Source organism: Ovis canadensis, chromosome 24 (assembly GCF_042477335.2).
Source record: "Ovis canadensis isolate MfBH-ARS-UI-01 breed Bighorn chromosome 24, ARS-UI_OviCan_v2, whole genome shotgun sequence".
In the NCBI taxonomy this organism is placed as follows: Eukaryota; Metazoa; Chordata; class Mammalia; order Artiodactyla; family Bovidae; genus Ovis; species Ovis canadensis.
This window is the reverse complement of record NC_091268.1, coordinates 16834103-16939158: the sequence shown is the minus strand read 5'-3', so window position 1 is coordinate 16939158 and position 105056 is coordinate 16834103. Positions and strand designations below refer to the sequence as shown.

At 62.7% G+C, this 105056-nt stretch overlaps 5 protein-coding genes across 38 annotated transcripts; 2 read left to right on the top strand and 3 right to left on the bottom strand.

Annotated features, from left to right (window-relative positions):
• Nucleotides 1–3891: 3891 nt before the first annotated feature.
• PKD1 (polycystin 1, transient receptor potential channel interacting) lies at nucleotides 3892–42815 on the top strand. Of its 2 annotated transcripts, XM_069571010.1 has the most exons (46): nucleotides 3912–4331; nucleotides 17094–17165; nucleotides 17282–17353; nucleotides 17438–17607; nucleotides 17808–18479; nucleotides 18563–18746; nucleotides 19611–19831; nucleotides 20078–20193; nucleotides 20761–20887; nucleotides 21203–21450; nucleotides 21844–22599; nucleotides 23347–23478; nucleotides 23692–23867; nucleotides 24052–24182; nucleotides 24712–28325; nucleotides 28506–28655; nucleotides 29548–29691; nucleotides 29772–30051; nucleotides 30118–30331; nucleotides 30416–30587; nucleotides 30672–30824; nucleotides 31431–31575; nucleotides 31683–32303; nucleotides 32533–32689; nucleotides 32784–33036; nucleotides 33117–33312; nucleotides 34961–35131; nucleotides 35227–35370; nucleotides 35451–35661; nucleotides 35745–35871; nucleotides 36587–36703; nucleotides 36786–36835; nucleotides 37097–37281; nucleotides 37353–37446; nucleotides 37695–37813; nucleotides 37885–38087; nucleotides 38163–38357; nucleotides 38680–38819; nucleotides 39197–39309; nucleotides 39537–39684; nucleotides 39795–39920; nucleotides 40070–40244; nucleotides 40384–40674; nucleotides 40742–40876; nucleotides 40950–41255; nucleotides 41349–42815. In XM_069571010.1, exons 1-46 carry the CDS (start codon nucleotides 4117–4119, stop codon nucleotides 41817–41819), a joined length of 12912 nt encoding a protein of 4303 aa, XP_069427111.1. In that variant the 5' UTR covers nucleotides 3912–4116; the 3' UTR covers nucleotides 41820–42815. The 2 variants fall into 2 exon arrangements, with proteins under 2 accessions (XP_069427112.1, XP_069427111.1); XM_069571011.1 differs by having other exon boundaries at nucleotides 3892–4331; nucleotides 37885–38357.
• A 9-nt stretch (nucleotides 42816–42824) lies between these two features.
• Nucleotides 42825–73666, bottom strand: TSC2 (TSC complex subunit 2). Of its 15 annotated transcripts, none has more exons than XR_011252807.1 (42): nucleotides 73549–73649; nucleotides 72825–72991; nucleotides 71443–71529; nucleotides 69552–69662; nucleotides 68696–68840; nucleotides 67603–67720; nucleotides 67173–67221; nucleotides 66634–66759; nucleotides 66239–66312; nucleotides 65108–65234; nucleotides 64246–64389; nucleotides 63324–63461; nucleotides 62716–62819; nucleotides 62285–62366; nucleotides 61133–61288; nucleotides 60565–60681; nucleotides 58121–58243; nucleotides 57403–57509; nucleotides 57090–57240; nucleotides 56356–56478; nucleotides 55762–55896; nucleotides 54376–54565; nucleotides 53514–53607; nucleotides 53208–53310; nucleotides 52897–52991; nucleotides 51707–51835; nucleotides 50184–50348; nucleotides 49888–50040; nucleotides 49651–49763; nucleotides 49005–49220; nucleotides 48357–48560; nucleotides 47720–47788; nucleotides 46410–46540; nucleotides 45515–46014; nucleotides 45274–45349; nucleotides 44971–45057; nucleotides 44110–44296; nucleotides 43854–44010; nucleotides 43661–43739; nucleotides 43494–43585; nucleotides 43307–43405; nucleotides 42825–43192 (listed from the first exon to the last, which is right to left on the bottom strand). XR_011252807.1 is itself a non-coding variant. In XM_069571012.1 (42 exons), exons 2-42 carry the CDS (start codon nucleotides 72960–72962, stop codon nucleotides 43022–43024), a joined length of 5448 nt encoding a protein of 1815 aa, XP_069427113.1. In that variant the 5' UTR covers nucleotides 72963–72991; nucleotides 73549–73649; the 3' UTR covers nucleotides 42825–43021. The 15 variants fall into 15 exon arrangements, 12 of the variants coding, with proteins under 12 accessions (XP_069427113.1, XP_069427114.1, XP_069427117.1 ...); XM_069571012.1 differs by having other exon boundaries at nucleotides 43854–43993; XM_069571013.1 differs by having other exon boundaries at nucleotides 43854–43993; nucleotides 50184–50345.
• NTHL1 (nth like DNA glycosylase 1) lies at nucleotides 73194–79257 on the top strand. 16 transcript variants are annotated; one of them, XM_069571041.1, is made up of 6 exons: nucleotides 73194–73387; nucleotides 74936–75174; nucleotides 75688–75858; nucleotides 76719–76878; nucleotides 78840–78945; nucleotides 79033–79257. In XM_069571041.1, the coding sequence occupies exons 2-6, from the start codon at nucleotides 75100–75102 to the stop codon at nucleotides 79154–79156; spliced, it is 636 nt and encodes a 211-aa protein (XP_069427142.1). In that variant the 5' UTR covers nucleotides 73194–73387; nucleotides 74936–75099; the 3' UTR covers nucleotides 79157–79257. The 16 variants fall into 16 exon arrangements, with proteins under 16 accessions (XP_069427142.1, XP_069427141.1, XP_069427135.1 ...); XM_069571040.1 differs by having other exon boundaries at nucleotides 73228–73387; nucleotides 75685–75858; XM_069571034.1 differs by lacking the exon at nucleotides 73194–73387 and adding an exon at nucleotides 73656–73916.
• A 622-nt stretch (nucleotides 79258–79879) lies between these two features.
• Nucleotides 79880–91615, bottom strand: NHERF2 (NHERF family PDZ scaffold protein 2). Of its 4 annotated transcripts, XR_011252813.1 has the most exons (8): nucleotides 90963–91615; nucleotides 88495–88695; nucleotides 82520–83634; nucleotides 82106–82287; nucleotides 81612–82051; nucleotides 81490–81533; nucleotides 81081–81143; nucleotides 79880–80847 (listed from the first exon to the last, which is right to left on the bottom strand). XR_011252813.1 is itself a non-coding variant. In XM_069571067.1 (7 exons), the coding sequence occupies exons 1-7, from the start codon at nucleotides 91173–91175 to the stop codon at nucleotides 80689–80691; spliced, it is 1014 nt and encodes a 337-aa protein (XP_069427168.1). In that variant the 5' UTR covers nucleotides 91176–91615; the 3' UTR covers nucleotides 79880–80688. The 4 variants fall into 4 exon arrangements, 3 of the variants coding, with proteins under 3 accessions (XP_069427168.1, XP_069427169.1, XP_069427170.1); XM_069571067.1 differs by lacking the exon at nucleotides 82106–82287 and having other exon boundaries at nucleotides 81612–81765; nucleotides 83455–83634; XM_069571068.1 differs by lacking the exons at nucleotides 81081–81143; nucleotides 82106–82287 and having other exon boundaries at nucleotides 81612–81765; nucleotides 83455–83634.
• A 5134-nt stretch (nucleotides 91616–96749) lies between these two features.
• Nucleotides 96750–100769, bottom strand: NPW (neuropeptide W). Its single transcript, XM_069571463.1, has 3 exons — nucleotides 100602–100769; nucleotides 97164–97753; nucleotides 96750–96937 (listed from the first exon to the last, which is right to left on the bottom strand). The coding sequence occupies exons 1-2, from the start codon at nucleotides 100767–100769 to the stop codon at nucleotides 97184–97186; spliced, it is 738 nt and encodes a 245-aa protein (XP_069427564.1). The 3' UTR covers nucleotides 96750–96937; nucleotides 97164–97183.
• Between the last annotated feature and the right edge of the window lie 4287 nt (nucleotides 100770–105056).

Below are 105056 nucleotides of genomic sequence, written 5' to 3'. Positions count from 1 at the left end.
CCCCCTCCCTGAATCAGGGAGGATCTTTGGCGCATTTCATTTCCTCTGACTCACCAAGTGGTTTGTTGAAATAGTGTAGAATTTCATCTCCAGATAATTAATTTTCTTCTTTATACATGCCTTTCCAGGGAACTTCCCCGGTAATCTAGCAGTTAAGACTCTGCTCTTCCAAGGCAGGGGGCCCAGGATTGATCTCTGGTCAGGGCACTAGATCCCACATGCGTGGGGCAACCAAGAAGTGCAGTGAAGATCCCGTAAGCCACAAATAAGACCCAGCCCAGCCTGAATAAATAAAGTTTAAATAAGGACTCCCTGCTTCCAATGCAGGCGTTTCAAATTCGATCCCTGGTCAGGGAACTAAAATACCACATGCCCTGGTGGCAAAAAATCAACCAGACTATATATATATATATATATATATATATATATATATATATATATATATATATATATATATATATATATATATATATATATATATATGGGCTTCCCTGGTGGCTCAGATGGTAAAGAATCTGCCTGTAATGTGGGAGACCTGGGTTCAATCCCTGGGTTGGGAAGATCCCCAGGAGCAGGGAACAGCTACCCACTTCTTGCCTGGAGAATTCCATAGACAGAGGAGCCTGGCAGTCTACAGTCCAAGGGGTCGCAAAGAGAGTCGGATACGACTGAGAGACTTTCACACACACAAACGTATCTATATATAATTTTTTTTCTCTTTCAGAAATCCTTTTCCATCAATTGCATATATTCCACAATGACATGTAAGCAGTTCTTTAGACTTAGTTAATCTGTTTTGCTTATTTTGCATCACTCTTTCTTATGGGTGTATCTTCCCTCATCTTGAGTCCTTGAATCTTAACTGTTGCTCATTTGACTGGAATTTAAAACCTTTGAAACGTTTGAAAAGTAATCTCAGTCCTTCCACTTACTTGCTGTGTGACTGGGCAAATTTCTTAACCTCTCTGTGTCTTAGTTACCTCATTTAATAAGAGGAATAGTAATAGAACCCAACTCCTAGAGTCCTGAAGAGGTGACGGAATAAGGCCGTCAGTGAGTGGGTGGAGAGGTGAAAGATGTGGGTTTCCTCCCTCCAGTCTCTCAGGAAGTTCTCGCCACAAACCCTTCCATTTCCTGTGCACACACTCTCTCTTTCTCTGTGGTGTATTGCTCCCGCTCTGTTGGTACTCTCCCCTTAGCCTGGAAATTGGTTCAAGTCTCTCCCGTATTACGAGAAAACCTTGGCTCTCGCTCCGTGTCCTTCTCCTGTTCCTTGCCTCCCTTTCCTTTCATATATAAGCTTCTAGAAACAGGGAAACAAGCTGTGTCTACACCCGCTCACTTGCTAACATCCTGTGTCTCCCTTCCTGCCGTCCCCTTCACTCAGAGTGCCCTCAGAAAAGGTCACGGTGAACACAGCACCTTCAGTTTCCTGCAGCAACACAGCAGGGTGGAGGAGGCATCGGGTGACCCTGGGGAGGTCTGTCCTGTAGGATAAGCTCGGGGACAAATGCTTGTTTTCCCTGAATGGCTGTGTGATGTGAGTGAGCATGAGATGGGGGCTGGAGAGGCTTCCTGGAGGAGGAGTCACCTCCACTGAGTCAGCAAGAGGGTGGGACAGAAAGGCATTCCAAGCCAAGGGAAGAACATGGGGCAAGGCCAGGAGGTGCGAGGCTGCAGAGGGTCCTGGAAGCCCCACGTGGAGGTGCAGGGGGAACAGGGAGGGACTGACAGCTTCACCCACCCAGCCCTGCTCTGTTTCTGCAGCACAAGCCCCTGTTAGCTTCTGCCCTGGAGCTCTTCCCCCTGCTTCCTCACACGGGGCCTCAGTTTCCTTCTGCTTCTCTGGCTCTCTCACTTAGACTCCCTCCGAGGCTTCCCCCTCTCCAACTCCAGGTTGGGGTTCTCTGCCTCTGGATTCTCCCACCTGCCCCAGGTGTGCTCACCACCCCTCTTCCAGCTTCACACCCCACCTCCAGCTGCACTCTGGACACCTTCTCCAGTGGCCCCAGCCCCATCTGTCCAGAAGCCCCTCCTCACCTTTCCCCCTACATCTCTTCTCCCTGCCCACCCCAACACCAGGCCCCAGACAACAGTCTCTCCACCCATTCCGACACTTGCCTCCAGGTAGGGCACCATCTGAGCCTCCTCCTCCTCCCCTGCCCCCAGCCAGACCTGAGACTGTTCCCTACTTGGGCCTCCTCCCCGCACCTTGCTTCGTATCATCAAGCCCACCGTGGCTCAGCCTCCATGCCAGTGTTTCCAAGTGTGATCACCAAGCACTCCCTCTGTGACTCTACATCAAAAGGTCCCCAAGGCCCAAGAGGTCTGTTGGCTTCACGATCCCTCCCTGTTAGGATGGAAGCTCCTCCTTGGGTCTAACTTAAGCCCCTCCCCAAAACTGCTCTAAGGTACTGATTTGGGGACAAAGTGGGTTGTGAGAACTGTCTTGAGAATGGACCCCACTGCTGGAGCAGGACCATCTGCTTCCCCTGCCCTCCAGAGCCTCTGCCTGCTCCTGGGTCGTGGGCCTGTGAGGCTGGCAGGCTGTGCCCTGTTCATCTCCAGCTGGGGCCTGAGCCGGGAACCTGTTCTTCCTTGGGTCTTTCCTGGGTGTGACCCTCTGCCAGTCCTAAAGCAGGTTTGCTATGCCATGGCCCACTTGAGAAAGGGAGGTACCTGTGCCATTTCACCTCCCAGGGAATAGCAGAGTTTCAGTGTGCCCACACGGTGGTCTTACTGGGACTTCCCCAGAAAGTGGCCTCAGGACCTGGGCCTAGCACCTGTGGATTCAGTTGAGGCTGCCAGCTAGCTTAAGACGGAGCACACGGAGGGAGCTGGGAAATCTCCAGACACAGCCTGACCCCAAGTCTCAGGACAGTGGGACAGGGGCTTAAGTGGGACAGAGGCCTTGCCCCCAGGGCAGTCTGGGGACCCCCTCCCTGTGTCTACTCTGTCCAGGCTCTGGTGGAGGGACTTAATTGACCAGCTTGGGTCAGGTATCCACTCATGACCGGAGGGTCCAGCAATTTTATTTTTTCTTTACTTTAAAAGTTGATTCACATACCATCAAATTCACCCTTTTAAGAGCACAGTTCAGTGATTTTAGTGAATTTGCAAGGCTCTGCAACCATCACCACTAGCTAACTCCAGAACTTCTTATCATCTCCAAAAGGAACCCCATAGTCATTGGCAGCCGCTCCCCGTTTCCTCTCCCTCCAGTCCAGGGAGCCACAACTTCTTGTCTTTATGGATTTGCCTATTTTGAACATTTTTAAATAAATGGAATCGTATAATATGTTGTCCTTTGTGTCTGACTTCTAACATATTTTCAGGATTCATCCACGTTGTTCGGTTTGGATTCATCCCACCACGTGCGTTACTTTCATAATTATGTCCTGAGCACAGAGAGGAACAAAAGCTCCCTTGGCAGAGTCACAGCACCGAAAAGCGATGCGCATTTATTGAGTGCCTACTGTGTGCCAAGCCCTCGGGAAACCGCAGTGGTGGAGGGGGACAGAGGCGCTGGGAGCCGATGAGCGCGCATAGCCGGGCCTCTGAGGTGCAGGCTGCTGTTTTCAGTGCTGCTGTAACTGCTCCCGGGCCCTGAGGGCTGGGAGGCGCACGCAGCGAGGAGACCCGAGAGCCGGGAGCAGCGGCTTGCGCTCCGTGGGGACCAGAGTGGGGGCCGGGCCTAAGGCCTGGAGCGAGGGGCGGAGCTCAAGACGCCAGGCCCACCTAGCACCGCCCATCGCCCACTACTCCGCGAGGGGCGGAGCCTCCGGAAGCCCCGCCCCAGCACCCTCCCGGAGCCGCTCCCGATTCTGAGGCGCGGGGGCGTGGCCTGAGGGCGCCCCGCCCTGCGCCGCGCCGGGAGGAGGAGGAGCCAGCGGCCGGGCCGCACTGCAGCGCCAGCGCGCGAGCGGGCGGCAGAGGACCCGGCCGGCCCCGAGCGCCGAGAGGCTGTCGCGCAGGCAGACAGGCCGCGGCCGCCGCCGGATACAGTCCCGCTGCAAGCCATGCCGTGCGGCGGCTCCGCCTGAGCCGCGGCCGCCGGGGCCGGGGGCGCTCGGGCCCTCGGGAGCGGGCCGGGGCCATGCTTGCGCTGCCCTGAGGATGCCGCCCGCCGCGCCCGCCCACCTGGTGCTCGCCTTGGGCCTGGGCCTGTGGCTCGGGGCGCTGGCGGGGGTCCCCGGGCGCGGCTGCGGGCCGTGCGCGCCCCCCTGCCTCTGCGGCCCGGCGCCCGGCGCCGCCTGCCTCGTCAACTGCTCAGGCCAGGGGCTGCGGACGCTCGGGCCCGCGCTGCGCATCCCCGCGGACGCCACCGCGCTGTGAGTAACGCGCGCCCGCCGCGCGGGCCCGGTGGTTGCCATGGCGCCCGGCGGCCTGTCGGGGCGCTGGGCGCCTGCACCCTCCGGGGAGAGGCCGGCCGGGCAGGCCGCCGGTCTGGCGGCCTTCTCAGGGCGTGGGCGCGTCCCCGGCCTCCAGAAGGGGAAACGGGGTGCGGGCCAGGCCTCTCCCAGGGCGAGGCTCCAGCGTAGTGAGGGCGGCCCGACTAAATAAGGAAAACCTGGGCCCACGGCCGGCTCTCAGCCCGCCTGGCCTCAGCCAGAGGGAAATAGGAAAATCCCGGATTTTGTGCAGGCGGAGACCGCGCGCCCGGAGGGGCCCCGCGAACGCCAGCGGACCGGGGCCCGTGGGCTGGGGCGGGGCGGGGCGGGGCTGTCTCCCGCACGCACTTCAACATTGCTGCTGCTGCTGCTAAGTCACTTCAGTCGTGTCCAACTCTGTGCGACATCATAGACCGAAGCCCACCAGGCTTCCCCGTCCCTGGGATTCTCCAGGCAAGAACACTGGAGTGGGTTGCCATTTCCTTCTCCAATGCATGAAAGTGAAAAGTGAAAGTGAAGTCGCTCAGTCGTGTCCGACCCTCAGCGACCCCGTGGACTGCAGCCCTCCGGGCTCCTCCATCCATGGGATTCTCCAGGCAAGAGTACTGGATTAGAGACTAATAGGATGCGGCTTGGCCTGGGGCGATACCCAGCACCTGGGAGTCCAGGAGGAGGAAGCTGGGCTTGGCTGGGCCGTGGAGAGCTCTTGATGGATGCTTAGAGTTGGCCTGATGCTTGAAGTGGAAGGGGAAGACCAAGGGGCTGGACTTCGTCGAGCACGGGTGTAGGGTACACCCCCATTGTGGCCGCTGTAGGGAGACTGAGGGCAGGATGGGAAGTGGGTTAGGGTCCTCGCGGACCTCATTTGCCCTGTTCAGCGCTCTGATGTTATCCTGGGAACAGTGGGTGACTGATTGCCGTGGAGGGGTTTAAAACGCTGAAAAGTCATCCTCAGGTTTGCATTTTGGAGGAAATAACAACACGCAGTCTTTATGGAGAGCTCACCTCCAGCCTCGGCCTGTGCCAAGGTGCGATTGTGAATTGTCATGCCTAACCCTCAGCCTGACCCTCTGAGGTGAGGTGCAGCAGAGGTGTCCATTGTACAGATGAGAACACAGGCTGGAGGTGACAATGATGTGCTTTGTCCAAGCACAAGTGACCAGTAACAGCCGATGCCTGGCAGAGGCAGCATTGGATTGAAAAGGGTGTGGGGAACTGAGATTTTCAGACAGTTGACCCCAGAGCTGGGGACAGTCTCCCAGCCTGTGATACACATCCTCACAGCCCCGTCTGGGTGTTTCCAGACATCTCAGCCAGGACTCCTCAGCTCCCTGGCTGCACGCTGGAATCCCTTGGGCTGGGGAGGGGGGGGGAGTTCAACATCCCCAGGCTTATTAAACCTTGAATTTGGTTTTGTAACAATCCCTGGGCGACTTCAGTGTGTGGCTGCCTCTTTTTAGGGGGACCCTTGTGGTCTGTGTTCAGGCGAGTTTGGATGTTGAAGGCAGAGCAGGGGCGGGTGCTTCTCCTGGAGGGCTCCTCCTTGGGGCTCTGCTGGGTGTTGTGGGGGAACTGGTTCTCCAGGGGCAGCGGCTGGGAACCTTGGGGCCATGCTGTTGTCTTGCTCCCTGACAGCTGGTGTTTGCTGTCACGGCTGTCTCTGGGGAGATGGGCTTCCTGTCTGTGGCCAGTGCCCATGTAATCGTTTTGGATCCACCCCTGGCCCTTGTTTCTGAATGTTGTGAATGAAGTTGCCTCCATCTCTGTTGGGCCAAGAGCTGCTGGGGGTCAGGCCCCAGCTCCTGCGGGTTATTCCTGCTTCCTCGTCACCTGGCAGCAGGCTGGCCTCCAGGAGCTGTCCAGGAAATAAACGGTACTGGTAGGTTGGCCAGAGGCCTGCAGCAAGGAGCAGGCTCCCGGGCACAGCAGTGGAGCCTGAGCCTTGCATGTGTCCACTTAGCCTCTGGACATCCAGGGAGCTGGCGGCCTGGCCTGAGCCAGCCAGGGAGGAGGGGTTCGGGGAACTGAGGAGACTTCACGTTCCAGTCGACACTCTGAAGCTGCCTCAGAGATTTCTGCAGGGCTCAGTATGAGGAACCCATGGGAAACCGGACCCTTGACTGCAGATGCTAAGGCCTGCCCCCACCCAACCACCTCCCCTCGCCACCATCTGTTCTCTGTGGGCTGCCCCAGACATCATCCTTGTCTGTCCACTCTGCAAACCGTGCCCCCCTCAGAGAGAGGGAGGCAGGTGACCCTTCTCTGAGGGCGTAGAAATGAGGTCCAAGATGCCAGGGAGCCCCCTGTGGGAGGGTGTACACATCCAGGGGCCCCAGGGGCCCTGCCTCCTGGGTGTCACCCCTAGCCTGAGCCTATGGGACTCGGGCCCGGCGTCTCTGTCATCAGCGTTGGGCAGGCACCCCTCCACTTGAGACTCCTTGGCCAGCCTGAGGTGCCGCAGGACAGCTGTGTCCTGACTTGGGAGGGGACAAGGGCTGGGTGGTGGGGCATTCGGGGCTTGCAGGATGGTCCAGGGTTTTGAGACCCCAGCCTCCTTGGGTTAAATGATGCTTGCTGCTGGGAGGTGGCAGCCTGAACAGGATGACGTCACTCAGTAAAAGCTGGTTGTGCTCCTGTTTTTAAAGCTTTTATCCTGGAGAGTTTGAACTTACACAGAAGTGGGCGGAAGAGTGTGATGAACCTCACAGACCCACTGCCCTCTGGCCTAGCCTGCTGCTCCACCCTCACCCCACCCCTTTTGGAAGCAAACTCCAGCCATCCTACTTTTGATCCGGTAGCATTTGGAAATGTATGGCGACCCCTCGATCACACCCAAAACAGTGCACAGTTCCCTGGTCCCTTTCATGTCCAGTGTGCTCAAATTTGCGGTTGTCTCAGTGTTTTCACTGGAGCCAATTAGGATCCAAACAAGGTCCACGCAGCAGCAGTGCAGCTAGGTGATGTCTTTTAAATCTCTGCGGGTGTGCAGGATCTCCTTCCGTCTCTTTTCCGTCTCGTGTGACTCACTGAAGAGACCGGCTCCCACGGCACCTGGTGTGGGGTTGTGTCTCTGTGTGTCCCTCTGCCCTTGCCGTCCTTCCCAGACACTGCTGGTCGGGCGCAGAGCTGTGTTGGGTGGGGAGCCACATTTCACGTGCTCGAGCCACAGGACCAGCGGCTGCTGTGTTGGCCGGGTTGGCGCAGAGTTCCAGATGGGGCAGTACTGCTCCAGGTGCTATCTGTCCATCATGTCCAGTGTGGCTGACTTTAGCTGGCCACTTCTCGGATGAGGGCCAGGGGCTCACCACCAAGTGGGCCTTGTAGTGTCTCATGGATGTTGGGTCTAGGACCAGGCTCGGAGCAGGGACTCAGTAGGGATTTGCTTTGCTGACTAGGTAGGATATTGGGGCCTTGGGGTCTGCCATTGGCTGGGGGCACCCAGGGCCTTGCCCTTCCTCACATGTCCCCCTAACTGACAGGGAGTGTGGGGGGCTCTGGGAGATGCAGCCCCCGGGGAGCTGCATGGGTGTCAGGGAAGGTGGGCGTTGGGGAGAGGACCCCCGGGCTCGGCATGAGCCTGGCCTGTGTATGACGCCAGGCACCACGTAGGCAGCCGTGCACGTGGCTTCCTACACATGCATGCATGTAACACCAGTGATAGAGAGGAGGCCGTTTTGCAGGGGCCCCTGGAGGGATCTCCAACGCAGGTGACACTGAAGCCAGTGCTCAGCGCTTGTGCAGGTGTCACCCAGCGCCGGGAGAGAGCATCCCACATAGAGTGGACAGCCGAGCAGAGTCTCAGAGGTTCCAGGTGATGGGGGGCGGCAGGTGGGGCCTCTGGAGAGAGGGCAGTGGGGGCAGCATTGAAGGACCCTGGAGAGAAGCGTTGTGATTGGCGTCTTCCAGAAAGACCGCTGGGTGGGGTGCAGAGGCGCCTTGCGTGCCGAGCTGGTCTCCCCCTCAGGGTCCCTGAGCCACCCGCACTGGGAGAAGCAGACTGCAAGTGCATGTCCCCGAAGCTGCCTGGCGAGGGCCGGACGGCAGGGCTATGCATGCCGGGGGCCACATACACACCGCTCCTGTCTGTGGCCCCTGGCAGGGCGGCAGGTGAATGGGGAGGCTTCAGCTACAGCTGTGACATGGGGGACCTGAAGGGACGGACAGCAGAGCGCTCCCAGTGCCTGGAGCAGTGAGGACAGCCACCAGCCTGGAGAAGGGCGGGGAACACGCGTCATGTCGTCTGTCTGATGAAGGACTCGTAGCTAGAATACGTAAAAACTCAGTGACTCAAAGCTAAAAAGTGGGCAGAGGGTCTGAACAGACCAATCTGCAGAGACACAGCAGTGACCAATCAGCACGTGAAAAGACACTGTGTCTAGCTTTCAGGGAAACGCAAATCGAAACTCCAGGGAGATACCATTTCACACCCACTGGGCTGGCTGTCCCCAAAAGACAGACAATACCGGGTGTTGATGAGAATCCTCGTCCGCGGCTGGCGGGGATGGGGCACACCTAGAAGACAGTCCAGCAGCTCCTCGGAAAAGTAAACGTAGAGGGCCCGGCCATTCTGCCCCTCGGTGTAGACCCGGGAGAAACGAAACCTACGTCCACACAAAAACTTGAACGCAAATGTCCACAGCTGCTCTGTTCAGAGGATGTAAGAGGTGGAAACAGCCCCAGGGTGTATTGGAGATGGGTATGTGCACAGAGTGTGGCCTGTCTGTAAAATACTGTTCGGCCATGGGAAGAATGCGGTGCTAAGGCTTGCTGCAACATGGGTGAGCCTTGAAAATGTGTTCCGTGACAGAACTCAGATGCAGAAACCCACGTGTTGTGTGATTGTGCTGATGTGAAACGTCCAGAATGGGCAAGGCCATGGAGCCGCAAGTGGACGAGTGTCTGCAGCTAGGGTGGGGCTGGGGCTGAGGGTGGTGGCCAAGCGCGCTGGTTTTCCCCCCGGGGGGTGAAATGGTCTTGGAATTAGGGGTGGTGGTTGCCCAGCCCTGAGGGTATACAGAAAACCACTGAACTGTATGCTCTGGAAGGGTGACCTGTATAGTTGGTGGATTAAAAAACAGATCCCTGAAGAAAGTACCCAGGGGGGCACACCCCCTCCTGCTGCTGCCTGGCCTCCCTGCTTGGCCTCCTTGCCTGGCCGCGGTGAGCAGGACTCTGCTGAGCTCTCCGTCCGGCAGTGTGGTGCCGTGGCCTGGGAACCGCACTCGACTCCATTTTACAGACCAGGAAACTGAGGTTGAGTCGCTTCCTGGGGTCGCCTGGTCTGGGTGTGCTCAGGGCCTCTCCCTGGAGCTGCACTTAGGGGCCTGGGGTTTGGGGGCAGTGAGGGTGTCCCCAAGGGGGGCGGGGTGTGTTCGAAGGGGACCAGGTGGGCTCTGACTCAGCCCCAGCCACTCACCTAGCCCTGCCCACCAGCCTCCTCCTCCCAGTTCCCTTGGCTGTCCCTGCTCTGGTCCATCCCAGTGACCCCCCAGGAGGAGCATGGGCAGACCTGGTTCCCACCACAGCCCCTCTGCTCCCTGTGTGGCCGTGCCCAGGTTGCTCAGCCTGAGTTCTGGTTGCCTACCCTGCACTTGGGCACTGTGAGTGGATGTGACATGTGTGGTTGTGGGCCTCAGAGGTGAGGGGGTGTGGTGTCCCCATGGCCCTTGACTGATGGTGGCCGCGTAATCCTAGCTGCTGCCAGAGTGGCCCCCCAGGCCCTTCTGAATGAGCTCAGAGTCCACCACTGGTCCCCCAAGTGCTGGCCGGGAGTTGGGCCCCAGGACCTGTCCTGCTGCAGAGCACACAGGCCTGAGGAGGGGCACCCTTGCTGGCGCAAGTGTGACTGTGCTGCTCAGACCAGACACACGGGTGCACCTTGGGCAGGCAGGCTCCTACGCACTCTTCAGCACCCAATCCTGGAGGCCCCGTGTCCAGAGGCCCCCTGCCTCTGGTCTGGCCTCAGAGGTGCCTTTACTACAAAGCCAGGTGGCCGGTGGGGTGCATCATGCCAGGCACGCTTCTCTAGTGGTTTCATCTCAGTTTTACACGTTTGTGTGTCCCGCGCCTTCCCGTGTGCATGTGTAGCGTGGTGAAGGGATGAGGCATCTTACGACAGCTGGCCAGTGGCAGTGCCACCTGTGAGTGGGCATGTGGGGACCCTGGCTCCCGAGGGGGACCCCGACTGGGGTTTGGTTTCAAGTGAGGAAGCCATTTTGGACGAGACGTGCATTTTCCTTTCCGGAACATTCTGCTGTGCCAGCGCCACAGTGGGAACCCAGTCAGGCCCAGCCTGCCGAGCGCTGGGGTGAAAACAGCCCGCTCCTGCCGCGCTGTCTGGGGAGGCAGCAGCCCCAGGCCCGGCGCTGGGCTGACCGGCGGGCTGGGTGCCGGCAGTCTCGCTGGAAAATGCGGCTCACGTACGTCCTTTATTCCCGGAACACCTCGTTCCTCGTGGCTTGGCAGCCGCCTGTGCTGAGGGGCCCAGCCATGCCCAGGCCCTGTTGGGGGGCTGCGTTTGGGGGCCTTCTCCCCAACTGAGGCGCCCATGGGCCCAGGCCAGGCAGAGCGTGTCCCCAGTTCTGAACCTCTGGGCCCTGGAACCCACCCTGGGGTCCTGCAGGGCTGCCCTGGAAAGGGCTGTGCCCTGTGGTGGAGGCCAGCCTTGCCCATGCCCTGGGCGAGGCTCGCAGACCCTGTGCCCGCAGGCCGAGCCCTGGAGCTCCCTGGGCGACAGGACTGCCCCCCACCAAGCGGGGGCGACCCTGAGGACCGAAGCGTGGCCCTCAGTCCCCAGCTAGGGGGCTCCTCTTCCTCGGCCCCTCGCCCCATCCTGGCCTGGTTAGTGCCCTGATGGAGGCCGCCTCTGGTGGGCTGCCCTGGGAAGGCCCCTCCTCAGGCTCCCTTCCCCACCTCGGCCTACGGGTCCAGGGGCTTCCCGGGCAGGGCAGGGCAGCCCCGCCCCGGACGCCTGTGCCTCGTCCTGCTGACAGCTGAGCCGCGGGCTGGCCACGCCCTACAGGGAGCCTCTCCACGCGCCCTGGAGACGAGGCCCCTCCTTGTCTGACGCCCGAGACGGGCGCCTCTCCCCTGTTAGAGGCCCGGACCCCCCTCTCACTGGTCCCCGGGCCTCGTCAGGAGCCAGATGGGGGTGGGTGGCTCCAGCCAGGCCTCCTGGGCCCCTTGCCTGCCTCTCACCCTCTCTGCGTGTTTTTCTTCAGGTCAGCTCTCTCCCCAAAACTTGAATTCATTAATTTAAACATCATTTCCGGCCCTGGAAGCCAGCCTCGCTCACCATAAATAGAAGGGCATGAGGACAGAGCTGGGCCACCAGACTCAGACTGACCCGCCCCATCCTGCTGCCAAAGGGAGCCGTTACTGCCGTGTCAAGTGCGGGCACTGGGTCTGGACCGGCCTGCAGGGTCCCAGGGGCCTGGGGCCGGCCTGCGGCCTCTTGCCCCTTCCACCTGAGGGGCCGTGGTGGGGGTCGCTGCTTCCCTGGAGCCCTGGGGCTGCCGCGGAGAGGATGGGGCAGCGGGGGCAGGGCCGTCCCATCCCGCCCCGCCAGGGGGGAGGCGGCTGCTGGCCCGCCGCGCGGTTACGTAGCGTGCAGGCGGCCCCCCCGGAGCCCTGTTTCCAGCGTGGCGGCCAGCGCTGCAGGGCGGAGTGTGGGCTGGGGCCTGGCGCCCGCCTCCACTGCTGACCACACGCGTCTGGAATGTGCAGATGTTTCCCTGGGGGCTCTGGCTGGCCCCCAGACCCCGCCGGGCATCTGGACTGGGGAGTGGGCACCCGCCCCCCACCCCCGGCCTGGGCAGAGGGGGAAACTGAGGCTGCCGGGAGCGGTAGGGCTGGTATCTCCACGTCCCCAGCTCCAGGAGGCAACGCCCTGGGAGCCACCCGGGCTCAAGAAGGACCCTGTCCTTGGGCTCCGCATCGGGTACCTCTTCCCTCAGTGTTGCCCCGTGGCCCACCCCATCTCTCCTCTGGGCCCTGAGGCATCCCTTCCCCTCTGCAAGGCCTGGGGCTGTAGGCATGGGCTGGGCCCTGTGGGGGGGAGACTGAGCCGCCAGCGTCCACAGGGTGGGGGGTCAGTGCCTTACCCCGATCCCCCCAGCTGGTGGAAGCAGGGATCCCTGCCCCAGCTGCTGCTACAGCAGGAGAGATCAGGCTGGGAAGGACACATTCCCCCAGGAAGGCTGGGTGTCCGACTCGGGAGACGGGGAGTTGGGCCTGCCCCAAGGCAGGGTGCGGGGCAGACGGGACTCTCCAGTGACTACTAGGCGCTGGGGGGAGGAGGGGAAGGCCGGGGCCTAGGGGTTGAACAGGGGTCTTCCTCCCCAACACCCCTGCCTGTCCTCAGTCAGGAGAGGGAACAGCGTGGTGGTTAAGAAGCCTCCTTCCAGTGCAGGGGACGCAGGTTTGATCCCCAGTCAGGGAGCTGAGATCCCACATCCTCTGGGGCAGCTGAGCCCGCACACCACCACAAAGAGTCTGATGCAGCCAAATAAATACACAAGTAAATAAAGAGAGGGAACAGCAGGGGAGGGGCTGTGTGTGAGGACACCCTCGTCTCAGTCCAGGGCTGTGGGCAGTTGGGGGCCAGCCTCATGGCCTGGTCCCTGGTGCCCAGGGAGCTGACTTGGCTCGTGCTGGTGCAGGTGTGTGGGCCACAGGTCACCCTTTCCCCTCCTGCGGTGGGGTCCCTGGAAGTGGCTGGTCTGGGCCTGGGAGGTCCGGATTACCCAGAGGGTTGACACCATGTGGCCTAGCCCCTCTCAGATGTGAGCTCTCCTCCCCATGGGGACGGCTGCCCAGCGTGGCGCTTGGCCAGCCGCCCTGCTGGGCTCCTGTGGGTGGCTCCCTGGGCTGGCTGTGTTCTTCATCCCAGATTTGGTAAGACGGGGAACCCAAGTGGGGGCAGGGCGCAGAGGAAACCCGAGGGGCTGGAGCAGGGTGGGGCTGGCCCTCGGCAGCTGTGGCGTTCTCCGAGAACGGTGACGACAAAAGCAGATGGGGATGTGGAGAGGTGGCCGTTCAGGCTGGGAGGCCTCAGCAGAGTCCGCCTCCAGGGTCCCCCCTGCCCAGCACCCCCAGCTCACCCCGTTGCCCTTCCGTGCGCCCCCAGGCAGCTCTGGCCGTGGTGGTGTGCCCGGCTTTGTGCTGGCCCTGCTTTCCGGCTGCAGGGTCTTTTTCTGCACCTGGGCCCTGGGCAGGCCCAGGGGAGTCCCGGGCGAGGGACTCCCTGGGGCGGGGAGCATGTGGCTGCGCCCCTCAGGTGGGAGAAGCCTCCTGGGGGCAGCTGGGCAGGACTGGGTGGAGGACTGAGCTGGGCCGTGGGTCAGTGGGGCCAGGGCGGTGTCCTGGGGGTGGTGATGGCCGAGTGGCCGGGATGCCAGGGTCGCCCTGCCCCCCTCCTGCCCTGGTTTTCTGGCACCACAGCGATCGGGAGCCAACCACAGATGGCTCCCAGGAGCTGCCACTAATGATGGATTTTCCAGAAAACGGGATGTGGAAAAACACTGCAGGGCTTGTCCTCCTTTCCCTTCCGCTTGAGGCCCTGGTTGGGACGCTGGCCCTCGTGCCCCTGGTGGGGGCCTCAGGCCTGCACTCCCCCTTGAGCCCCACTGTCCCCAAGGCCCACCTCTGGGTTCTCCGACAGCCCGGGGCTGAGGCTTCTCCAGCCCCACCCCAGAGGCTTGGGCTCCACAGCTGTCTAACTGAAGTTTCTCTTAGCCTGCCCTCCCCCACTCGGGGACGCCGAACTTGACTTCAGGTGGAGTCTGGCCGCGTCCGCTGGTCTCCCGGCCTGTCCCTTCCCACCCTGGGGACGGCCTGGTAGCCCCAGCAGCCTAGTGTGGGCTTGTGTGCGGTGGTGTGGGAGGCACCGTGTCTCCCTATTTTTTTAAGTAGATGTGACTGTCCCCAGCTGTTTATAGTGGACACTGCTTCCGTCAGCAGCGTCAGTGGTGCGGGGGAGCCTTCCCCAGGCCATCCGGTGAGAGCCTGGCGTGCTCCGGCAGTCCTCTGGGTGTTAGGACTCCTCCCGGTAGCTTTGTGGGACAGATCAACAGGATAAACTCAGAATCTGCCTGTGGAATCTTCACCAGCCATTAAGAGTCTAGGGTTCAGTGACCATGCAGTGGCATCCAGCTCGCTCCTCAGCAGCAGGCTGGAGGCTTGGCGTGAACTTCAGCAGCTTAAAGTGATGATGGGCAGGCCAGGGGCTCCTTCAGGCCCGCGCGGCTGCAGCCGGGCCTCATGTGCGTTGCAGCGTCTCACCCCGCGAATCTCCGCCACCAGCTCCCACCGCGTCTCCAGGCGGGCGTGCGGTTGTGCGCCGTTCCTGGGTGGCCTGTGCTGTGCTATTGGAGCTTGTCGCCAGGAAAGAACCTTTGCCAAGTCCAGCATCCCCCTGCCCTGTGCGATCAGGTCACTGGCAGAGCCGCGGTAGGGCTGCTGAGCCTCCGGGTTGACGCCTCCACCCTGTCCGATCCCAGCAGGAGCTCTAGCCCCAAGCCTGGGGACCCCCGTCCAGGTTCAGGGGTCCCACTGCCCGGAGGACCCAGCCCCGGGTTATGCAGCCCTCTTGACGGTGCCTGAGGCTCTCTGCTCACAGCCCCTCTTGACGCCCCCAATTCAGTGGAGGCTTCGGTCCACCTGCTGCTGTGGCCCCCTCCCTGGGGCCTGCGCCCCCCCATCCCAGGCAGGCTGCAGCCAGCGTCGGTGGAGCACATCATGTCCACGTACTGTCCGCTCAGCGCCCAGTCTCCTGATGGCTGCCCACGATGCCAAGGGCGAAAACTGGCTCCCAGGCGTTAGCAGAGTGCGTCCAGTCCGCCTTCCCTCACCCCCTTGGTGGGGCCTGAGGGGGATGGGAGCTCCCTTCTTTGGCCCGAGCTCCCTTTGTTAGTCACCTGCAGGCCCGCTGGTGACATGAAGGTCAGAAGCCCCCCAGGCCATGTTGGGAGCCAGGGTCATGTGGGTGTCCCAGCTGAGACCCGACCCCAGCCCTTGGTGCATAGCCAGTTTCTGGGCAGAAGTGGCCACAAGGCCCTGCGTGGACAGCCAGGCTCCAGGAGGAGCAGCGGTCAGGACCGGGGTGGGGGTCGCTTCCTGAGCCTCGTTCCTGGAGGTCGTGAGCAGGGGTGAGGGGTGGCCCTAGGTACCCCAGCACCGCCTGAGGCATGCGCTTGGGGTGCGGGCTGCCCTTGGCCTCGACTCCCAGGAGGGCCTTGTCTCAACGCCAGCCAATTCTTACTAAGCTCTGTTGTGCGTGGTCTGGGTGAGGCGATGGAGCTGCACTCGGGACACCCCCCAGCTGCTGAGGGAGCTGGGACAGCAGGGCTGGGGGGGCACCTGGAGTGGGGGTCTGGACTGGGCTGTGGCCGGGGGCACTGGGCTGGCTGGAGACAGACAGGCCTGGCGGAGGCATTGGCGGGCCCGTGGCCTGTGGTCATCACTGGGAGGGCTGGGCTGGCGAGCGGCATTCTGGGACATCAGAGGGCCAGCGTGACACCTGGACGCACAGAGGCTCAGAGGGCGGGAGGCCCAGGCCATGCCAGTGTGGAGACTGGCATCCCCATCCTGGGAGCTGGACCCGTGGGGCGACCGGCTTCCGTCTCCAGACCAGGAGGGGAGGTGGCGCCGGTGGTTGGAGAGTGTCCCCGGAGGGACTCGCGAGGGGCTGGGGTCGCGTCGCCACTGTGTCACCACGTCGCCAGCGCTGCGGGTGATGGCAGGTCAGGGGGCTGCTGTGCTGTTTTCTTGGTGTTTCTCCAGGTGTTACGAGAATGGCCGTTTTCTTGTACATCTGTGACATTTGTATTTCTTGTCCTATTCTCATTTCTGGCCTTTTTAAAATTTTCTTTCCTGGAGTAGCTTGCTTTCTTCACGGTTTGTTAACAGCATATATGGAAAGAGTATTATAAGCCGTTATGGCATCACCGACTCCATGGACATGGGTGTGAGAAAGCTTCAGGAGATGCTGGTGGACAGGGAGGCCTGGCGAGCCGCAGTCCACGGGGTCGCAGTCAGACACGACCGAGTGACTGAACGACAATCCGTGGTCTTCACTGCTAGTGCTTTTCCCGGCTGGTAGTTTGTTTTCCGATATATTGTGTGGATGTTGCGTGCTTTTACACAGTGGTATCTTCTGGCTTTTGAGATTTTCCTTCTGCTCATAGTTTCTGCTTTGAGAACCTGATTCCTCTCCTGTGCTTGCGCTGGGGTTGGTTCTTTGACACGGTTCTGTTGACCTTGAGTGCCTGGGTTTATGGGAGTCCAGCTCTATGCAGTGCCCTGACCCTGGAGGGTTAACACAGGCTGTTACTGTTGCTGTGCTGCGGGGTCCTCCACCAGGGTCCCTCCCCCTTGGTCTGGTCTGTGCCCCCATTGCGTCTCAGGACACCCCCCCACCTCCCCAGCAGCATCTGGATGCCCGGCCCTGGAGACCCCTGGGCTGCCTTGTGTGTTCTGACCCCGTGTGGAAGGGTGAAGCCTGCCCCCCACAATGCACCCAACCCTGCTGGGCAGGAGGGGCAGTGGAGGGCGTGGACACAGTGCTGTGGCCAGCTCCTCCTGCCTCGGGTTTCCAAGATGGGCAGCAGCACTGACCTGTGCAAACGGAGCTCCGGGTGGGTGGCCGTGGGCAGAGGGCGTCTGGGCCGCCCTGTGCTGACCTCTGTCTGTCGCACTCTGCAGGGATATCTCCCACAACCTGCTTCGGGCGCTGGACATCGGGCTGCTGGTGAACCTCTCGGCGTTGACGGAGCTGTGAGTGTCCACCAGGGGTGGCTGCGGGCTTCCATGCTGCAGGCGGACAGCAGCTTGTCCCCGTGGTGGTTCAGGGGGCTCATATCAAACCACATTGAACCCCTCCTTTCTTACAGGGACATAAGCAACAACAAGATTTCTACGTTAGAAGAAGGAATATTTGATAATTTATTTAATTTAAGTGAAATGTAAGTGTCGATGGTTCTGGTGGCTCTGGGTGGCTGGGCCAGGGGGCCCCGCACTGCCTGCTGAGCCTGCCCCGTACCCTACAGAAATCTGGGCGGGAACCCGCTCGAGTGTGACTGCGGTCTGGCCTGGCTGCCGCGCTGGGCGGAGGGGCAGCGGGTCCACGTGGTACGGCCCGAGGCGGCCACGTGCGCCGGGCCTGGCCCCCTGGCTGGCCAGCCGCTGCTTGGCGGAGCGCTACTGGACGGAGCCTGTGGTGAGTGTGCCAGGCGGCACGGCTGAGTGGCCAGGCGGGACCCCTGCAGGTCCTCTTGGGTGGGGGAAGTTACTGACTGGGGAGGGGTCGGGAGGGCCCTCCAGCCCAGGGGACGGTGTGCGCGGGCTTGGAGGTGAGGCAGTCTGGGATGGGGTGGGGTGAGGGGCGCACCCTTGCAACTGGCCTGCCCACCCTTGCAGGTGAGGAGTATGTTGCCTGTGTCCCTGACGACAGCTCGGGCGCCGTGGCACTGGTGGCCTTTTCGGCTGCCCCCGAGGGCCCGCTGGCCCCTGAGGCCTGTGGCGCCCTCTGCTTCGCAGCTGGCCAGGCCCTCGCGGCCCTCTCGGAGCAGGGCCGGTGCCTATGTGGGTCGGCCCAGCCCCACAACTCCTCTTCCGCCTGCCTGCCCTCCTGCTCTGGCCCCTCCCTGCCCCCTGCCCCCGCCTGCCGGGGGCCCAGCCTCCTCCAGCACGTCTTCCCTGCCTCCCCGGGGGCCGCCCTGCTGGGGCCCCAAGGACCCCTGGCCTCTGGCCAGCCCGCAGCCTTCCACGTCACCGCCTCGCTGCCGGTCAGCTCCACGCACTGGGACTTTGGCGATGGCTCCCCAGAGGTGGATGTTGCGGGCCCTGATGCCACTCACCGCTATGTGCTGCCCGGCCGCTACCCCGTGACGGCTGTGCTGGCCCTAGGGGCGGGCTCTGCCCGGCTGGGGGCAGAGGTGCGGGTCGAGGCAGCCCCGGCTGACCTGGAGCTCGTCTGTGTGGCCTCGGTGCACAGCGATGAGACCCTGCAGCTCGGTGTCCGAAACCGCGGCGGCTCGGGCCTGGAGGCCGCCTACAGCATCGTGGCCCTGGGCGAGGAGCCAGCCCAAGGTGGGGCCTGCCCCGGCCACGTCGGGTGGGCGGACTGCCTGGGCTGGGCACACGCCGATGCCTGTCTCTGCCCTCTACCCCAGTGGTGCACCCGCTCTGCCCCTCGGACACGGAGATCTTCCCCGGCAACGGGCACTGCTACAGCCTGCGGGCAGAGAAGGCGTCCTGGGCGCAGGCGCAGGAGCAGTGCCGGGCTTGGGCCGGGGCCGCCCTGGCCATGGTGGACAGCCCTGCCGTGCAGCACTTCCTGGTCTCCCGCGTCACCAGGTGCCTGGGCATGGGGCATCTGCAGGGGCTGCGTCTGGCCGGCCGGTGGGCTCCAGGCAGCAGCCGCTCCTGTCGGCTCTCCTGATGCAGCCGAGGCCGCAGGGGTGCCCGCTGTGGTAGTTGCCCGCCCCCGGTCCTCCCTGTCTGCCCGAGCTGGGCCCCTCCTGCAGAGGGCGGGGCAGGTCTGGTGTGGTCAGTGCCTCCCGCACCCTAGGAGCCTCTTGGGCGCTCTGACCATCCAGGCCTGTGGGGGACTCTGCTCTGCAGCGGTCACCAGGGGTGGCCCTCAGAGCCCGCCATGGCCAGGGGTGGGATGGGGTGGAGGCTGGCCCCCTGCTCCCCTGGGTCCCTGTGGGAAGGGGCTGATGGGCTGTGGGTCCTGCTGAACATCCTGTGTCCCGAGGGGAGATCGAGGCTCAGAGCGGTCATAGCCCTTGCCCTGGGTGCTGGGGTCCCCGGGCAGTAACGCAGCCCCAGCACCTGGCTCTGACCCCACCACCCGCCCCCACGCCCTGCCTCCAGGAGGGTCTCTGCCTGCAGAGCTGTGGGGCTGGCCCATTTGGGGGCCAGTGTGTGGGGGTCTCGGTACCTCCCCTGGAGGCCTGCTCCTTCCCTGGACGCACGTGGGTCCTGTGGCCGGGCCAGAGTGAGGTGGAGCTCCCTGTGGGTCTCAGCTGGACCCCGGCCCCGTGGGATGGGGCTGGGCGGGTGCTGGCCTGGGCCTTGCTTGCCAGGTCCGGTCTCTGAGCCTCAGTGTCCCTGTCTGGAAGTGGGGGTAGAGGCGGAGCCCCTGACGGGCTGCTGCAAGGCGAGTGCCCATCCCTGGGGAGCCCCTGAGCGCTGGCCCTTCGCTGTCTGCCGCAGGAGCCTGGACGTGTGGATTGGCTTCTCGGCTGTGGAGGGGGTGGCAGCGGGCCCTGCGCCCCAGGGCGGTGCCTTCAGCCTGGAGAGCTGCCAGAACTGGCTGCCCGGGGAGCCGCATCCTGCCACAGCCGAGCGCTGCGTGCGCCTGGGGCCCGCTGGGCAGTGCAACACGGACCTGTGCTCAGCACCGCACAGCTACGTCTGTGAGCTGCGGCCCGGAGGTGCGCGGGGCCCAGGGTGGGAGGGTGGGAGCACCTGCTGCCCTGGCCAGGAACCCGGGAGTCCTCCTCACCTGGCCAGCACAGCTGCTCCTAGCGCCGGTTCAGTGCTCGTCACGTCTGCTGGGCGTCCCCTGTCTGGACTGGGCCCGCAGCCAGTGCGGCTCAGTCCCAGGTCCCTCAACCCCTGGGCCCTCAACACTCTCCTCCCGCCTGGGCCCAGCATCTCATTGCATGCTTGCACCCCAGGCCCCGTGTGGGATGCAGAGAACTTCCTCGTGGGAGCGCCCAGTGGGGACCTGCAGGGGCCTTTGAGCCCCCTGGAACAGCAGGAGGCGCTCCTGGCTCCCCAGGAGCCCGTCGAGGTAGGCGGGCCCTTTAGGCTTCTTGCTTCTAAAAAGCAGGAAGACTGGGACTGCCCTGGGGGTCCAGTGGCTGGTACTGCACACTCCCAGCACAAGGGACCAGGTTTGATCCCTGGCGGGGGAACTAGATCCCGCAGGCTGCACGGAGGATTGATCCCACATGCGCAGCGGAGACCCAGTGTGGCCAAATAAGTTAGTTTGAAAAGCAAGACAGTCCCTCCACAAAAACCCCAAGAAGCCTTTTTCTGGGCCTTATTAACATCCTGTGACCAGTGGGGAAATTTAGAAAACCCACCGCAGGGCAGAGGAGAGGAGCACCCTGGCTGGCACCTGAGAGAGCCCCTTCTCTCTCCATCTGGGTGTATTTTTTACAAATGAAGGTGGGATTCCTATTGCTCAGAGATGGTTTTGGCCTGATGTTTTTCTCCTGAGCAACGTGGTCTCCCGCTGTGTGAGATGAGGCCCCTGGGGGGCTCCTCCCCTCTGACTGGCGGATGTTAGGGTGTCGGGGTGGGGTCAAGCTGAGGGTCGGGGCCTGCAGAGCTGAGTGGTCCCCTGCCCTGCCAGGTGATGGCGTTTCCTGGCCTGAGCCCGAGCCGTGAAGGCTTCCTCACCACTGCCGAGTTTGGGACGCAGGAACTGGGCCGGCCCGCCCAACTGCGGCTGCAGGTGTACCGGGCGGGGCGCGGAGCAGGTGGGACCCCGTCCTGGCAGCGGGACTCAGGGGGCATGAGTGGCCTCTCTGGTCTGTCACGTCTTGTCGGTTTGTTGCCCACTGGGCTGGTATCCAGCCTCAGGGTGGACACAGTGGGGCCAGGAGACACCAGTTCATGCTGGGCATGCCAAGGATGGTGGCTCTGGAGGGGAGCTTGCTGGGGCCAGGGTTGGAGGGGGAGAGGAGAGGCGCTGGGGGCTGGGGACACTGGCCGGCGGGACCCCGTCTCCTAGCGAGGTGTCCCTGTGGTCTGTAAGCACGCTGGGGCCCCTGACACCCCTCCTTTCCTTGTAGGGTCCCCAGAAAACAGCAGCGAGCCCCAGGGTAGGTCCCTCGAAAACAAGACTGAGCTGGCCCCTGTGTGCACACCAGAAGGGCCCCTGTGCCCCCGAGCCAACATCTGCCTGCCTCTGGACACCCCCTGCCACCCTGGGGCCTGCGCCAATGGATCCATGCCAGGGCCGGGCCTCCCTGGGGTCTCCTACACACTGTGGAAAGAGTTCCTCTTCTCCGTGCCTGCTGGCCCCCCTGCCCAGTACTTGGTGCGTGCCTCTGGCTCCTGATTCCTGCCTCCCTCCACCCCCGAGGCCCTGGCTTCCCATCACACAGATCAAATACAGACCCTTCGGCCAAGCCATCCAGTCCCCTGCCTCGGTAGTGCCCTCCTCCCCTGCCTCCACCCCAAGGCCTTTGCACTTGCTCTCTGGGCATGGCTAGCCAGCGTCTGGCAGAGGCCCTGCCCCTGTCCAGGCAGCCCACCCGTCCTGTGTCCTCTCTGCCCTGTGTCCCATCTGTCCCTGCCCTGAACACCTCGGAGGCCCCTGGGAAGCTGGGTGCCCCGAGTGACTAAGGAACGTGGAGGCCCCCGTGGGGAGTGACTTGGTGCCCCCTCCCATGTTGAGGACGCGACCCGGCCCTGCCGCCCTCTCCCACAGGTCCCCTTCCACGGTCAGGACGTCACCCTGCTCCCCGGCGACCTCATCAGCTTGCAGCACGACGCGGGGCCGGGCGCCCTCCTGCGCTGCCCCCCAGCACTCAGCTTCCCAGGCTCTGAGGCTCCGTACTTCTCTGCCAATGCCTCAGCCTGGCTTGCCCGCCTGCCTGCCCAGCTGGAGGCGGCCCCAGCTGGCCCCGCCTGCGCCCTGCGGTTGCTGGCTGCCACGGAGCGGCTCACCCCTCTGCTGGGCCTGGGCCCCAACCCGGGGCTGCGGCGGCCGGGGCGCTATGAGGTCAGGGCCACGGTGGGCAATGGTGTATCCAGGCACAACCTGACCTGCAGCTTCGACGTCCTCTCCCCAGTGGCCGGGCTTCGGGCCATCTACCCGGCCCCGCAGGATGGCCGCCTCTACGTGCCCACCAGTGGCTCTGCCCTGGTGCTGCAGGTGGACTCGGGCGCCAACGCCACCGCCGAGGCCCGCTGGCCTGGGGGCAATGCCAGCGCACCCTTCGAGGCTGCCTGCCCGGCCGCTGTGGCTGCCCTGGCACCTGTCTGCGCCCAGGAGACCAACGGCAGCCTGTTTTCCATGCTGATGCTGTCTGGGCTCCGTGAGGGTGAGCACGAGGTGGAGGTGGTGGTGGAGAACGGTGCCGGCCGGGCCAACCTCAGCCTGCTGGTGACGGCGGAGGAGCCCATCCGTGGGCTCCGTGCCACGCCCAGCCCCGAGGCCCGCGTGCTGCAGGGTGTCCTGGTGGTGAGTTGGGTCCCTGCCCCCCTGAGATGCGGCTCCCCGTGGAGGGCCACCCATCCCCAGCCTGGAGCGTGCCTGGCCGCTGGGACACTGGGCCTGGTGTTGGGTCCTGGGTAGGCTCCTGTGGGTGGCCCTGTGCGCAGATGGCTCGTCCATCCCCAAGTGACGGGAGAGTCACCTCTGGAACAGTTGTTCTGAAAACGCTTCTTTCTCCCATGCTTCCTGAGCCTGCTGTTGAGCTCTTCACCTGCCTCTGACCACCCTCTTCCTGGGTGTGTTTTGAGACCCCCACTGGGGTCTCACCAGACGAAGTGAGCCCTTTCTAAGGCTGGGGCACTGCCACCCGGCCAATGTCAGGCCACTCCCGTCCTCTGGGTGCCCGTCTCACACACAGGCCATTGCACAGTTGTGTCCCATCTTCCTTGCTTACACCTGTCAGGTGACGCAGGGGAGCGTCCAGAACCACGAGGCCGTGGAGACACGCGTGCCTCCCGAGTGGGAGCCCGGGATGGGGGCACAGGCCGTGGTGGGTTGGCCTCTAGTCTTGGGCACTGGGCCTCTGAGGTGCAGAGAGGTTGGTGTGTGGCCAGGCCTGGGCTCAGCCCTGCACAGTGTGACCTCCATGACCGAAAGGGAAGCCCACAGACAGCCTTGTCCAGGCGGGTGGACCTGAGCTGGGGGCAGCATCCATCCCCCAGGGATCCTGGCCTGGGGCAGGTCACGGCCAGCTCACATGGTGCCCTTCTGCAGAGGTATAGTCCTGTGGTGGAGGCCGGCTCGGATGTGGTCTTCCGCTGGACCATCGACGACAAACAGTCCCTGACCTTCCACAACGTGGTCTTCAACGTCATCTACCAGAGCGCAGCCGTCTTCAAGCTCTCGGTGGGCGGGGGTCTCAGGCACGGGGGCGGGGCTCTCTGGCGCAGGGGTGGGCGGGGCGCGGGGCGGAGCTGTGCCTTGCTCACCTATGCCTTCTGCTCCGCTCTGCTCCCAAGGTCCCCGTGGCCCCGGTGGGTGAGGGCGGGCCTTGGGGGGCTCTGTCCATAGCGCCTCGCGGCTGGCAGGCAGCCTGCTTACTGCTGCCTGTGTCCACAGCTGACAGCCTCCAACCATGTGAGCAGCGCCAGCGCGCACTTCAACGTCACCGTGGAGCCGATGCACCGGATGCGGGGCCTGCGCGTGTCGGCAGTGCCGCCGGTTCTGGCCCCCAATGCCTCGCTGGCGCTGGCCGCCCACGTGCTGGTGGACTCGGCAGTAGAGGTGGCCTTCCTGTGAGTGCGGCATCTCCCCCAGCCCCACCTCCCTTCCAGGATGTGCTGGGGACGCGGGCCCTTCGGAGGGTGCCGCAGCAGGGCGGTGGTTCCCAGGAAGGGGGCTGTAGCCAGGCCAGTGGGCACTGCAGGGGCTCAGCGGGCCCTCCCCAGGCTGCTCACTGCCTGCTCCCTGCCCTGGCAGATGGATGTTCGGGGATGGGGAGCAGGCAGTCGGCCAGTTCAAGCCTCCGTACGAGTCCTTCGAGGTCCCAGACCCCACGGTGGCCCAGGTGCTGGTGGAGCACAACACCTCGCACGTCTACACCACCCCAGGTGAGGGCCGGCGGCTCGGGCGCTCTGCCTGGGGCAGCACCTCCCTGGGGGTGCTCCCCGGGTCCTGCCTCCAGAGCACAGCTGGGGCTGATGGCCTGGGGCCCCTACTAGCATGGAGAATGGAGGTGAGGGGGGACTGGACCTCAGAGACCCGTGATGCGAGTCTACTGGCCAGAAACAGACCCCTTCCATCCCTCCCGCCCCATTCCTGAGCCTTTTCTGGGGGAGAAGGGGAGATCCTCGTAAGTCGCTTCTGAAGTCCCAGAAGCCTCACACGGAAGTGTGAACAGCCCTGTGATCCTGGCCCTGCTCCCGCCCGTCACCCAAGGGCATTTGCACCCGAGTTCCCCTTCACCTCCTTCTGCCTCACCCCATGTGGAAAGCATGTGGCCGAGGGCCGCCTGTATTCACACTTTGCCTGGGGCCCTTTTGCCCCACGGCCGTGCCCACAGCCTGGGGCCGGGGGTGGGTTGCGAGCAGGGTGGCAGCGCTGGCTCAGCCACATACTCGCTTGGGGCCTATCCACCAGGTGAGTACAGCCTGACCCTCCTTGTGTCCACCGCCTTCGAGAACCTGACGCAGCAGGTGCCTGTCAGTGTGCGTGCCGCCCTGCCCGCCGTGGCCGTGGCCGTGGGCAGCCAGGTCCTGGTGGCTGGCCAGCCCGTCGCCTTCTTCCCACGCCCGCTTCCGTCGCCGGGCGGTGTCCTCTACACGTGGGACTTCGGGGACGGCTCCCCAGCTGTCACCCAGCCCCAGCCAGAGGTCAACCACACGTTTGCCTCGAGGGGCATGTACCATGTCCGCCTGGAGGTCAACAACACGGTAAGCCACGTGGTGGCAGGCATCAGCGTCCGTGTCTTCGAGGAGCTCCGAGGCCTGACGGTGAGTGTGAGCTCCGCCGTGGAGCAGGGTGTGCCTGTGGTGGTCAGCGCTGCCCTGGATTCCGGCGACAACGTCACATGGACTTTCGACATGGGGGATGGCACAGTGCTCATGGGCCCCGAGGCCACAGTGGAGCATGTGTACCGGCAGGCGCAGAACTGCACGGTGACGGTGGGCGCATCCAGCCCCGCCGGCCACCTGGCCCGCAGCCTGCCCGTGCACGTGTTCGTCCTGGAGGTGCTGTGGATCGACCCGGTGGCCTGCATCGCCTCCCAGCTGCATGCCCGGCTCACAGCCCATGTCACCGGGGACCCTGCCCACTACGTCTTTGACTGGACCTTCGGGGACGGCTCACCCAACGTCAGCATCCAGGGGGACCCGACCGTGACGCACAGCTTTATGAATAGTGGCACGTTCCCGCTGGCGCTGGTGCTGTCAAGCCGCGTGAACAGAGCACACTACTTCAGCAGCGTCTGCGTGGAGCCCGTGCTGGGCAACGTCACCCTTCAGCCGGAGAGGCAGTTCGTGCGGCTCGGGGACGAGGTCCGCTTGGTGGCCCACGCCTGGCCCCCCTTCCCCTACCGCTACACCTGGGACTTCGGCACTGAGGATGCCGCTGCCCGCGTCGGGGGCCCCGAGGCCACGTTCACCTACCAGCTCGCCGGCTCCTACCTCGTGACAGTCACCGCGGCCAACAACATCTCGGCCGCCAATGACTCGGCGCTGGTGGAGGTGCAGGAGCCCGTGGAGGTCACAGGCATCAGTGTCAACAGCTCCCACGCTCTGGAGCTGCAGCAGCCCTACCTGTTCTCCGCTCTGGGCCGCGGGCACCCCGCCAGCTTCCTGTGGGAGCTGGGGGACGGCAGGCAGCTGCAGGGCCCCACAGTCACTCATGCCTACAGCAGCACAGGCTGCTTCCGAGTCAGGGTGGCCGGCTGGAACGAGGTGAGCCGGGGCGAGGCCCGGCTGGACGTGACAGTGCAGCAGCGCGTGCGGGGGCTCAGCGTGAACGCCAGCCGCACGGTGGTGCCCCTCAATGGCAGCGTGAGCTTCAGCACCGCGCTGGAGGCCGGCAGCGACGTGCGCTACTGCTGGGTCCTCTGTGACCGCTGCACGCCCATCCCCGGGGGCCCCACCATCTCTTACACCTTCCGCTCTGTGGGCACCTTTAACATCATCGTCACAGCTGAGAACGAGGTGGGCGCTGCCCAAGACAGCATCTTCGTCTACGTCCTGCAGCACATTGAGGGGCTACAGGTGGTGGGCGGCGGCTGCTGCTTCCCCACCAACCGCACACTGCAGCTGCAGGCTGTGGTGCGGGATGGCACCAACATCTCCTACAGCTGGGCCGCTCAGCGCGATGGCGGCCCCTCCTTGGCCGGCAGCGGCAAAGCCTTCTCGCTCACAGTGCTTGAGGCTGGCACCTACCATGTCCAGCTGCGGGCCACCAACATGCTGGGCAGCGCCTCAGCCAACTGCACGGTGGACTTCGTGGAGCCGGTGGGGTGGCTGGCCGTCACTGCCTCCCCGAACCCAGCTGCTGTCAACACAAGCGTCACCCTCTGGGCCGAGCTGGCTGGGGGCAGCAGTGTCAGTTACAGCTGGTCCCTGGAGGAGGGGCTGCGCTGGGAGACCCAGGAGCCATCTACCACCCTCAGCTTCCCCAGCCCCGGCCTGTGCCTGGTCACAGTCGTGGCCGAGAACCAGCTGGGCTCAGCCAATGCCAGTGTGGAGGTGGTCGTGCAGGTGCCCGTCAGTGGCCTCAGTATCCATGCCAGGGAATTGGATGGCGGCTTTGTGGTGGCCGGTTCCACGGTGCCCTTCTGGGGGCAGCTGGCCGCAGGCACCGACGTGAGCTGGCGCTGGGCTATGCCAGGTGGCAGCAGGCAGGGCCAGCACGTCACCGTGGTCCTCCCTGACCCTGGCCCAGTCTCGGTCCAGCTCAATGCCTCCAACGCGGTCAGCTGGGTTATGGCCACGCACAACCTCACGGTGCAGGAGCCCATTGTGAGCCTGGTGCTGTGGGCCAGCAGGAAGGTGGTGGAGCCCGGGCAGCCGGTGCACTTTCAGATCTTGCTGGCCGCTGGCTCGGCCGTCCGCTTCTTCCTTCAGGTCAGCGGGGGCGGCCTCGAGGTGCTGCCCGTGCCCCACTTCTCCCGCAGCTTCCCCCGGGTCGGGGACTACACAGTGAGCGTGCACGCTGAGAACCGCGTGAGCCGGGCACAGGCCCAGGTGCGCGTCTCGGTGCTGGAGGCCGTGGGTGGGCTGCAGGTGCCCGACTGCTGCGGGCCGGCCATCGCCACAGGCGCAGAGCGGAACTTCAGCGCCCGTGTGCAGCGGGGCTCCCGCGTCGCCTACGCCTGGTACTTCTCACTGCAGAAGGTGCAGGGAGACTCGCTGGTCATCCTGTCGGGCCGCGACGTCACCTACACTCCCGTGGCCGCAGGGCTGCTGGAGATCCACGTTCGTGCCTTCAACGAGCTGGGCGGCGTGAACCGCACGCTGCTGGTGGAGGTGCAGGACGCCATCCAGCATGTGGCGCTGCGCGGCCCCCGCTGCTTCGCCAACCGCTCTGCCCACTTCGAGGCGGCCACCAGCCCCAGTGCCCGGCGCGTATCCTACCGCTGGGACTTCGGGGACGGGGCCCCGGCAGAGGACACAGAGGTGCCCTGGGCGGCACACTCCTACTTGCAGCCTGGGGACTACCCCGTGCAGGTGAACGCCTCCAACCTGGTGAGCTTCTTTGTGGCGCAGGCCACGGTCACTGTCCACGTGCTGGCCTGCAGGGAGCCCGAAGTGGATGTGGCCCTGCCCCCACAGGTGCTCATGCGGCGTTCCCAGCGCAACTACCTGGAGGCCCACGTGGACCTGCGGGACTGTGTCACCTACCAGACCGAGTATCGCTGGGAGGTGTACCGCGCCACCAGCTGCCAGCGGTCTGGGCGCGCGGCCCGGGTGGCCCTGCCCGGTGTGGACATGAGCCGGCCCCAGCTGGTGGTGCCACGGCTCGCGCTGCCCGTGGGCCACTACTGCTTTGTGTTCGTGGTGTCCTTTGGGGACACCCCGCTGGCCCGGAGCATCCAGGCCAACGTAACAGTGGCCCCCGAACGTCTAGTGCCCATCGTGGAGGGCGGCTCCTCCCGTGTGTGGTCAGACTCTCAGGACCTGGTGCTGGACGGGAGCAAGTCCTACGACCCCAACCTGGAGGATGGCGACCAGACGCCCCTCAGCTTCCACTGGGCCTGTGTGGCCGCGACGCAGGTCAGCCACGGGGGCACGCGCCCTGCCCGCCCTGCTCGGGTCTGCATGACGAGCCCGGCAGGCCTGGGCTCCGAGTGCCAGGGGGGTGTTGGACCGCGGTCGGGGGTAGGGGGTCTTGCTGCCGCAGGCCAGAGCGGCTCTGGGGTCTCACCCCCCACCCCGCCCCGATACGGGCTGCAGAGCGAGACCGGCGGGTGTGTGCTGAACTTCGGGCCCCGCGGGAGCAGCGTGGTCACCATCCCTCGGGAGCGCCTGCGCGCCGGTGTGGAGTACACCTTCAACCTGACCGTGTGGAAGGCTGGCCGCAAGGAGGAGGTCACCAGCCAGACGGTGGGTGCTGCCGCGGCCCAGCCTTGAAGAGCCCTTGGCCCTGGGATGGGCGTGGCTGGTGAGGCAGAGCCCACACAGTGCCCAGCTCCCGTTCCTAAGGGGTTTTTTTACGTTTTGGGGGTTTTTGGAAGACATCGGTGTTGAGTTATTACTCCTTTCGATGCTGTTTCTGTTTAATGAGACGGCCGTCGGCTTGGCTTTCCCCCCAGAAAGGCCATAGAGGCGTAGGAAGCCTCGAGGCACAGTCCTAGGCGTCTCCTCCCGGCACGTGGGGGCCCCTCCCGGCACGGGGAGGCCTGGCCTCGCGTGCGTGGAGCGCTCTGCCTCCTTGAGCGCAGCACCCCACCAGCTGTGGCAGCAGCCGGTGCACCAGGCCCTGCTGGTGCCCGGGATGGGGTGCATCCCCCGTGCCAGGGGCTGCCAGGCCTCTGCCCGGAGGGGTTCCTGCCTAGAGGGGCCATCTGGGGTTGTGTGCCAGGGACCCCCCAGAGTGCACAGCAGCAGGGGGCTTGGACGGAGCCACACCTGGCTCGCTGTCGTCCCGCACAGATGCGTGCACTCGCTCACGCCTTCTTGCCTCTGCTTCTCCATCCACTTGTGTCTGCGCCCCTGTCGGGGGCCCTGGGGGCTGCAGAAAACAAGCCCTCGTGGTCTGTGCTCCTCGAATCCCCTCCCCCAGCCTGGGAGTCACAAAACCACACAGAGTCCTGGGTGAGAGCTGGGCCTGAGAGGAGCCTTGGCAGGTGGAGCCGGCAGGGGCAGAGGCACAGGCACAGGAGGGCTGGGGCATGACAGGGTCTGCTGCTGCCCTCCGCCCGGGCAGATGGGAGGGTCTGGCGTCGCAAGCAGAGCCCATGCGGGTGGCAGGCCCCCTCACCCCACCGGCTTCCAGGTGCTGGTCCGCAGCGGCCGGGTGCCCATTGTGTCCCTGGAATGCGTGTCCTGCAAGGCGCAGGCGGTGTACGCAGTGAGCCGCAGCTCCTACGTGTACCTGGAGGGCCGCTGTGACAACTGCGACGGGGGCCCGGAGCGCGGGGTGAGTGGGAATGGGCTGGGGGCGCTGGGTGGTCCTGGGGAGACCCTCCCCTGAGCACTGTGGCCTCCGTTCCCCCTCAGCTGTGGGCTGCGCGCAGCTTCAGCAACGAGACGCTGGTGCTGGACGCAACAACCACGTCCACGGGTGGTGCGGGCATGCGGCTGGTGGTGCGGCGGGGCGTGCTGCGCGACGGCGAGGGCTACACCTTCACGCTGACCGTGCTGGGCCGCTCGGGCCAGGAGCAGGGCTGCGCCTCCATCCGCCTGGCGCCCAACCGCCCGCCGCGGGGCGGCTCCTGCCGCCTCTTCCCATTGGAGGACGTGCGGGCACTCACTACCAAGCTGCACTTTGAGTGTGTGGGTGAGTACGGCTGGCCGCGGGGCGGGTGGGCTGGGTGGGGAACCCGCTGACGCCCTGGGCCCACAGGCTGGCAGGACGCGGAGGATGCAGGTGCGCCGCTGGTGTACGCCCTGCAGCTGCGGCGCTGCCGCCAGGGCCACTGCGAGGAGTTCTGCGTCTACAAGGGCAGCCTTGCCTCCTACGGGGCCGTGCTGCCGCCCGGCTTTGCGCCCCACTTCATGGTGGGCCTGGCTGTGCTGGTGCAGGACCAGCTGGGGGCCGCCGTGGTCGCCCTGAACAGGTGAGCCGGTGCCCACAGAGCCAGCCAGCCAGCCAAGGGGCAGGAGAGGGCCCAGCCCTGTTCACGCCCCGCCTCTGCCCCTAGGTCTTTGACCATCACCCTGCCAGACCCCCCCGGGGACCCTGCCGACGGCCCCCCAGACCTCACGGACTGGCTGCATAGCCTGGCGGGGAGCACGCTGCCGGGGCTGCTGCGGCAGGCTGACCCCCAGCATGTCATGGAGTACTCACTGGCGCTCATCGCTGTGCTCAATGAGGTGGGCACGATCCCCACAGGTCCCAGGAAGCCCCCTTTGCTGGTGTCCGGCCAGCGCTGCCCACTGACAGCCCTGTGCCCGCAGTACGAGCAGGCCCTGCCCGTACTGGCGGAGCCAGACCCCAGGCAGGAGCTGCGCGCCCAGATACGCAAGAACATCACAGAGACATTGGTGTCCCTGCGGGTCAACACAGTGGACGACATCCAGCAGGTGGCAGCCGCGCTGGCCCAGTGCACGGTAGGGTGGACCCAGCCCCATGGCAGCCCAGCCCCCCCCACCCCGAGAGCTCCCTCCTCAGCCAAGCCTGCACGGCTGCATGCCCCCCAGGGCGGCCCCCGGGGCTCTGGGCACAAGGAGCACTGGGGTGGGGTGCGGAGTGGAGATGCTGTTCTGTGCCCCCCTGGGCCTGTGGTCCCCTCCCTGTTGCCCAGGAGTCGACGGCCAGGCTGGGCTGGGCTCCATTCTGATGGGGGCATGGTGCCAGGGGAGGCCAGTGGCTGCTGCTGAGGCCTCAGGAGGGCAGTGCAGGGTCTCTGCGTTGGCCGTGACCACCATCTGCTCTGTAGCTGGCTCAGCCGTGTGAGGGGCCGGGATGGCTAGTGGGGCCACGTTACCTTGAACTTGGCCTACATGTGAGGAAGGGTCACTGAGGGGCTCCCAGGAGAGAGACTGGGGGCAGAGGTGTGTTCAGCGTGGATTCTGCAGAATGCAGCGGGAAGGGTGCTTCGAATCGGCCGGAGGAGGCGGGGAGGCCCCTGCAGCAGCTGCGCTAGGGGCAGGGTGAGCGGGGTGAGCCCCACCTGGCCTGGCCAGCCGGCTGGACACGGTGCGGGCGCCCTGCAGGTGCCCAGCCGGGAGCTCGTATGCCGCTCGTGCCTGAAGAAGACGCTGCACAGGCTGGAGGACATGATGCGCATCCTGCAGGCGGAGACCGCCACAGGCGCGGGGACGCCCACCTCCATCGCAGACAGCATCCTCAACATCACAGGTGCACCGCCCCTGCCGACCTCGGACCCCCCACACCCCTCCCCTCACTTGTTTCCCCCGACTTGCCTCCCCTCACTTGCCTCCCCCCACCTCCTCTCCCGCCCACAGGTGACCTCATCCACGTGGCCAGCTCGGACGTGCAGGGCCCACAGCCCTCGGAGCTGGGGGCGGAGCCGCCCTCACTCCTGGTGGCGTCCAGGGCCTACCAGCTCTCGTCTGCCCTCGTGGGCATTCTCACGCGCTCCCGCGTGCTCAACGAGGAGCCCCTGACGCTGGCGGGCGAGGAGATCCTGGCGCAGGGCAAGCGCTCGGACCCGCGGAGCCTGCTGTGCCAGGGTGACGCCCCAGGCCCTGGCTGCCACTTTTCCATCCCCGAGGCCTTTAGCGCGGCCCTGCCCAACCTCAGCGATGTGGTGCAGCTCATCCTGCTCGTGGACTCCAACCCCTTCCCCTTTGGCTACATCAGCAACTACACCGTCTCCACCAAGGTGGCCTCCATGGCCTTTCAGACGCAGGCCGGCGCCCAGATCCCCATCAGGCAGCTCGCCTCAGAGCGCGCCATCACTGTGAAGGTGCCCAACAACTCGGACCAGGCCGCCCAGGGCCAGCACGTCTCTGCCGGTTCCGCCGTCATCCAGCCCCGGGCCTCGGTCAGCGTCGTGGTCACTCCTGAGAACAGCAACCCCGAGGCGGGGCTGCACCTGCAGCTCACCTTCACGGTGCTGGATGGTGCGTGGCTGGCGGGGCCCTTGGTGGGCGGCCTCCTCTCTCGGCCCAGCCCGTGTGGGGCTGCAGGGTGGCCAGCTAAACCGGCGTTTCTCACGGGCACCCCCAACTTGCGGTCTATGTCCTGCTTCATGAGGCTCTAGGGGCCCGGCCGGAGGGCCATGGGTGGGCTCCCAGGGCATGTGGGCTGCCTGGACAGGGATCTGAGCCTGCCCGTGCCGCCCGCCCACAGAACAGTACTTGCCGGACGAGCCCGAGCCCTTCCTGGCCGCCTACCTGCACTCGGAGCCCTGGCCCAACGAGCACAACTGCTCAGCCAGCAAGAGGATCAGCCTGGAGGCCCTGGCGGGCGGAGACCACAGGCCCTACACCTTCTTCCTCGCCCCGGGGTGCGCGCGCACCGGGCCTCAGAGGGCGGGCTCCCTGCGGTGGGAGTGGCCGGGTGGGTGGGGCGGGGCCTGGCTGTGACACGCCCCCCTCCAGGTCCCGAGACTCGGGCGCGAGCTACCACCTGAACCTGAGCAGCCACTTCCGCTGGTCGGCGCTGGCGGTGTCCGTGGGTCTGTACACGTCGCTCTGTCAGTACTTCAGCGAGGAGCACATGGCGTGGCGCACGGAGGGGCTGGCGCCGCTGGAGGAGACCTCGCCCCGCGAGGCCGTCTGCCTCACCCGCCACCTCACCGCCTTCGGCGCCAGCCTCTTCGTGCCCGCCAGCCGCGTCGAGTTCACCTTCCCTGTGAGTGGCGCCGCACCCAGACGGAGGGGAGCCCGGCGCCATGGTGCGCGGCCTCGGGGCTGACGGGCCTGTCTCCCTAGGAGTCGGCCTCCGGCGTCAACCACGTCGTCCTGCTGACCTGCGCCGTGTGCCTGCTGACCTACGCAGTCATGGCCGTGATCCTGCGGAAGCTGGACCAGCTGGACATCCGCCGGGTCCGCGCCATCCCGTTCTGCGGGAAGGGGGGCCGCTTCAAGTACGAGATCCTGGTCAAGACTGGCTGGGGCCGGGGCTCAGGTGAGGGGCTTCCAGCAGGGCAGGTCCACATGCAGTGGCCTGTGGGCATGCAGTCCCACTGGCACGCACAGGCGGGCAGGACCAGCCGAACCATCAACTGTGTGGTGGTTTAGTCACTAAGTGGCCCCACGGTCTGTAGCCTGCCATGGGATTCTCCAGGCAAGAATACTGGAGTGGGTTGCCATTCCCTTCTCCTGGGGATCTTCCCCACCCAGGGATAGACCTGGGTCTCCTACATTGCAGGCAGATTCTTTACTGTTTGAGCCCCCAGGGAAGCGCATCTATCCGTATGGGAGGTGATTACTAAATGGTAGCGGGTGGTCTGGGTGAAAAAATTGTTTTCACAATGTCGCTAGCTCTCTGACCATCAGTTACAGCCATCAGAGAAGCAGCTTGGCGTGGGGTCAGTACTGCGTGTTGGACGCTGAGATCAGGCATCTTGTTTCTCTGTGGGAAACTGAGCGAGTAGTCTGAGCGGTGTTCCCGTCAGTGAGCGCTGCCTTAGGGGCGTCCTTGTGTTTTGGCCAGAGGTCATTTTACTGTCCATGTCGTCCTTGCTCCTGCTGTGAAGCACCTCTGAGAGCTCATCGCACGTGAAGAAGCATTTGCCGTATTGGTTGCTCTGCGGTGTCTTCATCCTTTTTGTTGCAACCAGTGTCCTCGCTCATGTCGGCCACTCATTGCCACTGGCGGCGTTTTTAGGGCCTGGGGCAGCAGCAGGAGCCGTACAGTTGGCTGGGTCTTCAGTTGCGTGTTTGCCTTTGATTCAAAGTGCACTTTTTCGGTACCGGTTTTCATCTCTTTGTTGTGCTTTCGTCTTTATCACCAGGTTCCCTCTCTTATTAGGAAAGTGTTTGTTTTCTTAAGGTTTTGTGTGTTTATCCTGAAGCTGCCCCAGGTCTCCGTTGCTGTGTGGGCTTTCTCTAGAGGCGCGGGCGCTCCTCTCTAGCTGTGGAGCACGGGCTCCCGGTGCTGATTCAATACTGTGGCTCACGGGCTCTAGAGCCCAGGCTTCATCACTGAGGCGCTCGGGCCGAGTTGTCCCACCGCGTAGTGGAATCTTCTGGGACCAGGGATCAAACTTATGTCCCCTTCATTGCAAGGCAGATTTTTACCACTGGACTGCCAAGGAAGTCCAGGGAAATTTTCATCTTTGATGTTTTTTTCTGTTCCTCTCTATGACATTCATAGAGTGTCGTGTGGGTTTATTGTGGCCGACACGGGGCGAGACCACTGTGTGCTTCTTGGTTGGAGTGAGACGGGTGCGTGGGGGCTGGTCAGCAGCAGGCTCTGGAAGGGGCGGTGCCACCAGTGGCCACTTCGTGGTTGGTGTGAGACAGGTGGGCGGTAACTGGTCAGCAGCAGGCTCTGGAAGAGGCGGTGCCGCCAGTCACCACCAGGACGCAGGTCCCTTATGCAGCAGACTGCAGGCTGGCAGCCGCGCTTCTGGTCCATGTGGCCGCTCACAGTTAATGCTCCGCTGCTACTGGGGCCGTCTGTGGAACAGTGTGAGGGCCTGAGGTCATCTGTGTCAGAGCCATGGGGCGAGGGCCATGCCTGTTGAAGGGAGATCGACAGGCAGATGCACCCGGGGTCAGTGTCCATGGACAGAAACCCAGAGTTGCGCCCATGTCTGCCCCTGCTCCAGGGACCACGGCTCACGTGGGCATCATGCTGTATGGGGCAGATGGCCGCAGCGGCCACCGACACCTGGATGGGGATGGAGCCTTCCAGCGCAACAGCCTGGATGTCTTCCAGATCGCCACCCCACACAGCCTGGGCCGCCTGTGGAAGATCCGCGTGTGGCATGACAACAAAGGTGGGGCCCGCTGCCCGCTCACTGCCTGCCCCACCCGCCCACCGCCCACTGGCCCTGACTGCCTGCCGCCCCTGAACACCCGCTCGCTCTCGCAGGGCTGAGCCCCGCCTGGTTCCTGCAGCACGTCATTGTCCGGGACCTGCAGAGCGCCCGCAGCACCTTCTTCCTGGTCAACGACTGGCTGTCGGTGGAGACAGAGGCCAACGGGGGCCTGGTGGAGAAGGAGGTGCTGGCTGCAAGTAAGACCCCTCCTGGCGGCCGCCACGAAACAAACCAATGCCTGGCCTGGGGTCTCCTGAAGCCCGCCTGTCCCCCCTAGGCGATGCAGCGCTGCAGCGGTTCCAGCGCCTCCTGGTGGCCGAGCTGCAGCGCGGCTTCTTCGACAAGCACGTCTGGCTCTCCATGTGGGACCGGCCGCCTCGGAGCCGTTTCACACGCGTACAGCGTGCCACGTGCTGCGTCCTCCTCCTCGGCCTCTTCCTGGGTGCTAATGCCGTGTGGTACGGGACTGTGGGGGACAGCGCCCACAGGTGCGTGCTGCGGGGCCCACCCGCCTGCCTCGGCCCCCCCCCATCGCCTCCCCGCAAGCCAGCCCATGTGTCCTCTCCCACAGCCAGGGCCCCACATCCAGCCTGGCCCCGCTGAGCCTGGACACCGTCGCCGTCGGCTTGGTGTCTAGCCTGGTCGTCTACCCGGTCTACCTGGCCATCCTGTTCCTCTTCCGCATGTCCCGGAGCAAGGTGGGTGCGTGGGGCTCCTGAGCATGGCCAGGCTGTCCAGGGGGACCAGGAGGGGTCAGCACCCAGAGCACATCAGAGTCAGGCGTGAACGGGCCCCGTGAGCTGCCAATGCCCACGCCTCAGGTCACTGGGCAGGCAGGGACGGGTTCCCCGGACGACGGGGCAGCAGGTTCTGAGAAAAACCAACCCAAGGACAAAGTCTGAGCAGTCTGGGCCAGCGCGGCAGTGGGAGGTCACTTAAAAGCTCCAAGAACAGCCCAGGTGGCCTCGCTGGCAAGTTCCCTGAGCGGTCATGGAAAGATCAGCACCAGTCCCAGACGGGCTCGATAAAACCTGGCCAGAGCCAGCCAGAGACCTCACGCAGCGCTCAGCAAAGGCTACACGCCTCGGCCAGCAGCCTGGTAGGGTTGTCCTTAGCTCTGTGTGGCCATCCACGGCTACACTGATTCAAGTTAGATACAACTTCAGCTTCTCTGTCACAGGAGTCACTCCTGGCGCTCCGTGGCGGCACATGGCAAGTGGCTCCTGTGATGGAGTCCGTAGGTGTAGAGCACACGTGTGGTTCTAGATGATGGAGTCTGTAGGTGTAGAGCATACGTGTGGTTCTAGAAGGTTCTCAAGACAGCACTGCCGCAGACTCTGCTTGCCAGGGCGGGCACGCCTCCCTAGGCAGGGCCCTGAGCTGTGTCCCGCTGACCGCCTGCCTCTCCCGCAGGTGGCAGGGGGCCCGAGCCCCACCCCCGCAGGCCCACAGGCGCTGGACGTGGACAGCTGCCTGGACTCGTCCATGCTGGACAGCTCCGTGCTCGCCTTCCCGGGACTCGGTGCCGAGGTGCGGGCTCCCCGGAGCCTGCCCAGGGGAGGGAGGCTGCCACCTGGGCACTCTGGGATCAGGCTCTCTGTGTCCTCAACAGGCCTTTGCTGGACAAATGAAACAGGACTTATTTCTGGAGGATTCTAAAAGGTGGGGTCTCTAAAGAAAGCATGAGCTGTTTCCTGTGTGGGTCAGCTATGCCTTGCGAGGGTCGAGTTACATGTCTTCGTCTGTGTGTCGTGGGCGTCGCGTATCCTCTTCCGTGTGTCATGTGGGTCACATGTACTCATCTGTGTGTTACACGCCTGTCCTGGGAGCGTTTGCTTAGAGCCCTGCGTGTCTGCCTGTGACTTGGGTTGGGTGTGTGTGCAGTCACGTGCCCCGGCACCCCTTGCTGACTGTTACCTGCAGCCTAGTGTGCTGGCCATCCAGCGAAGGTGCCCTCAGCTGGCCAGACTTGCTGAGTGACCCGTGTGTCATGGGCAGCGCCCTGCAGCGGCTGGCTCGGGGCCGGATAGGCCTCACACCAGGCCCAGAGGAGGACAGTCTCTCCCTGGTCAGCCCCTCCTCGCCTGCCAAGTACTTCTCTGCTTCAGGTGCGCAGGGTGGGGAGGCGCTGCCTGGCCCCCCAGGAGGGCTCTGGGGTGACCTGTCTTGCCCCCTCCAGATGAGGACCTGACCCGGCAGATCCTGGCTGAAGGGGCCGGCGGCCGGGCCCCCACCCAGGACGCGCAGGGAGAAACAGAGCTGCTCGCTGGCCTGTGAGTGCCGGGCTCCAGGGGCGGCGGGAGGGAGGCATGGCGCTGTGGGGCGACAGCTGCTGGAGCAGTGGCAGGAAGGGCGGGCATCAGGTCCCAGCGCTGCGAGGCGAGCTCCCCCGAGCAGCCAGCGGGCCCGGCACCCTCTGCCTGGCCTGGGGCGGCGTCCTCTTTCCACAGAGGCCAGAGGGGGCTGGCCACGCCCCTGAGCAGTGTGCCGCTGACGGGCAAGTGCCCTCATCTTGCCTCAGGTGCAGCGCCCCTGGCGAGAAGACCCAGCCTGTGGTGCTGCAGAGCCTGGGAGACACGGGGCTGCCCAGCCCAGGCCTGACTTGGGAACAGCCCTCACCGGCCAGGCTCCCCAGGACAGGTGCGTGCCCAAGTCCCAGGACAGCCTCCCGCTCCTCTGAGCCACTGCTGACCATCTCTCTGCCTTCCCAGGGCTGGTGGAGGGTCTGCGGAAGCGGCTGCTGCCAGCCTGGTGTGCGCCCCTGGCCCACGGGCTCAGCCTGCTCCTGGTGACTGTGGCCATGGGCGTGTCGGGGTGGGTCGGCGCCAGCTTCCCCCCCAGCGTGTCTGTCATGTGGCTCCTCTCAAGCGGCTCCAGCTTCCTGGCCTCGTTCCTCTGCTGGGAGCCACTCAAGGTGACAAGGGTGTGGGGGGCCAGCCCACCAGCCTCTGGCTGCTGGGGTCCCCCTCTGACGCCAGCCCTGGCCCAGGTCCTGCTGGAGGCGCTGTACTTCTCCCTGGTGGCCAAGCGGCTGCACCCAGATGAGGATGACACCCTGGTGGAGAGCCCGGCCGTGACACCCGTGAGTGAGCGTGTGCCCCGCGTGCGGCCGCCCCACGGCTTCGCGCTCTTTCTGGCGAAGGAGGAAGCCCGGAAGGTCAAGAGGCTGCATGGGATGCTGCAGGTGAGCTCAGTCCCCGCGCTGGTGCCTGGCCTCCCTTCCCGACCTCAATGCACCCTCCTCCTGAGCACAGAAGGCCTTTCCGCAGGTGGTCTAGGGCTCTGTGGGCTCCGCCCCTCCTGTGACCTTTTCCTGCCCAGCCTCGTGGGTGTGGCTTCTTGGCCTTCACAGACCTTGTGTGCCCACAGGCCTGGCTCTCAGCACCAGCCTCCCTGGCTGTGGGCACTTTGCTGCCCAGTGTGTGAAAGCCACGCTCTGTCACAGGCTGTACCCATGGGGCACCAGGCTGGGTTTGGCTGACCCCAGGGCCATCCCTGCTCCCCAGGGCCTCCTGCTTTACATGTTTTTCCTGCTGGTGACACTGCTGGCCAACTACGGGGATACCTCGTGCCACAACCATGCCTACCGCCTGCAGAGCGCCATCAAGCAGGAGCTGGACAGCCAGGCCTTCCTGGCCATCACCCGGTATGGACGCCCTGTGTGCAGGCACAGGTCTGTCCTCTGGGCCAGGGCGGTGCTGATGCCGGCCAGGGTCCACCTCAGCCCTGCACTTGGTGCAGCGCAGCCCCTTAGGGGTGTTGGGAAGCGTCTCGATCCATTTCTGGTCATCAGAACTGGAGTGGGTGCTGCTGGCCGTGGGGAGAGGACACAGGACAGGCCCAGCACAGCTTCGTCGGCCCTGAGTGTCAGGAAGCCCAGGCCGCACCTCCTCCCCTGGGCAGCACTGGCCACCTCCTGCTGGCCCAGCCGGGACTGGTAGCAGTGTTCCCTGGGCCTCTCACCCCAGGAGGCTGGGCCGTGAGGGACAGCCATGTGACCGACTCTGGGTCTGGGGTGGGCAGGTCTGACGAGTTCTGGCCATGGATGTCCCATGTTCTGCTCCCCTACATCCACGGGAACCAGTCGAGGCCGGAGCTGGGGCCCCCACGGCTGCGGCAGGTGCGGCTGCAGGAAGGTGAGTAACCAAGGGGCGTCCTGGCACTTAGCCTAACTTGTTTCCAAAGGGAACCCTTTGCCGGGGTCTGGATCCAACGCCCCCAGCTGGGTGACGGCCTGCCTGGGTCTCCTGATGTGCAGACAGTGACACCTACTTCCTGGGGTGCTGGGCGGGTTCAGTGAGGCCCTCCCGAGCTTGGCCCGGAGGCTGGTAAACAGGCAGGGCCCTGGACCCTCTGCTTTCAGCGCTCTGCCCGCACCCGCCTGGCTCCAGGGACCCCGCGTGCTCAGCAGCCTCAGGCGGCTTCAGCACCAGCGACTATGGTGTTGGCTGGGGGAGCGCTGCTCTCAACAGCTCCGAGATCTGGGCATACTCAGCGCCAGACCAGCTGGGGTGAGCCCGGAGGGCAGCCGGGGTGGGGGGGGGGGTGCGGGGGGGATGCAGGAACAGCCTTTCGGAGGAGCTTGCCGTGGTACTGGTGCTGACGCCGCCCCTCCTTGCAGCGTGTGGTCCTGGGGCTCCTGCGCGGTGTACGACAGCGGGGGCTACGTGCAGGAGCTGGGACCCAGCCTGGAGGAGAGCCGCGCACAGCTGGGGTTCCTGCAGCTGCACAACTGGATCGACAACAGGTGGGCCCCACGCTCGGCCCCTCCGCCCGCTCCCCGCACGCGCTGCCCCGTCCGCAAGACACCCGCTGCCCGAGCCCCTTTGGAGAGCACCGGCCTCTCCCAGCGCTGCCCCCTCCGACTCCCGGCCCCTGCCCGTGCCCTCCGCGCAGAAGCCGTGCCGTGTTTGTGGAGCTGACGCGCTACAGCCCGGCCGTGGGGCTGCACGCCGCTGTCACGCTGCGCCTGGAGTTCCCGGCGGCCGGACACGCAGTGGCGGCGCTTAGCGTCCGCCCATTCGCGCTGCGGCGGCTCAGCGCCGGCCTCTCCCTGCCGCTGCTCACCTCGGTAGGCCCCGTCCCCGAGACAGTGGTCCCGCCCGGGCCTCCTTCCTTGGGCCTGACCCCGCCCTCCCGGGCCCGCCCCAGGGCCATGGCCCCGCCCTCCACAGGCCTGACCCCGCCTCGGCTCCGCCCCGTCCCACCAGGTGAGCCTGCTCCTGTTCGCCGTGTACTTCTCGGCGGCCGAGGTGCGCGCCTGGCGCAGGGAGGGCCGCGCGCGCGCCACGAGGGCTGGAACCTGGGCGCGGTGGCTGCTGGTGGCGCTGACGGCTGCCGCGGCGCTGGTGCGCTTGGCCCAGCTGGGCGCCGCCGACCGCCAGTGGACCCGCTTCCTGCGCCGCCGCCCGCGCCGCTTCACCAGCTTCGAACAGGTGGCCCAGCTGAGCGCCGCGGCTCGCGGCCTGGCCGCCTCGCTGCTCTTCCTGCTCTTGGTCAAGGTGAGGGCTGAGCCGGTGGGTCGGGGCGGCTTGACAGGGTTAGTCGGCTGACGCCCTTTGTCCGCAGGCCGCCCAGCAGCTGCGCTTTGTGCGCCAGTGGTCGGTTTTTGGCAAGACGCTGTGCCGGGCGCTGCCGGAGCTCGCGGGGGCAGCCTTAGGCCTGGTGGTGCTCGCCGCAGCCTACGCGCAGCTTGCTGTCCTGGTAGGTCCGGGCGGGGCCGTGGGAGGGTGGCTGAGCCCGGGCCCGCCCCTCACTTGTGCCCCCTCTCCCGCAGTTGGTTTCCTCCTGTGTGGACTCGCTTCGGAGCGCTGCCCAGGCCCTCCTGGTGCTGTGCCCCGGGACCGGGGTTCCTGCCCTGTGCCCTGCGGAGTCCTGGCGCCTGTCCCCCATGCTGTGCACGGGGCTCTGGGCTCTGCGTCTGTTGGGGGCCCTGAGGCTGGGGTCTGTTCTTCTGCGGTGGCGGTACCACACTCTGCGTGGGGAGCTGTACCGCCCCGCCTGGGAGCCGCAGGACTACGAGATGGTGGAGCTGTTCTTGCGCCGCCTGCGCCTCTGGATGGGCTTCAGCAAGGTCAAGGAGGTGGGTACGGCCCAGGGGGGGAGAGGGACGCACCCTGGGCCCCGCGGAGCCCAGGGCGCAGCCGGACTGACCGAGCCCCTGTGCCGCCCCCAGTTTCGCCACAAAGTCCGCTTCGAAGGGATGGAGCCGCTGCCCTCCCGCTCATCCCGGGGCTCCAAGGCTTCTCCAGACGTTCCCCCACCCAGCGGGGACTCTGACGCCTCCCGTCCCTCCACTTCCTCCAGCCAGCTGGAGGGGCTGAGCTTGGGCCTGGGCCGGCCGGGACCTCGAGAGCTGGAGCCCGAGCCTTCCCGCCTCCATGCTGTATTTGAGGCCCTACTCACCCAGTTTGATCGGCTCAACCAGGCCACAGAGGACGTCTACCAGCTGGAGCGGCGGCTGCAGCGCCTGCACGGCCGCAGAAGCAGTGTGCCCCCGGCCTCCCCGCCCCCCAGCCCTCCCCCAGGCCTGCAGCCCATCCTGCCCAGCCGCCTTGCCCGGGCCAGTCGAGGCATCGGCCTGGCTACAGGCCCCAGCAGATCATCACTGAGGGCCAAAAACAAGATCCACCCCAGCAGCTCTTAGTGCCAGGGCCTCTGGGCTCCCCTCTCCCCAGGGCGCGCCTGTGGCTCCCCTCTGGCCCCTTGGAGCCAGAGCAGACACCGCTCAGTATTATCACCTTCTGCCACCCTCAGTCGCGGGCCAGGCAGAACAGCTGCACGCAGGTCCCCAGAGAGCACGCAGGCTCTCTGTGGGCTTCAGCACTTTACAGAGGCCATGTGGCCAGCTCGGACCCAGGGTCCCCTCTCATTCCTGTGGGAGGACACAGCAGTGCTGGACGAGTGCCCGGCCTCAGACGCTATTTATTTCCCGAGTCCTCAGGTACAGCGGGCTGTGCCCGGCCCCCCTCCTGGCTGATGTCTCCCCTGCCAAGCCCCCAGGCTCTGGGGAGGGGCCCGCACTCCTGTCGTCCTCCCCTAAGTTATTACCTCCTCCGTCCCTACTCAGTGCACTCGCCTCCAGCTGCCGCCATGTGTCTGTTGTAATTTATGTGGGGTTAAAATGTATATATTTTTGTACGTCGCTTTATCTTTCAATACAGCCAAGGGATCTGGTGGCTGAAGCAGCCTGTGCCCACTGTCACCTACGTTGAAGGGGAGCTGGGACCACCAGTGCTGTCCTTCCCTCCCCAGACACCTGCCTGCCCAGCGAGAGGAGCAGCAGCTGCTTCTCAGATCCAAGTCTGGCTTTGGCAGGTGCTGGGCAGAAAGGGCTTTTGGAGGGGAAACCCCCCTAGGCCGGCCTCGCCACCACCGTGGCCTTAGCCTCCTGTCTAGGCCTGCTGGTGTCGGGTCTGGGTGAGGGCTGGGACCCTAGAGCTGGAAGGGGAAGATCTCTGCCCGGGGGCTGGCTCCCGGGCTCGGGGAGGTGAGTGTGATCACATACGTGTGAGGCTGTCCCAAGGGCAAGGCCCCAGCAGCAGCCTGGCAGGCCCCCTCCCCACTCTATTGGACATGGCCGAAGCTACAGCCTAGATCCCACCCCCCCAACAGACGAAGTCAAATAAATGAGTTGACTGACTGTGCCGTGTCTGTGTCCACTCTGGGGTCTGTGTCTGAGTGCACAGGCCTGGGCCATGCCAGCACTTTATTTGCACAGATAAATATCACCTAGTGCTGTGGGGGCGGGGAAGGTCTGGCAGCACAGCTGCTCAAACAGCTGGAGAAGCCCAGGATATGTCCGAGTCAGAAAAGCCCCACGGGTCAGAGTACCCACCCTGCACAGCCTCACACAAACTCAGTGAAATCGTCCACAGAGGAGACCAGGCGCTTCCGCTGGCCCGTCTCATAGGCAGGCGTGGACTCGGCTGGGGCCTGTGCCGGAGCCTTGGCATGACCAGGAGGGTGTGTCTGCATCAAGGGCAGGCTGGCGCTTGAGTAGTGGGCTTCCTCACGGATCTGGGGGCGGGGGGGCGGTGGGCTTCAGCAGCAAGTCCAGAGGGGGTGGCGCATGCTCCCCAGGCTGGCCACCCCATCTCTGTGGAGCACCCCCCCAGCGGCCCAGCCTCCTACCCGCTGGCGCAGCCGCTTGATGTGGCGGAGCCTGGCGATCCACTTGGAGGGGTAGATGTCGGTGGGGTTGGAGCGGCTATGGTGCACCTGCGAGGCCATCTGGGGTGGGGAGGGCGGGATGGTGAGCCCCCTGCATGGGGGCATCTGCGGGCCTGACCCCCACCTCCTAGGGGCCACCTCTGCTCACGTTTGCGTGCAGGGCCATCTGGCGGGCCACGAAGGGCAGGTTTCGGTCGGACACGATCTTGGCCATGCTGGTGTCCACAAGGCCCTCCATGTCTGAGGAGACACGGCGCTCATGTGGGGCTCAGCCCTGGAGCCTCTCCCCACACCCCTGCCCTCGCCCTGCCTCACCTTTCCTGCACTGCAGAGACACCAGGTTGCACTCGTAATCCAGGGGTGTGATAATCACGTGGACGAAGTTGAACTGGCCCTGCTCACACGAGAGCAGGGTCACCGTGGTGCCGAGGGCCTCTTTCTGCGACCCCCTCCACACTCAGCCTTGGGCCCAGACCTGCACCCGCTGCCCCGAGGCCCCCAAGCACACCTTGATGGTGCCCAACTTGAAATCCTCGCCAGAGTCATTGTAGACGATGGACACGAAGTCGTTGCCCAGGTGGCGCTTCTTGTCACAGCGGTGCTTGTCCACGTCCTTGGTGGGCATCAGGGTGGCGATGTGGAAGACCGCTGCAGGGAGGGCAGAGCTGAGCGGGGAGGGCAGAGCTGAGCGGGGAGGGCAGAGCTGAGCAGGCGGGCCGGGTGGGGGTTCCCGAGGAGCGGGCTAGCGGACAGGGAGGGCACACCTTGCATGATGTCGTCATGCCAGCAGTAGGTGAACTGGCCATCCTCGCCGCACACATCCAGGCCGCCCAGGTACACCTTGTCCGGCTGGCAGTCCTTGAGCTCAATGAGCTTGCCCAGCCCTGTGAGGAACTCTGTGTACCTGTAGGAGCCGTGCTCATTGGACAGGATGGCGAGCTCGCTATTGCTCTGTGGGGAGATGAAGGTACGGTAGTACCAGTTCCCAGGCCGCCCTCAGCCACCCCCCATCCTGGGCCCACAGGACCCCAAGGGCCTGATGCTGCTGGGGGCCAGGGGCAGGCTGACTAGTGCGCCTTGGCACAGCCCCTGTTCTGCCATTCACCTGACCGAAAGGCAATGCAGATTCACACCCACTCTCTGGGGTGTCACCTCCCCCGCCCCACCCTGCTGCTCCCAATCTGCCACGGACCTGGGCCGGCTCTGTCCTCAGAAAAACCCAGAGTCCTTGGCCCACGGCAGCCAGGGCGCTTCTGAGACTCAGGTCGAGTCAATGCAAACCCTGTGCTGGGAACTGCCCGCCTCGAGGGGTGCCACTGCACCCCCCATCACGTCCTGTCCCCTCGCCACCCCTGCCTGGCACTCTGCGAGTCCTCATTTCCTCATTTCCGTTCAGAGCCACCTCCCTGGGGTCAGCGACAACCCACCCCCAAGTGCTCTGTGCTCACACCCAGCTGGTCAACCTCACTCCTGAGTCCTGTAGGGAAGAGAGCTCCATGCACACCTGACACTCTAGCAGCTCCTACAGAACCCCGCTCTGCGGAGGACAAGATTCCCACTCACAGCAGAGTGGCCACCCTCTCTGCCCAGCACCCAGGCCGCCCCTGCTAGCCCGGCAGCCTCACCTGGCCTTCTCCCACGTACAGGACTGCAATCTTGTGCGTGTCGTATGACGGGATCTGGTCAAGGAGCTGCACTGACCGTTCGAAAGACTGTAGCCACAGAGCCCAGTCTGAGCCCAGGGCAGAAAAGTCCCCTCCTCCAGCCCCGCCCAGCCAGATGCAGCCCAGTGCCTGTCCAGAAGCCTCTCCTCTCACTGGCCTCTGGGAGCTCGGCTGCAGCCCCCACTGCCCAGCTGGGGGCTCAGCCCACTGGGCACCTGCAGCTGGGCTCCAGGGGGCCCTGCAGGGGAGAGGGGACCCACCTACCTCATTAGGCAAAAGGATTGGCTTGTTGGACTCGTCACCGAAGAACGGTGAGTGGTAGAGCTGCAGGAACACGAAGCTGCGGTAGGGAGAAGACGGGTGAGGTCTCAGCCAGCAATCATAGCCCAAGGGTGAGGGGGCCAGAGCGCGGTCACCAAGGAGCCTGGTCTTTGTGGCCAGCCTGCCCTGCCCAGGCCCCGCCGGTACCAGGCCCCCACGGGGGCACCAGGAGAGTGGGGCTCACCTGGGGTTGATGCCCGGCACCTTCTCGGTGTTGGAGGTCCCTGCCCGGCTCTTGAAGGCATCCCTCTCCACCCTCTTGCCCCTGCGTGACGGGGCCGAATCCGAGATGGTGTAGCCTCGGGGCCGCAGCCCACTGGGGGAGCGGGGACAGCTGGAAGGCAGGGGGCCCTCTGGCTGGGCGGGGCCCCGGCCCCGGCGTTCCTCACCCGGGGCTGACCAGGGAGCACCTTCCCCGTCCAGGATCCCTGACTGCGACCGAGCCTTGGCCTCAGGGCTCAGCCGGCCAACCTCAGCCTTGTCCCCGGGGTCCCCCAGGATGTCCTGCAGGGTCTGCAGTTCAGGCGACGAGCTGGACTTGCTCAGGGGCTGAGAAGGCTGGAAGGCGAGGTCCACGGAGGCCTGGGAGCCCTCCGAGGAGACCGCCCGCTCGATGGGGATGCCCCCAGGAGGCAACTCCTCGGCGTGGAATGACTTCTCCTCCTGGCTGGAGGTGGAAGATGACTGGGAAGAATGGATCCAAAGGAAACACTCACCAGGAGGCACTGCAGAGCCCACCCAGGTTTACCTAGAGAAATAAGGCCCCACCCATCCCCAGCCGGGGCCTCAGAGCAGCCAGCACGGAGCTAGTGGTTCCCCTTCCCCAAAAGCACTTCTCGTGCCCTTCGCTCAGCAGCAGAGCCAAGGCCCCAGGCTACAGGATGCTGGTGTGGAGGGGCTACAGCCCCGGGCAGACCACTGCAGGGAACCCCAGGCTGCCCCACAACAGGGATACGCACAGGGATGGGGTGGTGGAGGAAGTGCAGAGCAAACCAGCCTATAGTGGCTCAGCCCCACCGTACCCCCAGCAGGGGGTGACACCTACAGGCCCCTCAGGCGGTTCCCCCAACTGCACTCACCCTGCTGAAAGCGTCACTGCGCCCACAGCGCCCATCGGAGCCCAGTGTTGCCTCGAAGTCTTCCAACTCGGGAGGCTCTGCAGACAAACTGGCCTCGCCTGGACCTCCCTCCTCCAGGACTACCGCGGAATCTGGAAGGACACAGACGTGCTGCTGGGTGCGGCCCGTCCAGGACTCACGTGGCCTCAGGGCACCGGGTTTCCCCATGAGAGGGCACAGCGGCTCCCCAGCAGGGCCTGGCCCAAGGCTCTCCTGCTGGGGGCTCTGAGCCACCCCCTCCCATCGAGCCAGCTGGAGAAGGACACTGAGTGCCCTGCACAAGGGGTCTCTTCATGGGCTCCCAGGGGTCAAGATGGGGGGCACCTGGCCCCTTGGAGTGGATCCCAGCATCCACAGAAGCTGCCCCTGTAGCTCTCCCGGGGAGCTCCCCAGGCAAGGCAGGTGGGCAAGGACAGATGGGACCCCTTTGCAGAAGCCCCTGCCTGAGACAGGCCCCGGCCCAGAGGAGGGGCCTCGAACAGCCCTCAGGAGCCGGGAGAATTCCGAGCTCCTCCCTGCCAGGCCCAAGGGAGAGACAAGTGAGGGGCCCCGTGTGCACATGGGCTCTGAAGTGTTCCGGAGGGTGGAGGCTCGCCTGCTGAGTCCATACTGACCCAGAGCCAGGCAGCTAAGGAGGGAGCATGACCCCAAGCCAGGTTTCCTGTGCCAGCACCAGGGCGAGGGACTGAGAAGAAGCGACCGAGTCAGCGCAGCCCCGCACTGTGCAGTGTGTTTGCCGCCTCGAGAAGCCCTGCCGTGCCCGCCCCGAGCCAGTCCTGCCCACGTGGGGGACCAGGGCGGCTGGAGCGCCTGGCCAGCCACACCCTCTGGTCGGGGCCTGGGAGCAACGGGCTGCAAGCCAGCCTGCGGGGCCCTCGGGCAGCCCGTGTGTACGGCAGACACACCCCATTTGTGGGCTCACAAGGCCCGTCAGCACCAGAGCCAGGGCAGGGCAGCTCTGTCCTCCGCTGGCCTCTGGGGTGCAGTCGCCCAGGTCACCCCCTCAAGCTGAAGACGGGGCTGAGAGGGCCTGACAGGCTTGGGAACAGAACTCAGGCACGGAGGGCACAAGGCAGTGGGGGTTCCCGCTGACAAAGCACAGGCATCCTGCACCGATGTTCTCCTGCGAGTCGGGGACGGCTCCCTGAGGCGATGAGAGGCTCAGACGGGGTCGGGGAGGGGTGACCGGAGGAGGGACGATGACACAGCATCTACGAGGCAGAGCAGCGCTCTGCAGCAAATACCGCTTTCCTTAAAGAGCGTACGAATACCTGCCCAGGAAATGCTCCTGTGCAGCTTTCCTTGGCACCTGGACTGGCACAGGGAGGAGAAAGAGGCCACTGCAAGGGAAACCGTGAGCGGCCCGTCAGCAGGAGGAAGGCCACGCACAGCCGAGCAGAGAGGAAAGGCACCGCCGGTCCTGCAAGGACCCGAGCCTGGGGAGAGAGAGGGGCGGCCAGCAGCCGGCGCGCACGCCAGCGCTCCCAGCTGCTCAGGCACACGCCGGGGACAGGAGTGCGCCTCTCCTCCTCACGAGCGGTCACCCGGCCACAGGGAAGCGGTGAGGAGGGCGGCGCAGACGGGCACAGGTGAGCTTGGCGCGTCCACACCCACACCCCAGCAGCAGGAGCGCCGGGTGCCCAAGGAGGGTGCAGAGCAAGACCCGTGTCCACCCCACGAGCAGGGCCAGCTGAGCGGGGCCTCAAGCCATCGATTCATGGCATGTCTCCAAAGGAGGTTCCCCCAGGAGCAGGCCCTGCTCTCAAGCACCAGGTCTGCAAATTAGTGTGCCCTGCGTGCAGCCGACCTCCTCAGCACCGAAGGCTGGCAGTGCCAAGATGGCCTGGGACCCCACGCGGGCATCCGCCCTCAGACGGGGCGCACAGGCGGGCGGGGGCCAGCGCTCACCTGTGTTGGAGCGTGGGGGCGGGGATGGCTTGGCCGAGCCGGCCGCCGGCACTGACAGCGACTTGTACAGGGCTGTGTCGCGGCGTTCCTTGAAGCGCTCGGCAGCCATGAGGGCATTGGACAGCTCCTGCAGCGGCATGCTGTTGATGTCCGAGGAGAAGGGGCTGAGCGGGTTCTCCAGGCTCATCAGCCAGCTGGTGTTCCCTGCGGGGCGGGCTCAGGGCTCAGCACAGCACCCCCAGCAGCCCTGCCCTCTGCCCTCCCTGGGCAGCCCTGGCTGTGCCCTGCTCTGCTCTGACCAGAGTTCATACGACAAAGGACGACTAAGACACAGGGGGACGACCGTGTAAGGAGCCAGCGAGAAGACAGCCACGGGAGAAGAGCCCGTCCACAGCCCTGACGCTCGGCCCGCGGGCCGGGAGGCAGGAGATCCTGTGGCTACAGCCGCCCAGCTGGCAGGGCTTTGCTGTGGCAGCCTGAGCAGACCAGCCGCCGCCCGGCCCTCATGTCCACCCCTGGGGACTCAGCTCAAGGTACCCTCCCGACCGGCCGCCACCAGCTCCGGCGTGTCCAGAGCGCTGCGTCACTGTGCACGCCACATGCTGACAGCAGCCCGGGCCGGCAGAGCGTGGGCCCACCCCTGGGTACCTGTGGGCCTGCGGACCAGGATCTCCGCCCAGCCCTGGGTCAGCAGGGGCACGTAAGCGGCCAGGTTTGTCTTCTCCTTCTGCGCTGGGAGCGGGCTGCCAGCTGAGGCCTTCTCGGGCTGGCCAGCTGGAGCAGTCTGGGAGCCCAGGGATGTGGGGCTGCCAGGGAAGTGGCAGGCTGGAGCGTCCAAGGCACCCACGCGAAGGCCATGGCCCCCTGAGGAGGAGGAGAGGCGAGGGCTGGCGACCACCACCGCTTGGCCCAACAGGCCTGGCTGCTCCAGCGGGGGCCCAGGCTGCCAAACTCCAAGCTGGGGCCCAGGCAGCCTGGCCCTCCCCAGGCATGGCCCTTGGACAGTGTCGAGTTAGCCTTGGTAGACCCAGGACAGCAGGCAAGGGCACCAGAATCCCCCAGTCAGACCATGAATCATTTAAATGACAGCAGAGAAAGCCCCAGGGGTGGGCTGGACTGATGGCTCATAGCAGAAGCAGCGGCCCCTCCTCGCCCGGTGGGGAGGGCTTGCAGATAGCACGAATTCCTCAGAGCCAGGGTCAGGTCTGAACAGACTGCCCTGCGCCGAGGCTCCCGGGCCTTTCTGGGCCTCGCAGAGGCCCTGTGGGGGAGGCAGGGTGGGGCGGAGGCTCACCGGACATGGAACGGACCCGGTCCCGGGCTCCGTGGTACACCTGCTGCCCAGCTTGGGACTCCAGCTTGGCGGGTGCCTCCTTTGTCTGTCTCACGTGCACGCTGGGGTCAGAGCTGAGGACAGAAGGTCCCCAGAGTGTGACTGAGGTACTTCATGGGCTCTGGTGATCTGACACTCTGACGCAGGCGTGGGCTCAGGATGGAGGCCAGGCAGACAGAGGCAGAAAGCAGTGGTCACCTCAACTCCGGGCCACCCTGGAGCTCTCCCGAGTCCAGGCCTAGCAGTGACCGGGTCCCGGTCCCCACGCTCGTCGTCACGGTGACAAGCTTGTTCCCAACCAGCCAGGTTTTGGTCCTGCCACCAGCCAAGAGGAACTCTCCTACAGGGGACCTGAAAGCACAGGAGTCGGTCAACACCTCACTGGGTGGGCGCCCTGAACGGCCAAGGCGCCCCCATATCACTCCCGAGGCCACTCAGACCGAATGCAGTCACAGAAGAGTACAGCCCTGCCCCGTCCTGGAGCCGACTCACACCTCTTGGGGACTGCCGTGAAATTGGAGAACACGTATCTGGCCATCATGTCCAGACACGTCTCTGTGAGCTCCAGGTGGAGGTTTTTCAAGTTGTCGTCGGCCTGGGCCATCGAGTTCTCATCTGCAGACCCCAAGCTGGCGCTCGTGAGAGAGGTCTGGATCCTGCTGGAAGAGGAGCCATGGCAAGGTCAGGTGCTGGCAGGGGCCTAGCTGTCTACCACAGGGGCCAAAGCTCAAGGCATGCAGGTGCGGAGAGGGCCGCGCTCAGAAAGACCCCGCAGGGCACATGGCCCATCGAACCACAGCTTGGCAAAGACTGGACACACCGCCCCGGGGGCAGGCAGACAGGGGCTCATGGAGAGACCCAGGCCAGCTCGTCGGAGCAGAGTCCTCAGAGACGGGGAGAGAGGCTGGCCCCTCACCGAAGCACAGGAGAATTAGGTGACCCCTTTGTGGCAGAACAGTGGAGTCATGCACAGACGCGGAGACCATGGGACACAGACAAAGATTGCATTCTGCCCCCAGGCCCTCCCATGGAGGACGGGCAGGGTCTGGGTCCCATGTGAGGCTCTGCATTCACCCCCACACTTGGCCGCCGAACCCTGCCCCGTGACCAGGAGGAGGGGTGTGTGCAGGTCTCACTCCAATACACATTTCACGCCCCCATGGCTCAGTTTTGCTTACAAGTTATTGAAAACAGGGCTCCGCAGCCCTGACTCCCATCCAGGTCAAACCCCACTCAGGGAAGCCAGGCTCAGGCTGGGGCCCGAGCCAGGCATCAGCGAGGGGCTGGGTCTCCGAGCTGTGGGATGCTGAGGCCTGAGGGGGCTTCCAGGTGAGAAGACGGTGTAGCCTGGCCCATGGGCATGAAGCGGTGAACCCAACCCCTCAAGAGCCCCAAGACACAGCAGGGGAAGTGACGAGGCCGCACCCTTGGGGAGGTCAGGCCTTCCGCGCCCGGCCCCTTGCAAGCTGGCCCCCGGCCCACTGCCCTACACAGAAGCCCCCGTTCCCTCTCACCTGCTACAGAAAGCAGACCTTTCCCAGAGGAAAAAGTCAAGAAGAAAGCCCACTCAAGAGAACGTGAGAGAAAAGCCAAACCCTGGAGAGTGTCCTCAGGTGACCGGCATGGGTGTGGCTTTAGTTTACAAAAGCCCCTGACCTCCAGGACAGGCCTATGGGCGCTGCCACTGGACACCAGCTGCCTCACAAAGGTCATCCCGCTTCGGGCCCCCAGGCCGGCCTCTGAGGACGCTGTGCAGCTAGCCCACGCTAGTTTGAGGCCAGGTGACAGAATGCAACCTTTCCAGCCCTCTCCACCAGGCTCCCCGCCCCAGAGCCCCGGGCACATGGCCCAAGGGCTGCCAGGCGGGCTCTCCTCCACTCTGGCCAGGGAGGGCATGGGCAGGTGACGAGGTCATGCAAGCAGCCCCATGCACCACCACCCGGGTGCTCCCGCCTGGCAGTGCCACTCACAGGCCCAGCTCCAGGGTCCGAGCCCCCCGCCCGACAGAGCCCACTACCTGCGGACCACATGTTCAGACACACTGATGCTGCGGCACCGGAAGGCATCGGCTGCAGAGCTCTCCTTGAGTTCTTTCACGGGTGGAGAGTTATTCAAGCCTTGTTTGGGGGGTCTGGCTATCCTCAAACTACCAGGTGAGGAAGGAAGGCCCAAGCCCCAGAGAGCCCAGCTCCCGGCAGGGAGGACAAGCCATTGGAGGGATGAGGAGGAAAGGTCACAGGCCACAGGGTCAGGATGGAGAGCCCGCGGGTGAGATGAACAAAAAACCATGCCAGAGGCCAGTTAGCAGGGGGAGAGACAGAAAACAAAAACGCATGAAAATACGTTGCGTAAACATGACGGCAAAAAAGTAAGGTTTCACGCATGATACTAAAACAAAGAGCACCAGTGCAAATTAAACGTGTGTGGACCGCACCGCACGGCAGATTCCAGGCTGTGCTGGCCAGGTGTCCTGCCCCCCCGCTCGGGACCAGCTGCTGGGGCCCTGAGGGGCACAGCTCCAGAAAAGGCCAGTTCTAACCGCAGGCCCAGCCCCAGCCGCTGGGACCCTGAGAAAACAGCCTCTGACTCAGGTCACACTGACTTCTGGAAAATGCCGTATTCCCACCAGGAAGAGCCAGGAAAGCTGGACCGGAAGGAGGGGGGCGGGACGGGGGGGCAGCCGTTCAAATGGAATGCAAAACAAGAACACGAGGCCTAGCACGGCTCTTCTCAGATTTGGCAAAAGCAGCTGAGATGAAGAGCGTGTCCCTGGTTGGCAGTGGGCTGGGTGAGAGCTCGGGGGAGCAGGCCACCACGGTCTGAGGCTCGAGGCTGGGTGTGGGCTTCTCAGGAGTCAACCCTGGGCTCATTTGGTGGAGTCAGCCCCAAATCCAGATGCCCTAGAACTACCTGGCACCCCAATCTCCAGCTCGGCGAGTCTGTACTCGCCCACCATCCAGGCAGGACCAGCCAGGATCCAGCATGCAGGCTCAGCCACACTGAGGCCCCAGGGGGCATGGGCCTCTCCAGCCTTCTGGGGCCACCTGCCTCCCGAGCCCAGGGCACCTGGCACTCAGCACGGCTGCAGAGGGCTCGCCCTCAGCCACAGCCCATCTCCATTCTGTGGCCTGGGGCAGCCAGGCAGCCCCGGCCTCCTCACCATGCGGCCCCACTGGCAGGCCTGCCCCGCCCACACAGGCCCCGCACCTCTTGGGCCTCTCGTTGAGACTGGTGCTCCGCGCTCTGAAGCTGTCCTTCTCGGGAGTGTCATCAAAAGACAGGAGGACGTTGGAGCGCAGACCCTGGCAGAGAGGAGTGGAGCTGAGCCACAGGCCAGGAGGCGCCCACAGGCTTTCTCCCACTGCCCCTGCCAGGGCCACCCAGGGACCCCGTGAGCCTGGGGCAAGCCACAGGCCCGGGACATGGGCGGCCACAAGTTGTGCCCCAGAGGTGCCCACCTCCCCTCCTACTGGTCACCCTGCTCCAGCCGTGGACGGCCAACAGCCTCGCCGGCTCACCTTGGTGATGTAAGGAACAAAGTCCTTCCGGAAGGGCAGGCGGCACCTGATGAACCACATGGCTATGACGTGATGGGCCAGGCACACAATATACTGATTGAACCTGCCAAGGAGAAAAGGAGGTGCTGGCGGCCCGGGGAGGGACCCAGGGAAATGTGCCAGGATGGAGGGCGGCAGGTCAGAGGCGCCAAGACCAAGCAGGCCTTCTCTGCCCAAAGGCCTGGCCTCCGGTGAGCAGAGGCCTCCAGCTGGCCTGGGCCACACCGAGGAGGAGGCGGCCTGCAGGGACATATGGCCAGCACTTACTTGGAGGGGTTGGTATACGGCAGGGAGATGGCAAACACGCTGGCATACTGCTCTGCTGCGAAGTTCCTGTAGAGGTGAGGCAGCCTGGCCAGAGCTGCAACAAGCAGAGCCAGTGAGAGGCCCGGTGGCTGGGCAGACACGCGCACAGCCGCAGCAGGGCTGGGCACCTGTGCCCTGTGCCGTGCATCTAGAGCCAGCCTCACTGCTCTGACCCGAGAGGGCAGCCAAGGAGCGAAAGCGGGCGCCCGAACATGCCCCTGGGTCTTGGTTCCAAGGGCTGCAAACAACGGGCCCCTGGCTCCATACAGACTCACTTTATGTCCTGTGAGCTACAAATGCTTTCCGCCTTTACAAAACGTTGTAAACAAACAGAACATGCAGTCGTGGCTGGTCCCAGGTGGCCTTTTACAGAAGCAAAGCCCTGCCTGCTCCTGCTGTGCACATGGCCAAGGCCTGCTAAGGGCCAGATACCCGGGGACACTGGGAAGGCAGGGGCGAGCCCAGCACCCCCAGCTCCTGGACACCCCAGCCTGAGAGGTGAGAGGCTCTCTGAGCTGTGGTTGTGCTGAGGGGATAAAGGGAAGGCTGAGAGCCGGGCAAGCACAGGGCCCAGGGCCAGCCAACAGGCAGCTTCTGGCCACTGACCCTGAGGGGCGAGGAGGGAAAGCCCTCAAGCATGGGGGGTGGAGGGTGCAAAGGCCCTGAGGCAGCAGAGGGGCCCATGGGGCACAGCACACCTACCTGCAGCAAGGGGAGGTGAGAGTTGGGAAAGGTTATTTCAGGCAAGGCGCAGCCCCAGACTTGAGAGCCCACCCTGCTGACACCCATCCCGGCACACACGGGCGCAGCCACAGACACATACTGGACAGGAACTCGAGGAGCGGGATGGCCATGCTGGCCGTGGCCGAGATGTGTGTGAGCTTCACGACCAGGACAGGCAGCGCCTTGAGGATGACGTCAGGCATCTCCACGCTGCATACGGCCAGGGCCACCACACACTGGCTGGCACAGCGGTAGATGAGGCCTTGCTCCAGGCAGTACACCATCTCCCGCTGTGGACGGCACGATGACTCGCACCAGGCCCATCACAGGCTGGCCCGCGCCCCTGCCCCGTCCAGAGAGCCCCTTTGGGTAGCCAGGGCCCAGTCTCTCCGCCTCCACCCTAGAGGGGAAAGCCAAGGGCCTATCCCAGGTTTCAGGGCCCCCAAGCGGCAGCACCACCAGCAGCTAAGCCCCCCAAGCCCAGTGGACAGCGAGGCCTCTCTGACACCTCCCCATGTACCCCCAGCCCAATCCAGAGCCAGGACACGCTGGGCTCAACTCCCTGGGCTCTCGAATCCCCAGCTGTCTGCCACGGCGAGGTGGCTGGGCCCACATCCACCCTGGGCCAAGTTCCCAGGAGACAAGTGCCGGCTCAGGCCACAGCCTCAGGGCAAACCATCTGGGCCCTGAGTGCTTCTGACATCCCACAGCCAGCTCCCCGACCCCCAGTAACACTCTGGGCCTCATGGGTCCTTGGGGAACCTTCAGCCCAGTATGGCCAGCTACCCCAGGAGTGCAGCCACGAAAACCAGGCCAGGCCACACAGGAGGAGCTGAGGCTCACGATCCCCAGGAGTGCGAGTGGGCAGTGAGCCCCCGGCAGCGCTGACCGGGAGCGTGGGCTCAGGGCCCACACGGTCCTTGTCCAGTGCCGCGCCTCGCCTTGCCCTGATCATCCAAGCACTTCTGCTCCCTGTTCAATAAGAGCAGGGTGACAAAGACAAGTGTCAGGAGCTTGAAGAATGAGGTACTGGCTCCTTGCAGGCCTTGTACCCAGCAGTGTGGACCTGAGGAGACAAGCTTTACCATGCGTGCTTGTTGCTCCTGATGACAGATATGGAAACAGAGAGAAGCAAGGGCCCTCAGCCTGGCCACCCTGCCTCTCCACACACGCCCAGGTCAGTAAAGAGGCTGAGCACCTACCCTAAAGCTGGAGCAAGGGCAAACCAAGCAATGCTCCTTAAAAAGAAAACGGGGCTGCATTGGGAGAGCACATTCAAGTACTGCATAAGCCCACACCCGGAGAGAACTCGGGAGCACCAGTGAGTCCAAACGTCCGTGGTTCTAGGCTGGGTCAGCCCTTGCCTGCGGTGGCCCCAGAGGGAAACAAAACCAGCTGCCCTCGCCCTGGCCCAGCACCAGGTTATAAGGAAGACACTGGGCCACTCTGACTGAGGCCAGCGTCCTGTCCCTCTCCCGCCTGGTACCTGTCTAGTTTTGTCCAAGTAGTTATGATAAGAGATCAGGGCTGTCAGCACGGGAACCACAGCAAGATGCAGGTCAGTTCTGGAGAAGCCTTCTGGGGTGCCTCGGAGCCGCTCCAGGGTCTTGGGACCTGAAAGCTAACAGCCACGGCCCAGATGTGAAGCTCTGTCGACAGAGAGATCAGGCCAGGTGGCCAGGGACCCAGGCAGGCCCCTGAGAATGGAGGCCCAGCGGGAGGATGGGCCAAAGGCCTGGGACCCTCCTACTGCCCTTTCTAACCAGCAGTCTGCTTTCTCAGAGCAGCAGGAGGACACCTGCGGACCTGCTAGGGAGACAGGAAACGGGATGCCTGTAACACGGAGCTCCTTGGAGGAGCAGGGAAGAGTCAGGACCCCATCCGGGCCTGCGAGCTCAGCCCTTCACTGAGGCCCCTGATCCCCCACCGGCGAGCAGGGAAGGGACGATGGGGTCCTGGAGGCCCCTGCTGCGCTCCAGCCAGGGACGAGTCTCTGAGGCAAACTTGTTTGTGCTATATGTGGCCCCGCCCACCTCCCAGGCTCCGTGGACCAGGGGGAGGGCCAGAGTGGAAGGCGCACCATGGAGCAGAGGGCGGCGGACAGCTGGTCGACGCTGCACGGGGAAGTGAAGATGAGGACCTTATAGCGCAGCGACTCGGGCAGCTTGCTGAGCACCAGCTTCAGCACCTTCCAGTCAGTCTCCTGCAGCAACAGGAGACGGGTCTCAGGGCTGGGAGCTCCGTCTGGGCAGCAGCAGGGCTCGGACCTGCTCTCCTGCATGACCTGGCCCTGTGTCCCTGCAGCTCGCACTTGGAGGGTCAGTCCTGGACCATGGGCACTGCCTCCCGACGCCAGGTGGGCGGGAGGCCCGGCTACACCTCCAGTGCAGGCAACTTACCCACCCCACCGCCAGGCCTGGCTCCCTCCTGCTGCTGGAATCTCCCACCTTCCAAGACTGCCCTCACCCACCCCCTCACACCTCACAACATAAAATGCCCCCAGCCCCACTGGCTAGTCAGAGCCTCCCTGGAGGCAAGCCCCACCCTAAAATCCAGCTGTTTGTCCACACCTTTCAGTCTTGTACCACAACCACTTCCCAGAGGCAGAAGGTCTCCTGGGCTCCACACCCAGCTTCCAGGGACGCACTGCCCACGGCAGGCACTCAGCACTGCGCTATGGAACCACTGAGGGCCCTCAGACTTGAGCACCAGCCATGGGCACCCGCCATGGTCACCACGGGGAAGAGCTGAGTGCCTGGGGAGAACCCAGAAAGCTCGGTCTGACCCAGTGTCGCTGGGAGCCCAGCCTCTCACCTGCTTCAGGCACTGCAGCAGAACACGGAAGAGCAGGGAGTAGGGCAGGGAGCCGAGGCGCGCGGCAGGGCCCACGGGTGCGGGGCCAGGGGGCCCGGCAGGCGGGGACAGCGGCCCCCCGGCCTTCTTCTCGGAGCTCCTCTCTGTCTCCCTGTGGGAACGAGCGGGAGATGCGCTGAGGCCAGAGCTCCCTCTCCAGCAGGCGAAGGATGGACGCAGGCCCCAAGCCGCAACCAGGGCTGCCCACCAAGCCCTCTGGAGCCATCCCCTGCCCCAGAGCCAGCCGCCACCCCGCCCCGGGCCCTGGACGTACAGGTAGTCACAGACGCAGTAGGGGCTGAACCTCACGAGCCCGTCTTTGCTGGGCAGGCCCAGGCGGTGCAGTGAGTCGGCCCGCAGCTGCAGCAGGAAGTCAAAGGCCTGCAGAGAGCGGGCAGCACGGTCCAACAGAGCAGGACACAGCCCCCCAGCCACACAGACTCTCGGCAGGGGAGGCCACCCCAACAGCAAACCCGCCCCAATGTCACAGCACCCGCGGCCTCCCCATAGGGCCGGTGATCCCAAGAGCTGGGCAACACCTGCCTCTCACCCGGGGCAGTGGGGCAGGGAACGGATGCCTGGCATCTGGCCAGGCAGCAACGTATGGCCCGGGGCACTGACAGCAGAGCTCTGCTCAGGACACCCTCGCCCCCCAAACACAGAGGGCCGTCTCCTCAGGCGGATGCTCCACGAGGGACAGGGCTCCCATCCCAGCGACCTCTGCTCACCCTGCCGCCAGCTCCCCAGGCAGAAGCTCGAGCCAGGGTGCCCCGCCCTGCCCTCCAGCACCAGGCTCTGGGGCACCAGGCCCCCCTGGAAGTCAGGGCAACTCCCGCTCTCCGCCCCCATCTCAGAACCCCACGTGACTGAGAGGCGCACAGACCACAGGCCAGGGAAGCAGCAGCCTCAGCTGGCGCGAGGGGGGGTCTGCTGCAGACCCCCAGGGCCCGCCACCCCTCCAGCCAGTGGGCGCTGGGTACCCCGGCACACACCTGCAGACGGATGCTACTGGCAATGGGCAGGGTGTAGCTGTGCTTGTAGTGGAGCTGAATGTGGCTGACCAGCGTCTCATACACACGTGTGGCATGGCTGGCGGGCAGGGCATACAGCTTGGTCTGCAGAGAGAGTGCCGGTCACAGCGAGGGCAGGCGGCTGAGATGCAGCCAGGGAGCCAGCACCGTGGTGTCCGGGGGAGCAGCCCGGCAGGCACCGAGATAACTGGCCACACCCACCACCCTTTAAAACGGAAAACCCTGCGAGCCACCAACGCCACTCAGGGGCTTCCTTCCACAGGTACTGCCCCTCATGCCCCCCCTTGGTGAAGGTGAAACATCAGAGACAAGTCACGTGTCTGTGTTGTCAAGGGAATCAGATAAGAAACCAGGGAAACTGCCCAACGGCACAGCCACGTGCGGCAGGACCCACGGGCACTGACAGCACCTTCTCAACACCACGAGGTGAAGCAGGAGGACCTGGGGGTGGGGGTCACCCTGCATGGCAGGACGTGTGTGTGCCCCGTGCGGCCCATGAAGGGGGCTGTCCCCTCGCGGTGGGGCGGTCGTCCCCACCCCCTCCACAAGGTCAAGGAAACCTCCCTAAGAGGCGAGACCTGAGGGGGTGGGCAGGCAGATGGCGCTCAGGGCTGCCAGCAGCCTGGTTTGGGGGAAGGGGTCAGGGGTTACGGGGGGTGGCCTGCGGTCCCCTCTGTGGTACTCTAAGTCTTGGAGAAGACTTAAAACATATATCACTGTACAGACACACACACACATACACACACACACAGACACACACACGCACGCACATACACACACTTGACAGCCCCAGGTCTCCAGGCTGGATTTCAAAAAGTGAGAGCAAGACCATCTCTCCCTCCTTCCCTGCAGTAGGGTTCTGGTCCATTCAGACCACAGGGCTCCCCATGACCCCTCAAGTCAGGACACAGGGAGCATAAGGCTCCTGCCAACAAGATGCTCAAGAGGTGCTGTTCAGTATTTGTATCAAATACATTTTGAACTTCCAGGCCAGGTAATAAAACTCCACCAGGGGTAAACTTTACGGGAACTGTCCTACCATCGATGTTTTACAAAGTAGTTGATGAACCAACTGACTCAAACATTTCATTTTACACAATACAGATCCTGGCAGGTGACCTTAAGTAGCACCGCTGTGCCTTGCCCATCAGCGATGGAGGGTGGTGGCCAGCAGAGGCGCCTATCACTGCCCTGCTGGGACGTGAAGGGCCAGCCACAGCACCAGCAACCCCAGGGACGCCTGAAGCACACGAGGACAGCCACCACCTGGAGAGCGGGCGCGACACGGCAAGAGCCGGGGGCAGAGGACATGCACAAGTGGGCTACTGGACAAAGGGCCCGTACCCAGAGGGTGTGAAGACCCCGACAGCTCAAGAAAGACCACCCAGCTTAACAATGGGCAAAGGGCCTGAACAGACGCTTCCCCAAAGAAGACACACACACGACCAACCAGCATGTGGAAAGATGCTCAACGTCATTATTCACTAGGAAAACGCACGACAAAACCACAATGAGACTTCACTTCCTACCCATGAGAATGGTGACAATCAAAAACAAACAGAAAATCAGGAGTGAGCGTGAGGGTGTGGCAAAGATGGAGCCCTCACCCACTGCTGCTCGGAATGCAAATGAGAGTGGCCCCTAAAGCAAGCAGCCTGGCAGCTTCTCTGATGACTGACTGCCCAGTTACTGGCTGCCTCAGCAAGTCCACTCCTGGGCAGATACCCAAGAGAAATGAAACACGGGTCCACACAAAAACTCGTATGAGTGTTCACTGCAGCCAAAAGTGGAAATGACCCGAGTGACCACCAACTGATGAACGGATACCCACACAATGACCGTTACTCAGCAGGACAAAAGACAAAGTACTAACACACGCCCTGACATGGGAGAAACGTGAAAGGTGTCACGCTCCATGGAATACGCCGACAGAACAGGCCACACGCTGTGTGACTCCTGCCTATGCAACGCCCAGGGTGAGCGAATTCAGAGAGAAAGCAAGCATGTCAGTGACTGCTAAGGGCTGGGGTGCTGCGGGGAGAATGAGGAGGGACCGCTAACGGGTGTGGAGCTGTTTTGGGGTGAATGTCTGTAACAACAGGGCACAACTCTATGAACGTAACAAAAACCACTGAACCACACACTCTAATGGATGAGCTGTGTGGTACACGCATTACCTCTCGATAAAGCTACTTTAAAGAAAGCCACACAACCGGGGGGCCAGACAGATGGCAGCCCTCCCCACCTCCCTGGCCGCGGGGACAGCTAAGGCAGTTCTGCACTGACGCAGGGCCTCGTCCACCCGCCGTGATGACTCTGACCTGGCCCCACGGCACCGAGGAGGCAGGACCACCCCTGGGAGCGCGCAGGTCCCCAGGGAGCAGCACCCTGGGGGCAGAGCCCACCTGAAGGATGACCAGGAGCCCCAGGACCGCAGTCTTCACATCCTCCAAGGAGGCTGAGTGCGCGGCCACATCCCTCTCCTCCAGCTCAGGGGGCGGAGAGAGGGAGCGGGCGATCACCTGCAGAGAGAAGGCCTCCGCTAAACCCCAGCTCTGGGCTCACTCATGCAGCAACCGCCACCTCCCAAGTTCTCTACCAGCGACTACTTTCTCCTCTATTTCTCAGAAGGAAAGGCGCCATCCATCCCGCCAAGGCACAGATCAGAAACTGTAATGCATTTTAAAACTAAAACAATAGGGTGCTGGTTGTACAGAAGAGCAATAGACCCAAGCCTTCCACAGCCAGCCCTTTCTAAAGCCACAGAGACACGTTCCAGGACCCCAGGCAGCAGGGCAGCAGCAGGCCCGGCCAGGCCTCCCAACCCCGGGAGGGAACTGTTCTCAGGGAGACTCAGGCAGTCACTCTGCAGAGAACAGACGCGGGTCTGGGGAACGCCGCTGCCTGCCGGGCTCCGCCACTGAGAGGGGTCCCAGTGGCCGCCTGGGCCCCCCAGGTTCGCGCGGCTCTCACTTTCTCAATGATGTCCAGTAGGCTGTTGAAGTGGTGGGTGTGGCAGCCTTCAGCCAGATCTACCAGCAGCTGAGTGGCCAGCTTCCGGACCTGGTGGTCTCTATCCTCAGGGATGTGGGAGAGCTGTGAGATGACCACTGAGTTGATAAGCTCTTCCTGCAGCAAGCACAGGAGCAACCAGGTGAGCCTCTGGCCGTGGCCGAGACACATCAACACGTCATTCCAAACTCGGGACGACCCACGGCAGCAGTGTGCAAGAGCCAAAGGGCCTCTACCAGGGCGCTCGGCACAGCCCCTCAGCTCAGGACAATGCCAGGTACACAGTGACCCAGCGTGGGCAGAGCCCGCAGGTGCAGGCTCAGACGTGAACACGGCAGGGACGGCGCCTCCGCTCCCTCAGTGTCACAATTCAAAGGACCCCAAGCAGAGGGCCCTCTGCGTGTGCACTGATATCACGGACCCACTGTCATGGGGCCGTAGGAGGCGCTTTCACAGAGGCAGGTACAAGGCACTACAGGAGCGGAGAACAAGACAAGACGACCCCAACACGAGGGACTTCCTGAAAGAGGCAGTGCTGAGCCAGACTCTGCAGAGTGAACTCCAGCAGACGGAGATGCAGAGAAAGGGGAGGCTGAGAGGCCAGGCGGGGCCGACAGGTCCCAGGAGCAGCAGGCGCTGCAGTGAGGCCGCCGTGAGGAAGGTGCTGGAAGAGGGGACACACCCGGCGCCTGAGCACCTCTCTGGAAGGCAGCCCGGTGGGCGGGGCTATGGCTGTTCTGGAAAGAAGGGCAGGTTCTGGCCCCAAACCTAGAGAAGGATAGACCGGAAAGGGAAACAGCGCGGCAGAGAGGCAGGCAGGGCCTGGTAGCCGGTGACCCACCCAGAGTCCGGAGGGCGAGCGTGATCACAAAATGAAAAGAAAACACAAGTCTGTTTTCCTGAAGGCAGAGGGTGTGCCCTCCTGGCCTCTCAGCCACAGGCCTGGTGGGAGGGAGGGAGGGAGGGAGGGGTCAACGAGGAAGCAAAGCCTGCCACCTAGGGGCCCCAGCAAGGGCCACAGGCTGCTTCTGAGGCCAGCAGTGCCCTGCACGGCCCTCGGAGGTCACCCTGCCCCCGCCGCCCCAGGGCCCCCACGGCGGCCCAGACACGCACCTCATAGAACTGCCTGTTGATGAGCAGCACGAAGGACAGCACGTCTAGCACCTTGATGCGCACAGCGCTACGCGACTCGCTCCTGGGGGCGGGGCACACTGCTGGGACTGCGCGGCCGCGCCAGCCTGAAGTCCGAGGATTTCCCTCTGGGCACCCCACACCCACCCGCCTCGGTGGCAGGCAAGACTGAGGCCAGATTCTTGCCACATGGACCCAGCACAGCAACATGCAGACCCAGAATGGGTGAAAGGCGGAGCACCTGGCCCTCAGAGACGGCCTCTTTCCAGACAACCACCCAACGGGAGAAGCAAACACAGCAGCCTCAGGGGACTGTCTGTCTTACTGGAAGACAAAGCCTCTCCCGCGCAGTGAGAACCGTCACATTAAAGAACCAGAGAGGAAGGCGCTAACTGCCCTGGTCGCGCGCCCACCTGAAGAACCTCTCCATCAGCAGCTGCAGGTTGTGGATCCAGCCGTCCTTCGCTGGATGGATGGACTGAGCCCTGTAGGTTATTAAGTTTAAGACGGACGACTCCTGTCGAGAGAAGACAGACCTGGGGTTAAGGAGCCACTTGGCCCTTCCTGAGATTTTCTCATAAACCCAGCCCCATGCTGCTGGCCCAGGAGAATGGCCACTCCAGGACACAGGGAGGGAGCCGATTCGATAAGAGGATCCGCTGGCCTCGGTGAGGACTCACTGAAAACCCACGTGAAAGCCTTGCATCAGGCTAGCCTCTCTGTGCCAGGACGGCCTGCGGCTCGGGGAGCAGACACGCCGAGTGCGGAAACGCCAGGCGTCTCCCTCTGCCCTGGTGAGCGGAGATGGAGTCGGGCTGTGTGGAGCGCCCAGGCCCGCACACCTCCAGCCTGCTGGTGCCTGCAGACATCAGCGCTGGGGCACAAACCCCGGGGGAACAGGAGCCTGCCCGGGCCTTTACTTCAAACTCACGGAGAACCTCCCCCAGACGCACACAGCACCCCTGCCAACCACCTGACCTAAACCCCGGCCCCACTGTGGTGAGGAGAGAAGTGGTCTTACAGGCCTCTGGTCCGCACACCTCTCCACAAGCTCAAAGTATCTCTCCTGCGAGCCATGAAACTCGTTCTGGTCGCACAGCTCCTCCACTGTGCTCAGCAGGTCGTGCACGATGGCGCTCAGCTCTGGACTGTCCAGGCTCTGCAACACGAGGACGCCAGCACTCAGGAAGGAGCCCAGCTCCCTGCCAAGACTCGGCATTGCAGTCCTCAGCTCAAGGCAGCTGGGTCCAGACTCCAACCCTCCAGGCGGGCAGGGGGCATGACTGCCCCATGCTGGGTGTGCCAGGCCCTGTGCCGCTCCTGCCCAATGGGAACGGCAGGTGCCATGGAGCGCTGGCGCTGGCTGCACAGTGGGCTTCCCCCAGGCTCTTGCACCTTCTGGGGGCCCTGTGGTGTGGTCTTTCAACCCATCCTTCCAAGATTAAGCACTGCCTGAACACTCAGCACCCACCCCTGAGGGACGGGAGCCCAGGCCCTGCTGAGTTCTGGTCCTTCCTCCCATGGGTCTGGCTGCCTGCCCAGTGGCCCAGGCCCAAGCCTGCGGTGCGTGTGGCCGCCTCTCCTCACAGCCCCTGCTCGAGCACATCCTCCCTCCTGCTACCGGCAATGCCTTCCTCCAAAGTTCCACCAAAGCGGCGGGCAGGAACTGTCTTCAGGGTCCACTTGTGGCCGTGGAGGTGACCCGGCAGGTTACTCTGTCCATCCTGACTGACATGGCCCCCCACCCCCTGCTCACCTATGACACAGTCCTGCTCCAGCTGATGGAGCATGTTTGGGAGAAACAGCCGTCTTCAGTGGACCATGAGCCGACAGCCCTGAAAACCATCAGGGGACACGGCGCAGCGGGATCTGAAGGAGGGCCCTCCTGGCCAACCAGTCCACAGCCCCAGTCCTCCCAGTGCCAGCCTTCCTGCCCACCTCACCTGGAGCTGCTGGAGCAGGCGCTCGATGATGTTCAGCAGGATGTCCCAGGTCACGGCCTGGAGATCCCTCCTGTACTTCTTGATAAGTCTGGTTATGGAGAGGACAATCTCATAGGACACCACCTCATTCGGACAGGTCATGGCCTGGAACACAGGGCACGTGGCAGTCAGCTCCTGCTAGCTCTCGTAAAGGAAGCCCCGGCATGCAGCCCTCCCTTGGAACCTAGCCTGAGACCCCTCGCTTCCGCATGTCTCACCGGCCACAGAAACACCACCTCAGGAGCCTGGGAGTATGTGTCCTATGCTGGCTCCAAATGGTCTGATGGAGCCAGACTGTTCACTTCAAATTCTGGGCCGACTGACTGGCCTCATGAATCGCAAGCCATGCACAGAGAGCATGCTGTCCCCACCCAGGACGACCCTGATGAGGACACAGTGCAAGCATCCATTCGTCTGGTAAGCTGAGAAGAGTGTGATCACCCCAGCCCACCAGAATGCTGTGACAACTACATGAAAACACAAAACAGAGTGCTCCAGGTTCCACCAGGCACTGCAGAGACACGCGCTACCATCTCTGGCCTCATTCTAGAACAAGAGCGAGGCTGCCACTTGACCAAGGGAACTGTCAAAAGCAAGCATGCGGCTATCCCCAAGGGAATCTTGAGCAGTCCTGATGCTAACTGACAAGATGAAATTCATAAACTGGAACATCTGCTTGCGAATGAACCCCTCAAAGGTCCCACATCTCATTTCTACATGGAAAGCCCCATCCCTGCAGCAGACTCCAGTCTGATGAGCCTGGCCCAGCTAAGGGGAGCCCCCCAACCCTCGCCAGCTTACCATGGTGCAGAAACTAAGTTACCTCATAAAACGATGGCAACACAGATGTTGGGGAGTTCTTGAGAGAATAGAGCCGGTGGGCACCCCAGAGAGCCATGCCAACAAAGAACACAGCTCCTCTCAGCAGCGGTGCGTCCTCCATGTAGGCTCTGAAAGCATCCCGGGAAGACAGGATATGAACAGAGGGCAGCCCGGCATCTGCCAGGCTCCAGCAGCTTCTCCAGAGGTCCCTATGCTTCTGAGGTGGGAGCCGAGCAGGGCAAGGGGCTGCGCAGGGTGCCCGGGGCAGCACAGCCATGCGGCCTGCTCTCACGCGTGCTCAACAGTCATCACGCTGACTGGCTAAGGGGCCACGCGAGCTGCCAGGACACAAAGGCCCTCGGCCTCGTGGTGCTGACAGCCTCGGAGACACAGGCGTGAACCAAATGATCACGTAAACTAACGCTGGGGACGCCCTCAGCTTACAGCTGAGGAGGAGCCATGGGACGTGACAGCAGACTGCTTGGGCCACCGGGGAATCCAGGCACAACACTGAGATGTCGAGGACACTCAGAGAAACAGCCCGGGCAGCAGGGCATTCCAGCAAGGCACACAGTAGCGCAAGGCCCGGGGTAGGGGCAGAAAGGCAAATTGGAGGAAGAAGAGGCTGGCAGGCTGAGCGCACTGGGAGCCACTGCGGCTTCGGGCAGAGGACACCGTCAGATCTGCGTTGCTGCGTGTGGAGGACTGGACTCGGGAGGCCAAGAGTGGATGCAGGAGAGCAGTGAGCAGGTGAGAGCTGAGGGTGGGGGCGGGGGCCGGGGAGTGGGCCGATGAGCCATCTTGGGGCAGAAGTGATGGGCCCTGCGATGGGCCAGGTGCAGGAGGTGAGGCGGGCCTGGGGATGCAGCCCCGCTGGAGGAGGTCCGCATGTAGAGGGAGGCCAGGAGCTCAGGCTGAGTATCCTGACTTCACCAGCAGGAGGACGGGAGCAGAAGCCATGCGCCCCGGCTCAGGGCTCCCTGATGGAGCAGACCTCCCACCAGGGCTGCCTCCCAGGAGGCTCCCGTCAGCCTGTGTTGGGCCAGAGCCTGCATGGGGAGCCTCTCCAGGGGCCCCATGGCCCCCAGCTGCCCGCACCCTCGCCCCCAGGGCCCGGGCGGCCTGCACTCGCCTGTCTTCCATGATACGGCACATGTGGTGGATGGCGCTGTGGCCCAGGTGGGTGCCCAGGAGGTTGCGCATCAGCTGGGAAGGAACACGTGCCATCAGATGGGCAGACACGAGCCCCAGGCCTTGAACGGCCACACCCTGCAGCCCTCCATGCCCAGCTGCTCTCCCCCACCTCCTACCAGACACAGGTACCCAAGTTTGCCCTCAAAATGCCACCAAACCTTGGCCTCCGCTCGGCCACTGGGAAAGTGCGCTGGCTTCCCTCAGCACGCCACTGTCTGGGCACCCCGGGAGTCAGAGGCCATTCACTGCATGCCAGAGGGCCCTTGTTCTGTCCTCAGGCTGACTCATCACCTCCCCTGGGAAGTCCCTGTGGGATGGCAGGGGAGACCCTACCTTCCAGCAAGGTTCACAGAGCTCCTTGACGTTGATGGTGCGGCAGAGGGTGACGATGAACAGGGGGAGGCTCTCGGCTGGCAGACAGTTGTAGCAAACCACAGCATCCAGCACCTGCAGAGACACCTGGGGGGCGGGGAGAGGGTCAGGCCAGCCTGCCTCCTGCCTGCAGGGATGGCACACCTCCACCGGTTCCCACAAAGACGCTTTGGTCAGGGGTGACTGCCCTCCCTCTGCCAAAGTGGCCCTCCTGGGACCCTCAGAGTCAGTGTGCGTCTGGGAAGCCCTGCTCCATCCCAGTCACAGCGGGTCATCTCGTCATAAACAACGACCCCAGAACAGATGTCACCCAACCGTCCTTCCTTAGAGAATCCTGAGGCTCAGAGAGGCCAAGCAGCATGCCCGAGGCCACCCAGCTGGTAAGTGGCAGCACAGGGCTTGACCCCAGGGCCCAGGGCCTGTTACAACACCACCTGGCCTGCCCAGGAGGGTGGAAGGGACTGTCCCTGGGGGAAGGGGGCCTTAGCGGGGTTACTGACCTCTATGTCCACGGAGGACACGGTCTGGACACAGAGCAGGCAGACCATGCTGGGGAAGAAGCACAACACAGCTGAAAGGACCCTGCCCAGAGGCTGGGTGGCTCCACTCTACTTCCTGCTTCCTCGGCAAAGTCACTTAAAAAGGGGCTTGCCCTCCCTCAGGGCTCCCACCACACAACCACTGCACAGCGCTGGAGCAGCACCAACACCACGCCCCTGCCTGCAGGCTGCAGTGTTCTAACAGGACAAGCACGGTGAACCAGCCACCAAGCGACATCAAACACATCACAACAGCATGTGGAAAACGGCTCTGGCCATTCCCAACAGCTCATTTAATGGTTTCACAGCTTTATTCACCCTGCAGAGCTGAACTGCAGACATGAGACAGTGAGACTGTCATCAGGCCAAAGTGACTGAAAGGCTTTCTTACTGGACCATGGAGGCGATGTATTCATCAAGGTAACAGCTGTTGAATTTGACTAAGTTCACGAGCACCAGGAGGAATTCGGAGGACAGGCCAACATCCATCCACTGCAGGACAAAGTCCGCTGGGGAGAAGAGAGCAACGTTCATGCAACTCCCTCCCTCCCCAGGAAAACTGTGTCCCCCTCCCATTCACTGCTGGAAGCCACATCAATGGTCCCCACGGAATGACAGGCAGGCCACCAGGGTGCTGAGGGAGGCTGAGCTGGAGCTCCGGGAGGCCAGTGAGTCACAGGAACTCACCAGCACCCAGGTGCGTGAAGGGTCTGGGCTGGGGGAGGGGCAGCCTTTGTGCATCTGATGCTCACAGCCCTGACCCTTAATGCTGGGGGTGCAAACAGGGGGTAAGAGTCTAGGAGGGCCTCCCCCACAAGAGACACAAGCAAGGCTCAGTTCCTAGCCAAAGAAACCTGGACAGAAGACCTGACCACTGCCGCAGCGCCAGCACCTGCGCTGGAGGAGGCTGACAGCTGAGGCCCGTTTACTAAGTGACAGAACAGCAAGGGTCAAGTCACATTCACTTCTTCCTCTGCCCCTCTCTCCCCCCACAGCAGTGACACGAACTCTAAAGATCATGGAAACTCACACCATAAGGACAACTGGGAGGATGGTCAGCTAAGAGAAGGACTAGGAGGCCAGACTGGCTCAAAGGGGAAGGAGGAAGACAGGCAAGGTGGCCCAGGCCCTGAAAACCTCAGGACACTCCGGCCAAGACCCAGCCTTAGGCCTGGGTTGGCATGCTCTCCAACAATAAAACTCAGACCACCTCCTGCCTGCCTAAAAGACATGTCCAGGCCCTAGTCCCCAGGGGTTCAGAGCCAGCAGGTCTGGAGCGAAGCCCAGAACTCTGCATTTTTAACAAGCTCCCCAGGAGCTCTGGGCAGCTGAAGCAGGCTGCAGAAAGGTAAGCAGACCTGGGTGCTGCAGCGCCCTCTTCAGGCCGCCCTTGTGAACTGCAGCTCTCCCTCTGGACCTTGGGTACCCCAGATTATATCTGATCACCAAAGCCAGAGAAACCCCACACCCAACATGGCACCCACCCAGCTCTTCTTCCAAGTAGGTGATGTGTCTCCCATTGTCTGTGAGGGCCTTGAAAACTTCCAGTCTCTCGTGGAGGTCTTCATTAGACGGGTAATCCTTAATGACCTTGAAGAAGAGGGCCCTGAGAACGCCCAGGCGGTCCCCCTGAAGACAAAACAATGGGGTCAGCAGTCAGGATCCCCTGGCTTTCCCGGGCAGCTGTGAGAAGTCCTAGAAGTGCTGCGGGCCCCAAGACTCCCAGCCCTGGGGCTCTGTCTCCTTCCCCTAGGAAGTGGCTGTGAGGGACCAGCTGGGGAAGGGATCAGGCATGCCGGCCATCAGCTGACCCGTGTGTGGAGCACCTACCAGGCGCCCAGGTCTGGACATGGGGGCGGGCTCTCAGCAGGGGCCGATTCAGCCCCACCCTCAAGGGGTGCTCACAGAATGACAACAGTGGCCTAGCCAAGCTGAGGTGGGGGCTCCTCGGGGCAGGGGGCTGTGAAGGCGTGGAGGAAACCAGGCAGGAGGAGAGGGAACCTCCCAGGAAGGAATGGCCTGGGTGTTCCAGCACGGCCGGACCCCAGTGAGCAGGGTCGGGAGGTCAGTGAGAGCAGGACAGCAACGGCGCACTCGGGCCAGTACCACTCCGCACGCAGCACGGACTGCCTCACTTACACCCCAGAGAAAAAGGAGGGACAAGCACCCTCACTGGACAGGAGAGGTGGCCGTGGCTTGTGCGGGTCACAGAGATAGGAGAGGGTGACACCACGTGCCCACACAAGCCGTGCAGCTGCAGGGCCCTGGGCACCAGCCGACCCATGCGGGGTGCCACCACTAGATGCGAGTCCGGAGCGCCTAGCACGTGGCCGCCCTTACCTGTCCCTGCACAATGGCCTTCAGCAGAGCCAGCACCGCATGCCGGGCCTCGGGGGGCCGCTCTGGCTGTAGCAGGTCCGAGACGGCCTTCCAGAGTGCTTCCACCGCGTGCTGCCCGGCAGAGGGGATGGTGATTGGCGTGCTGGCCCCTCAGCTCGGGGGTCAGTCTCAGGGGACAGTCTCATGGGCAAAAGACAGAGCAGAACAACGTGCCCTTCTGACTTAAACTCGCTTCTCTAAAGTCACAGCCACAGCCACAGTCACAGCTGTGTATACGTCACAGCCCGCAGCGAGCAAGAGCCTGACCAGGGGAACGGCTCCAAGCTCTTTCAAACCCTAGCTGGTCCTTTAACCCTCACCAGGCCATAGGCTGAGGGCAGGGAGGAGGGCAGGTGGGCCAGGAGGGCTGTCCTGGAGGCCCCCAGAAATTAGCAGGGAGTTCCCAGAGCTTGCCCAGCCTCTCTGGGCAAGGTCACCAGAAGATGCTCTGAACCAGCAGTGCCAGAGCAATCCCCGGGCCTGCAGCCTGACCCAGGAGCCCCGCGCTCTGGCTCCCCCTTGTGTGAACAAGCCAGCTTCGGGCTACTTAGCACCCTACCCCGACTCTGCCTCTGCTAAGTGCTCTGTGCAGGTTCTGGAATCTGCCTTCTAAGTCCACCCAGCCCACGAGGGAACTGAGCCCCTTCCCCAGGGCTCTTCGAATCAGCCTCTCACATAACCTTCCTTTCCCTTAGCCAAGGTTTCCAGACCACTCACCCTTTCCTGCGCTCACTCCTCTTAAGAGGGGGGCTAAAATGTCTTTCAGATGCAGTCTGACCAACACTCTAACCGACTCCAGACGCCCTGGAACCTCCCCTCCTCCCCCACTCCCTGTACTCCTCCCGATGCCACCTGAGCCCCCAGACTACCCGGGCCTGAGGCCAAGCTGCGGCATTCACTAGATGGCACCCTAGCCATGGCTCCCCTTTCTGCACTCACACCAACTCTGAGAACTCTGATGCCTATCCTCACATTTATCCCTGGTGAAGCGCAGCCTGCACGTTTCAGATGATCTGCAGAGGACACAGGGGTCACTCTTGCCCAAGCAGATCTGAACCCGCCAGGTATGAGACCCACATCTAGTCCTGTGTCACTCGCACAAAAGTGGGGCGGCAAGGCGAGGGTACAGCCCTTGAGGAACTCTAACGGCAGCATCCCCCTCTGTCCACAGGACACGGGAAGAGCCTGGAAGCATCTGTCAGAAATAAACATGCCTACATCTGTGAGGCTGCTTAATACGACCCAAACGCCTCTCCCCAAAAGACAGAGTCTGGCGTGCCTGGACTTGTTCTACGTCAAGGTACACTCTCTGCTGAACAAAACAGACATTCTCCTATTGTTTTTTCCTGCAAGTTTGTGAGAGGACATTGAGCATGCATTTCTGTAAGCCACCTCAAAACCTCTCCCAGATTTGCTAAAAGAGCCTAACCCCTTGCTCTGCATCTCCACACATAACTGGTCTCTCCAAGTTGTGCTCAGGACATTTCCAGAAGCTTCCCTATCACTAAGCGAAAGAAGTCTCTCAGTCGTGTCCAACTCTTTGCGACCCCATGGACTGTATGGCCCATGGGATTCTCCAGGCCAGAATACTGGATTGGGTAGCTTTTCCCTTTTCCAGCAGATATTCCCAAGCCAGAGATCGAACCCAGGTGTCCTGCATGGCAGGAGGATTTTTCACCAGCTGAGCCACCAGGGAAGCTCTCCCCATCACTAAGACAAGACTAAATTTCTCAAATGGTGTGCAACAGTTCCTTAGCGAAGTCAGCTGTCAGCCCTGCTCCTAGAAAAGCCAAATCAGGCTCTAGTGCAGCTCACATGAATCTGTCCAGTCACCCACCCGAGACACACCTACCTCTTCGAATTTCTTCGTTCTGGCAACCTCACAGATCTGCCCTATCACCCGGATGCGATTATTGAGGCCACATTCAACACTCAGCTCCTGGAGAGATAAAGAAGGAAAGGGGGTCCGGGCTCAGGCACCAGGTCTCCTTACCTGCGTATCACAGGGCACTCTAAGAACTGCCCTGTCTTACCAACACTGGAAACCTACAGCAGACCTCTTGAAACCAGGAATCATCAGTTGACCACTCCCACCTTAAGGGAGCAAGAAGTTTTTTTCATAGCTACCCTTTTTTTCACTTAAAAAAACTCACATATAAAACTCACCATTGTAATGACTTTAAACTGTATAATTCAGCTTTTAGTATATTCAGTACTTGCAACCAGGCCCACTAATTCCAGAACATTTTCATCACCTCAAAAGGAAGTTTTACTCCCCAACCCCTCCTCACCCACCCCAAGCCCTGGCAAAGGCTAATCTACTTTGTTTCTATGGGTTTGCTTATTCAAGACACTTCATATATACGGAATCATACATTAACGTGAGCCTTTGTGATTGGCTTCTTTCACTTAGAAAGTTTCCAAAGTTCATCCATGCTTTTGCATGTTATCAGTGCTTCATTCCTTTTTTTTTTTGGCAGTCTCTCCGTCCTATGGATGTATCTATCACATTTTGCTGACACCTTCACCAACGGATGAGCATTTTGGTTGTTTCTGGACTGCTGCTGCTAAGTTGCTTCAGTAGTGTCCGACTCTGTGCGACCCCAGAGACAGCAGCCCACCAAGCTCCCTCATCCCTGGGATTCTCTAGGCAAGAACACTGGAGTGGGTTGTCATTTCCTTCTCCAATGCATGAAAGTGAAAAGTGAAAGTGAAGTCGCTCAGTCGTGTCTGACTCTTAGGGACCCCATGGACTGCAGCCCACCAGGCTCCTCCATCCAAGGGATTTTCCAGGCAAGAATACTGGAGTGGGGTGCCACTGCCTTCTCCATGTTTCTGGACAGGAAACTTTTGCGCAAAAATTCAACATTATTTATGGGCAAAGCACTGAGTAGGCATGTGCTGGGAGATTCCAACACACACACAAGAGTGAAGACTTATTTCTCCCAGGAACTCTCAAATTATCAGTTACACCTGGACATAATCCTAATCACCTGAGAAGACCATGGTGTTCTGGTTACATCCAGTGAAATAGATTTTCTTAACATCAACATCTGAATACTAACTCCAGTGTGCTGGACCAAGTCCCCAAGATCTTGACTTCCTGAATCTCCAGAGGAAAACCATCACCACCGTAGTGCTGGGGACAGCAGTCCCACAGAACGGGGTGACAGGTCAAACTCAGCCTTCCCTGCACCTCCCATTCAGCAGAGAAGACCCAGGCAGCTCACTCACTCTCAGGATTTCCGCGGTGATGATAAACTCAGTCTGCTTGCCCTCTGCAGACCTGGGGTTTGGCCGTGGAGTCCCCAGTCCCAACAGAATCTTGAACTTCTCCTTCAAGCCTGAATCTTTGCTTGTTGGCTTAGCCATGCTGGGCAAGGACGCACCAGAGGACTCCTCTGTGCAGAGAATCAGGCAGAGATCTCAGGGACGGCTCTGCTCGCCCTCCCCGCAGCGGACCGCCGGCCGCCCGCGAACCCTAGGTTCCCGGTGGGCACGACCTTTCTTCCTCCCACAGCCCCCGGGAGACCTCCACCACAGCCAGGCGGTCCCGGCCAGAAATAAACCCGTGAAGGGCCCGGCCGTCCGCCCGCGCCTCCTGACTCAGTGCGTGCGGTGAGGGAGGGGCCCCGGGGGCGGCCGCGGCGGGGTCCAGGGAGCCCCGACGTCTGACGTCTCTCTTCTCCCCGTGTCGGGGAGGACTGTCGGGGGGACGCCAGGAGCAGGGACCACGCCCCCGCACCCGCCCTGGACTTAAAGCCAAGGAATGCCTGGAGCTCCAGGGTCAGCCTGAGGTGGGTGCTCCCGAGGGCCGGGCGCGACACCGCGGGGTCCGCCCCCGCCGCCTCAGCGCGGAGCCGGCCTGGAGGGGCAAGAGTCCCCCGCCGCCCAGTCGGGGCTGGCCACCCCGCAGGCCGAGCCGGCGCCAGCGGCCCGGACGCCGCCAGCCACTCACCACTCGCCCCTCGCCCCGCCCGCCGCGCGCCGGGCTGTCCCGGGGCGGAGAACCCAGCACACCCCCGGCCCCAGGCCGCCGCCGGAAGCGCGACCTGCACTTCCGGCAGTGGGAGGGCGCCGAGGGCCGCCGCAGCGCTTGCTGGGAGACGTAGTCCTGGGCCGCTCTCTGGCCGGAAGGCCGGGCGAGGGTCTGGTCACGTGGGAGTGGCGCAGGGGCAGCCGGGAGGTGTAGTCCGCAGAAATCCGCCATGAACGCGGCGGGAGTGAGGATGGTGGTGACCCGCGCCCGGAGCCCGGGGACTGGGGCCAGTCTGAGGCCGGGTGGGGAGAAGGCCGCGCCGCTCCGGAGCGGAGAGGCGGCTGCAGGTAGCGCCGCGCCCGAGGTGGGGCACAGGAGGAGAGGCGGGGAAGGGAACCTGCAAGGGACTGGAGGCTGGGGTCCCGGTCGCACATGAGGGCTCCGCGCCGCGAGGGATGGTACCCAGCAGCCTCGAGCAAGCTTCTGGGCTGCACGTCGGGGGACAGCGGGGCGGGCCGTGAGTTCCCGCTTGAGCTCGGTTCCCAGTAGACGGGCTGAGTTCGTACATTCCTACTTCCTCCGCCTACATCTTGTTCAAGAAAGTCCTCCCAGCCCCACTAGCATGCCCTAGGGTATGCCACTTGCGCCAGGCTGACTGTGAGGCGCACTGGCCCTGTCCTGAGAACTGCTTCCAACTCAGAGGTCCCAGCCAGATGTTTTCTCCCCCCTGCTAGAGGATTGGTTCCTCTGAGAGAAAATGGGAAACGGTGTGACTTTTCTTACCATTTACGTCTGTATTAGGGGACCTACATGTTTCCTTGTTGAGGGCTTACTTTGGGACTCAGCGATAAGTGAGGATGATGGGGCCCCTGCCCCTTGTCCTGCCTGGATGTCTGCAGGATTGGCCAGAGGAGGATTCCCACAGACACCCAAAGCCCCCAGGGGTAAGCCCAGACAGACAGGATGACACAGTGGGCAAGAAGCATGGCGGGGGGACAGGCGCATTGTGCAGGAGCTTTGATGCCAGGGCAGTTTGGAGTTCTTCACCAGTAAAGAGGAAAACCAATGAAAGGTTTCCAACAGGAAGTCACACGACTTAATCCAGATTTTTAGAAAGCTGTCTCTGACAGCGTCGAGACTAGAGCGGGGGATGCCCTGGTGGAGGCCATCAGTAGCGTCCTCATGTGCGGCAGTGGGCTTAGCCAGAGGGGCAGCGCCATAAGGAAGGCTGACGTGGCCCGGAACGTGCCGTAGAGGCCAGAGCACCCCCGGCTATAGCAGGTGTTTGTTGGGTGATTGTTGAACAAACGATATGGGATGAGATAGCAGGTAGGGCAGCGCCCACACCTAGTGGCACTTTTTGCAGAAGGGAGGAAAAGCTACAGTCCCGTGAAGCGTCGGCGGAAGGCACGGAGACTGAGCGTGGCCTACGAGGCCTCAGAAGGTGAAGAAGGCGCTGGGGCCGAGTGTCTCCAGACACCATCCTGGCAGCCTCAGGACTGGCGGCAGCAGCTGGACAACATCCGGACCATGAGGAGCGGGAAGGACGCGCCTGTGGACCAGCTGGGGGCTGAGCACTGCTTTGACCCCAGCGCATCCCCAAAGGTAGACAGGGACCCATCTGCTGATGACCTCTTCTGAACAAGACACTCGCTTCCTCTCAGGTCTCTAGCAGGGACAGCTGGCACATCAGGGGTGTTGAGTAACATTGGCTCAGAGAGGGAGTTCCTTATACTCACTGGCCCAGAGCCTGGTCCTAAGACCAACCTGATTCCAATCCCAAGTCTGCTACCTTGTGGCTTGGGCCTTAGTTTGCTTGTCTGTGAAGTGAACCACAGCATCCTTTGCGAAGTGATAACAATAACAAGCGTAACCGAGCAGTGCCGAGCGCTGGCGTCGCGCCAGGTGCGGTTCTGTAAGCCTCACAGTGATCTTACAAAGCAGGTGCAGTTATTTTCTTCCTAAGTGGAAAAACAGACCTAAGCCAGACACCACACACGCCTCCTTGGCCAGGCCCGGGGTGACACGTGGAGATGAGTAAAGGGCTTGGCTGGGGCCTGGCCCACGGTGAGCACTGAGGACCCGCCACCACCCTGGTGGCTGTCCCTGTGCAAGCAGGTGCAGAGGTACCAGGTGCTGCTGTCCCTGATGCTCTCCAGCCAGACCAAGGACCAGGTGACAGCGGGCGCCATGCAGCGGCTACGGGCCCGGGGCCTGACGGTGGACAGCATCCTGCAAACGGACGACAGCACACTGGGAACGCTCATCTATCCTGTGGGCTTCTGGAGGGTGAGCCAGTCTGTGGCCAGCAGGCCTGGGGGCACCACTGGCTTGCAAAAGGTGTCAAGGAAGCTGAACAGGGGGGGCGGGGGCAGTCACTGGAGCAGGCATCCCTGGCTGTGAGTTTCCCCTGGAGCCCCATCCTGCCCTTGCCTCTCTGACCAGCCCACAGGGGGCTGGGCGGTGGGGCCTCAGTCCAGACCCCAGAGCTCCTTGGCCTTTCCTGTTTGCAGCCCACCCCTTCCTTCCTCCCCCTCCCCGCCCAGCCTCCTGGCCCTTCCCTTCCTCGCTAAGGCTGCCCACCCACTTAGCCCTTTGTTGACTTGGAGCCTCCCTGGAGTGCACGGCCCCGCCCCTCCCCTCCCCTCCTGTGGGGAGCAGCAGCGGGGAGTGCAGGGTGGCGGGTGGGCGGGGCTGTTTCCCCGAGGCACTGGCTTGGGCTGCAGTTTGTCAAATGGGTTTTGAATAGCCCTGTCCGCTCAGGCCCAGGATAGGAACTGTCCTGCTGGCCTGGCGGCAGCGGGGGAGCCCCAGTCTCCAGCCTTCCTTCCTGAAGGCCCAGGTGCTGTCGAGCCCAGCTGCTGATATGGCCGGCCCTTCTTAGCCTGCTTGGTCTCCCGTGGAGAGTGATGGGGCAGGGGGACTCAAACCAGACCCCACACACTTGTCCTGGGGCCCAGGCAGGTGGGAGGTAGGCCTGCGCTGGGCCTCCTTTGGTCTTCCTGCTGCCCTTGGCAAGCAGGTGCCTCTGACTGTGTCCTGGACCGGTGATGGGTAGCTCTGGGCACCTGGGGGTCTTCTGTGCGCCTTGTTCTCCCCAGTCGGGTAATACCCCTGACCTCCAGGGCTCACCCCCCGCAATCTTACAGAGCAAGGTGAAGTACATCAAACAGACCACTGCAATCCTGCAGCAGCGTTACGGTGGGGACATCCCAGCCTCCGTGGCAGAGCTGGTGGCGCTGCCCGGTGTCGGGCCCAAGATGGCGCACTTGGCCATGGCGGTGGCCTGGGGCACTGTGTCAGGCATTGGTGAGTAGAGCGCAAGCGAGGTGGGAGTGGCCGGCTCCAGGCTTGCTGGCTGCTGTTGAGGTTCCCCACGTCCCCAGCTCAGGTCTCCTCGTTCACAACTCAGCCCAAAGGGTCAGGAGCGAGGCTGCCCTACCCAGAGACAGGTACTGATGGGAGGAGCTCCTGTTTGCCAAGCACGTGTGGTGGGCTGAGCCCCGGGAGAGGCCCACGGCCGACTCGGGACTGTTCCGCGTGAGCGAGAGAGACATCAGACAGCTCCTCACTCGAGGGTAGGAACGCTGACGGGGCATGCAGGGCGCCGCTGGAGCCAGCCTGGTCTGGGGCGTCTGGAGGACTTCCTAAGAAGGTGACAAATCGTCCAAGAGCCGAGTGGCGAGGCGGGCTGGCCGGGCCAAGAGGAGGAAGTGCGGTCCGGGCAGAAGGAACAGCATCTGCAGAGCCACGGGGCCGGGGAGAGGCCAGAGCAGGAGCTCGGGGAGATGAAGCCCCGGGGGTGGGGGCGGCCCTTCCTGGAATCCTCTCCTGGGTCCTTGTGGCGCATCCTGGCCCTGGAGGAGCTCCAAGTGGAGAGACCCTGGCATCTGTCAGGGTGGGCCGGCCTCCTCAGATCTTTGCCCAGTGGGTTGGGGCTTCCGAGGCCTCACGGCACAGGCCCAGTCAGCCTGGGAACCAGGCCTTGACCCGTGACCTGTTGTGTGCCCCCACCCTGGCACTTCTCAGGGACTTGTGCAGAGGAGCCAGGAGAGGCGGTCAGGAATGCCCCAGGGCTCCTGTGGCTGGTGCAGCCCGCCCCTGGGCTGGGGACCCCTTCCCGGCACTGCCCATGGGAGGAGGAGGGCCCCGCCCCCACACATACCCCTGCCCCCCAGGCAGGCTCTCAGAAGCCCTGACGTGCAGGAGCCCGGCCAGGGCAGAGCCCCCCACCCCCACTGGGCTCCCGCGGCTGGCAGACACTCAGCAGACACTTGAGCTTCTCCTGGCGTCTGTCCTCAGCTGCCCGTGTCCAGGAGTGGGCGGGCGGGTCTGTGGGGAAGGGCCCGCTCTCAGCTGGACTGGTGGAGTGTGAGAACCGAGTGCTTCATGGTTGTCTGTGGACCCGGCCAGCTGCAGGGTGACCCTGGCGGGGGCTGGGCACCCTCCCAGCCTGGTGACCCTGGGCAAGGCACTTGGCCTCTCTGAACTGGGCCACTAAGTGGGGGAAGCATTTGCTCCCATTAGCAGCCCAGAGGTGCAGAGCCCTCTTGGACCAGCCCCCCAGGGGGCTCACAGTTCGGTGCAGCCCTGGGTAACTTAAGGGAGCGGTCACTTCCATGTTACAGAGAAAAAAGCTGAGCCTTGGTGACCCCAGGGTGTGACTTCTTCATTCACCTGCTCTCCCTGAGCCCCAGGGATGCCCATCACAGCTGTTGGGGGAGGGCTGAGTCTTTTTCCAGGCAGCTAGCAGCAGGGAAGTGAGCTGCTGCAGGAACACACTTTCTCGCTTTCTCTTGGGCAGACACAACGGCGAGGAGGAGGCAGGGATCACATCTGGTGAGGGGAGGGGGCCCCACCGAGCAGGTGCTCTGGCCGAGCCCCCAGGTGGCTGGTCGGGAGCAGGGGCTGCGGCCAGGTGGACGACAGCTGCAGTTGTCCTGGCCACGCTCGCCGCTCCGTCGCTGACGGTGCAGTGGCAGGTGCTGTCTCTGCGGGCCGAGCTGCTGCCATCCAGCCTGGCACCACAGCTAGTGCCAGTAGGCACTGCTGCCTGCACCCTGTGGCCAAGACTTCTGGGTCTGGCTTCAGCCCCTGCCCAGCCACAGGCCCAGGCAACCCTCTGTCAGGCCTTTGCAGTTCTGGGCCCTCCTCAGAAGCTGGGGGGGTCGGGGAGGGGCCACGGGGACCCCCCACCCACCCACGGGCAGGGATGGGCAGTCTGGCCCAGTGAGCCTGCCAAGTGTTCACCCTGCCCCATTTCTAAGCAGCAGTGGACACACATGTGCACAGAATCGCCAACCGACTCAGGTGGACCAAGGAGGCAACCAGGTCCCCAGAGGAAACCCGAAGGGCTCTGGAGGAGTGGCTGCCCAGGTGTGCCCACCCCCAGGATGGGGTGGAGCGGGCTCCCTCCGGTGGGCTCCCTCCCTCCCTCCACACTGATGACTCCCACCCCCACAGGGAACTGTGGAGAGAAATCAACGGCCTGCTGGTGGGCTTTGGCCAACAGACTTGCCTGCCCGTCCGCCCACGCTGCCAGGCCTGCCTCAACCGGGCCCTGTGCCCAGCTGCACGGGGACTCTGAGGGCCTGGGGCCTCTGCCCGGCGCCACTCTGGCCACTGTCTGTCTGTGCCTTTGCTGGGGAGCCGTAGCCTGTTTATAATAAAGCTTGGGGGTTGTTTGCAGTTAGGGTCTGGCTGAGTTGTACTGGGGCGGGGGCGGGGGGCAGGCTGGAAAGCACACGCGTGAGCTGTGTGCACACCCATGCTCACATGTGTCTGGAACAGGGCGGCCTGGGAGGCTGGGATGGGGACGTGACGATCTGGGCTGTGTGCTGGGGCGGGGGTCGTGGGAGCCAGCTGCAGCCAGCTGTCTGGAAGCCCGCAGGGGACACCAGCTGCTTCCCTCAGCAGCTGGCTGGGGACCTGGGAACACGCCCCCTCCTGAACTTGTGCCCCAAGAGCCTGGCTCCCGCCTCGAGGCCCCGCCCCCGGTGTTTACACAGCCACCTGGCCTCATCCTAGGATGCCAGCAGGCCCAGGCAGGCCAACACAGGGCAGAGGCCTGACCTGCATGCTCCTGCAGGGGGCTGGGGCCCAGTCTGGTAACAGGAGGGCAGGGCTCCGAGGCACAGGGGTCGCCAGTGCGCTGGGAGGGGCCAGGCAGATGGATCTGGGGAGCGGAGGCTTAGGAAGGGGGCTGTGTGCCTCAGCTGGGTCTTGGGCCGTTGCGGGCTGCCGCCTCCCTGCCTGGACCATGGGCCCCCAGCCCCCCACACGCAGACTCAGGAAGGACAGACAGCCAGGGTCCAAGGAAGGCCTGTTTATTCTGAGGGCGCGCATGCGCTATGGCTTGTAGGGCAGACAGCGATGTCGGTCGGTGGGTCAGGATCTGGGCAGAGGGAAGGCAGATCGGGGCTCCTCCCGGGAGGCTCCCGGCAGGGGCCAAGCCCAGAGCCTGGGATCCTTCCTGGGGGCTTCCCTGCAGGCATGAGGGGCCTGTCCAGAGGTGCCCTCCTCAGGGGCACGGGGCCTCCATCCTCAGACCGCCCACCCCAGGACAGGGCAGAGGGCATCTCTCAGAGCCCCTGCCCTGAAGCCTGCGAGCCCCCAGCCCTGTCCCTGGGACTCCCACTTGGAATGGCTGCTGCTGAGGGGGTTGGGGGGGAATGGTGTGCAGAGAAAGGTTTGTTTTATTGCAAGTATTTAGAGAGCACGTCCTGAGGGGGTGGGGGCGGGGCTCTGCTATTAAGTGGAAACATATGTGGAGCTAGAGATCCTTCTGGGGAAAAAAAAAAGCAAAAACACAAATTCCTGTAAGTCAGCAAGCCCAGGCAGTCAGCACGGCGGCCAGCCCGTGGGTCACCACCGCCCCTCCCCCCTGGCCCTTTCCCCCCCCCGCCCCTCACTGTCTCTCTGGGTCTCTCACATCTCGGGGGCTCCCTCTGCCCATCTTGTGGCCACACTCCCCTAACACCCTGCGGGTGGTGGTGGGACCACCCCAGCTTAGGGGTAAGGATGCCCCCTGCAGTCCACCGGGGCGTGGGGAGCTCTGGGCAGTCCGAAGGGCAAGGCCCAGGCCCGTGGGGAAGAGCCGGTGGGGAGCAGGCAGGGGGCTCAGAAGTTGCTGAAGATCTCGCGCTTCCGGTTCCAGTCCATCTGTGGTGCCCGCTTGTTGACCCTGGTGGCTCTCGCCTTCTCCTTGGCCTCAGCTGCTGTGGGGCTCAGGTGAAGGCCGCTCTCCTGAAAAGGGTCTCGCTTCCACGTGCTGCCATCCTAGGGGTGGACACGGTGGGCAGGTGGCCAGTGAGCCCTGGACCCCAGCCCCCAGGCAGGTGGCCCTCCCCAGGGAGCTGGCGCCAGAGGCCACCTGGCAGCAGGCCCAGGAAGGCTTCCTAGAGGCGGCGGCCTCACGGCTCAGGCTGACAGCTCCACAGATGCCCGCCCCCAAGGCCTCAGGCCCCCCAGCATGTGAGCAGCAGCACTGGAGGTGGAGGGGCACCCACTACCTCAGTGTCCTTGTCTAAGCCGGGCAGGTCACTTCGGGACGAGCACACGGAGCCACCATTGAGCTGGGAAACCAAGGGTAAGGTGTGGCTTCAGGGGCCCACCCAGGAGACTGTGCACACGTGCACACATGGACACAAGTGTGTGCACACACGTGCACACCCCAGAGCTGCATTTACTCCTGCATCTGGCAGTGGCACTGAGCCTTGACTGCAAGCTGGAGGTGCCCGAGTGCCCTGTGGGGTGGAGTGCGGCTGGGCCCGGACAGGACCCAAGGGGCCTTAAAGCTGGGAGTGACAGGGCCGGGCTCAGTGTCACGACCATGTGACACCAGGACTGAGGTCTCAGGAGGGGCTCCCAGAAGTGCCCCTGAGGTCCCCGAGCCCACCCTGTCTGCTCCCACCCTCTCACCTGGGCCGAGCTGGTCCCGTTGGTGACCGGCGATGGCAGTGGACCTGTGGGGACAGTATGTAACTGACCACTCGGGTCCCCGATGCTTCACCCCAGCCCTGGGCCCCAAAGCAGCCGCTCACCTTCCACATGCTCCTCGGTGGGTGTGACCCGCAGCCGCTTGAAGTGTTCATCCGTCTCGGGGTCCACCACCAGCAGCTGGGCCTCGTCCTCCCGCGCCTTGATGCTGGCCACCACCTCTGCATGGCGCAGCCCCTCCACATTCTGCCCGTTCACCTGCCACCAGCACAGGGTCAGTGCTGCCTGGGGACTGGTCCCCACCAGCCCCCCCAAGCCACCCGGACAGGTGTGGCATCAAATATTCATCAGTGCCGTCACCAGCTGCAGCACCAAGAGGAGCACCAGCTCAGGTTCCCGGAATCTTCCTCCTGCAGAGGACCTGGGGCCCAGGCACACAGACGTGGATAGATGCACACAGACACACCTACAGGCACGCAGGTGCAGACACACAGATACACGCGGACACATACAGGTGCACAGGCACGCGCACACACGGACACACCTACAGGCACGCAGGTGCAGACACACACAGATACACGCGGACACACGGACACACCTACAGGCACGCAGGTGCAGACACACACAGATACACGCGGACACACATACGGACACACCTACAGGCACGCAGGTGCAGACACACACAGATACACGCGGACACATGGACACACCTACAGGCACGCAGGTGCAGACACACAGATACACACATACAGGCGCACAGACACACATAAACAGACACACCTACAGGCACACAAGTGCAGACACAGAGATACACACACATACAGGCGCACAGACACACACATAAACAGACACACCTACAGGCACACAGATGCAGACACACACACAGATACACGCGGACACATACAGGTGCACAGGCACCTGCACACACATATGGACACACCTACAGGCACGCAGGTGCAGACACACAAATACACACATACAGGCGCACAGACACACACATAAACAGACACACCTACAGGCACACAGGTGCAGACACACAGAGATACACACACATACAGGCGCACAGACACACACAGATAAACGGACACACCTACAGGCACGCAGGTGCAGACACACACAGATACACACAGACACATACAGGTGCACAGATGCACACGCACAGATAGATAGACACGGACACACCTACAGTCATGCAGTTGCAGACATAGATACACTCGAACATGCACAGGTGCGCGCACACACATATGGACACACCTACAGGCATGCAGGTGCAGACACACACACAGATACACACAGACACAGGCGCACAGACACAGACACACCTACAGGCATGCAGGTGCACACACACAGATAAGTACACACAGACACACAGGCCTGCAGGCGCACACACATAGATAGATACACATGGACACACCTACAGGCACACAGGTGCAAACACACAGATACACATGGACACAGGTGCACAGGCGCACATGCACACACACGGACACACCTAAGGCATGCAGGTGCAGACAGATAACACAGGAACACACCTACAGGCACGCAGGTGCAGACAGATACACAGGGACACATACAAGTGCACAGACATGCATGCACACACACAGATAGACACGGACACACCTACAGGCACATAGGTGCAGACACAGATATACACGGACACACCTACCGTCACGCAGGTGCAGATACACAAGGACACACACAGGCACACAGACGCACATGCACACACACACATAGACACGGACACACCAGGCATGCAAGGGCAGACACACACACAGAGATAGATACACATGGACACAGCACGCAGGCACAGACACATATACACACGGACACGGATAGGCAGACACGTAGGCGTACACACACACACAGGCACAGACACACAGAGGCACGCACAGCAGGACACAGGTACACACGGGGCAGCCCGCTCCCCGCAGCCCCAGTGGCAGGTACCTCTATGAGTCGGTCCTGGGCACGGAGACCAGAGTGGGCAGCAGGGGAGCCGGGGTCCACTGAGCGGATGTACTGTCCAGGCCGGGACTTGTCGCTGTGCAGGTTAAACCCGTAGCCCTGGGGGCCCTTCCGTAGGTGGCAGAGCCTTGGGCGCAGCTCCCTCAGAGGCCCGTTGGCATCCTGCAGGCGTCGGGGACACCTGGTGAGGTTCCAGCTCTGACCTCCTCCCACCTGAGAGATGCTGACGCCCGAGGCCTCCAGCCCACACCCACCCCACACCCCGCTGGGTGCCAAGGCAGCGCTTGGCCTCATACCCCCACCTGACGGTAGCCCCTCGTCTCAGAGACCCGTCCTGGGGTGTGGGGGTGCTTAGGCCACCTACGATGATCCAACTTTGGGATCTTGGACAAAGGCTTGGTTTCCAAACCCCCAGTGGACCTGTGATGCGATCAAAGGCCTTACAGTGGGATTGGGAGAATCCACTGGGTCGAGGATAGGGCTGGGCGCAGACCCGAGCCGAGGAGGGAGCAGGCGAGGTGAGCTGCCCCACGTCTCTGTTCCAGGAGGGCAGCCCCGCCTGTTGTTTACTCCGAGTGTGGGTCTGCTGGGGTAGGGCTCCAGCTTTGTTTACACTCCCACAGGTCTCCCTGGGGCTGGTGGCAGCAGCTGCAGCTGTGTTTGCCTTCACATTCCAGAGCAGCTGGAGCAGCCCCCATCCCCACACGCTGGAGCCCAGTGAGCAAGCAGAGGGGCCTGCCTCCCACCTGCCCCTCTGACCCCGGGGGCTCCTGGTGCCCTGAGGGTGCCCACCCACACCCAAGGGCCCTGCCTCCTTTTACCTCTGGCATCCTGCAGTAGGGCTATGGGCCAGGGGGTGCAGGGAGCCGTGCAGGCAGGGGCCAGACCCCAGGACCCCACCGGGGCCTAAGGCAATGACCAGTGCTGAGTGGCCAGCGACCGCGACGCTCAGTCTAACATGGCGGTGGCCGGAGGGAGCAGGCGGCCAGCAGCTCAGGTTTCCCCAGCGCTTAGGGCTCAAATGTGCGTGCAGGGGCGGGGGTGCTCACCGGGGCCTGGCCTTCCACCTCCCTGTGTGTGGCCAGGGACACTGGGCCAGGTGGGGGGCCACACTTGGGAGAGCCAGCCTCCAAGCCTCCAAGCTCACCCCAAATCCCCCAAATCTGACTGTGGCCACCCTGCCGTGGAACCAAGAGTGCCCTTCCTTACAGGATGGTACCTTGCCCCAGCATGTGGGCCTTCCTACCGGTGGGGAACACCTTCCAGTCCAGCCTGGGCCCCTCCTCCAGGGGCCCGTTCCTGATCCCCAAAGAGTCCCTGATCTCCAAAGCCCCCCAGGAACCCCTGCTGCAGGCCACCATCTGCCCCAGAAATTCCAGGGGCTGGGGCTGCTGCTCCTCCATCCTCCAGGGGATCGGCCGGGCAGACACCCAGGTTCTCCAGGACCCCACAGACTGGGCCCTCTCCAAACACAGCTGCAAGCACAGGTGTGTGGCTCTGAGGCAACTCTCAGGCTGGGGCTGTCAGACCACAGGTTCCGAGGCTGGCCAGGGCCGTGTGGGACCCTGGACGTGTGACATGACCACACCTGGTAGGTGGACGCGGGCCCAGATGGCCGAGGCACCTCACACAGTCACAGAGACCAGACATCCAAACACAGGCGTGCAAACAGGCTCCACAGACCCCTGCGGTGACCTGTGGTGTGAGAGACAGCCCTCCCCTGAGGCTCTTCCCACACCCTCCACAATGGTTCCAGGCCGAGGTTTTTCAAGGCCCCCAAACAGGAAGCAGGACTAGGGGGCATCCGGGGCCATGAGGCCAGACTGAATGCAGTCACTTCCGGTTCGAGACCACACTGGCCATCTCCCTGGCTAGACCCAGGACAGCCATCTCCCGCCACTAACACTTGGCCCACATCCCTCGCATTAGGATCAGGGTCCAAGGAGCACCAGACTTGGCACTGGACCCTAGGGCTGGGGGGCTGCAGTGGCCGAAGAGTGAGGCCAGTGGCCTGGGCACCCAGAGGGAGGCCCCGGGAGAGGCCCAGCGCAGCAGGCTGGGAGGGGGTGCAGGCTGGCCCAGCGCATTGCTCGCATTCCTCTCTCCAGCCTGGCTCAGAGCTCTTCCTGCAGCCTCCCAGCTGGGCCCTTGGGCTTCCAGGGGCTTCCAAGCCCCAGTTCCAAACAGACTGCCCCTGAGCTGGACAAGCGCTTGACTCCCAGCCCTGCCTGTGACCAGTCCAAGAGGCTGGCATGGGGGTAACTCTTGGAGCCAGGCTCTACACCCCCCCATATGGTGACTCACCAGCCCGGGCAGAGAAAGGCCCCCATTGTTGCTCAGGGTCCAGCCTGCTCACACCAGGGTGCCCAGGGTCCCCTCTGCCAAGCCTGGGTGCCAGAGACTTAAGCTGGGTGCTATTGACCTCACTGCCCACCCCGCCCCCAACCCGCCTGACCTGCACAAGCCCCCGAGACGGGCTCTGTGGAGGGGCTCCCGGGGCCGGGGCGGATGGCACGGCATTCCCAGAGCGGGCCATGGGAGTTGGGACAGAAGCGTCGGGCAGGGCGTCCAGCTGGAGTGGCCTGAGCTCTCGGGCCAGCACAGCCTGCCACCCCATTTATCCACCTCCCACTGTGGCCCAGGCTCCCCAGGGACGGGTGGGGACATGGGGCTGAGTCACTTTGGGGAACAGGGTGGTGACTGAGTCCCCCTCCCTTGCTCAGGCTCCAGCCCGGCGCCCCCTACCAGCCAGGTTTCCGTCCCAAGAAAGGAAGGAAGGAAACTGCTGGGAGGCCCTGCCCTGCTCCCAGGACCCAGGGTTGGGGAGGCCAGGAGGCCAAGGAGGGTACCCTGGCCGCCAAACAAGAGGGAGTCCTGCTGCAGCTCCAGGTGGGGGGCAGGGACCAGGAACCAGGGGCCCCCCCAAAGCCTACCTGTAAGCCCTGCACGCCCTGCAGGACCCTGTCCCCTCACTCCCCCAAAGGCCTCCAGAACTCAGTGTGAGGGGAGGTGTGCCTGGGGCCTGTCACACCCCCACGGCTGGCACCGCCCGCTGCCCCATCTCTGATGGAGGCGGGCCCCCATCACCGCCGTCAGGATCAGCTGCACCGCAGCTGCAGCCACCCCAGCACAGCCCGAAGCAGGGCTGAGTCACCACTGACAGCCTTGACAGGCCCCCGCGGGGAGGGCCTGCCGCACCAGTGTCCCCCACCCCCCCTCCCGCACCCCTGCCCAGGGCGGGAGGAAACTGAGGCTGCGAGAGTCAGAGGGGCCCTCCCTTCCACAGGGCAAGCCACCATCTGGGTCCCGCAAGCCACGCCATCGGTTCTCCGATCCCACTGCCATCGGGGCTCCACCAGGGCAGCCCTGTATACGAGCGCTGTCCAGGCAGGCTCCCTGACGGCCCACAGGGGCAGAAGCTAAGCCTGGTTTGTGGAGGTCGAAGAGCCCCCGCCCCTCCTTCCCATGCTCTGAACTCTGCCAATTAAATCACGGCTCGCTGGTTGGGGGGGTGGAAACCAAGAGACCCTGTCCTCAGGGACTCCCGTGAACTGAAGCCCCATCCCCAGGCCAGCCCCCACCATGGAGGGACCTGCCAGACGGGCCCCACTTTGTTCCTCTAAAAATAAATCCAGAGGAAGACCCCTCCTAGGGCTTCCTGCAGCCCCCAGAGCCTGAAATAGTGGAGGGGAAAGGTCCCACCCAAGGACAAGGTGCCTCCCCATCCTCCAGATAAGGCCTGAGGGCAGCTTTTTCCACAGGAAGGTGAACTCAGCCATTTGTGTCTAAGTCAATGGATAAACGCCCAGGGCGCTTCCTCCTGGGGGTGAGGTGCCCTGGGAAGGAGGGAGGCTCCAGCTCTTAGGTGGGGGGGGGGGTGCTCAGCCAGCACGCTGCGCCAGGGCTCCCCTGAAACTACAAACCTAACCCTTAAACCCCTACTGTGGTCTTCAGTGGCCCCAGGGCAAAGTCCAGATTCCAGGACTTGGCACTGTGGCCCTAACCAACTCCCAGCCTGCCCTCGAGCCACAGAGAACAGAAAGGGTGGCAGGGGTTCATGCCCATGCCTGTGCCCAGGCTCCCCCCTTCCCCCCACTGGGAATGCCCTTCCCCCAGAGGAAGCCCGAAGCCCCCCAGCACCCAGGTCACAGGCCCAGCAGCTTGCCATGGAGACAGCCAGGGGAGGGCAGGTGTCAGGGCCCCCTGGACACCCAGAAACTGCCCTAGGCCAGTGGCTCTCCAAGTGGGGCCTGGGGAACCCCTTGGCTTGAATCCTTCTTTAAGAGGTTTTTTTTTCTTTCTTTTTTTTTTTTAATAAAATGAGGCGGCAGGACACGAAGGCAGTACCATGGGGCTTCCGGGAGGTCTGGACAAGCAGGCTCAGCAGAGCTCTGCATGCCGCCCCAATAGGGCCACCCGTCAGGCCTGGCTACCCAGCGAGAGGCAGAACTGGGCTGCCCCCACACGAACCCCCAGCTGCTTCCCAGCTGACTTTTCCCAATCTGAAGGGGGCAGCGAGCAAGGGCAGGTGCCCCAGCCCCCACAGACCACCACTGAGCTCAGGACCCTGCCTGGAGAGTCTTCTCAGTCCTACAGAGGAGGGCCAACCCGCTCCACAGCTGTCACAGCACAAGCAGGCTCCTCATATGGACGGACAGAGAGACAGACACCCAACACAGGCACAGAGCTGAGCATCCTCAGTCTTGGGACATCCCAGCAGCCCCTCCCCACGTCCCTCAGCCCCCAGGCCAGGGAGGGGGCAGCTCGTCAGAGTGACCTGTCCTTCCTGGGACAGCAGCTCTGACGAGCATCCCAGGGGAGAGGGCCCAGACAGGGGCGGGGACAAAAGCCAGGCTACTGGACTGCAAGGGCTGAGAGCACAGGCTGAGGGCAGAAAGGGTGGCTCCAAGTAGCCAAGCGGGTCATCAGCAGGGGCGGAGAAGGGGCCCGGGGGGGCAGCGGAGGACAAGACGGTGGTGTGGATGAGGCCAGGATCGTCGCTGTGAGCAGAGCCCACTGTACCTCCTGGGTGGCCTCGGAGCTGAGGCTGCCCGCTCGTGCCCAGTCTGGCTTCGGCTCCCAGGGGTCATGGGCTGGCGGCAGCCCTCGCCGGGCCATCTCCTCGGTGCAGGTCAGCTGCCGCCGGCGGAGCTCCTCGTCTGTCTCCTTGTCCACCACCAGCAGGCGCGTCTGCCCCTCCACGGCCTTGATCCTCTGCACCACCTGGGGTAGGCGAGTGTGGGACCGAGTCACGGCCGGCACTCCAGGCAGCACAGGGCAGCGGCCCCACCCCGGGCTGGCCCAGGGTGGCAGGCAGGCCACGAGCCCAGGCAGCGGTGGGCGGCTGGACTGAGAGGCCCGCTGGCCCCACCCCCCACCCCCGGCTCCAGCAGCTGCCTCCCTCTTCTCCCGGGGCTGCAGGCACCAGGGCCCAGGCTGCAAGGGCCTGGGAAGTGACAATGACCGTGTTCGGCTGGGCTTCAGGTTTTCAGTCTGCGGGTATGTGCCTGTGTATGGCCTGCAGCCTGCAGCCTTCTAGTTCAAGGTGTCTCTAGGTCTGGGTTTGAAGGGGAGAAGTGACTCCCTGGGTCCCAGGCTCGGGGTCTCTGTGCCTATCTCTGTCTTTCCAGGAGTGGAACACGGTCTAAACTTCCGCCTCTAGGCCTTCTGTTCTCTTCCAGACCACGACCTTGAACTTGTTCCTGCTAGAGCAGCGGGGAGACCACCTGGGGTCCTGTGGCAAGGCGCCTACTCAGGTGCACACCCACAACCCAGAAAGCGGGATTCAGAGGCCGTAGGCAGAGGTGGGCAGGGGTAGGTGTCGTTACGCAGTGTCTGTGACGTGTCTAGAGCACGTGCAAGACCATACCTGCCAGTGTGTGCCTGCAGGAGGGCAGTGCCCACTGGGCATTGGTTTAGGGAGGGCAACACCCAACCCCTCCCCAAGGCCTCGGGAAGGACCGGTGGGGCCCAGTAGATGCTATCAAAAGAGGAGGGTCTGAACCGGGCCCGTCTTTGCCCCAGCCCTCCTCTACACCTGTCTCTCCCCATCACTCCCAGAGTCACAGGAACCCTGGACCCCGATGCTTCCTGACTGTGGGACACGGACGAGTCACACAGTATCTCCAAGGATCAGTTTTCTCATCTGTAAAATGGGAACTGGAACTGTACCTTCTCCCTGCCAAGACAGTAGGAAGGTCTCACAGGGTCCTGTGTCTGAGGTTCCTAGAGACCAGCACCCCGGGAGGCCTGGGACAAGCAAGCTTCACTCTTGGGGCAAAGGTGGCGACAATGATTAAACAGAGGCCAGGCCCTCCCCATGGCCTGTCCATCCAAGCTCTCAGCCCTGACCCTCACCCTCCTTCAGCAAACAGTCCATCCAGCTGACACTCTGAGTAGACGACAGAAAGACAGCTGACAAGGGGAAACACAAAACCTCCAAGGATATAAGCAAAGGGCAGCTCCCAGCCCAACCAGGAGCCAGTTTATGACTCTCAAGGCCCAGGGCTGGCCCTGCAAAAGGTGGGGTGAGGGACACAGAGGACCCTAAGTAGAAGGGGTGAAGAAGACTGGTCTTGAGCCATGTGAGTCACTGGACACCCCCTGGGGGTTAGAACCTGCAGAGAACCTCCTTCTGGCCTTTATCTTCCACTGCAAGAGGCAGGGGCTGCAACCTGCGATCCCAGCCAGGCCTCCCAGCAGCCTCTGAGGACAGGAATGTGTTGCTACCAGCGGCAACTCCCACCAGGATCCAGACACCCTGGGCCAGGACACACACTAGTACACCAGGCTGCAGACACACACAGAAGAATACACACAGCCCGGCCGGCAGACACACAGCTGGGACACATATACACGCAGCCACACACAGGAGGATACACACACACACACACCCCAGTTCACACACCTCCAGGAAGGCAGACCTGGACACACACACGCACACATCTAGGGGTGCAAACCTATATAATCACGTGCACACAGTCCAGCACACACACTCACTCAACTGATGCGCCCACACACAGGTGTGCCCTCGCATTCACACACGCACATATATACACGCTGGGTGAAAAGCACCGGGGTCCCAGGCTCACGGAGACCCCCGAGGTGCCAGCTCCTCCACACACTGCCCTGCGCCGGAACAAGACCAAGAGCGAAGAGCCAGGACTGAGACCCGCAGGAGCCGCAGTGCGGGCCCCTCCCTTGCCAGGATCCACCCCCCTCGGTGCAGGACCGACCCGGGTGGAGGAGGCGCGGAAGGAGGCCGGCCGCCGCGGCCTCGGGGGCCACGTCCCCCGCCTCTCCACGGGAGCCCACAGAGGCCCTTGTGCGATCCCCTCCTGCCTCGGAGAAGGGACGGAGGCCTGGGCGCAGGCAGCACCGAGCCCGGTGGTCACCGGCGCGCGGGGCAGGGACGCGCGCTGGGGCTGCGGGGTGGGGGTGCGCGGCGGGTCTGCGGGCCGGCGGGCCGGTGGCGGAGCGCAGACACCCACCTGGTGGTGCGTCTCGCCCTCCACGTTGACGCCGTTGACCTCGACCAGCCGGTCTCCGGCGCGCAGCGCGGCCGCCTCGGCGGGGGAACCGGGCTCCACGCGCCGGATGAACTGCCCGCGGCGGCCCTTCTCCCCGTGCAGGTGGAAGCCGTAGCCGTGCTCGCCGCGCACCAGGCGACACAGGCGCGGCCGCAGGGGCTCTGGTGCGGCCATGGCCCCCGCTGCCCACCGGCCGGCCAAGGGCTGGCCACGGCGCTCACGCCCGTCGCAGGGCGGGCAGGGGCGCTGGGGCGGCGCGGAGGCGGCGGCGTCGCTGAGGACCCGGTGGCGGCCTTGGAGGCTCCAGCTCGGCTCGGCTCCCGTCGCCTCCGGTTCGGGCTCGGGCTCTGGCTGCGGCACCGCCCCCGCGCCCGCCCCTTCTCCGCCCCCTCCGCCCTGCCGCCCCCGCCCCGGGTCCAAGCCACCCTGGCCATTCCCCTGCCTCGGGCCACGCCAGCCCAGGGAGGCCGGGAGGAAGACTGCAGGGTCAGGGGACCCCCCGAATCACCACGACCCCTATATCTAGCCCCCATTCTGGGCAGCTTCCTATCCCAGTAACACTGGGTGAGTGCTGACTTTGCGACCCGGTGGACTGTAGTCCGCCAGGCTTCTCTGTCCATGGGATTCCCCAGGCAAGAATACTGGAGTGAATTGCCATTTCCTTCTCCAGGGGATCTTCCCAACCCAGGAATCGAACCCGTATCTCACGTCTGCTGCATTGGCAGGTGGGTTCTTTACCACTAGTACCACGCGCCTACTAAATGAACAGCACAGGAATGGAGGCAGGCCCCTGAGGTGGGAGGAGGGGCTGAGAAAGGGTCCTTAGGCTGAAGGACCCCCACCCAGGGGCCACAGGGTAAGAACAAGGGCCATGGCTCTGCCCACCCTCCTCGGGAAGCCCCCTCCCCTCTCCCATGCCCCGTTCCTCTATCAGGATCCCTCCCGTACCCAGCACCAAGTGCCCGGATGGTCCTGGAGGCAAAAAGAGGGGATTGAAACTGACCAGGCAGCGGCCCCTCCCTATATCCTGGAGGCCAGGCTGAGTGGCTTCATGGCCCTCTCCAGGAGTGTCTGTGCCTCTCTGTGCTGTGCTGGACCAGTAAACATTCCCCCTACTAGCCCCTCCCTCTAGCAGGACCCGCACTCCTGTCCCTGCCCACCCCCCGCCCGGTGGGTGACTGCAGAGGGTGAGGGAATGAATGCACTTGTCTGGCTGGAAGGAAGGGGTCTTTGCCCCTCCTCTCGACCTGGGATGAAATGCACTGACGGCTTGGGTGCCAGCTAGACCCTCCTGCCCCCGAGCCCGTCCTCCCCTCCCCTCCCTCCACCTCCTCCAAAATGAATGCCCCCTTCTCCCAACCGATGGACAACTGCTTATTCTTCGTGCGTCTCTCTGAGTACATGCTACCCGGAACAACCCTTGAGGGCTCAGGCCATTTTACAGGAAACAGGTCTGGAGAAGGAAGAGACCCATACAGGATTCAGGGGTGGGGGGTACAATTCCAAGCCCACACTCTTCAGCTTTCTCAGTCACCCATACAGGAAGCCAGCTGAGCTGCAGGCTCACCCTCAACCTGCCCCTCCCAGCCCCGCTCAGCCCCCTGAACCTACCTGGTCCCCAGGGGTCAGGCACAACCAGCCCAGACAGTTCCCCATGAGGGCACAAGTAAGCTCGCTCAGGCCCAGTCCTTGCCGCTCCTTCTTCCCTCACCAGTGCCTTCAGCCTGGGCTCCTTGCCTTGGCCAAGCACGGCCTGCCGTAGGCAGCCTCCTGGGCCACAGCCCCTTGGGTGTCCACGCCCGAGCTGCTGCCCCTAAAAGCCACTTAGGCTGCAACAGCAAGGCTGCTCCCCCACCCCCACCTCTGAGTTCCTCGCTCATGCTGCTGTAGGCTCCTGCCTGACTAGCCACCTCCATCTGTCCATCTGCTGTCCGCAGGCTGCCTGTCTGGCCTTTGACTGGCCTCCCTGGACCCAACCTGGTACCACGGTGCCCGGAGTCTGTGAGGATGAGTATGGACAGTGGGGGTCCACGATATACTACCCTACTCCCCAGTGCAGGTGGGGCTTAGGGGTCACCCTGTAGCAACCTAGGACCTGCCAGGTATGCTCTGAGGCCATACCATAGTCGAGGGAGGTGGCAGGATGGGAGACCCCCCTCCCCAGAACCAAGGGGTAGGGAAAGTAGGACTCCCTGGTCCCTTGGGTCAGGATGCTTGGCGACCTCTTCCTCTTCTATAGAGCAGACCTCTCAGATCAACCTGCAGCCTAGGACTCAGCCTGTGAGTGAAGATGAATGGGGACAGAGCATCCCTGGAGGGTGGAAAAAGCAGGGGATGTGCTCACAGCCAGGGGGCAGGAACACTGCCTCCCAGAATCACAAAGGCGGCCCCAAAGCTAAAAGCCAAGGAAGTACCAAGAAAGGTTAACAGAGTAACAAAGACGACATCAGAACTGGCCGCAAAGTGAGTGGGTAGCAGCTTCAGAATAAATGCAGCAGCTACTACCTGCAGGGGCTTCCCGGGTGGCGCTAGTGGTAAAGGATCCGCCTGCCAATGCAGGAGACGCAAGAGACTTATGTTGGATCCCTGGGTTGGGAAGATACCCTGGGGAAGGAAATGGCAACCCACTCCAGTATTCTTCCTTGGGAAATCCCATGGACAGAAGAGCCTGAGGGCTACATTCCTTGGTTTCACCAAAAGCTGGACATGACTGAGCACGTGCGCGCGTGCACGTGCGCGCGTGCGCGCGCGGACATAAATACACACACACACACACACACACACACACTACCTGCAGGGACCAACTCAGAAGGGGGAGCAGGAAGGAGTGAGAGGGACAGGGAAGGTGAAAATGGTTCCAAGCAGCTCTCTGGAAAACTCTCCCAGGCCTCTTCCTTTAGCCTCTCTCTGCGGGAGTGTGAGACGAGAGAGGCCAGGCTGCCAAGGAAAGGGAGAAGCCTGGGAGGTGGCCCGGAAGCGTGCCCTGAGGTGTTTGGGCTGGAAGCTGTGTTGCTGGGGTCGGGCTGGGGCTGGGGTGGTGAGCTGGAGGGGCAGGCAGGCAGTCAGGTGCAGCTGAGTGGAGGTCTGGGTCATGCCCACCCCCTCACGCTGGTGCACTCACCCACTTGTGCCATCTAGGCACGCTGGGGTGCGACAGAGGGACAGGAAGTACGTCAGACCTTCCAGTCCTCTCCCCTGGTCGACCTGGGCTGGGACTGTCCTGTGCTCCTGTTTCGGGGGAGGGGGTTCCCTCTGACCTCTGAACCTACCTCCCTGCGGAAATGGGGCAGAGCCTGGGCCTGGGCAGAGACTCTGGGGCGTGGCTGTGGGCAGAGGCCTTGTCACTGGCAGAGGGGAGGGCTGGGGGCCTGTGGGGGGTGGGGGCAGCCATTAGTCTGACGCTCGGCTAATGGGCCTGCGCCTCTCGGGCCGGCGCGGCCTCCCTAATGGGCATTAAGGGCCTCGCGGGATGACCAGGCCTCGCTCACAACCCCTTCCTTCAGCCTTCGCCAGGCCTCTCTTCAGGGCCCCAGAGGGGAGCAGGAGGGACCAGCGCAACGGGAAGAGATGAGAACAGGAGGTTCGGGGCGGAGAAGGAGAGAACCGAGAGGTCGGAGGACAGATGAGGTTGGAGGCGCCCAAAACCTTCGGCGGGGGACGCCCCGGCAGCCTGCCTCGCCCACCCGATTCTGGTCCCGCCCACCACCCGCCCCAGCCCCGCCCACCACCCGCCCCAGCCCCGCCCATCACCCGCCCCAGCCCCGCCCATCACCCACCCAGCCCCGCTCGTCGCCGGAGGCGCGGACCGCGCCTGCAGCCCAGGAGAGCAGCCGCGCAGCGCCTCCTGCCGGTCCTGCTTAGGATTGCAGCGTCCAGGAAGCTGCCCAGGTTCCCACCCTTCTGGCTCTGACGGCTCCAGCCTTGCCGGGTGGGAGATTCGGGTGAGGCCCGCACCCTAGCGCTGTGAGCATTGCTGGAGCATAGGGCCGCCCTGGGGGTGGTAGACAGAGAAGGCGGGCCTCTGCCGAGCTCCCGATGGGCTCTGCTTGGGCGTCTTCTCCAGGCAACATGAAATCTAGCCCCTCTCGTGACTCATTCACTGGCCACTTGGCGTCACGCCCTGGTGAGCACCGGGGAGGCATCGCTGAGACCCAGGGAAGCAGATTTGTGTACCTTGACGAGGGGACGCGCAGGGCTGGGGCAGCCCCCAGGAGAGGCATATAACCTGGCCTGGGGCCCTGGAGTGCTCAGGCAGAGGGGGCCACAGGGCTGCTCTGAAATCTTCCAGGAGTTCCTGCAGACTGTGTGAGGAGGGGAGAGAGGAATGAGAGAACAGGGCCCGGCCTCAGAGTAGGAATTCCGTTTCATGAATGGTGGGAGCCCTTAAGGTGTACTGCACTGGGGGTAACAAGGTCAGGACACCCACGTTCAGTGAGGAGCAGGGACAAGGACTTTGGGGGGTGGGGAGGTGGGGCAGTAGGTTGACCTGAGTGGTCTGCAACTTCCCCCAGTGCAGAGGGAAAAAAAAAAAAAACACTGAGTGGAATCAGGGAGCCATAAGAATTAGAAAGGTGGAATCAGACAGAGTACTACTCACACTAGCAGGCCGTGTGGAAGAAAGGTGCACCCAGGAGATGAGAGGCTTTTGCCAGTGGGGAGATACCTCCAGAAGGTTCTTCCTAAGGCTGGGGTAGGGAGGTAGCATGGGGTCTGGCTCCACGTGGGCCTCCCAAAGCCAGGAGCTAGACAGACTGGAGGCCACCCTTCTTCCTGTCCTTGGTGGGTGCCCCAAGGTCTGCCTTGCCACACAGCCAAGCGAGGATTAGAAGGACAGCCAGACAGCATCTGCACAGTGACCGAGCCCTCCAAGGTCCAGGACACTTGTGGGACTCCAGGTCCATACTGAAGAGGGTTGAAGGCGGGGCAGAAGGACGGAGTGAGGGGACCACTGGCAAGGGACCCAGATGGAGGGAGGCCCTTGCAAGATGGCAGAACACATTTATACAGGGGACTGGGGACAATAACTGGAAATGCAGAAGGGGACCAGCAGTTGAGGGGCCTCTGAGGATGCAAGGGGGTGTCAGGTGGAGGTCCTTCCTTCCTAGGGAGAGAACATGGCCATGGCAAAGGGGCCAAGGGGTCCCTGCTTCCTCTCTGGCAGCCCTTGGCTGAGGGGAGGGAGGGGTTCCGAGGAGATCCAGGTTTCAAATGAACGCTGGGAGGAGGGGGATGGGCTGCCAGGTCTTAAGATCCTCCTCCCTTGGGGAAGACGTTCTCCCCAGGCTGGCCAGGGGGCACAGTGAGGAGACCCCCTGTGGGGCTCCTGGGAGGCTGGGGTGGGGGCTGCTGCTGTCCTTGTTCTGCACACATTGATGCGTGGCAGCCGGACACACACCCCTCCCACCGTGGGATACCTCTCCCCTCCTTGGGGACCCTGGGACCTGGTTTGATGACTCCATCCCCTACAAGGAGGGACAGCAATGTCAGAAAAGGGAGAAGGGGACCCAGCCCCAGCAGTGTCTCTGCCTCTGTGCCCCGCTTCTGCCGCACAAGGACAAGCAGATCTCGGCTGGGTTGGGGCAGAGAGGGCGGAGCAGGAGTGGGGCGGGAGGAGGCGGGGGTGGGAACGCGTCCCCCGGCAGGCCGGCGGGCGGGAGGGCTCCTGACATTTGCCAGGGCGTGGGCGCGGCAGTTTGCGCCTCGGAGCCAGATGACAAAGTACACAACACGGAGGAAAGGGGTCACACGCGGGGGCGCGGCAACTAGGCGAGTTTTATTGAACAGACGACCGGCCTGGTAGTCGAAGACACTCGGTCTGAGTCAGGCGAGGGGGCGCTAGCAGGGGCGGCGATCAGGACGGCTTCGGGGCGAGGCGAGGGCTGGCGAAGGCGGTACCCTGCGCAGACCGTGGCTGAGCCGGAGACTCTCCGAAAGCTCTAGAAAGAACAGAGAGGCCGGTGGGGAGAGGGCCGTGCGCTCTCCACTACCGCTCCCCCGACTCCCCGGGCTGGAAGCTTAGAGAGACTGCTCCAGGAGAGCCTTCCCCGGAGTCGGGGATAGAAAGGTCGTTGGGTGCCCTGCGGGCAGGCAGACAGCACGGCTCAGATCTCCCGAGACCCGCCTCGTTTACTGGCGTCCTGTCCCCTGCCTCTCCCCGCGTACCTGGCCTGCTCCGCCGAGGTTCAGGAGTAGGCGCCAGGCCGCCACTCGGGTTGGCGCGCGGACTCCGGGGCGCGCAGGTTGCGAGGCCCACTGACAGGGAGCCCCGCCCCGGAGCGTCTGCGTCGCGCCTCCCACAGTCTCTGAGCTTCGGAGGGAAGCAGCAGAGCATCGAGGGCGGCCGGCCCCGGAGAGAGGGTGTTTCTGGCAGAGGGCCCCTGGGACAGCGCGCCCAGGCCCAGGGTGTCCCAGGCGGGGGGCCCGGCCGCGCGGCGCCACATGTAGGGCGAGCGGCGCAGCCCCATGAGCAGGCCGGCCGCGCGGCCCACCGTGTGGTAGCGGGGGCTCGCCACGTGCTTGTACCAGGCGCCGGCGTTAGGCGGCAGCAGCAGCAGCCACAGCAGGGCGAGCAGCCGGCGGCTGGCGGTGGCCCCCGGCCCCGGGCCCCGCACCCCTGTGCCCCGCGCCAGGGTGCTCACGTCGACAGCCGCCCGGAGGCGCGGACCAGGCACTGGCTCCGTCGGGTCTGCGCGCCGCGTGGAGAAGCCGGAGTGCGGGAGCTGCAGGCGGGGAGTTGGGCCCCGCGGGTCCGGCTATAACTGCTCGGCGGCCCCGCCCCTGCTCGCCCCCGCGGTACCTGCCTGGCTCCCTAAAGGGAGGGGGCGGGATGAAGGGAGAAGAGGAGCCCAGGCTACGCCGCAGGACGTGGGCTCCTGAAGCACCCTGGCTGAGTGGGATTCATCTCCTGGAATTTATCTCCTCCCCGGTCTGGGGGCCCCCCTCCTCCCGTGTCTCACGCCCCTCTTCCTCTGTCCCCAAGGAGAGGAGCTGCCAGGCGCAGGGACGGGGACAGGAAGGTCGGGCACACGCAGATCAGGCTGGGCGGCCAGCAGCGCCCCCGGGGGCAAAGCAGGAGAGCGGACTGGTGGGGCCCCCTGCACCAAGACCCCTCTGCCTGCCTCCTCCCCTGACGGGCTGTTCCTTATCCTCACCTGTGTGTGCACAGTCGTGTCCAACTCTTTGAGACCGCCTGCACCATAGCCCACCAGGCCCCTCCATCCATGGGGATTCTCCAGGCAAGAATACTGGAGTGGGTTGCCATGCCCTCTTCCAGGGGAACTTCCTCACCCAAGGATTGAACCTGCGTCCCTTGTGTCTCCTGCATTGGCAGGCAGGCTTTTTTTTTAACCACCAGAGCCACCTGGGAAGCCCTCACCTAACACAGTTCAAATCTGTGCCCACACCCTCTTCTCCGCTCCCTAACCCCTAGCTTCTCCCCACCAGCCTACTTCCCAGCTGCTGCTAGGTGGTGGATGCTTGCAGCTGCAAGTTTAGTTAGGAGACAGTGGTTAGGATTAGGCTCCCAGAATAAAGAGTCAGTCCCTCTTATCCCCAGCCCCTGCCCTGGGCAGGATAAGGCTCTGCAGACCTCCAGCCTCCTCTTTGACTGAAAGTGAGAGTCACTCAGTCAGTCTGACTCTTTGCAAGCCCATGGACTACATAGTCCATGGAATTCTCCAGACCAGAATACTGGACTGGGTAGCCTATCCTTTCTCCAGTGGATCTTCCCAACCCAGAAATCAAACCTGGGTCTCTTGCATTGCAGGTGGATTCTTAACCAACTGAGCTATCAGAGAAGCCCTCCTCTTTGTCTGTGATCCCCTAAAACCATGTTTTCTGGCCAGATCAGTCTCAATTCTTTTGCTTTACCCAACAACCCACAAGTTGGCCCATTTCTGTGCTTCTGTGCCTGGGATGGACATCCTGGCCTTTTCAATCTATGACCAAACTCCTACTCATCTTTCAGGATCCTGCTTAAATAGTCCCTATGTGAATAGTCTCCTGGAGTATCCCTCTCTGCCTGCCTGGGGTTAATAGCCTCTTTCCAGATGTCAGGGCCTGACCCATTCTTGCCTGAGCCCTAAGCCAGGGAGGATTTAGCCCTCAAAATAATCAGACCTCATTCCACCACCACCCCCCACCAAGCAACCACACCACTCACGGGGTACCTTCTAAGTTCCAGACACCAGGGATCCTGAATTATGATACTTTGATCTCCAAACAATGCCACGTGTATGTGTGGTAAGTTAGTTCAGTCATGTCCAACTCTTTGCCACCCTATGGACTATAGCCTGCCAGGCTCCTCTGTCCATGGGATTCTCCAGGCAAGAATACTGGAGTGGGTTGCCGTGCCCTCCTCCAGGAAATCTTCCCAACCCAGGGATTGAACCCGCATCTCTTACATCTCCTGCATTGGCAGGAGGGTTCTTTACCACTGACACCACCTGGGAGATTCCCAAACAATGCCACAAGGTGGGACAATTATTGATTCCATCTACCAAAGAGGAAACTAAGGCCTGGGGGAAATAAACTTACTCCAGTCACCTGGGTAAGCATTGGGAACAGAGTGGGGTCCAACCTAGACCACCAGCCTGAGAGTTCCAGTTTGAGGACCCCAGCTACAGTGCTTAATGGAAGCCTCCCTTCCCCCTCTGCCTGTCTCTGCAGCAAGAAGGAAGGGCGAATCCAGGGCAGGAGTAGGGCACAGTCTGGGTCTGTCCTTCCTCTCGAACTTGCACATTGGGAGAGGCCCAGAGGGGCTCAGAAGTGCCGAGGGAGGCCCCTACTTTTGAGGCAGGAGGGGCAGAGAGGTCTGGTGATCCCTTGGGGGAGATCTGGAAGCCATCGGCTCTCCCCACAAAGGCCCTGTGGAGCAGCTGAGAAACATGCCCTGGAGCTCAGTGCCCCAGGCTGGACGCTGGTGGGTGAGAGGGAGGGGGGCACTCCTGCCTCAGTTTCCTCATTGGTAAACAGTAATGGTAGCCTCCTGACCAGCTGGCTGTGAGCACTAAACATCCAGGCCGCTGGGACTTTCCTGGCCATCCAGTGATTGAGACTCTGCACTTTCTCTGCAGGGGGCGTGGGTTTGATCCCTGGTCTGGGAAGTAAGATCCTGAATGCTATGAGGCATGGCCAAAATTGTTTTTTAAAAATCCAGGCTGGGTCTTGACAGGGTACCTGGCATGCAGTAACCAGTGAAGTTGTTCAGTTGTGTCCTACTCTTTGCGACCCCACAGACTGTAGCCTCTCAGGCTCCTCCATCCATGGAATTTTCCAGGCAAGAGTACTGGAGTGGGTTGCCTGACCCAGTCAGGGGATCTTCCTGACCCAGGGATCGAACCTAGGTCTCCTGCATTGCAGGCAGACACTTTACCGTCTGAGTCACCAGGGAAGGTAAATGGTGAGGCTAACATCTGTTATTGTTGCTGTGCCAGTGGCTGCCTAGTCCCCAAACCTGTCAGAGAAGATGCTTTGATGGAGGGGTGATGGCGCAGGGACCAGGCAGGGCGGGGGTACAGAGGGAGCCGCCTGCGCGCCTGGAGGGCCCTGGAGGAGCGCAGGGACCAGTGAGCCGAGTGGAAAGCTGCCCCTTCCACCCACCACTGCCTCTCTCTCCTGGGGCCCCTTGGCCTCGAGAGCTGCCTGGAGTGTGCAGTGGGTGGGCAGCGCGGCACGACGCAAGGGTCCCCTGGCACTGCCGCCCACTCCCTGCTGAAAGGAGGCAGGGGACTGCAGGCGGTGGGCAGGAAGCGTCTGCGGGCAGAACATCATTGATGTGAAAGCTGATCAATCGTGGTCGATGCAGTAATGGAGGTTTCTGCGCAGTTAGAAAATTGAAGACAGCTACAGTTAGCAGAGTGGATAAATCTGAAAATGCCATATTGACCAAAAAAAAAAAAGCCCTGCACAATGGAATGTTCAGTGTCTGAAGTTTAAATACCAGCCATCCTTCCGGCTGGCTTATGACTGTGAACTAGAGGGAAGGAAAATGTCCTCATGCAGGTGAGAGGTGGAGGGCCTGCTGGGACGGAGTCTGTGGCTGCCTGTCAGGTAGAGGTGTGCGGAAGGCAGGCAGGGATGGAGCCCAGGGCCGGGGAGGGAGAAGAGCACCGAATAGCTTGACGGTTCCTGGGGGCTCCCGGTTTGGGGTGCTCAGGATGAGGGTCTCTGTGCCCTGCCCAACACTGAGCCCAGGGGCCCAGGGACAAAGGGCTCTGCCAGCAGCCCCCCACCTCCCAGAAGTCTGGAGCCAAAAGTCTGTTGCCAGAGGAGGTAGTGGCCCTAATGATGCATGAGAGCTACCTGGTCTTTCTGGGGCTCACTGCACCTTTCATCCACATACAGACCCTTCTAGAAGCTGGATGATCATGGGTGCTATTTGCACATCATCTCCCCTGACACTGGACCAAGCCCTGCTGGGGCCTGGGACCGTGTCTTGCTTCATACTCCCCCGTCCAGGCACAGCACCTGCCTCCTCCCCCAACAGGAACCCCATCCTAATGACACAGCAATTAAGAAAACCTCTCCATTTCATCATTTAAAATGATTATGTTTTATTAAGGCTTCCCTGGTGGCTCAGAGGGTAAGGCATCTGCTTGTAATGCGGGAGACCTGGGTTCCATCCCTGGGTCGAGAAGATCCCTTGGAGAAGGAAAAGGCATGTTTTATTAAGACTGTACATGGGCGCACGTGGTAAGTCTCTTAAGTTGTGTCTGACTCTGTGCAACCTTATGGACTGCCTCCTGCCAGGCCTCTCTGTCCATGGGTTTCTCCAGGCAAGAATACTCCCATGGGTTGCCATTTCCTTCTCCAAGGGATCTTCCACGCTCAGGGATTGAAGTTGGGTCTCTTACATCTACCTGCATTGGCAGGCGGGTTCTTCACCACTAGTGCCACCATACATTTTAAGTCAAATGCTAGTATAAGGAACACAGTAAGTGGCCTCTGTTCCACCCTCTCACATCAGCATCCTGCCCTCCAGGGGCAATGACTTCTAACTCTTTCAGCCATTTCTCCTAATATTTGCCTCCATAGTTTGAAATCACCAACAACTGCTATTCTAAAAACGAATGGTCTTTTTTTTGGCCATGCCACATCTCATATGGGAGCTTAGTTCCCCCACCAGGAATTGAACCCGCATTCCACGCAGTGGAAGCATGAGCCCTAACCACTGAACCACCAGGGCAGTCCCTGGGTGGTCTTTTCTGTTCTGGCTGTGCTGGGTCTTCATGGCTTTCTCCACTGGCAGCAGTTGGGGGCTACTCTTCATTGTGGTGCACCGGCTTCTCGTTGTGGAGCACAGGCTCTAGGTGCGTGGGCTTCGTAGTCGTGGCATCTGGGCTTAGTTGCCCCGGGGCATGTGGAATTTTCCCAGGCCAAAAGTCGAAGCTGTGTCCCCCGCCCCTGCATTGGCAGGCGGATTCCTAACTCAGGACCAAAGGGTGGTCTTTTTAAGGAGGTATACTTTGAGTAAAGCAGGCACATCTTCATTTGTTACATAGGCCTACACCTATGTGCCCAGAGCCCAGATCAAGGTAGAAAGGATTTGGTACCCTAGGGCGCTCCTTTCAGGCTTCTCTGGTAAATCAGTTGGTAAAGAATTTGCCTGCAATGCAGTACACCCGGGTTCAGTCCCTGGCTCAGGAAGATCCCCTGGAGAAGGAGATGGCAACCCGCTCTAGTATCCTTGCATGGGAAATCCCACGGGCAAAGGAGCCTGGTGGACTACAGTCCACAACTGAGTGACTAAACCACCACCACCAGGGGGCTCCCTCTACTCTTAGACAGAAGTCCCCAGCAAAATTCATCAGCTTTTTCTCAACCTCAGCATAGGTGGCGTTTGTGAGGCTGTCCTGGGCCCCGAAGGATGGGGAGCAGCATCATGACTGTGTAGGCAGCAAAAGAGCCCTTCCCCAAACATGTCTGTGCCCTAATGCCTGGAGGCTGTGACTATTTACATGGTAAAGCGTAATTCAAGTTGCAGATAAAATTGAGGATGCTAATCCACTGAACTTCATATTGGGTTGGCAAAAAAGTTCCTGTGGGTTTTCCCCATAAGATGTTACAGAAAAACTTGAATGAACTTTTTGACCAATCCAATATAAGCAAAGCATCCTTAATTATCCAGGTGAGTCCAGTGTAATCTCAAGGGTTCCCAAGTGTGGAGGAGAGAGGCAGTCAGAGAAGGAGAGGTGACAATGAAAACAGAGGCTGGAAGGAGGGAGGGCCAGGAGCATGGAACGCAGGCAGCCCACCGGAAGCTGGAAAAGTCAAGGAAACAGGAATGTAGCCCGCCTGCACCTTAGTTTTATCCCAATGAGAGTCATTTTGAATTCCTGAATTCCAGAACTGTAATATAGTAAATATGCATTGTTTTAAGTCACTATGTTTGTGGTAATTTTTTACAGCAGCAAAAAAAAAAAAAAAAAGAACTGACACTTTTAAATTGGCCACACTTCAGGTGGCCAGAGTACTGGCGCTTCAGCTTCAGCTTCAATTCTTCCAGTGAGCATTCAGGGTTGATTTCCTTTAGAATTGACTGGTTTGATCTCCTTGCTGTTCAAAGGACTCTAAAAGTTTATATATATATATACTTCTTTTATTCCTGAAGTTTCCTTCTGCTCTCTGGGTCTGCTTGTTTTTGTCCCTGTATCTTACACCACAGGCTTTCCTCCTGTGTCTGCAGATCGCTGGCTGCCAGTCAGACCCTGACAGGCTGGCTCCTTTCGTAGGGGCGCGGCTTGCTGAGAGGTGAGCTTCATTGCAGGGCAGCTGGGCACCGGGATAGCCTTTCAGTCCCTAATGGGGTATGCAGATCTTCTTTCTGAGGTGGTGCATTTCCTCAGTGAACAATCCTCCAGTTTCCTGCCGACAGTGAGTGGGAGGAGGACTGGATGGATACAGGGAAGGCCCAGGTGCCCAGTCAATGCACCAATTTCCATGCACTCCTTTTTCAACCCCACCTTCAGTGAACTGCTCTGTGGGGTTCCCCCAAGGGTCTTAAGGATGCTTTGTAAAATGAAAACCAGTCACCCTCCACCTGCAATGTCATTTCACAGTTTGCTTGCATCTTTCACTCATTGCTTGTTCCCTTCCTCTTCTTTGTGCTCATGGAAAGTCTTTTACTCCTTTGCTGTCCTTTTAGTGGGATTTTGTGAGGGTGAGATGACACCTGCCCATGGCCAATCCACCAGGTTATTTGGTATGATGATCCTTGTTTTGCAAACGAGGAAGCTAAAGGCTCAGCAAGTTGACCAAGGTCACTGGCAAATACGTGGTTGGAGTTTCCAGCCCATTTCTGCTTCCACAGTCCAAGCTCATCCTTCCACAACACACTGCCTATTTTCTAGAAGGGTTCAGATCTGAACCAACCTCCCTTAACAGCAGAAGAGAGGTCCTGAGTGTGCCTGACCCCAAGAATAGTGAGGAGGCCCCAAACATACTGCAGAGTCCCAAAGCCCCTGGATTCACTACCCCCAATCTGTAAGCCTGTCCTGCTATTTCTCTGCCTCAAGCCCCCAGGCTCAGCTGGGTGAGGTCAACTTGCCGCTGAAGAGGTCACGTTCTCTACCTGCTTTTTCTACTGGGACTGGGGATGTCCACCCCTGGCTCAGAGACAGATGTCACCACGTGTTGTCTTTTCTGATAGGGATTGTGTTTGTGTGTGCTCACACGTGTGCCCGATGACCAGGCCCCTGTTTGTCCCAAATACAACATAAGATCTGGGTTGGAGAGAGATTTGGGTTCCTAACAAGGTCGCTGCTGCTGCTGCTGCTGCTAAGTCGCTTCAGTCATGTCTGACTCTGTGTGACCCTATAGACAGCAGCCCACTAGGCTCCTTTGTCCCTGGGATTCTCCAGGCAAGAATACTGGAGTGGGTTGCCATTTCCTTCTCCAAATAAGGTCGCAATATTTAGCAAATAAAAATACAGGGTTGTCAGTTAAATTTGAATTTCAGAGGAACCATGAATAGCATTTTAATATTAAGTATTGAAGAGGGAATTCATAGGGCCTGGACTCCATCTTAGGCCTGTTCATGCTGATCATGCTCAGCCA

Bases quoted from the DNA above. Each gene is read 5' to 3' on its own strand.
- NPW (XM_069571463.1), bottom strand. From the start codon at position 100,769: ATGTTCTGCCCGCAGACGCTTCCTGCCCACCGCCTGCAGTCCCCTGCC. The intron at 97,754-100,601 runs GTGGGTGGAAGG...GAGCAGTTATAG, and splicing joins CCCAGGAGAGAGAGGCAGTG to CCGGACCCGCGGGGCCCAAC.
- NTHL1 (XM_069571025.1), top strand. From the start codon at position 74,327: ATGGGAAACGGTGTGACTTTTCTTACCATTTACGTCTGTATTAGGGGA. The intron at 74,514-74,935 runs GTAAGCCCAGAC...CACTTTTTGCAG, and splicing joins GACACCCAAAGCCCCCAGGG to AAGGGAGGAAAAGCTACAGT. The intron at 75,175-75,684 runs GTAGACAGGGAC...TCCCTGTGCAAG, and splicing joins ACCCCAGCGCATCCCCAAAG to CAGGTGCAGAGGTACCAGGT.
- TSC2 (XM_069571012.1), bottom strand. From the start codon at position 72,962: ATGGCTAAGCCAACAAGCAAAGATTCAGGCTTGAAGGAGAAGTTCAAG. The intron at 68,841-69,551 runs GTAAGGGCGGCC...TTTTGTCTTCAG, and splicing joins AGGCCATTGTGCAGGGACAG to GGGGACCGCCTGGGCGTTCT. The intron at 43,740-43,853 runs GTGTGCTTGGGG...TCGTGTGAGCAG, and splicing joins TCAAGTTGGGCACCATCAAG to GGCCAGTTCAACTTCGTCCA.
- NHERF2 (XM_069571067.1), bottom strand. From the start codon at position 91,175: ATGGCCGCACCAGAGCCCCTGCGGCCGCGCCTGTGTCGCCTGGTGCGC. The intron at 88,696-90,962 runs GTGGGTGTCTGC...CGCCTACCCCAG, and splicing joins AGGGCGAGACGCACCACCAG to GTGGTGCAGAGGATCAAGGC. The intron at 81,766-83,454 runs GTACCTGCCACT...TGCTGGTGGCAG, and splicing joins CCCAGGACCGACTCATAGAG to GTGAACGGGCAGAATGTGGA.
- PKD1 (XM_069571011.1), top strand. From the start codon at position 4,117: ATGCCGCCCGCCGCGCCCGCCCACCTGGTGCTCGCCTTGGGCCTGGGC. The intron at 18,747-19,610 runs GTGCCTGGGCAT...TGTCTGCCGCAG, and splicing joins CTGGTCTCCCGCGTCACCAG to GAGCCTGGACGTGTGGATTG. The intron at 35,662-35,744 runs GTGCGTGCTGCG...CCTCTCCCACAG, and splicing joins GTGGGGGACAGCGCCCACAG to CCAGGGCCCCACATCCAGCC.